General features: G+C 37.1%; 1 protein-coding gene across 2 annotated transcripts; it reads right to left on the reverse strand.

The window, feature by feature from the left end:
- Positions 1-40,633: 40,633 nt before the first annotated feature.
- ANKEF1 (ankyrin repeat and EF-hand domain containing 1) lies at positions 40,634-103,508 on the reverse strand. Of its 2 annotated transcripts, none has more exons than XM_020985896.2 (10): positions 102,962-103,508; positions 90,466-90,841; positions 88,614-88,813; positions 87,184-87,333; positions 86,348-86,474; positions 57,279-58,101; positions 54,057-54,283; positions 52,688-52,854; positions 50,187-50,324; positions 40,634-46,222 (listed from the first exon to the last, which is right to left on the reverse strand). In XM_020985896.2, exons 2-10 carry the CDS (start codon positions 90,809-90,811, stop codon positions 46,064-46,066), a joined length of 2,337 nt encoding a protein of 778 aa, XP_020841555.1. In that variant the 5' UTR covers positions 90,812-90,841; positions 102,962-103,508; the 3' UTR covers positions 40,634-46,063. The 2 variants fall into 2 exon arrangements, with proteins under 2 accessions (XP_020841555.1, XP_078005853.1); XM_078149727.1 differs by lacking the exon at positions 102,962-103,508 and adding an exon at positions 95,758-95,923.
- Positions 103,509-117,744: the final 14,236 nt, after the last annotated feature.

Raw genomic sequence — 117,744 nt, forward strand, 5'->3', positions numbered from 1 at the left:
AAATAGCAAATGGTCAGTTAGGAGAAAACTATCTTCTGCCCCCTTCTCCTCATGTTCTCTTATTCCCACTCCTTCCACTTGACCCAAACCATATCTCAAATAAACCTCTGCCATCCCCTTCCACTGTGCCCCTTGGAACTCTTATTCCCATGCATTCTGGAACTTTTTTTTCTTGTCCTCATTCTAACTATTAGACTTCATAGAGGCCTGAATCCTCAGCTATCCTCTCCAGCACTGGTTATAATTTCTCTTATACTCCCTTTCACACTGGCCCCAGAGGGAGAGTTTGAACAATACTTCCTTTCTATTGTCATTTCTGGATTTCCCCCTTTTTCTTTTACATTCAGGAACCTTTCCTCTTTTGAAGTCCACATACTTAAAATTTTCTAACCTCCCTAACGTTGTAGTAGTATACTGACCCCCAGGTCATTCTCCTTCCTTTTTCAGGGAGTTCAGCACCTCACTCACCATCTTCTTTTTCTCCCCAACTCTTGCCCTCATACTAGGTGAGTAGTAAATGAGAGAAAAGGTAATAAGAATAGACAAGATTTTCAAAGAGTGTTGCCAAGAAAAGGGGGATAGATAAAGGACAATAGCTTGAAGGGAAAGTAGGATCTAGGGAAGGCTTTTAAGTACGGGGAAGATGGGCATGTTTGAAGGCAGGAGGGAAGGACCAGATGATAGGGAGAGGTTAAAAATTCAAGGAGGGGGTGATTAAGAATGTAATCTGCTGGAGAATACAAAAGGGGATAGGACCAAATGCACACGAAAAGGGGGTGGCATTGGCAAGGAGAAGGGCCATCTCTTTGTCAGAAACTAGGAGAAAGGATGAGAGTGTGGGAACTGATGGCAGAAGTGTATAAAAGTTAGGAGAGTGGTAAAATATAGAATGGCATCAGTTTTTTCATTAAAGTAAAAAGAAAGTCCTCACCTTAGAGAGAAGAGGAAGGGGAGGGGAAATATGGGGGGTTTGAGGAAGGAAGGCAGAAAAGGTTTGCAATAGCTTTTATGGGAAGTGAGCTAGGGAATAAAAAGGCTGCCTTGTTGCAGTGAGGGTCCAGTTGAGGTTGGATAACATAAACTTGTAATTTTTCATCAGCACACTTCTGGGATTCCTTCCAACTTTGATCAGTAACTCATGAACAGGAAAAGAGGAGGCAGATGGCAGGAATAATCCAGGCCTGACATTTGGCAAGAGAAGGGTAGTGATAGGGAAAGGAGAAAAGAAATTCAAGGATAGAGGGACTATATAGATTTGATTTTTTAATTTATGGAATAAATCAAGCACTTCCATAACGTAGTACAATAAAAAAGATGATTGTACTTGAAACTGCAAATCTGTTATGCTCAACTTGCTATTCCTTTCAAAAACAAACAAAATTATCATATAAATTTCTTTCTTTTTTTTTTCTTCCCTCTCCCAGCACCCTAAAGATGGCTACCTTTAGATGCACAGCAGTGTGTGTATATGTGTGTACACATACCTATATACACACACATATATACATGTACATATATATACGCATATATATGTACAATTATTCTATACATACTTCTATTTATCAGTTCTTTCTCTGGATGCATATAACATCTTTATACATCTTTTATAGTTAATTTGGGTATTTATAATAGACAAAATAACTTATTCACTCAAAGTCATTCTTAAAACAATATTGCTCTTACTGTATGCAATGTTCTCTTGGTTCTGCTCATTTTGCTTTTCATTATTTTGTGTAAGTCTTTCCATGTTTTTCTAAAATCTTCGAGCTTATCATTGAAATGGCTAACTATTAGCTTGATGTTACAGAGCAGGAGGGGAATGAAGTCAGAACAGTAGTCACAGCTTGAGAAGGTACTAAAGGGTGGAAACATGGAGATACTGATGAAGGCAAAGAACAGGTGTAGCAGGGGTGAAGCCTAGAAAAAGGTAGAATGAAAAGTCAGATAGGGAAACTTCAGAGTTTCTAATGAAAGCAGTGGAACACTTGTGGGTAATTGTGAGATCTAATTCTCAGTTTCTTTGGCTGGTCCATCATCCCCATCTTGCCCCCTTACTGGGGGTATTCCCTAAGGTTCTGTCCTTGATCCTCTTCTCTTCTCCCTTTATAGTCTTGATAATTTAAAGAAGCCTTAGGGGTTTAATTGTCATCTCTATGCATATGATTTCCAGATGTATATACTCAACTCCTCCAATCTTCAGTCCTGTATCACCAACTGCCTATTAGACATCTCAAAATGAATATTTCAGAGACATCTTAAACTCAACTTGTCTAAAATTAAACTCATTTTGCCCCCTAAACCATTCCGTCTTCCAAACTTCCCCATTTGCATCAAAGGCACCACCACCCTTCCAAGGTCTCAGGTTCATAATAGCATTATCCTTGATTTTTCAATCTCTTCTAATGACACAGTCAATCAGTTGCAAAATCTTGCCATTTTTACCTGCACAACATATCTCACATCTGACTGCTTCTTTCTACTCGCACAGCTACTACCTTAGCTCAGATCTTCATCATCTCTTGCTTAGATTATTGCAACAACTTCTTAAAGAGTCTTCCTGCTACAAGTATCTCACCACTCCAGTATATCTGACCCCCTGCAGCCAAAGTAATTTTTCTTAAGCACAGATCTGACCACATGACTCCTATACTCAACCAATTTCACTGGCTTCCCATTGACTCTAGAATAAAACATAAGCTCCTCTGTTTAGCATCTAAATCCCTACACAACCTGGTTCCGACCTATCTTTCCATCATCACTGGACTTCATTTCCCCTCCTGAACTCTGTGATCCAACGAGACTGGACTTTTCTCTGTTGTTTGCTTACAAATCTCCATCTTCCTCTCCATGTCTTTGCACTGATGACCCCTTATGCCTGGAATGCACTTCCCTCCTTACTTTGGCCTCATACAGTGCCTTTTCCTTAAAAATACAGCTCAGTCACCATCTTCTATGTGACATCTTTCTTGATCATCCTGATTGCTATTCCCATCCCTCCCAAATAATCTTTCATTGAACTAATTTTTGTAATTTAGTGTATATGTGTATTTGTTAACTCTATGTTGTATATATTTTTACACATACTTCTTTTCTCCCCTATTCAAATGTAAGCTCATTGAGATTAGTGATTATTTCATTCCTTGTACATACATCTCCAGCACCTAGCATAGTGCCTGGCACATAGTAGGCACTTAATAACTACCTGTTGACTTACTGATTGAATGCCCCATTGGACTGCAGTGGTTTCCTATTGTCTCCAGCATCAAATGAAAAATGCAGTTTGGTATTCAAAGTCCTGGTAATCTAGTCCCCTCCTACCTTTCCAGTCTTCTTATACCTTATTCTCCATTTACATACCCTTTGATCCAGTGACACTGGCCTCCTGGCTATTCCACCACCAAGATATTCCATCTCTCAGCTCCGGACATTTTCTCTAGGCCCCCATGCCTCCTTCCTCCATTTCGACTACTAATCTCCCTGGCTTCCAAAGTCTCAACTACATTTCCATATTCTACAGGAATCCTTCTTAATTGCAGTGCCTTTCCTCTCTTTATTATTTCCTATTTATCCTACATGTAGCTTGTTTGTATATATTTGTTTGCATCTTGTCTCCCCCATTAGACTGTAAGCTCCTCAAAGACAGGGACTGTCTTCTGACTCCTTTTGTATCCCTAGAGCTTAGCACAGTGCTTGGAACATAGTAGGTGCTTGATAAATTTTTATTAATTGATTGACTGATGGCTAGGCCTTGAAGGAAGCCAGGAAGCACAGACAAGGAAGAGAATGTATAAAAAAGGTCACTGGTTAATACCTAACAATTGTCCAACCATGTATTGACTGAGCAATTGATATCTATACAGTCAAGGAAGTATCTCTCATAAAGCATCATATGTCCAGAACTAGATTAGTCTCTTGTATTATTTTCTCTTCAATAACAATAATTACTCACAAGTTATCTAGAACTCTAAGGGTTGCCAGTCAGCACGTCAACAAGCATTTTATTAAGTGCCTATGATGCGTCAGGCACTTTCCTCACAGCAACTTAATTAGATGAGCAGTCAAGTTTTATTATCACCATATCATATAAATGGTAATTGAGGCTCAGAGAGGGTAAATGATTCACGCAGAAAACAAATGTCATAGTCACAATTTGAATCTAGGATTTCTTGGCTCCACATCCAATCCTTGGTTGCTTTTGGGGAAAGAACTTTGTAAGGCTGAAAGTACTATATAAATGTGATTTATTGCTGTTGTTATTATACTGAATAAATTTGACCTGACAATTTTGCCTTGTGTGTGTATCCTCAGTGTCTAACATACTGTATGGAATACATTAAGTGCTTAATAAATGCCCATTAATTGGTTGAGTAACTATCCATATAAGAAAGTGGATGCAGGATGTCTATTGTCCAGAATATGATATTCAGTTGGATGGAAAATCCATGGAGAGGGTCCATCAGTACCAATAACTTGGGCAGACATGGAGGATGGGAAATGAATTGAGGAGAAGGAAGAGGAGGAGAGCAGGCTGAATTTCCTTTGGGAAATTGTACAGTGTTTTTAATGACTTCAAGCTTCCCCATGAATTAAAAGCCCATCTTAATGTCAATATTCTCCTGATAAGGCTGTATGAGTCATGGATTAATATAGTCACTAAAGAATTAAAATTGGGGCTCACCTAGAGGGCAATGGTGAAAAGCACATTGGACATAGGTAGATTGTACCATATCAATTAAGAATTGTACTAGAAAAGTATAAAGGGTCAGAAGGGCCATAGATTTTAGAGCTGGAAGGGACTTTGAAGGATATCTTGTCTATCTAGGCCAGGGGACCTTAACCTCTTTTGTGTCATGGAACACTTTGGCGAAATCTATTAACTCCTCAGAATCACATTTATTGCCTACATTCATAATTGAAGGAAATGCTAAGTTTCAGCTAAAGGTTAGTGAAAATAAAGATGTATTTTTCTCATCCAAGTTCACAGACCTCCTTAAATCTATTCATGGAATGAGTAAATGAATAAATGGGTTAATAAGACACTTAGTAAGTGCTTTCCACGTGCTAAGTACTGGGCATATAGATAGTTCCTGCCCTCACAGAGCTCACGTTCTAATGGGGGAAGACAACCCCTGTGGCCCAGTTCAGCTGAAAGTCAGAGATGGAAAAGTCCGATGATCTTTAGGGTGCAATAACAAAGCAGATGATAATGCCTCTTCTTGAATGGCATTTACACTGATAAAATAACATTAGTTCCTGATGTTGAACTATCTCACAGTGCCAAGAATTTTCTTTTCTGCATCATTAGTAGCTGTGGCTATTTCATCCTCAGGTCAGTCGCCATAGAAGTTGCTTCCCAGGACGATGGCTGAGGGTGGTAGGCTGCAAGCAATGCTATTGACAATGATTTTGCGTTTGGGGTCTTGGGTTGTCCGTATCAGGGTCTGAGGGGACACGGTGACCAACGTGGTGGGCAGTAATTTGCCTGGCATATGCTGCCTCCTGTCTCTCCCTCAGGGGACCTTGCTGCTTCAGCCTGGCTGGCTTGCCTGCTCTGTGTGGGCTATTTTTTTTTTGGCACATGGTGAGGAGAGCTGGCTCCTCAGGAGAGTGGCTGCCACTCCCAAGGCTCCTGTGCCTATAGCCCCTTCTTTGGGGATCTGTAGACCCAAGATTAAGCACCTTTGATCCAACCTATCTTGTCTTTATATCTTTATCTATCTTTATAGATGAGGAAACTCATCTATATGATGATGGCCCGTAACGGTTAAGTGACTTACCCAAAATAATTCAGGTCATAAGTGACAGAGAAAGGATTTGAAGTCTGGTCTTCTCACCATATGTGCAGTGCTTTCCCCACCAAGCCAATTGCCTCATATGGACAAGGAGTTGGTCTAGCCATGTAGCAAGAGTAGGAGGTGACGGACAGATGGCTCTTATTCCCCATTTATATGTATACTATGTTAAGACATCTAAAAGGAATCCATCCTTCCTAGAACATAGGATGGATTTATGTAGCAGCTAGGTGGTTCAGTGGAACAAGAGCTGGATTTGGAGCCAGGAAGACCTGAGTTCAAATGCAGACTCAGACACTTAGCAGCTGTGTGAACCTGTGTGAACTTAACCTCTGTTTGCTTCAGTTAAGAAACTCTTATTTCACTCATCAGTGAAATGAGGATAATAATAGCACTTACTTCCCAGTGTTATTGAGATAAAGATGTAATGATTATGATGTGTTGTTGTTGAATTTGTTTTTCAGTCATGTCCAACTCTTTGTGACCCTATTTGGAGTTTTCTTATCAAAATTACTACAGTGGTTTGCCATTTCCTTCTACAGTTCATTTTACAGATGAGGAAACTGAGGCAAACAGGGTTAAGTGACCTGCCTAGGGTTTCCAGCTAGTAAGTATCTGAAGCCAGATTTTAACTCAGGAAGATGAGTCTTTCTGACTTCTGGCTGGGCATGCTACGCACTATACCATCCAGCCACCCCCACCTGTAAGCTGTACTAAATTCCAACAGAATTACATCAATGGGTTTTTTGAGCTCTCACACTTTAGATCCTCTCATGGGTTTCAGAGGGAGTGCAAGTCGATTGCTTTGCAGGGCTACAGAGACAGGAGGCTTTGGAGTGTTGGGGTGAGAGTCAAAAATCATTCATGGCCCTACCTCAGTTAGCAAGGTTAGGGACTTAATGGGGGCTCTTTGGCTCCCCCAATAGAGCTAGAATCGTTTGTTATGTCTCCTCTTCAGGGAGATAATGTAGCAAGGATTCATCACTGTGCAGCATCTCTGGTGCCCCCCATTTCATTTGCTGGTGCCTCAGCTCCCTTAACTCGATGGTATGTCCACTTAGACAAAAAAGGATGTTTTCCTCCTTTTTTTTCCATTTTTATTCTACATGTAACAAGAGCTAATCAGGGAGTCCCCATGATCTGCCAAACCAGGGTGCTACAGGGTCGCCCATGTCTCTGCCTCCTCTGGCTCCCTTCTGTGGGTTTTGTGCCCCAGTACGGCAGATTGGGGTGCTCCCCTGATTGCTCCCTTTACATTTATTACCCTTTGCCCACAATGTACCTTTTCTACAGCCTCTCTCCTTCATGTATCCATTACATAAACCCAGTGCTAGGTGCTGTGGTCAGGAAACACAAAAGAACACAGCACCTGGCCCTAAGGATCATCATGGCCCCATTACTGTAGTTCCTCCCTTAGGAAGACATTTCTGGATTCCTTTAGTACCATCTCCTTCCTCCTCATATCATCTGCATATGCTTATCATTTTGCATGTTGCCTCCCTCTGGTCCAAAACAGGGGCTATTTTCTCTTTTCTCTGCGTACCCCCAGCTCCTAGCAGGGTGCCTTGCCTCAGATAGGCTCCTAACGGGTGCTTCTTGTATTAGATTCATCTTTCTATCTCCTTGCCTTCTCTACTTGTTAATTCTGTGGAATTTTACTGCCTCATCCCTCCTCCTCCTGCTGCTGCTTCTCTCTCTATCCATACAAGATTTGTCTTTGCCTGGCTTGTTCTCAGAAACAATATCCATCCTTGCCCACTCCTATAGCAGACTACCAAGGCTGCTTTACACAGCACACCCACATCTGTAGTCACTTGAGATTTCCTATTTACATTTAGACACACAGAACCCACAGTGTCACAGTTAGTTCTCATGCAAGGGAAGAAGCAGACATTTCTTTACAGGCATTATAACTGCTTATGGAAAATATATCAGTACTGTTGTTGTTCAGTTGTTTTTCAGCCATGTCCGATTCTTCATGACACCATTTGGGGTCCCATTTTACAGATGAGGAAACTGAGGCCAACAGGGTGAAGTGATTTGCCCAGGGTCACACAGCTAGTAAATATCTGAGGTTGGATTTGAATTCAGGAAGATAAGTCTCTATCCACTGAACCACCTAACACTCCTTTGTAAAAGCCTATCTGGTGATAAGTAGTAAAATGGAAGTGGGGTGCTAATCACTGGGTACCTAAAAACTGAGAGAAATATAGCCAGGTCAGAGCCTAAGCAGAGAAGAAAGAGATCTTCCCAATCCTTTCATAGTACTGAAGAACCTTGGGGGTAGGGGTGCAACATAGCAGGTCTGGCCCTGAGAGAGTGGGGTCATCAGTCATCCCTGTTATATTTAGAACACCCTTCTTCTTCAGACCCATCATTTAATATTCTTAGTTTTATTGCTTTCCCCCCAAGATTAGCTCAGAAACTATTTCTTAATTCCCTACCTCTGTTCCCCAATTATTAAGTAATAATTGGGAGAGGGAGAGGCATATAATCTCTTCACCTTGTTCCCCCCTTCTCCCATTGGTGAGCTCCTCCTGAAGCCTCCATTTTGTGAAGGAGCTCAGCCTGGCCTGCCTTCCTTCCCGGCCTGGCCTGTTCCTGACTTTCTGGACTTTAGACTCATTTCTCTACAATTTCTTCATCCTGAAGCTTCCCTTAGCACCTGGGGCTTCCTCACCCTACAACATCCTACTAGTCGTGAGCCCCAGTCACCCTGGCACATCCTTTCTCTCCTTGGTGACTGCCTCCTGGAGCTCACTTACCTTCATGCCTCTCCTGGCTCTGGCCCTGACTCCCTGAACTTCAAAATGAGTTTATTTACTTCCTTTTTGTATCTACTTATTTGCTTTTCTGCTTTGCCATCTCCTTCCCTCTCTCCCTCCATCCAAAACATAAGGACCTTGAGGACAGAGATTATTTCCTTTTTAGTCTTTTATCACTAGTGCCCAGCACAATGTCATGCCCGTAGTAGGCACTTAATAAATACTTGGTAAATCGCATTGAATTCAATCAAGACAGCATCCCTTCATCATAACCCTCCAGAACAGATTGCACAGAAGATGCTCTGTTCAGGCCCAGAGAGGTTAAGGGATTCTCTCAGAGATAAACAGCAGAACTGCAGTGCAGACAAAGGGATTACCTTGGAGCTCTGTGTGTCCTTTGATGAGTGGCAGTATCTGCTGAGTCACCCGTTCCTTGCTCTGCTGCTGCCTGATCCTCTTCCTCTCTTAGTGACTGCCAGCAGAGGAGCTGAGGTTTTCTGGGAGTCCTCTTCTCCTAGAGTTGTTAAGTGGGAAATCACTGCAGTCTCCCAGATGATGTCTATGGTGTATGTGTCCGGTACACATCAAACTTTTAAATACATTTTAATAAGTGTTTTATTATATAATTTACTTTCTTTGTAATCATATGTATTTTATGTTATGCATTTAAGAACATCATTCTGAGCTTAGCTATAGTCAGGCTAGAAAGAATGGAAGGAAAGGAGAAAAGGAACATTTATTAAGCACCTACTATGTGCCAGGCACCGTGCTAAGCACTTTCCAAATATTATCTCGTTTGGTCTTCCCAGCAATCCCGGGTTATTATTATTCTCATTTTACAGTTGAGGAAGCTGTGGCAGACATAAGTTAAGTGACTTGCCCTGGTCCACACAACTAGTAAGTATCTGAGGCCATATTTGAACTCAGGTCTTCCATACTTCAGGCCCAGCTCTATCCACTTTACCACCTAACTTCATGAAACAGACCAACGCTCAATGCAATTGTCTGTGCTGATAAACCACTTATATAAGTTTGCTCAACTCAGCAAACAGAAATTACATATTACAGTTATTTTTAAGCAAGACCTCATAACTGATAACTGTACTTTTATGTACTTAGGTAAAGTAATAAAAGCCATGAGTTGTCTTCAAGCCTGCTGAGCCTTGCCCTGGCCTCTTCAGCAGCTCAGCAGTCAATCACTGGTTCATTGGGCATAACTGTTTGAAAGCTGGAAAATTCTGTATCTCCAGGTACCAGCCAGGGTCATTTAAGGGCAAGCCTACTTCAGGGGACGAGGATCTGCCCTTTTTTGTGCACAACAGGAACCAGGAAAGAACTTGGGAGGGGAGAGAAGGGAGGGGAGGATTACTGGGTGTAAAAGAGGGGAAGAAACTCACCCAGGCACATTCATTCATTGATCAATGAGTCATCAGGATAAGCTTCATGTGAGCAGTGACTGTGCCTGAACTAAACTCTCTGGTTCCTCAGTCTTAACACAATACTTTGCATAAAGCAGGGTATTTAATAAAGGCTCATCATTTAACAAACAACATAAATGTAAAAGGGTAGGATTTGCATCTGGGTGGGAGGGAGAACTTAAACTCTCCTATTAAGTGTACTAAGAGACTGGATAAACTGACAGAGAGAAGGATTTGTCAATATCTCTTACCCCAATAAAGTATGAAACACATATGTGTACATACATACACACATATACATATATACATATGCACACACGCACAAATATGCACATACATATAAACACATTTATAGATACGTGCGCATGTGTATGTATCTCTTCTGGGTGTATGTATGTATATATGTGTATATATTTGTATCATGCATATATAAGGCACATATACATATACACATAGACATACATGCACACACGTGTATCTGTGCATACGCATATGTATGCATGTGCGTGCACACACATATATACATGTGTATGCATATGTATATGCAGGGCAGCTAGGTGGCACAGTGGATAGAGTGCTGGACCTGGAGTCAGGAACATGATCTTTCTGAGTTCAAATATGGCCTTAGACACTTACTAGCTACATTACCCTGAAGTCACTTAACCCTGTTTGCTCCAAGAATACCCCAAATGGGGTCATGAAGAGTCAAATACAGCTGAAAAATGACTGAGCAATATGTATAGGTGTATATATGTATATATGCACATACTTTATATGTACATATGTATTTGTGTGCGTGCGTGCGTGTGTGTGTGTGTGTGTGTGTGTGAGTGTGTGTGTGTAGGAACTCTCAAGCCTCGAAAGAAAGGTGAGTGTGCTTGGGGCTAGATGTGGGATGGAATTTAAATATAAGACAACCACCAGAGGGCGGCAGAGAATCAGAAAAGCTGCCTGCAAGGACACGTGGGTCTAAGGAAAAGCGTTTTCTTAGTGTGATTTCTGTGGACTTGGAATTCTTGATCATTTGCCTTACAGCATACCTTTTAGCAATGCCTTACCTTTGCATGTTGACAAATTGCCTGATACTCTTAGAGACCCTGCTCTCTCTCTCAGAAAAGAGGAAATGAGGGGAGAGAGGAGTGCAGAGCCAGGTACCAAAGTATCTTCCATTCATTCAACATACTGGCACAGGTAATAAATAAATAGCGTCCTAGAATTTTAGATCTGGAAGTGAGCATAGAGGCCATCTAATGCAACCTACTCATTTTGCAAATGAAAAAACTGAGGTCCAGAAAAAGGAAGAGCAATGACTCTCCCAAGGTCATAGAGTAAACAGCTGAGCCAGAATTTGAATCCAGATCCTCTGACTCCAAATTCAGTGGTCTTTACACTGCATCTCCTTGACTACCTACTACGGACAAAGCACTGTGCTAGCGGGTAGGTAAGGGTGTCAAAATGTGCAAGACATAGCCATGGTCCTCAAGAAGCAGCTAAGTAGCCTAGTACGGAGAGAGTGGCACCTGTAGTCAGGAAGACCTGAGATCAAATCTGGCCTCAGACCCTGCAAATCCTTTCACCTCTGTTTGCTTCAGTTTCCTCAACTGTAAAATGGGGAAGAATAATAGTACCTACCTCCTATGGTTGTTGTGAGGATCAAACATTTGTAAAGTGCTTCACACAACACCTGGCACATAAAATTTAATAAATGTTTCTTTCCCTCTTTGTAAAGACTGCTGATTTTTGTCTTAAAAACCCAAATATCCATATGTGAGCCTTGCCACGGAAGAGAAAATAAAGGTAGTTACATATTAGAATGATTATCTTTTTTCAAAATTTTTTGGTTTTTTTGGTGAGGCAATGGAGCGAAGTGACTTGCTCAGGATCACACAGGTAGCATCAAGTATCTGAAGTCACATTCGAACTCAGGTCTTCCTGAATACAAGGCCAGTGCTCTATCCACTGTACCATCTAACCGTACCGTACTAGAGCGATTATCAAAGAAACGTGGCTCATTCCCTAGACAACTAAGGGTCTTGTCAGTCGGAGCATGTCTAGAGGCAAGGAGACGGACTAAATGACTTCTCAAGGTCTCTCGTCATCCTTCCTCTTTAATGGGTCACAAGGAAATTGGGAGGGCATTGTATTTAGCAACAAAATTTTCAGTGTTTTCTCAGAGCCCAAAGAAAATGCCAAAGTTGATGGAGCTCGTATTAATAGGAAATTAACAGTACCTGCTGTCAGAAAGGTTTTTCTTTCTTTCCTGACCACCCTGACCACGTCTGCAGCGTCAACGTGACGCAGCAGAGCTCTCACTCCAGGCCCCTGAGCCGAACTTCCAAACATCTCCACCTTCTCCCACATGCTCCACCCCCTCCTCACTCCCCATCACAGAGCGGTGAGCTAGGAAGACAACCCGGGCAGAGCGATGAGGAGAGGGAGGGGCGGTGACTCAAGTGGGGGAAGAGCTGCCCGGAACATCTGGCTGGCTCAGCGGGCTGTGGGATGACTCAGCAACAGCAGCGCAAAAGCTCGTCCTCCCTGAGGCAAGCTGTCGTCCGAGGAAAGTAACTCATTTTGTTCGGTGCCCTATGAACAGGATGCCTCTTTGTGCTTGGGGGACAGATAGCCTGCAGTGATCTGGACAGGATCAATCATGTCAACAAAGATGATAGCTTTTCCCTTCTATGTCACACCTTCTCAAAGTCTCTTTCACATAGAACAAAGATCTATAGCTTCAAGGAACGTCAGACAGGCCTTCTGGTCCCGGCCTCTTATTTTACAGATAAGGAAACTGAGACCTAGAAAGACGATATTGTCGGTTTGTTGCTCAGTTATTTTTCAGTTGTGTCCGACTCTTTGTGATCCCATTTGGGATTTTCTTGACAAGGTTGGGAGTGGTTTGCCATTTCCTTCTCCAGCTCATTTTATAAATGAGGAAATGGAGACAAGGTAAAATGACTCGCCCAGGGTCACACAGCTCCTAAGTATTTGAACTTAGGAAGATGAGCCTTCCTGACTCTAGGCCCAGTTCCCTATGCACTATGGCGCTACCTTGTTGCAGAGAGGTGAGGTAACTCGCCCACAGTCACAGAAATAAGCGTGAGAAGTGAATGTTGAACCCAGATCCTCGAACTCCAGGGGCAGGACTCTTTCCTCTCGACCAACCGTATATTTGCCCAGATTTTCCCTTATTCCAGACACTTCATATGGATGACAGTATCATAGGTTTAGAGTTGGAAAGGACCTTAAAGACCACCTAATCCAACTTTACAGGAGAAGAAACTGAGGCACTGAGAGAGGATATGACTTGCCCAGAGTCATACAGTTAATAAGTTCCTCAAGTGGGATTTGAACCCAGGTCTTCCCCACTTCTAGTCCAGTGTTCTGCCCACTAGACTACATGACATTCCCTCAGGATTAATAGGATAGTGTATCCTTTGTGTCCCTTCTTATAGTAATTATGGATTATTTCAACTATCTCCTAGCTGGCCTTCCTGGGTCTACTCCCTCCCTCCTTCACTCAATGCTGCACATTGCTTCCAGGGAAATCTCCCTTAGAAAGTATTATGTATCACTCTTCTGCTTCAAAATCATCTCAGTTTCCTACTGCATCAAATCTGGTCCTACCTTACCTAACCAACTTCATTTTCCATAACTCCCCAGCATCCACCTTACATCACCTAAGTACATCACCCAAAGAACATGTCATGCTTATTCCTTACAATTATATTGTATATATTTGCTTATAGTGTTCTCACCTTCTACTGATCCCAATCCTACCTAACTCAGTTCAAGCCTTATCTCCTTAGAGAAGCCTTTTTCCCCTAGCCTGCTTATATCTTTCTTTTAAGAACTCCTATGGTGCATTCAGTAGGCACTATAATAATAATAATGATGATGATAATGATGATTGGCAATATTTTTATAGCTCTTTAAAGTTTATAAAGTACTTTTCAAATAGTATTTCATTTTATCCTCACAACAAATTTGAGGTGTAAGTTCAATTATTACCTTCATTTTACAAAGAAACTGAAGCAGGCTGAAGTTATGTGATTTGTCCAAGATCATACAGCTAATATGCATCTGAGTCTGGATTTAAATTCATCTTCCTGAATCCACATTCATCATTCTACCCACTATGCCACAAAGATACCTAATTATATTCAGTAATTAAGTGCCTACCAGGTCTAATTTACTGTGCTGGAGGACATACGAAGATAAATGTGATAGTATCCTTGCTCTCCTGGAGCTTAAACTCTGGAAGGGGTGATAAGATAGATGCATAAATAAATAATACAAATTAGAACTTAATAAGCACACAGCAGGAACATTGATGTGAGATAAGGTGAGAAAGTAAGTACATTCACCTGGAGAGACAATAAGGGAAGGCTAAAATGGAGGAATTCACATTTGATCTGGGCCTGGAATAACAATAACATTTCAACAGAAAAAAATGGAAGCAGGGTCACTTCAGGTATAGAATAATAAATTAAGGTGGGGAAGCACTTAGGTGATAGGAAGCAGTGCAGTTTGTCCAAAGCATACAGTAAATGAGAGAGAATAATATGAGACAAATTTGGAAAGAAAGATTAAAGTCAAACCGTGGAGGGCCTTGAACCCCAGTCTAAGAAGTTTAAACTCTAACACTGAAGAACCAATGATGTTTTTTGATCAGGGGCTGGAGGTAAAAATACCCAGGCATTAGGAAGATTAATCAGATTGGAGGGTGGAGAGACTGGAGTTTGGGATACCTGGTAAAATGTTATTGCTATAGTTCAAGTGAGAAGTAGTGAGGACCCAAATTATGCCAATAGCAGGAAGAATAGTAAGGAAGGAACAGCTGTCAATCAGTATTTGTTAAGTACCTGCTATGTACCAGGCATTGTGCTGTGTGCTGGACAGATGCTGTTACCACTGTTATGAAGATGGAACTGACTGGACGTGGTACCCAGTTGGGTATATGGGATGGAGGAGAATGAGAATTTAAAAATGACCCTGAGCTTTCTAAGATGGGTGACTTAGAGAATAGTGGTTCCTGCTGTCAGAGATAAGGAAATCAATTAGAAGAACAGATGTGGGGAGAGAGATGATGAGTTTGGTTTTAGACAAGTTAAGCTTGAGATACAAATGAGACTATATTTTGTTCTCTGCTATTCTACATGTGCTAGTCTGAGCTCTTTTCTAGACTCTTTAAAGGCAGGGACTATTTCTTATGTTTCTCTACTCTCACCCCACCCCCATAAATCCTTAAGGTACCTATGGTTCACCTATACTACCTAACACAGTATCGGGCATTTTAGGCATTTTGCAAACACTTTTTAATTGACTAATCATCTAAGAATGGGACATATACTCCTCAAAAAATGAAAAAAGGGAGTTGAAGCTACTTGATTTCCAAGCAAGGCACCCTCCTTAAGCCATCTTATATTTCCCTGGGAATTTCTGAGGATCTGTCATCAATGACTACATTAGCAATCTGGTTTTTCACAGCTAAAACCCTAGGAGGATCACAGTCCAAGATAAATTGGGGCCATCATTAATTATGTTAAATGGAATTATTGACCAGAATACTTATTCATGTCTGCATTTTATGGCTTTAAAGGAATAGCAAAGTTTATGGCCAAGAAAAGGAAAATGGCAGAGATGTTTTTGTCCATGGCCTATTCAGCAACATGTTTTTCTTCTTTTCATTGGACCATAGGCTTGGCCACCCATTGCCCAGACTTTCAGAACTACTACACCTCTCCTTTTCTCATTGTCTTCTCACCCCACCCTTCTGAATTATTTCTGAATTATGGTTAGCTTGGAGGGGTGGTTATGTTTTCTTCCTCTTTACTAAGGTGGCAGCTATAAATTACATTAAGAATTTAGCACATATTTTAAGGATTAGTATAAACACTGAAAAACAGCTGCCAGACTGCTAACTTCCTTATCATTGGAGCTTTTTGGAAGGACACCACAGACTATAACACTAACTGAAATGGCTTTTCGGAAATGACTTTAAATTGTGGCTTCCAACTTCATTCTTTCCCTCTCCATTAATTTTGAGTCCTTCTAGTTCCTCTGCAGTAGAGATACATTTAACTGGGATATTTTCGTCACCACCCCCAGAAAGGATTCATTACACACCCACAAGTACTTGGTGTTATGCCTGGCATGGGACAAAGCAAGTTCATCTTATCTTTAATTTTATTATACAGAAATTTGAATACTTCCCATGCACATTTCACTGTATTAGGCACTGTAGAGAATACAAAGAAGTATTAGATATAGTCCTGACCTCAAGGAACTTATATTCATTATATTTAATGACAGACTCTTCTTTAAAATAGTGGAATGGGTCTCAAATTGTTGAGTTCATATTAAGGAAAAATGTTTTGGATAGGGGACCTCTCAATTGTATACATGTATACAATTCCTACTCTATGTATTTGTCAGATCATGGGGGCAAAAGAGGCCAAGGAAACAAATTAAATCTCTGATAGGTTTGCACAGTCAAAAACTCTACCATATACATAGTGCTTACTGTTAATATTGGACAGTTATTATGTTTACTCTTTGATCTAAGAGAGACAAGACAGTACAGATAGTTTAACTCAAACCCATTACCACTTCCGGAAAATTAGTTCAGCTTGTGGCCCCCTTCATGATGACTCAGACATATCATTTTCAGATACAATGCACTAAACTCAAGCTTAAATCTTACATTTAAATTTAAATCTGCTTTCCCTTTTTCTTCTCATTTCCCTTTCATATCCAATCACTAAGTCTTGCACATTCTATTACCATAGCCTCTATTGAATCTATTCCTTCCTGCTGCCCCTGCTATACCAAAGACCCTCATTCTGACAACCTTGGACTATTATAGTATCCTATTAACAAGTCTTACTACCTTTCCCCTCTCCATTGTAACCTAAACGACATTCAAACACTTTAGCTTGGTATTCAAGGACTTCCAAAAGTTGACGTTAGACTATCCTTCTATCCTTCTCTTGTATGACATTCAGGTGAATGAATGAAAAATAATTTATTAAGTACCTACTATGGGCCAAGTACTATTTTAAGTACTAAGAAAACCTTGAACCTCAGAAGTTCACATTCTAATTGAGGGAGATACATATATACAATTTCAGCTTCAAAGGAGATGGAAAAGTCCCCCAAATTGTAAGCATTCAGAGGCAGGTTGGATAGCAAAGTCCAGAGGTCCTTAGCATGCATGGGCAGGTCAGACGATTAGTGCCCAGAGGTCTTGAGAAAACAGTTATAGGACTGAGCATTTTAGAGGCAGGGCTAATGATTAGACCTGGTGGTGCTCCTCTTACTGGAAGACTTGTACTTGGTGACTCCCAGTTGATGTCAGCAATGTTAGCAGCCAAGTCATTCTTCCTGCTCTAGCATCTAAGCAGGTTGGGAGTTGCAGTGAGAGGGACAAAGGAAAGGCAAGGGAAGGAGGGGACCCTGGCTTATGGTTTTTCCCACCTGGATGCTCTAGATGGGGTTTCCTCTTCACATAGTCAAAGCTCTAGCCAAACTAGACTATTTGTCTCCTCCCCCTCCCCCCTTATACATGACTCACAATTTGGGACTGGTTCATCTTGTTCCTGGAATGACTTCTCACCCCTCCCCATTTCTACTTTTCTTTAAAAACCAATTCAAATTCTACCTTCCCTCCCCATCAGCAATTACTCCCCTTGACCTTCAAGTGGAATTTTGCTCATACTTCTTTTAGGCATTTATCAAGTATTATTTTGTATTATAGGAAAGAGATTAAAGTTATTTGCTTGAGGTCATGTACTGCATGACAGAGATGATATTTAATAATTTAATCTGTGGGCTTCATGGGGAGAGGCCAGCAACTTATCTAAACTTTGAATTTCCCCCTAGCACTGAGCATAGTGTTTTACACACAGTAGGCACTAGAAAAATGAATGTTTACTTAACTGAAATAAGTGGATTTGGCTTTTTAATTAGGCAGGTTCACAGCTCACACCTATGTCATAACTAGGCTCCTCAGAAGTGTGATAAGTATGTGTGCTTCCAATGGACAGCTGCTTGTTGGAACCCAGATATAAAGTTTAGAAAGAATATCAAATGTGAATTAAAAACAAAGAAAAATAAGAAAGGGAGCAGATGTTGCTGTTAAATAGCACTGATAAAAGTATTTCAAGACATATAAGGCACTGATGCAAATACACAACACCAAGAGCAATTGTCAATCGAGCAAAGCATGTGAACAATCACAGAATAACTACAAATTACAAGCGAACATTTGATAATATACTTCAAATCATTAATAGTAAGAAAAATGTAAATTAGAACATTTTGAGCTTTTTCCTCACTTCCTGAAAATTGGTAAAGATGACAAAAAAATTAGAAAAATTAATGTTATAGATACAGAATTAAAAAACTAGGATGGAAACAATGATGGGTAAAATTGATACCTTAGAACAGACAGTACAAAACCTTACTCAGGAATGGAATGTCTTGAAAATTAGAATGGGCCAGGCAGAAAAGAATATAAAAATATCAAAACAAAACAAAAAAATGAAGATTAAAAAAAAATCTTAGAAGCATATATATTAAAAAAAATTGACCCGGAAAATAGGTCAAGGAGAAATAATCTAAGAATTGTTTGACTCTCTGAAAACTATGATCAGAAAAATATGTAGAAACTCTATTTCATGAAATTATAAGTGAAAATTCCCTAGAACTCTTAGAACCAGAGGAAAAGTGATAATAGAAAAAATCCCTTGGAAAGAAACCTCAAAACAAAACCTCCTAGGAACATTATAATCAAAATACAGAGCTTGCATTCAAAGGAAGAATACCCTAATTAGATAAAAGGAAGAGTTCAAATATCACAACTCTACAGAAAGGATTACATAAGACCTAACACCTACTACTATAAAAAGAGGAATATGATATTCCAGAAGGCAAAGAGATAAAAAGAGCCAAAAAAATTTTGTCTGCCAAATGAAAAGAGAGAGGGGGAGGGAGATTGACCTATAATGAAACAGAAGATTTCTAAACATTCCTTTAAAAAAGTCCAAAACTGAGTAAGCATTTTAAAATGGAAATGCAGGTGCCAAGAGAAACATAGACAGAGACACTTATTTGTATAATTAAAAGGGGATATAACCTCTGGATCAGATGACCAGGATGGAAGACTAGACATTTTTTCACATTCTCATGATTTCTCAAACCTTTTCAAAACAAAAATTATACCCAAGAGATAGAGCAACTTTAGCTGTCTCCATGGTCTAGAACATCAAGAATCCTAATGAGGCAATAATTCACACAGAAGTCTCATCTCTAATATGAACTTCCTCATTGAGCATCTTCCTCTACCCACCACACATGCAGGGCTGCATAAGCCAACCAACAGACTTTCAACAGAGCTCGCCTCTATCTTTCCCTTTCTCTGTGCTGAGGAAAAAAAAATAGAAGTTTGCTTAGGTTGGGACAGTGTCATGGCATCATCAGTGCTCTAACTGGGCTGAGCCAGAGAATTGAGAAACAGAGTGAATTGGAACAAGACACATGTGTATAGCTATGTGGTGCTCCACTGAGCCTGAGGGAAAGAGTGCAGCATTCAGTTAGGGCAAGTTCTGTCCTCCTGGAATTCATAGGTAGCAGAGACGGAGGCCTGAGAAATCTAAATTGCTCACTGTGTGAAAACACTAAGAAGGTTTTGAGTTCTAGACCCCAAGGAAACCACTATCAGAAAAGGAGACAGAAAGTGAGTAAAGGGAGAATATAAGAAAAAAAAGTTGAAATTATTAAAGATCTCAGGAGGAAGAAAACTTAATTAAAGACTTTGAGCATAAACAGATAATCCAACAGGGAAGATAATAATGAAAGGGAATATTGCCTCTAGATCAAGTAAAGGAATCCAGATATCTATTAAGAGTATTTTAAGATAAAGGAAAATGGATCAGCATGTGGTGAGGCAGAGGACTTGTAGGTTCCCAAGGGAGCATAGAACCACAGTAGGATGTTCTGGAATGGTTTCAAGTCAAATCACAAGCATTTACTAATCTCTTAAATGTGCAAGGCACTGTGCTAATTACTGGGAATACAAATAGAAGAAAAAAGTCTGACAGTTTCTGCTTTAAAGAGGTTTATATTTTAATAGAACACAACACATACAAGAGATGTGAAAAAGTAGGGGAGAGGGATGTACCCACATGGAGGCACAATAGTGAAGTCCCTTTTGATGGTGATTTCCCTAGGTACTAAATCTCAAAATCATCTCAGCCTTTTCCCATAGCAGACAATGAAGGATGGATGATCTGGTTTTTTTTCCCCCAAAATAGAGGTTCTAGGAAAAACTCACCAATTAGAGAAGCAAGGATATGGGGTATATAGGGAGAAGGTAGCTACAATATGGTGGCAAAGCCTGGAGAGGGAGGTGAAGCCACATCATGGCAGAACTGTGTAACTTTGGTAGGCAACTAGCATTCCTGGGTAGTTTTCCATGTATGTATATCTGTGTGGAATGTGTTACTGGGAAAGTTATATGTGGTAGGCTGTACTTCAAACTGTGTGAAGTCTTTGGCTTACAGAACAAAGAGTTGGACAATGACAGCTGAGTCACACAATTAAGAAAGAGAAATAAGAATTGTGAAAGCAGAAAATACAGTGTGCTGAGCAAAAAATAATTGTCAGAATGAAAAATAAAAACCCTTGAAATTGGTGGCAAGTTTCACCAAAGAAATAAAAGACAGTAATTTATTGAGAATGCAAATCCACAGAAGGGAAGATCAATTTGGAAGAAGAGAAGAAAAAAGCAATAACATTTAAAGAAAATATGATCTTCATGCAAGTAAATATATATTGATCTTGAAGAGAAGATGCGTGGGGGCAGCTAGGTGATGCAGTGGGTAGAGCACCGGCCCTGGATTCAGGAGGACCTGAGTTCAAATCCGGCCTCAGACACATAACACTTACTAGCTGTGTGACCCTGGGCAAGTCACTTAACCCCACTGCCTAGCCCAAAAAGAAAAGAAAAAAAAGAGAGAAGATGCGTGTAGATAACAAAAGGATTCTAGATCTTCCAGAAGAACACAAGTCAAAAAACCCAAACAGCATAATACAATGAAACAACTTCTAAGATACCAAATGTCAGACAAACTCTCTCTCTTCTATCATTTTCTTCATATTTGGCTATAGTAAAAACAGAAAAGATAAAAAGAGATAAGCAATGAAGTTACATTATGTTAAACAAGTACTATAGATAATGAATCAACTGTACCTAATAATATAGCCTCTAAATAGTTAGGAAAAACTCAATTGAATTAGGAGAAAAAAATAGTAAAATAATAAGAGTGGGTTCCTTAATCTACCCCTTCAGACTCAGACAAATCTAATCAAAATATAAAAAGAAAAATGTTAAAGACCTAAATAGGATTTTAGAATAATTGGAGATGACAAATTTCTGGTGATTGTTGAATGGAAAATAAAACTAGCCATATATTGGAGCAGATAGGCCTCATTCATATATAGAAAGGCAGAAATGCTAAGCATGCCATTTACTGATCATAATGCAATAAAATTATTTTTAACAAGGAATCCTTAAAGAAAGAATTAAAAATAATCTGGTACTAAATATCACTTCTAAAGAATCAGTGATTTAAATAATAAAATATTGAGACATTGGAGAATTTTATCAAACATGACAAAAATGGGATAACATAAAACTTATTAGATGCAGCTAAAGCAGTTTTAAGAAGAAATTTTATATTGCTAAGTATTTTCATCAACAAAGGCAAGAAATAACAAACCAGGAGTTAGTCATGCAATTAAAAAGAAAAACTTGAAAACAAATAGAAACCCAACTAAATAACAAAGTAGAAATTCTGACAATTAAAGGTGAGATTACTAAAATTAAAAGCAAAAATACCATTAAATTGATAAATAAAACTAGGAAATAATTTAAAAATACTAATAATGTAAAGTCATCTATTATGATTAAAAATAGAAAAGAAAACCAAATTGTTCATATCAATCAAAAATTAAAAAGGATTTCTAACAATCAAAGAAATAAAGAATATAGTTAGAAATGATTTTGCTCAGTTATGTGCTAACAAAACTGATAGCTTAGAGGAAATAAATACTTACAAAAATAGACTACTTATATGAACCAATGTCATAAAAAGAAAGTTAGCAAGCCATGAATGAACTCCCAAAACGGGAGAAACTTCAGGACCAGATGGATTCACAAGGGAATGCTATCAAACAATCAAAGAATAATTAATTTCAATACTGTTTAAATGGTTTACAATAATAATGAAAGTATGCATTTTAAATTCTCTTTATGTGATACAAATGGAGTTTTGATACCTAAATGAGGGAGAGACAAAGCAGAGGAAGAAACCACAAAACAATATCCCTAATGGACATTAATGAAAACATTTTAAATATAATATATTCACAAACAGGTTATAATAACAACACAAGAAAGATAACACACTATGGCTAGGTTGGGTTTATACTAAGAATAGAAGCTTGGTCCAGCAGAGGGAAATCTATAAGCACAATAAACTATGTTAACAATATAAATAATAAATACCATCCGACTATATCAATAAATGTATGTGTGTGTGTGTGTGTGTGTGTGTGTGTGTGTGTGTGTTTTAGGCAATTGGGGTTAAGTGAATTGCCCAGGGTCACACAGCTAGTAAGTGTCAGTGTTTGGCCTGAGGCCGGATTTGAACTCAAGTCTTCCTGACTTCAGGGCTGGTGCTTTATCCACTGAGCCACCTAGTTGCCCTCTCAATAGATGTTTTTGACAAAAGGCTTTTGATAAAATTCAACACTCATTTGTACTAAAAATTCTTGTAATCATAGCTATAATTAGACCTTCTCCTTAATATAATAAATAGCCTTTATATAAATCCAAAAGCAACCATTATATGTTATGGAGGAAAGTTAGAGACCCTTCTAATTAGATAAGGAGTAAAGAAAGGATGCCTATTTCCATCACTACTACTTAATATCATGTTAGCAATGCTAGCTATAGCAATAGCAGAAGAATAAAACTTGAGGGGACGTATATAGATAATGATGAAATTAAATTATTCCTGTATGTGACTGATAAAATGTCATACTTAGACAATCCTAGGAATCAACTAAAATTAATTGAAATAAAAACTTCAATAAGGTTGCAGTAAATAAGACAAATCCACAGAAATCATCAGCATTCCTATGAAATCCAGCTGGAAGATCTATAAAGAAAAATTCCATTCAAAATAACTACAGATACAATCAAATAACTGGAAAAATGTGTTCCAAGATTTACCCAGGAACTATGTAAATCTAAATATAAAACACTCTTTGCAGAAAAAAAAAACAGACCTAAGTCTTTAGAAAATATTATTTGCTTATGGATGAGTCAAAGCAAAGATGATAATAGTAAAAATGATAATACTACTCAAATCTATTTACTTATTCTATCCAATCAAATTTCAAAAATATTTTTTTAGAGCTAGAAAAAAAGAATAACAAAATTCAGATGGAGGCACAAAAGGGGAAGAATCTCAAGGGTAAAAATAAAAAAAAGTAGGAAAGAGTGGGATCTATCACATCATAAACAAATTATGGGAACAAGGAAAAAATTAACTTTTGGATCTATGGATGAGGCAAGAGTTCATGAGTAAACGAGTGATATAGAGGATTACACAAGATAAAGTAGATAATTTTGATTACATAAAATCAAAGTTTTTGTACAAATAAATCTAATGAAGTAAAAACTAGAAGAGAAACAAATATTTGGGAAGAACTCATTGCAATGTTTCTTTGATAAAGATCTTTTTTTTTGACAATTGGAGGTAAGTGACTTGCCCAAGGTCACACAGCTAGTGAGTGTTATATGTGTGTGTGTGTGTGTGTGTGTGTGTTAGGTGATAAAGGTCTTATTTCCAAGATATATAAAGAACTGATTCAAATTTATAAGACTGAGAATCATTCCCCCATAGGTAAATGGCCAGTGGATACAAGCAATCAGTTTTCAAAGAAAGAAACCCAGAGTATCAACAATCATATATAAATGCTTTAAATAAGTAATAATTAAAGAAATGCAAATTAAAGTAACTCTGAGATTCCATATCATACCTACCAGACTGTTAAAGATGGAAAAAGATGAAAATGACAAATGTCAGAGGGGCTATAGGAAAGCAGGTATACTTGGGTAATACTGGTGGAACTGTGAATTTGCCCATTTAATCTGGAAAGCCATTTGGTGCTCTGCCCAGGAAGTTACTAAACTGTGCATACCCTGCAATCCACCTAAGACTACTAGGCTTATGCCCCAAAGAAATTAAAGAAAGACAAATAGGGTTTATATGTACTTGAATATTTATAGCAGCCTTTTCTCATTCTAGCCCCAAATTAGAAAGAAAGGAGTTTTCTCCTATTGGGGAATGGCTAAACAAATTGTTGTATATGAATGTAATATGGAATAATATTGTGTTATGACAAATAATGAAATGGACAATTTTAGAGGAAACAAAAGATCTTTATGAACTGATACAGAGTTAAGTCAAAAAGGCTAGAATAGTTTATACAATGATAATCTTATAGAGGAAAAAACAACTTTAAACAACTTTAGAACTCAGATCAATGCAATGATTAGTCCAAAAACAGAGATTCAAATGAATGAAGATGAAATATTCCACTCTCCCTTGACCAAAAGGTGATAAACTTAAAATGCAGAAAATGCAATACATTTGTGGACATAGCTAATATGGGAAAATGTTTTCCTTTACTGCATAGATAGGCAATGAGGTATTTAAAAAAAAGCTTTTGGTGGGGGTAGTGGAAAGGACAGATAAATAAAAATACACAAGACCCCCACCCTCACCAAGATTATGTTCAGATAAATGAATTTCATTGGGTGGGAGGATGATAAAAGGGCAGGTGGATTAAGGGAGACAATGTTGAGAAGCAAAACAGATTTTTGAGAAGAGACAGAATAAAAAGAGAAAGAGAAGGATAAACAGAAGAAAATGAGATAGAGGAAAATACACAGTTGGTAATCAAAACTGTGAATGCAAATGGGATGAGCTTACTGGTAAATTGTAGCAGTTAGCAGAATGGATTAGAAACCAGAATACAACAATATATTGTTTACAAGAGGCACACTTGAAACAGAAAGACACACCATAGAGTTTAAAAAGGTGCTGGAGCATAATCTATTATGCTTCATCGGAAGTAAAAAAAGGCAGTGGGTAGCAATCATGATCTCAGACAAAGCAAAAACAAAAATAGCGTAATTAAAAGAGACAATGAGGGAAACTACATTTTACTGAAAGTACCATAGACAATGAAGCAATATAAATATTTATACAGCAAGTTTCTCTGATAAAAGGCCCTATTTATCAAATTCATACAGAACTGAGTCAAATTTGTAAAAATAAGAACCATTCCCTAATTGATAAATGGTGAAAGGATATGAACAGGCAGTTTTCAGAAGAAGAAATCAGTTATCTATAGTCATATAAAAATACTCTAAATCACTGTTGATTAGAAAAATGGTGATTAAAACAACTCTCAGATACTGCCTCACACTTATCAGAGATGAAAAATTCTTGAGAAGATGAAGGAAAATAGGTACACTGATGAACTGCTGGTGGAGTAGTGAACTGGTCCAACCATTCTGGAGAACAATTTGAAACTATGCCCAAAAGGTTATAAAGCTGTGAATACCCTTTGACCCAGAAATATCACTACTAGGTCTGTACTCTAAAGAGAACGAAAAAAAAGGAAAAAGACTTATATGCACAAAATTATTTATATCAGCTCTTTTTGTGGTTTGAAAGAATTGGAAATTGAGGAGATACTCATCATTTGAACAATTTGTGGTATATGATTGTGATAGAGTGCTATTGTGTTATAAGAAATGATAAGGGAAGGGGTGGTTTCAGAAAAAAAAATTGGCAAGACCTAAATGAACTCATAGAAAATGAAGTGCAAAGAACTGAGAGTTCATTGTGGTAACAGCAAAAATGTTGTAATGGGATGATCAACTGTAAAACACTTGGCTGTTCTGATCAATACAATGATCCAAAACAATTCTAAAGGACTCAGGATGAAAAATGCTATCCATGCCCTGAGAAAGAATTGATGAATTCTGAGAGCAAATTGAAGTATAACTTTCTTGCTTTATTTTATTTTTTTGTGATATGGCTAATATGAAAATATGTTTTTGTATGATTTCCAATGTGTAATTGACATCACTTTGTTTAATTTCTCGGTGGGTTAAGATGGGTGGGAGAGAGGGAGAGAATTTAGAACACAACATTTTAAAAGAAAATATTTTTTTAAATGGAGAAAATTTTGCTATTTTTACCTAAGATTTCCCCTAGATATTTCCCCACCGTTCCCTGCAATAGAAGTTTTTTTTTCTTCTCTGAAGGCAGTCAATCAAGTTTTTGATTAGACAGTGGCTTTTTCTTTTTAGAAGACACCACTGAGTCCTTCAAGACTCAGCTCAACTCCCACTTACTCTAGAGCTTTTCAGGTGCCTTCTCTTCTCTGAAAGAATTCCATCAACACTAATGCATTATTTGTGGAGTTGTGAACTGATCCAACCATTCTGGAGAGCAAAGGGCTATAAAACTGTACATGCATCTTTGATCCAGCAACACTATTACTAACTAGGTCTGTATCCCAAAGAGATTATAAAAATGGGAAAAGGACACACATGTACAAAAATACTTATAGCAGCTCTCTTTGTGATGGCAAAGAATTCGAAATTGAGAGGATGCCTATCAGCTGGGGAATGGCTGAACACGTGGTACACGAATATAATAGAATACTATTGTGTTGTAAGACCAGGTGGATTTTGGAAAAACCTGGAGAGACTTACATGAATTGATGCTGAGTAAAGTGAGCAGAACTAGGGGAATATTGTACACAGTAACAGCAACATTGTGTGATGATTAACTATAATTGACATAGCTTTTCTCGACAATACAATGATCCAAGACAACTTCAAAAGACTCATGATGGAAAATGCTATCCACATCCAGAGAAAGAAATATGGAGTCTGAATGCAGATCAAAGCATATTATTTTCACCTTTGTTTTGTGTTTTTTTGTTGTTTATTCTTTCCTTCTTGAGGTTTTCCCTTTTGTTCTGATTCTTCTTTCATAACATGACTAATGTGGAAACATATTTAACATGATTGTGTATGTATAATCTATATCAGATTTCTTGATGTCTTGGGAAGGGGGGTGGGAAAGGAGAGAGGGAGAAAAATTTGGAATTCAAAATCTTATAAAAGTGAATATTGAAAACTAAAAAAAGAGAAAGCATTCTATCTACTTTATACACACACACGTCTTGTATATACCTAATTATTTACATGTTGTCTCCTCCATTAGAATGTAAACTCCTTGAAGGCAGGGAATATCTTTTTGCCTTTCTCCTATCCTCAGGTAACAGAGTGCCTAACACATAGTAAATACTTAATAAATTAATATTGACTTTACTTGAATTAGAACCCAGGAATTCTATCCCAGGTCTGCTACTAACTAGTTTATATGACATTAGGCAAATCACATCAACTCAATGGATTAAGTTTTCTTATCTCCCTCTCATCTCCCTTATAAAGGGAGGATGTTGAATTAGATAAACCCTAAGTCCCCTTTTACCTTTAAAATTTTATAACATTTAAAAGATGAGTCCTTACTTAGGCCAGATAGAAATATGCCATTAGTCTGTGCTATGCATACAAAGAGCTAAGCCTTGAAGTTACTCTACATTTTCGCAATGAAAAATTTGCATGTTCATTTGTAGGATTTTATCATAATGTGCCAGGCAGATTTCAAATTAATATTATGACAAAGCTGTCTTGTAAGTTTCACTGTAATAAGTGAATAGAATCTGATCATTCATTCTGCTTACTAAGGGATGAGACAACCTAGTTTGGCTGAAAGGACAAATCAGTGCAGTTCTATAAGATGTTAATGTTGGTGGGGGATCAGTGCTTTTGTGGGAAGCAGGTCATTCTTTCCTGGATCGGAACTTGTCATCCCTCCTCTATATCTGGAGTTAGGATAATTTTGCATAAATCATCAATGAAGAGATTTTGGCTCAATGATTATAAGTGTTAGAGTTCAATAACCTACTGGGAAGACTTCCATATAAAGCTGATTAACTTCTCTTTAAGATAAGAGTTAAGTTCAATGACTTCCAAATCGATCACAGTCAAATATTTGATTGGGCAAGTTACAGCAAGCTTTTGATAGTGAACTTCAACAACTTTTCATCAAGTCTCTTGACATTTTCCTTGGTCAAGCTCTCTGTTAGCTCAATCAATAATACACAATAGAGTGAAAGAACAAACATTTAGCAATCATTTGGTTGCTTTACCTAGATCAGCCACTCAATCACAGAAATCAGTTGCCTTGAACTTGAAGTGTGCCATTTACTGATAATCAAGGAAACAAAAGCATCTGGGGTATAGTGAAAAGAGTGATAGGAGCTGGGTTAAGATCTGGATTCAAATCTCATCACTGAGATTCACTGCTTGTGTAACATTGGACAAGTCACTTAATCTCCCTGGGCCTCAGTTTCCTCAATTGTAATATGACAGAATTGAACTAGATGTCCTGTCAGGTCATTTCCATTTCTAGAGCTGTGATCCAGATCTATCTGGTGGGGGTGTAGTGAGAATCATGTAAAATGATGTCAATAAAGTGTTCCATAAATGGGAATGATTGTAATGGCATTGCCAGAACTAGGAGTGGGAGGGGGAAAATTATCTTTTTTTTTTTCTTTTACTAGTAATGACCTTAATCAGAGTGAGTTTATCTAGAAAGGACAACTGTCAATTGTCAACTGTCAACTGAGAAGCATGGCAGATATTGAATCCCAGGACCTCTTCACACTTCCTTTTTCCATTTCTTTCCTTCTGAGATCAGAGGGACCTGAATTTGAATCCAATCATGGCCATTTACTAGCTTTGCAACCCTGGTCAAATCACTTAACCTTTGTTTGCCTCAGTTTCTTCATTTGTAAAATGGAAATAATAACACCACCTATACTTCAAGGTGGTTGTGAGGATCAAAGTGCCTTGTTAATGCTGCTGTTATTGTCCTTCTGGTTATCTCGAACCTCTGACATACAACTGAGGCCTGTTTTCTAGAAATGCCTCATCATATGAGCCTTTACCTCTACACCATCCTAATTAAAAATTATCAATTTCTGCTTTTCAAAGTGACAACTAATCACTGGAGAGTGATTAGCAGTGTCAGGTATAGTAGACAGAACATGGGGCTTGGAGGGAGAAGACCCAGGGTCCAGTACCAGATCTGATATTGGCTAGCTGTGTGATCTCCGTGGGCCTTTTCCATTATCTGTCAAATGGAAATAATAATATAGGTGACATCTGTCTTATACTATTGGGTTGTTGTAGGAGTCAAAGAAATTCAGGTCAGTTGATAGCACAGCCAGAAATAACTTGGTAACCGTGACTCTTCTGGGAACTATGTTCTTATCTATACTTAAGAGCCAAACCCACCACAGAAAATACTGCTGGAAGAATGTGGCAATGACCTGGAATCAGTCCAGCATACCCTCAGCAGTCTTGACTCAGTGAGTACAGTGACTACAAAACAGAAGGTCTGCTTCTCCCCGCCCCCTTTTTTTTCCCTCTCTCTATGAAGGGTTCTAGGAATTCACTGTTTTTTAGTTCACGGTAGAATTTCTGAACTAGAAAGGACCTAAGAGGTCACTTAGTCCAAATTTCTGGTTTTACAGATGAGAAAATTGATGCCCTGGACCCAGCCTGTTGATCCAACACAATGAGGACTCTGAGCCACAGCACTAATCTCATGGTTCCGTGAAGGACATAAGTAGAACAACCAGCTAGGCTCCATGATGGGGGAGCACAGCTTTCAACATCTTCCCTATTCCTCTAGAGAAGATGCCATGGCAGGCACTGGATGGCTGAAGCCCAAACCAGCTTGGGATTCCTTTGGGTCAGAGAAGCCACTGTCTTGGGGTTCCCCTGCTCTGAGCTCTTATGCTCTAACATAAGGTTCCTTTCCAACTAGCTTACATGGCATCATTATACCAATCAGAGCTTGGCCATTAGTATGAGGAGGTCCCATGGGAGCACCTACATACCTTTGTAGGTAGTATAGCTAAGCTTTGTTTTCCAGAAGCTTAGCTATCTGTGCCAACGAGTCCATTGTGGTACCCAAAACAGCCTACCAATGAGGCAAAGTGATTTAACCAAGATCAACCAGGTGGTTAAGAGCACATCTGACAAAAGGGCCTAGATCTAATTATCAATCATGTTCCTTCTCCCAAACCGCACTGGCCCTTATAGACCTTTGAGTTCTAGGATTAAACTGTCTCGGACGGTAATTGGGCATTTGTGTTATTAGCCCATTAGTCATTTGAGGTAGCTAGGTGGTGTAATAGGTGAAAATACTGGAGCTGGAGTTGGATCTGAGCTCAAATTCTGTCTCAAACGCTTACTGTGTGACCATAGACAAGTCACTTAATCTCTCTCATGCTCAGTTTTTTCATCTGCAAAATGGTGGCAATAATAGCAGGGGGAGAAAAAGAAATAATGGAAAAAGAGAACAGTGAATAATATTTTTTAAACAAGTGCCCAAAGAATACCTCAGGCAGCTAAATTTCTAGTATTTGTCTTATACCTTCTTCATATATACTGTCATATGTTGTTTGCCATTCTTTTTTTTTAAATGAGATTAACTACAGAAAACACAAATTTGTTTGCAAATTGTGTTTACATGAAAGAATACTGTGCTATTACCTGAATGTTTTTTCCAGTCAATGCCACAGTTTTGTACTACGAATATTTATCTTATCATTTTGGATTTTCCCTTCCTCTTTTTAAAGGAATACATCTCCTCTAAAGGGAGCTGGTCCTGCATCATATTTTACTTTTTGTAGGATTGTAAAGTTATCTTTCTGGTCTTTTGATGTCTGTAATAACCAGAGACAGCAGAAATGGCTAAGGAGGGTAAGTGCTTCTAGGCTTCTCAAAATTTTAGCACCCTCAGGTAAAGCCTTAATCACTTCACCCTAGTTCCAGGGCCTTGGTAGTAACAGATCTGCTGAGACTAGATAAGGCTAGGCTTGGGAGTACAGGCAGATCCGTGTGTAAAGTGAAAGCCAGAGATCAAAACACAGGTTAACATTCTATAGAAATAGCTCCATATTAATGTAGTAATAGACACATAGAGACACAAGTCCCTAAAATAGATCTGAGTCCAGGAGATGAGGCTGAGGGGAAAATACAGTTGAGATGCTGGTACTGAAAACCAAAAGAAAGTCAAAGCATAATGTACCAGAAAGAACATTAGATTTGGAGTCAGATGGTCTGGGTTCAGATCTTGACTGTGTCTGATCTTGAGTAAGTCACTTAAACTCTCTGTGCCTCAGTTTCTTCATATGTTCAATTAGAGGACCTCTAAGGTCATTTCCAACTCTATTTTTTCTGTTCCTATGTGTTTATTAAAGCAGAATCCTTTGAGATTCAAAGATGTCAGCCCTGTAAGGAGCAATGTCTGTTAGATAGATCCAGCAGCTGATGTCAGGTAATTAGCTATGGTAGGATTACAGCCAAGGATGGGAAGAACGCAGTCACTGGAGACTGGAGTATATTATCAGGAAGTTAATCAATAAAAGAGACAGCCTATTCAATTCAACAAACATTTACTAAGTGCCACCTATTTATATGACATTATATCTCCCTCACTACTCTGTCATCCAGTAATACTGTCCTCTTTGCTGTTTCTCACATAAGACAGTCTACTTTCTAACACTGGGCATTTTCTTGGCTCCTCCCTAGCCAAGCCCCTGACACACCCAAAATTCTCTCCCTCTTCATCTCCATCTCCTGGAATCCCTGGATTTCTTCAAGTGCCTACTAAAACCTCACTTCTAAAAGAAATCTTTCCCAGTCCCGCTTAATACTAGTACCATTCTCTAGAGATTATTTCCAATTTCTCCTATATATCTTGTTTGTATCTCATGGATAAACCTATACACAAGATCTATTAGGTTTGTGCTGCAAGATTCATTCATTAAATAATGAATGCTCAAAAGAGATAATATCTGGAAAGTGCTTAGCACAGTACCTGCACATGGTAAGTTCGTGGTAAATGCTTGATTCCTTCTCTTCTCTCCCCACCCCCCATGCTTCAGTAAGTATTTATTAAGTGCCTACTTATGTGCCAAGCACTGAACTTATTTCTAGAAATACAAAGACAAAAATAAATAACTCCATAGTGCCCTGGAGCTTAAATTTTATTGTGAGAAGTGGACGGGGAGGAGTCAATATGTACACACATAAGTAAATATAAAATACAAAGTAAATACAAAGTAATAGGGTGGCCCCTAGCAACTGAGGGCGGTTAGTCATGAAATGTCCCTTGGACTGAAGAAACTAGGGGTTCTAAGAGGTAGAGGTGGAAGGGAATTCATTCTATGCATGCGAGATAGGAAGATGGGATGTCATATTCTGGAGTTCCATTTGGCTAGAACACAGAAGGCATGGGAAAGAATAAAATGCTAGCACCCCTTCCATGTAGGAACCATTGCGTTTCATTTATTGTGGGTATGTCCCCATCACTTAGCACAGTGCCTGACAGTAGATGCTTAGAATAAATGCTTGTTGATTGATAACAGAAAAACAGGTTTGAGCCAGATTGGTAAAGGTTTTAAATGCCAGAGGAGTTTGAATTTTGTCTTAGAAACAATAGAGAGACATTAGAGAAGAGGTTCTTAACTTTGTGTGTGTGTGTGTGTGTGTGTGTGTGTGTGTGTGTTTGTATATGTGTGTGAAGAACCCCTTCAGTGAAGCCTATGGAGCACTTAGCACTGGCATATAGTAGGAACTTAATAAATGTTATTGACTGATTTCTCAGAATAATATTTTAAATGCATAAAATGCAAAATACATAGGACTATGAAGGAAATGAATTATACTGAAATAGTTATCACTATATATATGTATATGTACATATATGTATATTTAAAAATAAATTCATGGATCCCAACCTAAAAACTCCTGTACTAGGGTTTCTTGATCAGGGGATTGACATGGCAATACCTATGTATTAGGAATATCAATTTGACAGGTGTGTGGAAGACAGATCAAAGAGGGAAGAGATAGTTTCACATATTTATAACTGGTTGGATGATTTAATTCCCAAAACAATGAATAATGGATAGATAGCAACAAGGAGGGAGGTCTCTTGTGGAATAGCCAAAGTCTCTATCCTTTGATCTTGTTCCTATTTTCATATTTTTGTCAATAACTTGGTTAGAGGTATAGATGGTTTGCTTAACAAATTTACAGATGACAAGAAGTTGGGTGGGATGGCTAACATGTAGCATTAGAGAATCAAAATTCAAAAAGATCTTGAAAGTCTAAAATGATGGAACAAATCTAATAAGATGAAATTTAATAGAGAAAAATATACATTTCTGTGCTAGAGTTTTTTAAAAGTATCATTGCACAAGTACAGATTGTAGATATGATTAGACAACAGTTAGTGTGAAAAATAGCCCTTTTTTGTTTACCATAAGTTTAATGTAAATCAATTTTGAGACATGAAAACCAGATCCCAAATTCAAAACTAATTCAGTCAGCCTTTATCAGTAGTGTTAGTCTTTGACTCTGTTTTGCAATCATGGCCTTCCTCTAAAATAGAGTGATGATCTCACTTAAAAATTAAGACAAAGAGACTGTATCTAAGAAACTAAATGTTCCGTGTTACTCAGGTTATTCATGAGTAGGTATTGCTAAGATTTACTAATCAAATCAATACTCAAGATGCAAAATACTTTCTCTCCCTACAATGCAACCAGTCATCATTATATCCAACCCTTCCTGTACCTTTCCTCCATTTCCCCTCCAAATCAATCTAGCCTTTGGACCTCTACGGTAAGGTATGGGCCATATCCATTACCACACATATGAATTAAACATTAAGGTTACTATAGTACATTTTGAAGTCATCCACCCTCCTACTTTCTAAATACCAATTTTCCTTTATGTCTTAGCAGTAATTCCATAGACTAATGGAGAACCAAGAGGCAAGGAATACATATGATGGTTTTTCCTGCATGTTAGTGCCCTGGAAAAGCTGCATTTGTCCCATGGTAGCTACAGCTTTGGAAATATTTTAGCAGTTTTAAGATGAAATCAATGTTGATTTACCTGGATATAAAAGTCTAACAATAACAGTCTTAGGGTGATATTTTAAAATATGTCGAAGTAAACCTATAAGATGAAACTCTTGCGTGAATCATAATTTAAACTGCCTGTCATCCCTAAATAAAGGTCCCTTCTATTCTTTCACTTTAGCAAAGGGGACATGCATGTCAAAATATTCCTACCTGTTGACTAAAGACACTGATTTCACAGAACAAACACAGAAAGCAATGTAGGAAGTTGACCACCTCCTGAGTACTAGTATGGAAAAAGAAGAGAAATTTCAATGTTAAAAGTCCATAACCATCCTTTTTTTTTTTTACACATCAGACTAATCATTACCATTAACAGCTAAGGATTATATATAGCAAATCCTCAATAAATGTGTTTAATAAGTGAATATACATTCCCATTGTGCATATAATCTTGAAGTAGACTAGAGTTTATAAATTGCAGCAATGCTTAATAACCCATTAAGGCTGTAAAGTCAAAAGGAAGCATATATTGAGCAGTGAAATGCTTAATATGTCATCATTCATGAGAATTTGTGCAAAGAAAGGTATCTTCTCTGATCTGTGTCTATTTAAACTACAGAAAAAAATGGGTAGCTGGCCTATTTAAAAAAATAATAAAGAGGAACAGAGAAAGTACTTATTAAACTCTTATTATGGACAAAATATTGTGCAAAACACTGGAGATACAAATGCAGGCAAAGAAGACAGACTCTTATCTCAAAGAACTTACATTGTAGTCGGGGAGATAATACATAAAGAGGAATAGGAAAGGGTGGGGCATGTAAGGAGATGATTGGAAAGTGGAGCCCCTGGCCTATTTCCTGGGTTTGTGGAGCTGGCAATTGTTTTTGAGCCATGAGCTATTATTTTGATAAGTCATAGCTTTCATTCTCTTCCTAAACCTTAGGGGATGTGGCAACATTCTTCAGATTGGTTGCTGGTTATTGGTGATTTGCAATGGGGAGAAAGAAGCCCAGAGGGGGAAAATCACAATGAAGAATATCTCTAGCTCATCTAGTTAGTCCTGGGGAAAAACTGATTCCAGAGAAAGGAGATATGTAATATTATGCATTTATACCTAACCCACAAGGAATGGTTCTGAAGAACCATTTAAGGTCTAGGCCTGTGACAGGGAGATTCACTGGGGGAGCTATGAGGGATGAGTTATGAGAGAATAAAGAGGGAAGAGTGGGAAGGATGGGGCATGTGGACAGAAAGGGCGGCAGCAAGTGGTAAGCTTTCTGTGAGTGTTACAGTGGGGAAAATATGTAGTGGTAGAATGCTTTGGCTAAAGTCAGCAGTCTGGCCATGGAAAGTGAGGAGATGTTCCCATATAGCTTTTAGAGTTGGATCTGGCTTTTTGGTGAGCCCCAAGGCATTCCAAAGTTGAAACTATAGATGGTGGTGATAAAAGGAGTCAACATCTCTGAAGAGGTGGAGGGAGTAAAGAGAGAAGAGCAGAGGGTCAAGGATTGAATTTTGGGTCAGAAACAAGACAAAACAGGCAGGAGGAAAAGGACAGGTTAGTGTCATAGAAGCCAAGCAAACTTTTTTCCAATGAAGATTGAAAAAATTGTGTCATTTCACATGGAAGAAATGATCTTACTAATTCAGGGTGAAATTTTATTTTAATAAGGTGATGTAAATAAACCCCAGGATTTAGGAGGCTGGTGAAATAAAACACAATGCAGACTTTCTTGTTTCAGAACTTTCAGTACACAAAAATTTTGTCTATTCCTACTTGAACAAGCTCCATGAAAAAGGAAAAGATTTTCAATAAATTCCTTACCAATGTTTTCTTTAAGCAGGTAGCACAATCTACCATTATTTTATATGTGTTTGTTATATTGTTTGTAATTATTTTTAAATTAAATAAATTTATGAATTAGCAGAAATTTTTAAAAATCATCTATTAATATTAATTATATTTACTTTGTAAATTATGATATAAAACTTATTGACAATGAACTGACTTTAGAAAGATGTCCATGTACATATACACAATGTAAATAAAATAGTATTAATGGTATTGAAATATGAACTATATAAAAAGCACCAATAATGGTATATATCTTTAACCTGTTTATCTGTAACTATTATTACACCAAATTAAATACTATGGATGAAAAAAAAATGGTTATTAATGTTGTACAGAGAAATCAGTGAGTGAGACCCAGACATAATTTGAAATGTGGATTTATTAGCGCGGGGCTGCAAGGGGCATATACCCAAATTGAGCAGCCCCGATCAGGGGCAGAGCTTGAGTTTATAAAGGCAGAGGCCACAGAGGAAACGGTCAGGGGTTGTGTAAGTGGGAAGTTACAGAAGCCAAACAAGTGATTGGTTAATCATGCCTTTGGGACCATATAAGGATCATGGAATAAGATTGGGGTGGGTATCTTTCTTGGCGGGTTTTCTAAGGCGGGAACTCCTAAGTCGGAAACTTCTACTTCCGTGAAGAAGGGCATACAAGGTGAAGGTCAGAAAACAAAATGGAGTTCAGCACATGGAGTTCAGTACTTCATCCCCCACTTCTTTTGTGTACCATGTCAAACCCTTGACGTGGAGGGGGCTGCATCATTGTAGGGTGCAAAGGAGGCAGATGCCAGGGGCTGATAGGGCTTTAACACTTGGCACCTTTCACATTAAATCTGAATTCAAATTCTTCTCAGCTTTCTTTTCCTCTCTAACTATCACCCCTTTAAGTAAAATATAGGCATTGACAAATCAAAGGGGCAGCCCCTTCATAATACAGATACAGAGACCCAAAAGAAAACAATAATAATGCAATTGTCCCTTTAAGATTCAAAAAGTCTTTTCTTATACAGCTGTCTGGCAGGGAACATCATCGATGAAGTCCTCTGGTCCTTGGTATTTGGTCCAGCCATCTCCAGCACAGCATCTCAGCATCTGCTTCTTATCTTCTTGTAGGAACCAGCTTTCTGTCCATTCTCCTACAAAAGGGATCTTAGCACAATTTTAAATTACTGTTTTTTAATCCTTATAACCCTGATCATTTTTACAAACTCAGAATTGAAATCATGGCCAATTGTCATGTTCAACAAATTCACATCAGAACCCAGTGTCTCATACTTCAAGAAATTCACATCAGAACCCAGTGTCCACAGGCTCCAGTACATACATAAATATATTAAAGAGGATCTTAAATTTTCAGTCATGCCATGTTTCTCTGATGACATTTACAAAATAAATCACAAGCCATTCTCCTTTTAACATTATTAATTGTGATAAAACTTTAAACAAGTATGATATTATCTAAATAACAAAATTACATTCTCAACCCCCCGACCTAATTGTAAAGAACCCTAGCTCATATGGGAACACACACAGGAACACTAGTCCCAGTCCTATAGTAACCTAAGATGTTCTGTAATCTCATATTGGCTAAGGAACATCTCCAAAATGAGCCCTAAATAGCTTGCACGCATTTCCACTCTTGTTCATAAAACCTTACTAAATTGGTGTAAAAGTTCTTAAATAACACAAATTTCAGAGTATTATTAAGGAAACTGAAATCCTAGTTATCACAGAATCCCTCATAAGTCTTTAGTTAAAGGCACATAGAGATGGTTCAGTTTTCCCAGTCACACAGGACTAGGTCCAAACAATACTCAAAGTTTTCTCATAATTCAAAAAATTGCATCATTACATTAAATCAGGTACAGATTAAACTACTCAGAGAGATCGCAATAGACTAGTTTTGAGAAGAGAGATTTACATATAATCAAGATAACAAAGAAAACCTTAGACATGAACCATACAAATCAATACAATCAGTATTACCAATCTTAACTAACATTAAGTTCCTTGCTCATGTACAATAGGTTTAATTTATAGGCAGTTTAAAAAGGAAGCTCTGCTTCTCTGGCTTAGCGTAAAAACCTACATCTGTGATCTTCTTACCTAAACATGCTTAAAGCTTGGATTTCCATGACAGATACATTTTGGAAGCCAATCATATACATCTGTATATAATTCTTAGAGGAATCAGTCTAATCCTGTTGCTTTTCTCAAAATTTGCTATCCTATTTAATTAGAAATCACATTACACCTTTGTAAGTTAAAATTGTAAGCTATTCATACTTGCATCATATTATGACAACTCAGAGATGTTCCAGAGGGACAAGGTCATATATCATATCCGAAGGAAAGAACTTCCTTAGCTCTATTCAATTCCAGGCTGCAGTCATATCTGATAGCCAATCACGCAGTCACTGGATGTTAAAATCAGGGCTTAGGATTAATCAGGTGGGAATTTTCCTTTTCAGAAAGGAAATAGCACAATTGGGAAATAGAGTCAGGAAGATCCTACCTAGGCTGTGTCCAAGGTCATCCTTAAAACTCTTCCCAGGCACAGACATCCACCTTCTCAGCCTGCAGCACATATCATTCTACTATTGGCTTCATGACAACTCAATTATCCTGGTAATCAAAACTCAAAACAATAGTAAATTTCTGTCCCATAAAATCACAAATCCTAGATAATAAGAATTTAATCTCACATTGGTAATAGTGAGAGACTGATCACAGGAAAATACTACTGCTCTCGTAATTCCTTTAAACAATGGGAACATCTTGAGGTGAGTACAATCATTTAAGATCAATTGAACCCCAATAAAGGCCAAAAACTCAAACTAAAATTTTTTCAAGTAAACTAAGAACATCCCTTTCCAGGACCAGATGGAACTGGCCAGCATTCTTTCTGTTTGTCATGACTAAGCCCAGGATGTCTGGGACCAGACACTGTCCCGAACAATAGGACTTCTCTTATCTTGGTATCTTATGAACATAGACTATGCTATGTCATATTGATGGTAAAAGAAACACAGATATCTTGGTCTATAATTTCAACTGACACTTTGACACCCCTCCCGCTCTATTGAATTTACAACTCATTCAATTAAGAAAATTCCCTTCCCATGCCACATGTCAAACAAACATGGAGGCTGCACCTTTTTTTTTTCTCTCTCAGGGCAGATGACCTTGCCCCCCCTCCCCAGATAGTTTCCAGGGATCCTGGCAAGTTTACAAAATAAGGGGAATTGCCATGTGCCCCTCCTTTTCACACACAAGTAATCAATTAACAATCTTAGGTTTTGACATTAAAACAATAACCCCAAATAACTTAGTTAACAATCTCATGAATTTTATGAATTATAACAAAACAATTTCAACTAAAAATTCCCTTTCAATAAAGACAAAATTTGGAAATTTTATGCTTCCTTAAATTACAATACTTACAAGGAAATGTTACAAAACAGGATCATATAAAATGCCCCAACAGCCAAACTCATTCCTTTTTTTCCCTCTTTTCTCTGAAGACACAATTCATTTAACATGCTAGATGTTAAATCCCCCACCCCCAACAAACCTGGTTGTTAGCCTTATAAAAAAGGAACCTAACAACATTTAGCTTATATATAAAAAATTGCTTTTCCCTTCTCTCTCTTCGTCTGGACACTCAAATTTGGCCAGAATTAGAATGCAGAGAGAGAGAGAGAGAGAGAGAAATTATTATATTATTTTTCAAAGGTTTCAAAACCTTTTTACTTTCAAATACCCTCTATTCACACTGTGCAAATAAATTACACCTTCCTTAAGCTTTCTACACATACTCCTTTCCCCTACAAGCTTAAACCTTCCTGACTTTCTAATGGACTTTGATTAAAGTCCCCTTTAAAACTGCATATATCTTATTACTTTCTAACTTGGACCTGACACTTCGAAAATATACGCTTCCTTAAAATGGTGAAACATACAACCCAAAGGGGTTTTGGATGTGCTAGCCGAACCCCTCATTATCGCAGAGCACAGACATAGACAAACAATAAAAGCCTGAACACAAACACATTCTCCCAATGGAAGTCTGAGGAACTGCCCTGGAGAAAACTGTCTTCAATCCAGTCTGACACCTGCCTTTCAGTATGAAACAGAGGTGGCTTCCGGCAGATGATTGTGAAACAGAAGCTCTTAAAAGCACAGTCTCTACACATATAAACAAGTAGACCAAAACAACTAAGACAGAAACCAGGAACCAGGAACCAGATATGACCGTGGTCCCAACATCTCGGGGTGCCTGGGAGATTGAGGTGCTAAGAGCTGCTGCCCCGTCCGGCACTCATTATCCACCAGGAAACAGAAATCTGCAGACACTTACCTCCTGAGGTTTACCAGGTCCAGGATCCACGGGGCCAAAATGAGGTACAGTCAGAGTCGGGGAGGGAAGGTATTTTTCAGTTCTGAATTTCAAGGCCCTGGAACATCTTCAGGGTCAGGCTCCCCTAAAAGTCAGAACAGAGCAATTCCCCCTTCCCGAGGCCGAAGTCCTCCCCAGGTGGGTCTCCGCAGCAACACAGTACACTGCAATCTCACCGGGGCCTCCAAATGTTCTACTGAGAAATCAGCGAGTGAGACCAAGACATAATTTGAAATGTGGATTTATTAGCGCGCGGCTGCAAGGGGTACATACCCAAATCAAGCAGCTCCAATCAGGGGCAGAGCTTGAGTTTATAAAGGCAGAGGCCACAGAGGAAACGGTCAGGGGTTGTGTAAGCGGGAAGTTACAGAAGCCAAACAAGTGATTGGTTGATCCTGCTTTTGGGACCATATAAGGATCATAGAATATGATTGGGGCTGGTATCTTTCTTGGCGGGTTTTCTAAGGCAGGAACTTCTAAGGTGGGAACTCCTAAGGCGGGAACTTCTACTTCAGTGAAGAAGGGCGTGCAAGGTGAAGGTCAGAAAACAAAATGGAGTTCAGCACATGGAGTTCAGTAGGACTTCATTAGTCAGAAAGGTCCTTGGACTTTTAGCCAACATGGCAACATGAAAAGTTGTAGACAAGTCCAGCTTTTTCACAAATAACCAAGCAATGGGAACTGCAAAGAAATAAATTCTTACTTGATGTCAAGAAAAAATTCCTAATAATTACAACTGTCTCCAAGTAGAATGATCTGCCTGAGGAGGTAGTGGGTTCCCTCCAATTGGAGGAATTTATTCAGCAAGATTGGATGGCCACATGTGAGATATGTTGTAGTGGGAATTCATTTTTAGGTATGGGTTACACCAGATGACCACTGAAGTCCTTTCCAAGTCTGAAATTCCATCATTCCGTAAGCCACTGGTCCAGTTGATGGCTGTGAGGCCCAAGCCAAAATCTTCGCCCTTTGCCCCAAGGGAAATCTGACTCACAGGCCCCAGACCCTCATCTCCCTTTGAAAGCCTTAGCTTTACCTTTTAATCTTATTCAGATGCGCCCTACAAGAATCTGACTCCCTTTTCTCTATAGGCCCCAGAAAGGCCTTCTCTGGTCTCAAACTGTTCCTTATTGACTCCCCTTATCTCCTTTTGAAAGTCCTAGCCCCACCTTGATTTTGTGCAGATGCCTTTCAAGCTTCTGCCTTCCTGTTCCCTCCATTAGCTATTCCCATTGTCTATTCAATCTCTCAGACCTCCCCAATTAGAATTGTTACCTAGACCCTTTTCCCAACCCCCTTCTCTGGCCACCCAAAGTTACTTAGTATTTAAGATCCACCTTGGCCCTCATTCAGATGCTGAGAATCTCAGGCCCACAGGCTGAGAACCTCTCATGCCCGCTTGTCTTTACAGGCGTCACCTGGTCAATGTGATTTATCACTAATAAACTTTTCTTCTGGCTGAAGAAGATTTGAGTTGAATTCATTCAGCAGGGCCCAGTACTGCGATCTTGGGGTCCCAGCACCCCAAAAGTCCTAGACCTCTTCACAGTGTCCCACTGTATTTACTTCATCTTCCTAACACTGAATTCCCCATAAAAGTGCCCTTTCTCCCTTTTCACGTTACCTTAAGGATCCTCATTTATTGCTCTGCTGAGTATGATAATTCATGAGTAAAATATATCAATCTGGCTAAGTCAGCCTGGCAACCAATTTAGTTTTTAACTTACTAACCTGGGCTTCATGTTGCATTTTCTATGTCACATTTGCTAATCTTAAACTCTGATGCTCTTTTTTCTGCCATCCAATGTCTTCATAGTAAGAGAATGTATGTGTCCACAACAATCATTGTTGTGACTTTGCTAAAGTTGTTAATTATTTCAACTAATTTTTTAGTTGATTCTGTAGGATTCTCTAAGTATACCATCATATCATCTACAAAGAGTGACACTGTTCTTTAAATGTTTGCTAGAATTCACTTGTAAATCCACATGGCCCTGGAGATTTTGCCCTTTCCTTTTTTTCCTTTGCCAGGGAATCAGGGTTAAGTGACTTGCCCAGAGTCACACAGCTAATAAGTGTCAAGTGTCTGAGGTTTGATTTGAACTCAGGTACTTTTGACTCCATGGCCAGTGCTCTATTCACTGTGCCACCTAGCTGCCCCAAGATGTTTTTCTTAGGGAGTTCATTGATGGCTTGTTCAATTTCTTTTTTCTAAATTGGTGTTATTTTGTGTCCTCTTCTCTTTAATCTGGGTAATTTATATTTTTGTAAATATCCATCCATTTCACACTTAGATTGTCAGATTTATTGGGATACAGTTGGGTAAACTAGCTCCTAATTATTGCCTTAATTTTCTCTTCATTGGTGTTGGATTCACCCTTTTAATTTTTGATACTGAAAATTTGCTTTTCTTCTTTCTTTTTAAAATCAAATTATCCAAGGGTTTATCTATTTTATTTCCCCCCCAAAAGCAGCTTCTTAGTTTTATTTATTACTTCAATACTTTTCTTACTTTCAATTTTATTAATCTTTGATTTTTAGAATTTCCAATTTGGTATTTAACTGGGGATTTTTAATTTGTTCTTTGTCTAGCTTTTTCAATTGCATGCCCAATTCATTGATCTGCTTTTTATCTAATTTATTTGTGTAAGCACTTAGAGATATAAAATTTCCCCTATGTACTGCTTTGGCTATATTCCATAAATTTTGGTATGTTTTCTCATTATTGTTGGGTTTTTTTGATGAAATTATTGACTGTTTCTACAATTTGTTGTTTGACCCACTCATTCTTTAGGATTATTTAATTTCCAATTAATTTTTAATCTATCTTTCCATGGCCTCTTATTACATGGAATTTATATTGTATCATGATCTGAAAAGGATACATTTAATATTTATGCCTTTCTACATTTGATTGTGAGGTTTTTAATGTCCTAATACATGGTCAAATTTTGTGTAGGTGCCATGTAACTGCTGAGAAAAAGATGTATTTCTTTCTATCTCCACTCAGTTTTTTTAGAGGTCTATTGTATCTAACTTTTCTAAAATTCTATTCACCTCCTTAACTTCTTTCTTATTTATTTTGTGGTTAAATTTATGTATTTTATGAGAAAGGAAGGTTGAGGTGCCCCACTAGTACATACCAAGTATATGTGTGTGTGTATACACACACACACGGTGCATATGTTTAGTACTGATGTTACTTCATTGTCTATGGTACCTTTTAGCAAGATATAGTTTCCTTCCTTGTCTCTTTAAGTAGATATAGTTTTGCTTTTGAAAAACCTGAGGTCAGGGGGCAGCTAGATGGTGCAGTGGACAGACCTCCTGCCTTGGAGTCAGGAGGACTTGAGTCCAAATTCAGCCTCCAACACTTGACACTTACTAGCTGTGTGATTCTGGGCAAGTCACTTAACTCCAATTGCCTCAGAAAAAACAAAATAATAAAACAAAACAAACAAAAAACTGAGATCAGGTCTGCTACCCCTGCTTTTTTTTTTTTACTTCAGCTGAAGCATAGTATATTCTTCTCCAGCCTTTTACCTTTTCTCTGTGTCTCTCTGCTTCAAATGTGTTTCTTATAAAAATATATTGTAGGATTCTGATTTTTAATCTACTCTGCTATTCACTTTCCTTTTATGGGAGAGTTCATCCCATTCATATTCACAAATATGATTACTAACTTTGTATTTCCTTTCATCCTATCTTCCCCCTTTTCATACTTTTCTCCCTCCTTTCACCTTGTCTCTCCTCACCAACGTTTTGCTTCTGACCACTGCCTCCTCCAATTTGCCCTCCCTTCTATCAGCTCCCTTTTTCTTTTCCCTTTTTCCTCCTATTTCTGCCCTCCCTTTTATCATCCCCTCCCTTTCTTTTCCTTTTCTCCTTTTACTTCCCTATAAGGTAAGATAGATTTCTTTACCCTACTGAATGTTTATGTTATTCCCTCTTTGAGCCAAAGCAGATGAACAGGGTTCAAACAATGTTTACCCCGTCCCTTCTTTCCCTCTACTGTAATAAATCTTTCATGCCTTTTCATGTGATATAATTTCTCCTATTCTGCCTCTCCCTTTCCTTTTCTCCCAGTACAATCCTTTTCTTTTTTAACTCCTCAATCCTTTTTTTTTAATCATCACATCAAAGTAAATTTATACCCACACACTCTAAGTATACTCCTTTCTAACTGCCCTAAAAGTTTCAGTTCTCAAGAGTTACAAGTGTCATCTTCCCACATCTTCTCATGTAGGGATGTAAACAGTTTAACCTTGTTGAATACCATGTTTTTTTTCTTTCCTGTTTACCTTTTTATGCTTCTCTTGAGTCTTGTATTTAAATATTAAGTTTTCTGAGCTCTGGTCTTTTCATCAGGGAAGTTTGAAATTCTCCTCTTTCGTTGAATACTCATCTTTTCCCCTGAAAGATTATGCTTAATTTTCCTGGGTAGTTGATCTAATCCAAGCTCTTTAGCCTTCTGAAATATTATATTCCAAGCCCTCTGATCCTTTAATGTAGAAGCTACTAATTCCTGTGTAATCTAACTGTGGCTCCTTGATATGTGAATTGTTTCTTTCTGCCTGCTTGCAGTATTTTCCCCTTGACCTGATAGTTCTCGAATTGGAGCAAACCCCTTTCTTGAGGGGAGAGGGGAGAGTGGAAGAAAATGAGCACTTAAATGTGACAGAAACCCAAAAGAAAAAAAAAGTCAGATTTCTCTTGGGCAGCTAGATGGCACAGCACACCTTGGAGTCAGAAGGATCTTAGTTCAAATACTCATTCAGACACTCACTAACAAGTCTTTTAACCTTTGTTGGTCTTATTTTCCTCATCTGGAAAATGGAGATAATAAGGTGATTGTGATGATGATCAAATGATATAACATGCATAAAAAAGAGCTTTGAAAAATCTTAGAGTATTATATAAGTATTAACTTATTACTTTTATTAGTCTGAGGTTGGCAAGTGGGTAAGATTGGGGAGGGAAAACCCTTTGGGGCTAAGTGATATTAGCTGTTCTCATTCTCCCAAGAGTTTCTATGCATAAATTTGAAAACTTCTGATCAATGATGCTTTGTGTTTACTCCCTGATTTCCTTTAAGCCCTACCCCCCAAAGTCACTCCTTTTAAAGGAAGCCTTCTCTAAATCCTGTTAATTCTAGTACCTTCCTTTTGTTAATTATTTCCTATTTATCTTGTGAATGGTTTACTTTATATGTACATTTGCTTATATATTGTGTCCTTCATTAGATTATAAGCTCTTTGAGGGTAGCGACTGTCTTTTACCTCTTTTTATATCCCCAGCACTTAGCACAGTGCTTGGAACATAGTAGGTGTATAACAAATATTTATTGATTGATTATCATAATCATTATCATTATTATCATAATGATATACCATATGGATAAGTATATTTTACATACAAAACCACCAATTAAAATTATATGAAACATCTAACTAACATTAAAAATGATTCATCGGAAAAATAATATGGTTCTTCTATAGTACAGAATATTTATAGCTGTTAAAGGGTGTTGGCTCTCATCTGTAATCTGAAGCTTAAAATTAAAGTGACATGATATGGCTTTGCAGAAACATCTGACTTCTCTAAATTCCCATCGTTGTGACTTAAGGCATTTACCAAAGACAGACTAGAAATACATTAGGAAGCCATAGAGGCTTCAATGGCTTTAGCTTTTTCAGTGAAGTTCTTTTGAAAGGGCATCATGAAGTCTTCAAAGTCCACCTCATAAGTGAACCGCTCACGCCGCATTTCTCTTCTCTTGACTAATTCTGCAGTTGTAGCTTCAGGGCTCCAGAGCTATAAAGAAAAGTAAGGAGTCATTACAGCATGCCTAACAGGAAATCACACCAATATCAGAATGATTTTTGGATAAAATGAAATTAGGAAGATTAAAGCATCCGCATTTACTTTCAAATGAGTTTTATCTTTTCTTTTTTTTAATTCTCTATCAGTGCTTTTGTGAAATAATGGACATGTCTAGTACCATCCAACAAACATTTATTATGTGCTTCTTTTGGGCAAGACGCTATAGGCATCATTAATTTATGTATCTAAACTTAAACAAATAACAAAAACAATAATAATAATTTTAAAGCAGAGAGACCTAACAGAAGAAATCAAAACTATGTGGGAATATAATGAGCTGTCCTCCTGAAGTTGTACTGATGATGATTTCAGTGAGTCTACAGATAAGGGCACATCCTAATGCTCTCATTTTCATTTCTGAAAAGCAGACATTTTGACACCTGTGCAATAGACCACAAAATATGAAAGGAAGATATCAGGATATTTATTATCAGCATAATATCAGGATAGCAACTTGTTCTTGAACTATTTCTACCTCACCTTTCCAAAAAAGGTAAGAACAAGATAACAATAATAATAACAGTGCATTTAATAATACAGTGCTTTACAACTGTAACAAAGCACTTTAGAAACATGGTGCTTTCCAATCCTCCCATCAGCATTGTGAAGCAGGATGAATGTTATTATCTGCATTATGCAAATAAGGAAACAGCTGATTTGGGGCTGAGTAGAAGCCAAAGGTAACAGAGTGTTCTTCCCACTGCCACACCAAATACCTCTTCCAAATACCATCCTACTAGCTCCCCTAGGCAAAGTGGCCCCTCATTCTGATGTCTAAGATTTACAGTGGAACAAAAGGAAAATGAAAGAAAAAAAGAGGAGATAAAGGACTCATTCTCTGTCTCCTTTGTGGCACCAGGACTAAATTGCAGAGATTATTCACAGCTGCAGGCAAAGCAAGCCTTATGCACAGATGAAGGGTGTTTTGGCCTCAATGCTATAATGTGATAGACACTGGGTAGACCTCTCTTATCCTAAATAAGTGGAGATGGTCTAGTTTCGAATATTTCAGGTATGAAGCAACAAAATACTCTACTACGATTTTTGGAATGGGAATAAGAGATATTTAAAGAGGAAGACTGAATCACAGGACTTAGCATTGCTTGTTGTCCATTACAGATGAAAGAAAGGAATTCAAAGATATCATTAGAAAAAAAAGATTCAAAGAACTGCTAATAAAAATTTAGAAAGAAAGAGGGCTTAGAGTAGACCATGAGTTCAACTTTGGGGTGACAACTGAGTTTCAATTGAGGTGACAGTACAACATCAGAATAAGCTGTTGGGCAACAGAGAATTATAATTCAGTAAGAAAATCAGGCCTAGAACACGCAAATTTGAAGACTATGAGTATACAGGTGATAATTGAAGTTCTGAGAACAGGTGAACTCTCCAAAGGAAACAAATACAGAGTGAAAAAAAATAGAAAAAGCTAAAGATGGCCTTGGAAGAAGTCCAAAAGGCAATGGAAGTGGAAAAAGGAACCAGCAAACATGGCAATGGAGTGGTTAGAGTGGAAAAAAAGGAGAAAGAAGAATTTCAAGAAGGAAAGGGTGATCAAAATGCCAACTATAAAAATGGGATTAAGAAAAATGAAAATTAAGAAAAGACCTCTGGATTTATTAAGAAGGAGTCCATGCGTTAATGTTTATAAGGGTTTTTCAGAAGAGTGCTTGGTGTAGAAGCCAAATTTGAAAAGAGTATTATAGGAAAGGAATGAGTGATGAAGAAAATTAAACAGGAACAGACCACTTGATTCAAGAAGCATACTCACAAAAGATTATAGGCATAAGGGACTTTAGAATTTACACTGAAAGCAATATGTACATATTGTACATATTGTTGCATGAAGATTCTATAAGGTGGTACAATTAAAATGTTTCTTTGGTTTTCCCCCAAATGGAGGAAACTATGTACATATAAAGGCAGAATATGAGATGTTACTGGAAAAAGATGAGATTGAAAGTACTAGAGAAGGAAGGTTAAATTAAATAACTATAGGATGACAAAATCTCCCATTTCTGTGCCTTTGCATAGGCTGTCTTCCAAGCTTGGAATTCACCTTCTTCCTTACCTTTGCCCCTCAGAATACCAAGTTCAAGGTCTCTCTGAAAAACTTTGGAATTGGTTACATGACAAGGGAGACACTGGCAAAGGAGCTCCCAGCATGGTATGCCTGTATCAAAGAAGGCGCTGTTCTCTATGAGTAAAGCAGAATCCAAGTAGCTCAAAAGAAACCTGAAATTCACAAATATAGAGAATCTTCCCCAAATGTTCATTTGGACTATTTGTACCTGATCTGTGGTAGGGCATTCTGAGCTTCAACTGGTCTCATTAGCCACAGTCAGGTACACTGTAACCTGACTCTAACATAGTGATGTCCTTCTGGTCCTCTTCAAGAACAAAGAGCAATAAATAACCAACTAAGTTTTCTTCAAAGTTCAAACCAAACATCTCCTCCAATTTTGCAGCCTTTTCTCTAAAGCTACTAGAGATTCTCCTCAAAGAATCACCTTGTATTTATTTTCTATATACTCTTGTATGTACGTATTCATCTTGTTAATTCCTATAGAATGTAAACTCCTTAAGGGAAAGGATTATTTAATTTATGTCTTTGTATCCACAGTACCTAAGCAGCAACAGGCAGAAAGAGACTTTAATAAATGCTTGTTGACTGAATTCTTGAACAAATTATCAGACAGCAAAAGATTAGCTTCAGAAGGAACAAAAGACATCTCTCTGAGAGTTGTGAGAAGACCAAGATGTGTTGAAATGAAGATAAGAATAGTTAAGGATGCCTACCGCAGGATGACTTTGGTCTCAATATGGAAACTGCACTGTCCACCAGAAAGTGCTACATTTAGGATAAGCAGAGCTGCATTTAAATCCTGGCACTTAGTACTTGGAAAAGTCACTAAACATCTCTATGTCTTGAGGTTCCCTCTCCAAGTTCCTTTCTCTTTTAGCTCCTGTACTTCTTCTGGACTTTTCAGTAAAGGAGGAGTGAGGTGGATGGGGTGAGAGACTTAAGGGAAAGTCCCAAACCTTGAAGCTCTGGAGAGTGTACCAGAGAATCAACAAAAGATGGATGAACAGACTATACTCATTAATTGCATGCAACAAAAATAGTTTCAGATATCTAGGATAGCATCTAAAGAAACCTTAAACACTTTTACAGAGAAATATTTGGCATAAAATATTGCTAATACTGAAAGTGCTCATCATGAAATAAAATAAAGGCAGATACTTCAAAGAATATTATTATAAATACCAGTTCCTGTCTCTCATTCTATCCTTTTTTCCATTTTAACAATACATTACAATTCCTCTGTAACTTAAAAATCTGATTTTTAAAATATTTTAATATTAATTTATTTTGCCATTATTAATATATATTAAGAACATGTATAGATATGAAAGCTTTGGCATCAAGAAATTAACTGATGGCACATAGCAAATTACTGGAAGTGTTAGCACTGGAAACATAAAAAGCTCATCTTTTTCAACATCAAAACATTTGAAAGAAAAGTGGAAAATTCAGTTAGCCATAAGGATTTTTTTTGGGTGCCATTTAATCATAGCCTGAAGGTTACAATTTAAATATTGGTTAAGCTGAAGAGATTCAGGATCTCCCCTTTCCTCTGGATTTTGTTCTTCGTGAGAGTGAGTATACTAACTCAGAATTTACAAAGAAATAATGATCTGAGGGAGAAGATTAGTAGATCTATGTTAAAATGGCCAGTGATACCTTTAAGTATCTTAGCAGGGTAGAAATTAAACCAATGAGGGTTATGTCAACTATATAATATTTTAATGAATACACATGTTATTTCAAAAGCATTGAAAAACTATAGTGTGAAATTATAAAATAATATTTAACTTCTGCCAAAATACTTACTCTTCGTGGTATGAATGTGATGTTAACTTTCTTTGTAAATCCACTGGTAATCAGGGAATTGAGGTGAACAACATTATCCTTAATGGGCACTTTTACTTCCTTTACAGGTGGAATATTATAAACTGGTGGAAGTGACTCCTGAAATTTAATCCAAAAAAGTTATTAGTTATTGGAAAGTATTTTTTTTATGTTTTGTAGCTTCATTTCTTTGGCAATATGCTAGGCTCTGTTCTAAACTAAGAAATACATTTCTATACCATTTCATTCCAAGCAGAAATGGCTCCAATTCAGAGATTTTGTGCAAATTTGGGAAAAGCTGGTTTTGTCTTTAACTTGTTGCATCAAGAGCCATATTACATAAAGGCTTCACTCTAGTCTTTTGTGACCAGGTGCTTTCTCACTGGTTGGGCAGTTGGCTATCTAACTGAAAATAACATTAGCATATGATATGTACTGTTACCTACTGTGTTGGAGTTATTATTATCACTGTGGCAATCAGTTTAACTGTTCATGTCTCACACCAAGATTCCCCTCATTCCCTTTCATGATGGGGCAGCTCAGACTTCCAAGGAAACATTGCTATTTACTACCACCTCCTAGAAGTCCTCATTCTTGAAAACAGATTCTATACTTCTTCTGCCAATCACAGTAATACTCAGAAATGCCCATTTTCACTTCTCACTAGTTTTATAGGTGGGAATTTATAGCATGAAATTTTTTGGTGACTCAGAACTAGATGGGTAGTAAGCTTGACCCATTCCCAGTGGATTAGAAACAATGCAGGGGAGGGAGGAAATATAAACCATTATGCTGTCTAGACTACCACGGCAAGCATGACACTAAACTGTCACCAAAGCATAGCATCTCAGGTGGAAGGAAGGGACCTTAGCAGCCATCAAATCCAGGCCCACCCTCTCTTCTTGGGAACACCAGAACAAGTGATTATCCGGCTTTTGCTTGAAGACCTTCCATAAAAGGGCACATGTAACATGTCCTGACGGTACTCATTCCAAATTTGAATTCCAATTTCTAATTGTAAGGATTTTTTAAAAAATTACATTAGACGGAAATCTGCCTCTCTGTGACTTCCTTTTATTGCTCCCCTGGAGTCACTCCTTTTATACTTGACAGTCACAGGTATTATGCTCTCCAGAAATCTCTTCTCTTTACTTCCTCACAAGGGAGGGTTTCTGTACTCCCTCATCATCTTAGTAGCCCCTCTCTTCCTTATATACTCTAGCTTTGCCAGTTGCATTCCCCAAAATGGCATTAAGAACTTAGTATGACTTTTCAGATGTGGCTCATAATAATGTTCCAGATGTCATTTGGCTAAAGCAAGGAACAGCATGATTATATCCGACCATGTTTAAAACTCTAAGTTTCTCTTAATGAAGATTATTTAGATTATTTTGGATATCATATCATATTATTGACTCATATTAAATACTCTAAAACCCCAGGTCTTCTTCACATGAAGTATGACCCATTTTGTATTTGTGGAGGTGATTTTTTAAACCAAGCCTGGGACTTTACATTTATTTTCTATTAAATTTAATCTCATTAGATTCATCCCATTGTTCAAGCCCGCCATGGATAACTGTGTTAAACAGCACATGAACAGATCAATAAATTTATGTTGCACTCCAGTAGAGGCATCAATCCAGTTCATTCATTAATAATCTAACTCTTAGTGTGGTAATTTAATGTTGATAGTTGCTGTGTACTAGAGTGGCATAACTCTTGACCCAACAGTTCAGGTTCAGTGGATTATTATCAACATATCTTAGAGAAGTATTGAGCTATTATTATAGGACTAAAAGAAGAAATATAATCCTTTTTGTGATTCCTGATAGGAATGCCTTTTCCTTTTTCCTTGAACCACACTGATATTTAGTTTGAAAATTTTAGAATTCAAGGTGAATTTAAAAAATACATTAGTTAATTCTACCATATTAAAAATATGCTAGAGTCTTTCACCAGTTAGTTAACTTTTACTTTGTTTGATGGCAGAATGGATAGATATTAATAGTATCTCATATTTAATGTTTTTAAATAAGTTTTCTCAATCTTAGGAAAATGGTGAATGCCGGAACTATTTTCTCCATTTTATGTATAAAGATCTAACTACAGGTACAGTTTCTATTTGCTCTGAGGATTTCCGGTAATGCTTCATTCTTTTTTTGTGTGTGAGGCAACTGGGGTTAAGTGACTTTCCCAGGGTCACATAGCTAGCAACTGTCAAGTTTCTGATGCCAGATTTGAACTCAGATTCTCCTAACTCTAGGCCCAGAGCTTTTGTTCTATATACTGTGCCACCTAGCTGCCCCATAATTCTTCATTCTTAAGCTGGACATATTTTTATTTGTTCTACTTTCAATACAATTACAAATTTTCATTACATATAGTATTTCTCAAGCATTGTACAAAGAATATTTTTAATGCTATACAAATGCTTCTAGGGTGATAAGTCACTTAACTTGTACATATTTTTTTTTTCTTACCTCTTCTTTATGACCTTCACTAGCTGGAGTTGCAGGTTTAGGAGGTGGCTTTGGTTTACCTTTTCCTTTTGGTTCTACTGCTTTTGGCAAACGGTCCATCTTATCTTGGATATACTCAATTATTCTGTAGTCAGCATAGGCTTTGGCAATATCCAAAGCATTATGTCCTGTTTAAAAAATGACAGCAGTCAAGGCAAGTGTGTGTATGTGTATGTGTATATGTGTGTGTGTGTGTGTGTGTGTGTTGATCTGAATGATCACATCTCTTCACTCAGGATCTCTTTCTACTATATTACATCACTACATGAGCTTACTAAAATTATGATACATTTAAAATGCCACTTATTGGCATCATTAAAACAACTAGCTCTACTCCTCCCTCCTCCTTTTTTTTTTGCTTTCTCTGACATTTCTTCGATAAGGTATCTCCGAAATGAAGGCTGTAAATATTGACGTATTACCCACTCTGTACATTTTAACTATGGTTGCTGCCTTCTCCCAAAGAATCATGGGATGTTGAAGTTGTGTGCCACTTTAGAGGTAACTTAGTCAAAGCCCCTTCATTTCACAGATGAAGAAACCAAGTAAGAGGAAGAGAGGTTAAGTCCCTTGCCCAAGGTCTATGAAGAGTTGGAATCTAAACCTATATCTTCTGACTCCAAATCCAATGCCCTTTCCAGTACATTATGTTGACTTCTCTAACATGAATGGCACTATATCTGTGCTACTTAGTTACAGAGCTTGGGGTAGAAGTGTGTGAGTGCGTGTGTAGGTGACTGAATGTATGCAGTGAATATGTGCTGTTCACCCAATTGCTGACCCAATATTGCATTGGCTCTTCTCATTTGTGATAAATTTTATAGAGCTTAACAGGTTATAAAGACTATCAGTAACTAGGGAACAACTCATTTCCTAAACAAGAACAAGGGTTTTTTTTTTTTTAATTTTCTCTATGCTTGAGAGTTATTAATACTTTCACAAAACAAAAAAGTCTGAAATAATAGCATTTTAGATGTATCATGTGGCCTTTGTTTCCAGGAAATTCTAATAGAATTGGCCCTAAATTTTGATTTATATTCAGTTGTGTTGTGGAATACCTCAGGTGGCCTTCCCTTGGGTTCTTAGAGCCAACAATGGCCCTTACTCAAGCCAATCCTTTATTACCCTTTAAGAGGAAACTGGAGAGCACTGAAACTTTAGTCTCTACTTCTTATAGGTTATAAGATGAAGCTAGAAATTTTATGGGATCATGTTTGTAACCATGGCCAAGAAGCTTCAGAAGTACAGCCACATAGCAATAAAATACTAGATGTCTTGAATGCTATCGACTATGCCCGGCTCTAATTTCAAATTCATTTCTCTAACATACCTTTTCTGTTTGTAGCCTGAAATTTAGCACCTAATTCAATTAAATATTGTACAGTATCCAGCCTACAGCTTTCAATGGCTCTCATTAAAGGTGTTGAGTTGTTGATTGAAGGTGCATCTATCGTAGCTCCATTCTTAACAAGGAGTTCAACGATATCCTGTTGACCTGCATGACATGCATGATGAAGTGGAGTCCACAGAAAATTATCTGTTTCATTAACATTGGCCCTGTTAAAAAAAAGTTGCATTAATTAATGGTACTGGGTTAATTTCAAGTTACTTTTCTTTAAATTTAAGATAAACATTCAAAATAATATTTTATGTTGGGCAGCAAGGTGGTACCCTGGATAGAGCACTGCGCCTGGAGTCAGGAAGACCTGAGTTCAAATCCAGCCTCAGACAATTACTAGTTGTATGACCCTGGCCAAGTCATTTAACTTATTTGCATCAGTTCCTCATCTGTACAATGAGCTGGGGAGGAAATGGCAAACCACTTCAGTATCTTTGCCAATTAAACCCCAAATGGTGTTAAGGAGGGTCAGACATGACTAAAAAAACTGAATAACAACAACATTAGGTAATTCAATTTTTATGAAACTTCTTCAAACTAGGGAAGTTGTGATTAAAGTGAAATAACTTGTGACAAATTTTGATGGACTTATAATTTACATTATGATTTTTTAACTATTCTGTACTATAAGCTACTTTTAATTTTTATTTTCTTTGCCTTTGTCTTTATTCTCAAGATTGCTACATGACAAAATAGTAACAGCTCATGTTTCTATAATAGTTTATAATTTATGAAGTACTTTCCTCACAACAATCCCCAGTGGCAAGCAAAACAAATATTATTATCCTCATCATACGATAAAGAAACTGAGGGTCTGAGAGATTAAAAGATTTGTTCTTAGTCTTAAAGCCAGTAAGTCTTGAAATCATGACTAAAACTGGTTATTTTGACTTTGAAGTCTGTGTTCTTTTTTACCTCACTATATAGCCTCTAATTGCTTCAAGTATGTATGTATGCATTCAAACATGCATGTGTATACACACATACATATATGCATATAATACATTACGTATACAAATGCATATATACATATCCATGTGAATGCTCACATATACATGCATTTTTACATTTATGTATACGTACATGTATATAGATAAAGATGTAATTCAGAGCTTCTGGGAAACCCATAGTAGGAACAATCCAATTTTGGATATTTTTTTCTTTACACACTGCTACTTTAAAAAAAATAATTCTTTGTTATGTCTACTCCCAAGCATAATATTTTAGTTTCAAATCTGCATTCTCTCATAAAGGTCACTGTCAAATAGATTACATTTGGTCTGCAATGAAGTTATTCTCCATGAAAAAATTAACTCATTAATAAACATATCTAAATATTTCTGTGGTTATTAATCATAGTATTTTAGTTACAAAAGTCAAATATATAAAGGGTTCAAAGCAATAATAACAAGAGTTAACATTCTGTTGAGGCTTTAAGGCTTTACAGTTTTCAAAGTGTTTTACACATATCAGCTGGCATTATCCTCACAACAACCCTGTGAGGTAGGTGTAACGTATTTCAATTTTATAGATGAGGAAACGAAGACTAAAAGATGGCAAGTGTTGAGGGCCACACAGCTCATTAGAGTCTGAGGAAGGATTTGAATTCAGACCTTCCCGCCTCCACTTTCAGTTCTTTACCCTTTTCATCAATGACACAGGACTATTATCTTTTCCAGAGCTCTTTCATGTCTGTTGTGTCAGCTGAATCTCACCATACAACTGTGAAACAGGCAGGGTATGAATAAATTTTATTTTCCAAAAGTACTTATTTCAATACTTCAGGTAGCTGTGTTTCTGTGGGTATGGGTCTTCAAGCCTCCACTGACACAGATCACAGTTTCCCTGGAATATAGCAGATAGATTTTTTTAGAGTTGCCATGCACCCCAAAGTCATTATCCTAGAGCCAGCCTCATGATGAGCCTTTGGACAACAAACTAACAATCTATCACTATGAAATGCCTCTCCAGCTCAGTGGGACAACCAGGAGGGGTGGGGGGGTGGCCCACCTGTACTCTATAAGTAAGTATCAGGGACTTCACATACTTTTAGTTCCCAAAATCATATAGCAGAAAACACAGCAACGAGTCAACATATATTGTGTATATATATCCCTAAGTGCAGAATGGTTAAATGAAACTATTGTCATCACTCTGGCCTATCTACTAATTCTACATATCAGAGAATGTCTGAGAGAGGGTTGTCGTTTGAACTTCACATCAGACAATCATAAGCTTTAGAGCTGGAAAGGACCACCTGAAAGATCATCTCATCCGACTTCAGAATTTAATGTCACAAATGTCATGATGCTAGTAACTAGAAGAGTCAGGATTTGAACCCAGGTTCTCTGAATCCAAATCCAGTGTTCTTTTCCCTATATGTTACTATACTTCTTCCCCTCTCCTTTTATCTCCCCAGGAAGATAAAGCAGGATCTCAAGGACCCTACTTATCACTCTACTAGCATCTTTGAAATTAAAAAGCCATGTTGGGAATCAGCAAGGATAATGTAGTTTCATTCAAGTAAACAGAAGGGAGGGACTATTTTGAAAGGAAAAGATGTGCTTTAGAGAGAGAGAAAAACATAGTCTACATCTTGTCTGTATTGACTAGAGTGTCTCAAAAAAAAAGACATCTCCAGAAGGGACTTCCCCATACCACTTAGTGGCCCCAGTAGTTAACTAACTGGGTTGGGGATGGTCTGGAAACCTGATGGTCTAGCTCCTTGGCCTCCTTACTGCTACATGGATCCTTAGGCTGGGGGTGGGGTGGGGTGGGGTAGGGAATAGGTCTTTCCAACAAGCAGTATATTCCTTCACCAGAATGCTGGGGGTCTACTGTTCCACAGTGGAGGAAACCAGAGACTACCTATTGATAACAAAAGAAGTCCAGAACTAAATTCTCCTTTGGTTTTGCAGGCTCTCTAGATCTTCAGAGAGGAAAAATATTTGAAGGAATCTCTTATATTCATGAATTTAGTCAACTACCCAGAGGAGGTCCAGCAGGGAGTTAGAACTGAAAAAAAACAAGATGCTTTCAGGGAAACTAGTCAAATTCTACAGTGCAATTATTGATACTCTAATATTTAGCACAATTTCTTTTGATCTTGAAGAATGTTGACCAGAAAAAGCTTCACCAAATAAAGTAACATACCCCCTTTCAAGAAGAAATCTCACAGCATCTATGTTTCCACATTCGCATGCAGCCATTAATGGAGTTTTATAAAACCTGTCCTTCATATCTACTGGTATTCCTGCTTCAAATGCCTTTTTCAGGGATGCCAGATCTCCAGATTTAGTGATATAATTAATATTGCAGTATATTTTTCCAGGGTCATCAATATACCAGGAAGAATCATCCTGAATGGGATGTCTGGGTGGAAGATCTTGATTAAATCTATTGCAGTCTGTAATGTTTTGGTAAGTTTCAATCATATAATAAGGTGGCCCACCCTCCTTTCGACGTTGAAACACGTTGTCAGGAATATAGCAGACTGGAAGAGGAAGGACAAACTTGCCTTTCTTGGCCTTCTTGCCCCTTCCCTTCTTCTTTTTCTTGGGTCCATAGGATCCCAGAACAAAAGACTTTTGCAAATATCTGGTCCCTTTAAAGAATTCATTAATGTTAACACCTGCTCCTCGGCTTTTTTCATGGTGCTGTGCAATAGTGACTAGATCTTCACTGCTTGCAAAGTTCTGCATTTCTTCAAGCACCATTATAAAGTCCTCTTTAGTTAGAGTTCCATCACCACGGTCCATAGGAGCAAAGACATCTCGCAATTCTTTTTCATGTTCATAAGACCAGTCATGTAATCTGATAGCCCAGGGTGAATTTGGATTTTTAACTCCAGGCTTGGCTAATTTTTTGGCAATTCTCTCAGCTTTGCGTATTTCTTTGGATGCTGCCTTGAAGCCACTTTCTTTAGCAACATTTCTTGGTGTCTTGTGGTCTAAGTTCTTCCATTTTAGGTCACATCCTAAAAAAACCCACACATTTCTTTACTAATTGGGCAAAACACCGGAATGGTTTTTTTGTTGTTGTTCTACAAGCACTACAAAACAAATTTGTAACACTATTCAAGCAATTATTACATATTTATACTTACAGTTTCTAACATAATCATAATGGCTATTTCTATAGTGCTGAAGACATTTATATAGAAATAGAATAATACAGGTTTCAATTCTTAAAGAATTGAAACAGCATTTCAACAACATAGGTAATCCCTCCTCTGACTCAGATTACAATCCGTCTATGCTTTAGTAAACAGTCTTTTTGAATTGTGATAATAACTATTCATCACCCTTCTGCCAACCTGGTGATGGGCATCTCTTCAAACTCAACTAGGATATTCTCATAGAGATACATCTATGTCCTTCACTTCCTGCAGGCTTTCCAATTTTGCAGGACAGAGATAGCCTTCGGGAATACAAGCACCTCCATGCTAAGATGAGGCATGTACCAAGTCCTGAGCTAGGCACTATGAATATAAAGATAAAAGTGAAAAGTCTCTGCCTTCAGGGAACTTGCAGTCTAGCCAGCAAGACAACATGAAAATCTATTGGTGTATACAAAATAGATATAAATGGGTACAAGGTAGCTCTAGGGAAAGGGGAGGGCACTGGCTACTGGGGAAGATGAGGAAACAACTCATATAGAACATGGCACTTGAAGGAAATTGGGGATTCTGAAAAATGGAGGAAAGAAAGGAGAGATTTCTAAAGATTTGAAGACTGAAGATGCCATGTCATGTATGAGAAATATCAAGGAGAGTTTGGTTGGACTATATTGTGTAGAGAGGAATGATGTATAATAAAGTTGGAATGCCAAGAGAGATTTATAGATAATAGAAAGCTATTATAGTTTATCGAGTAGGAGAATAACTTGGTCAGGCTCACTTTTCAGAAAAATCAGTTAGGCAGCTATGTGGAAGATGGATTTGAAAGGGGAGAGATCAATTATTGCAATCATCCAGGCATATGGCAAGAAAGTCCTAAACTAAAGTAACATCTGTACAAGTGGAGAGAAGTGGAGATTTGCAAGAAGTGTCATGGTGAGATAAAGAAAGGATTCAGAAACTTACTGGCTACGTGGAGTGAGTGAGAAGGAGATGAAGATGACCACTGAGGATGTGAACCTGGGTGATAGGATGGATAGTGATGCCCTTGACATAAATGGGTAAGTTCTGAAGAGGAGTGGGTTCACTGGGGAAAGTTAGTGAGTCCTGTTTTGGACAAGTTAAATTTGAGACATCAATGGGACATCCATTTTGAAATTTCCAGTAGGCAACTGGTGATGTGGAGCACTTGAGAAAGTAGAATTTTTGAACTTTGTAGCCTTTGACCACAGAAACCAGCTGGGATAGGGGATGGAAGGAGGACATTCCACAAAAAGAATGGGAGAAGAGGAATTTTCCCCACATTTCATTTCTCAAGAATGCTTTTCTACAAGATGGTAAACTGAAAAGTCATGGATTAAGAAATGGTTTGTGACAGTAAACAAAAACGTTCAAGAAAAAATGTCTACATATTGGAATCCAGGCTTCACTCCTCTGGGGAAAAAAACAAAACAAAACAATTTCCACTAAAAACTTGCTGATATGTATGATGGCATGTAAGTGACCATGAGTTCTTGAAGAATTTGCTCTAGTAGGCCCTATAAAAGCTAGAAAGGTTTGAAGTATGGACCTGATGATGGATAATACAGCTGACATCTGAGGACCTGTCTAGCTAAGGTGGAGTAGCTTACTTCATCAGCTTGATTACCAGGTGGTGAAATTAAGCCTTAGTACTTCAGAAAACCTATTTGTTAAGTCAAAATGGCATGTTATACATATTGGTGAAGGGATGCTGAAATGCTACCATAGCATAAAAAGTACTTTACTTGTGGTATATGAATATAATCGAATATTGCTGTGCTGTGAGAAATGACAAATACACTGAATACAGAATATCAGAAAGACTTACATGAATTGATACAGATTGAAATAAGCAGCTAGAAAACAGTCTACAAGATTAACAATGTAAAAGAAAGAACAGTCACCACAAAACAATCAAAAGTAACTGCTGCAAATTACAAAGAATAAACATGGCCCCCCAAAAAGTGATAAGAGAAAACATCTCTGTTCTTTTAAGGTGAAAAGTCCACAAGAGCAGAAGATAACATGTATTTTTGGATATTCTCAATGTATTTACTAATTTTGCTGATTTTCTTCCTCTTTTTTCTTTTAAATATTTCTTTAATTATATGAGATGGCTTTTGGGGTGTGTGTGGGGGGAAGCAACACAGACAGAAATTTCAGTGATGTCAAAACAAAATATATCAATAATAGCTGGTAAGCCAAGATGGCAGAGTAATATGATGAAATAGGGTTGAGCTCTCCCCACAATTCCTTCACAAAGATCCAGAAAATGTACTAGATGAACTCTTCACAAGGAAATAAGAAAAATTCCCAGTGATACTGGGCACAGGGAAACACAGAGAGAGAGAGAGAGAGAGAGAGAACCACAGAGACTGGGATCTAGTCAGGAATGGCCGAAAGAGGTTCTCCTATTGAGGGATATTTTTCCTATTATATTAATTACCAATTATTAAATTAGGATTAAGGATTTTTATCTTTATCTCCTCATTCAGTGTCCAGCCTCTGTAGGTCATTCAGCCAGTCTCTGAAGGACAAGGCTGATAGATGACATTGCCCAAATCTTCCTGAAACCTACCCCTTGATCTTGGATGAGATCCCACCCAACCAGGAGACCTTACTTCTGTTTATAGTATAAACAGAATGTAATCTAGGTGAATTCCACCCCCAAAACATTAAACCCATGTCTTTGCACCCCTCTCCATTGGAGTTTAGGGTAACCCAGGTCATGAAGAAGAAAACCAGCCAAGAGTGGTCTGGGAAGAAATGGATCCTTTGTGCAGATTGCTGGAGGCAGCTCAGTCTCATGATCAAGCCATGTACTCAGCAGGAGGAGCTGAAGACTTACCCACCTTCTCATTAATATGCCCACCCTGCCTCATTAGTTTTTCACTAACCTGGATTGATTTTCACCTATTGGAATACCCCCTTTTCGAAAGGTATTTAAGCATTCAGTGATCTCCACGGTTTTGTCTTTGGTTACCAAGAGAAAACATTGATTATCACTTTATTGATTACCAGCCACCCTACTTAATAAACTGATTATTAATTATCCAGAAACTCTATCTCTCGGCTTTTCATTTGTCTCACTACATAAGGACTGAAAGAGGGCTGAGGCTGTACACTAGGTCAAGAAGGGAGGAAAAAAGCATTTTATTAAGCACCTACTATGTGCCAGACAGCTAGGTGGTACAGTGGATAGAGTGCTGGCCCTGGAGTCAGGAGGACCTGAATTCAAATCTAGCCCCAGACACTTAGTACTTGTGTGACCCTGGGCAAGTCACTTAATCCTGTGTGCCTCAGTTTCTTTTCTGTACAATGAGCTGGAGAAATAAATGGCCAACCATCCCAGTGTCTTTGTCAAGAAAGCCCCAAATGAGATCACTAAGAGTTGGATATGACTGACTAAACAACAACAAAATGTGCCAGGTACTGTTCTGAATACATTGCAAATATTATGTTATTTGATCCTCACAACCGTGTGAGGTAGGTGCTATTATTCCTATTTTACAGTGAGGAAACTGAGGCAAACAGAGGTTAAGTAACTCACCCAGGGTCACACTTGTTGCTAAATGTCTGAGATTGGATTTGAACTCAGGTCTTTTTGACTCTAGGTCCAGCATTCTATTTACTGTATCATCTAGTTTCCAAGAAAAGGTTTCAGACCAACACAGAGGGGTTTGGCCTTGTGAAGGTCGCAGGAAGACCTGTCACCTGATAGTTCTGACCTTTACTACTTAGGTCCAAGACACAGATCAAGGGTAAACTGGGAGAGTGACTGCCCCTGGGGTAGTGGTCTGAAATAAGGTGTGGTCACAGATTCTACGATCAGAAGTAAGCAGCAGCTGTGTAACTGACTCCAGGAGTGGAGTGTGGCCACAGTTTTAGCCACAAACTCACTCTAAAGCCTAGAGTGAAATATCCAGGACAAGAATCCTAGATCAAAGGGAAGCCTTCAGTTTTGTCACTCAGAACCAGAAGCACTTTCTGGCTCACTAATAGTGACTAAGTCTATTAGCAGTCTACTGAAACTCATAATAGAACAAGTCCACAGTTCTGTGGTTTGGTAACAAAACCAGGTCAGGAAATTTCAGAGCTCAGAATAGGCCAGCATCAGACCACTCTGGGACTTTAAAAGCTTGGAGGTCCCCAGCCTGAGATCCCAGAATCCAGAGATTCTGGAATAAAACATTCAGTACCTCAAACGAACAATAACAAGACTGAAGAAGACACAAATTCAGCAACACATTCCCTCCAAAAGTGGGCAGAGCCCAGGTCTAACACAAAGTCCAACATCAGAAGTAGCCTAGAAGAATAAGCACACTTGTTAAACACACACACACACACACACACACACACACACACACACACACACACATACACACGCACGCACGTGCGCACACGAAGAGAATTACTCTCTTTTCTTTTAAATGTTTCTTTAATTATATGAGATGGCTTTTGGGGTGTATGTGTGGGGGGGAAGCAATACAGGCAGAAATTTCAGTGATGTCAAAACAAAATATATCAATAATAGCTGGTAAGCCAAGATGGCAGAGTAATATGATGAAATAGGGTTGAGCTCTCCCCACAATTCCTTCACAAAGATCCAGAAAATGCACTAGGTGAACTCTTCATAAGGAAATAAAAAAATTCCCAGTGATATTGGGCATAGGGAAACAGAGAGAGAGAGAGAGAGAGAGAGAGAGAGAGAGAGAGAGAGAGAGAGAGAGAGAGAGAGAGAGAGAGAGAGAGAAAACCACAGAGACTGGGATCTAGTCAGGAATGGCGAAGAGAATGAATCTAAAACATCTTCAAAGCTTCAAAGAGAAAGGAGCTTGGGTACAAATTCTACTATAATTACTGAAAAAGATGAACCAAGAGTTTAAAAAAAGCATTTAAAATGATTTTATATTTAAGTGAAATGAGAACTCTAGAGGAAAAAATTGGGAAAGAAATAACAGCTATGGAAGAAAGAAATGGAAAGGGAATTAATACCTTAGTAGGGGAGTTATAAAAATCTTGCTTGACTAAAACTCCTTGAAAATTAGAATGGATCAAAGAAAAGCCAATGTCTCCAAAACAAGATCAAAACATTGAAAAAGAAAAAGAACATGTGAAGTATCTCAGAGCAAAAACTCCTGACATAGAAAACAGATCAAGAAGAGAAAATTTAAGAATCATTTCACAATATCTGAAAGTCATGAAAAAAAAGAGCCTTGACACTGTATTTCAATAAAACACAAAACTACTCAGATCTCTTATAATTAAAAGGCAAAATGGTAATAAAAAGAACACACCAGTCTCAACTGGTGTTGGGAGTTCAATGGTGACATATTGCTACTTACACCCTTCCCCCCAAAGAATTACCTCTACAATATCCCCAAGAAGTGGTCTTCCAGCCTCTACTTAAAGATCTCCAATATGTGGGAACATACCATTTCTCCCAAAGCTGCCCCATTTCTGGGCAGCTCCACTTATTAAGAATTTTTCCCTGATATCAGGACTAACTATGCCTAAAAGGCAGCTCCACATACACTGTTGCTGGTTCTGTTCTCTAGAGCCAAAAAGAACAAGTTAATCAAGATTCCACATGACAGCCCTTCAAACCCTTGAATACATCTACCATCTATTCTCCTAGTCTTTTCTTCTCCAGGATCAAGATTCCTCTGTTCTTTTTAGTGTTATATTCATTTACATAGTTGTAAAGGTGAATACATTATTCTTTTGGTTCTGCTTTTTTAACTCTGCATCAATTCATACAAATCTTGCCTTGTTGCTCTCAATACCTTATATCTATTTACATTCAAGAGGCAGCTAGGTGGTGCAGTGGAGAGCCAGGTCTGGAGTCAGGATGACTTAAATTCCAATTCAGCCTCAGACATTTACCATCTGTGTGACCCTGGGTAAGTCACTTAACCCTATTTGCCTCAGTTTCCTCATCTGTAAAATGAGCAGGAGAAGGAATAGCAAAGCATTCACTCTAGTATCTTTGCCAAGAAAATCCCAAATGGGGTCACGAAGAGTCATATACAACTGAAATGACTGAAAGCATTACCTCCCTATTCCTAATAATGAAACATTTCAATGTAGTCCAAGATCACATTAGCTTTTTTGATTTCAATATCATACTTATAACTTGTACTGAGTTTGCAGTTCACTAAGACCTCTAAATCTTTTTCAAAGTGCTGTCTTGTACATGTGAAGTTTTTATTTTTTTAACCTGAGCATAAGAATCTACATCTATCCTTACTGAATTTCATCTTCTAAGATTAAGCTCAATATTCTATTCTCTCAAGATCTTTTTAGATCCTTACTCTTTCAGATAGTATATGTTAGCTACTCTTAGCTTAGCATCATCTGCAAACTTGATGGGCATGCCTTTAATCTTGGATAGAGTTTAGTTCCATAATTATAGATTTCTTCCATTGTAGATTTATATACCATATTTCAATATTAAATATAGGGTAAAAAAGCCATGTGTGATCAAAAAAGTAGAGACTCCACACATTGAGAATGAAAATGTGAGCTTTTATTTTAATTTTAATTTTGCATTTAAACATGAAACAAAGCTCATTCCATACACACACAAAATACCTGATGCAACAAAAAATACAATAAAATAAATCCACACAATGGCCATGTTCAAAAAGCTATGTTTCTTTCTGTGATTTGGTTCTATCACATCTATGTGAGGAGGTTGGAAAACATACATTAACGAGTCCTCTGATGTGAGGAGGTTAGAAAACATACATTAACGGGTCCTCTGGAAACATGGTTAGTCATTCTAATGACTGAGGTTCTTAAACCTTTCAAAGTTGTATTCTTTCAGGAGTGTTTTTTTCAATATTGTTGCCCTTGTAAAAATTATTCTATGGTTCTTCTCACTTCACTCTGCTTCAGTTCATACTACTCAGGATTCTCTGAAGTAGTGTCTTTCATCTTTCTAGGTTTCTCTTGTATTCCAGAATTCTAACAGAGCTCTGATCTTTTCATCAAGAATGTTTGAAAATCATTTATTCCAATAAAGGTCCATTTCCCCCCTACTGTAGGATGATACATAAAACTTTTCAGGGAACTCTCTTGTTGCTTACAAGTTTAATCTTTTAACTTTTGGAATAATGTATTTGAAAATCTCCTCTCATTTTCAGTAGGAGCTTCCAGGTCTTATATGATCCTGTGTTTCTTTAGTATTTGACATGTTTCTTTTAGGAGTCATAGTATTTTTCTTTGACATGGGAGCTCCTGGGAATTTTCCTTTTACGGTTTTTGGAGGAGGTAATCAATGTTCTTTCTATCTTCACTTTGCCTTCTGGTTCTAATAGATCTGGGCAGTTTTCATTTACTTTTTTTGAAAAAATAGCAACCAGGCTTTTTGTTTGTTTTTCTTAAATCATGGTTTTTCAAGAGATCAATGATTTTTAAATTATCTCTCCTTGAACTGTTTTCCATGTAAGTTGTTTGTTATAACAGATATTTTATGCTTTCTTTCAGTAATAAAATCTTGATTTTTTTTTACAAATTTTTTTTGCCATTTCATGGACCCATTGATTTTTGTTTGATCAATTCTAGGTTAAAGGGAGTCATTACATAGTTAAGATTTATCTCTTCCTCTTCTAAGTTCTTTATTTTCCTTCCAATTCTTTTGTTTAGAGTTTTTATTTCATTTTTTTCTTGCTTCATTTCTTCTATGTATTCATATAGTATTTGTGGGAAAATCTATTTTTCCCATCTTAAGTCACTGCTTGTATTTGTTACAGAATTGCCAGATGGCACAGTGGATAGAGTACTTGTTAGGACTGGAGTCTGGAAGACCTTATTTCAAATCTGGTCTTACAAACTTACTAGGCTTTATGCCTCTGAGAAAAATCACTTAAACTTCTGTTTGTTCAGTTACCTCAACTGTAAAATGGGAGCAATAATCTCATCATTTGATGAGATAATATTGGTAAAACACTTGGCACAGTGCCAAGAACATAGTGGGTACTTAATAAAATCTTGTTCCCTTCTTTTGGGTGTATTTCTAGATCTATAATAGTTTTTTTTTAAATACTGGTCAGTGTCTTTATTTATCTCTCCACCTTTATTTCCTGAATTGAGGTCCCTGCTGTGATTTTTATGTGACATGTTTGGCCTTGCATGGTGCTGCCTAGGATTACTCAGGTTCTTGCACTAAACTTCTTCTCCTTGGATTTGCTTTTCCTTGGATCTATGAGGTTTAGGATGCTGTAACTTCATGACTCTCTGCCACATCAGAACAGAGAGTGCTTGGAACGGAGGAAACTTGGAGCCCTTTGATGCCGGGGCTATCCCAATTTGAGCAATGCACAGCACTGACACCACACCAGGTGCTGTTTCTCCCCAAGCCTGACAAGGACCATGCTGTGAGTTTCTACATATCCTTGGGCTTTATGGCTACCCAGAATCTTTCTTGTAGGTACTCCTTTGGATATAGAATCTTGCAGATTACTATTGTCTTTGGCCCTTCTTTGTTCACACTTGGGAGGCTGCTGAAAATGGACCTTTAATGAAATAGAAGACTTTCCATGAATTCCTGATAAAAAGACCAGAATTGCTTAGAAACACTGAAATGCAAACACAAGAGTCGAGAGAAATATAAAAAAAGATATATATGAATGAACAATCATAAGAGACTAAAGGAAACACTATTCACATTCTAATATGAGGAGATGATGTATATATCCTCTCTGAATTCTATCATTATCAGTGGTCATAGAGGGAGTCTAATAAGATAGAGAACCTGAACATAGTTCAGCTATGTCTCAATGATCATAAAAGAAAAATGGAAAGGCAGAGGAAGAGAAATACACTGGGAGTGGGGGGGAAGACAACAGAAATTATCTCACATAATTGGGGTACAAAAATAAAAGCATGTATAAACAGAATAAAAGGGTAGGGAAAACGAGAGACACTTGAATTTCACTCTCTACAGAAATACATTTCACTCAAAAGGGAAACGAGAGAAAGGAGAGAAGGAAGAGGTGGAGGAGAAGCGTAAGAGGGACAGTAGATTAAGGGAGGGGTCAGTTCTGAGCAATATAAACTCTAAGGAGGGTGGCTCTTCATGAGGGGTTTAAAAGGAAAGAAATTATAAGAGTCCATGATTGTTCTCTGAGTGAGGCAAACAGAAGGGCAGAGAATCAGAGGCAAACTGAAACAAACCTAGAGCTCCAACCTCTTCTTCTTAATAAGGAGGGAGAGAGAGAGGGAGAGGGAAACAAAGAAAAGGAAGAGTATAAGAGATTAGGATGGATAGAAATGAATGATAATATCTCACACATTAATGATAATATCTGTGAATGTGGATTAGATGAACTCACTCATAAAGTGGAAAAGGCTAGCAGGATGGATTAGAAAGCAAAATTCAACACTGTTTACAAAGACATGTTTACAAATGTGTAAATACATGTTTTAGTTTACATGAAACAAAGATGCTAATGGAGTCATGATAAGGAGCTGGCACAAAATCAATTACGCTTCAACTGAAGTAAAAATAGCAGGAGTAACAATAATGATGTTAGACAAAACAACAGCAAAAACAAAATTAAAAGAGATAAACAAGAAAATTACATTTCACTAATAGGTATCATGGACAACGAATTAATATCAATAGTAAATATATATATATATACACGCACTAAATGCCATAGAGTCTAAATACTTAAAGTAAAAGTTAAATAACTTACAGGGAGATACAGACTGCAAAATTGTAATAATGGAACACTTCAATTTACCCCTTTCAGAACTAGATAAATCTAACCAAAAAAAAGCAAACAAAAAGAAGGTAAAGACCTGAATAGAATTTTAGGAAACTGAGATATGATAGTGTTTTGGAGATTACTGAATGTGAATAAAAAGTATATATATATATATATATATATGTGTGTGTGTGTGTGTGTGTGTGTGTGTGTGTATAGATATATCTATAATAATATACATATATACATACATATATACATATATGTGTATCAGCTCTACATAGTACTTTCATAAAAACTTACCATGTATTAGGGCATAAAACCATAAAAAACATGCTGTAAGCCAGCAATAGTAAACATATCTTATATAGCCTACAATGTGATTAAAGTTATATTTAATAAAGGACCAATGAAAAAATCAATAAAAATTAACTCAAAACTAAATAACTCATACCTAAAATGAGTATGTCAAAAATAAATCATAGAAACAATAATTTCATTTTAAAATGACAACACTTAGAGAACATACTAACATTTTGAAGTTGTAGGCAAAGAAGCACTCATGGGAATATTTATATCTCTAAGCACTTTCATTGATACAAGAAAGAAAAAGCAAATGAACAAATTGCTTATGCAACTGAATTTTTAAAAACCTAGAAAACCAACAAACTAAAACCCCTTGAATTAAGCTCCAAAATAGAAATCCTAAAAATCAAAGATGAGATCTACAAATAAAAGCAATAAAATGAAATTAATAATATATAAAACAAGGAATTGTATAAAAAGAATAAAATAGGCAAATCATTAGCTAATTGAATTTTTTTAAAGATAGAAAATTAATTTGCTGGTATCAAAATTTTTTAAGAATTAACAATGAATAAAATAAATTACTGGAAACTGTTTTGCTCTGTTACACACCAAAAATTGATAATCCAAGTGAAATGGCTTAAGATTTATAAAAATTCAAAGATCAAAATAATAAGAAATAGAGGATTTATATAATCTATTCTCAGAATAAAGAAACTGAACAATCAATGAGCCCTCTCTCTTTCATTCTCTCTCTCTCTCTCTCTCTCTCTCTCTCTCTCTTTCTCTCTCTCTGTCTCTCTCTCTCTCACACACACACACACACACACACACACACACACACACACACACACAGAGAAAAAGGACCAGATTAATTTATAAGCAATTTCTACAAAACATTTCAATTTCAATAATGATTAATTCTAATACCACAAAAACTAAGAAAAAAATGGATCCTACAAATTCCTTCTATAATATGAATATATAATTTTTATCACTAAATCAGGTGGCATCAAAACAGGGAAAGAAAATTAAAGACTAATATCAATAATGAAAATGAATTCAAAAACTGAAATAAAATATTAGCAACAAGACTACAGTAATACTTCACAAAGCTTATACCCTATGACTTCTTTGGATTTATTCCAAAAATCCAGGACTGGTTTAATATCAAGAAAACTATAAACATAATTCACCATATTAATAAGAACAACACAATAATATAACCTTATCAATAAATTTACAAAAAAAACCCTTTTATCACTTATTTCTATGAAAAAGACATTAGAAAGCACAGAAATAATTGCATCTTTTCTTAATATAAGTAGTATCTATGTAAAACCAAGTTCCATCATTCTCTGTAATGAAGATAAACTAATGGCCTTCCAAATATGATTAGGCATAAAGAAAGTGTATCTATTATCACCATTACTATTTTACACAGTACTAGAAATGCTAGCTATAGTCATAAGACAAGAAAATGAAATTGAGGGAATAGGTAAAAAGCAAATAATTATTATTTTTTTATAGATGATAAGATGATTTAGTTAGAGAGCCCTAAAGAATTAAAATAATAGTTGAAATAATAAACAGTTTCTACACATTTGTAGGATATTTAAAAGCCCAAACAAATTATCAGCATTAATACATATTACCAACAAAATTAAGCAGTTAAGAGATAGAAACAGAAACTCCAATTAAATACAGAAAGTCTAAAATATATGGGAGTCTAATTGCCAAGGCACACACAGGAACCATATAAATACAACCACAAAAGTCTTTATAGAAAGACATTTCTAAATAATTGGAGAAATACTAATTTCTCATGACTAGGCCAAGACAGTATAATAAAATGACAATATGATCTAAATTATTCATTAACATGCAAATCAGACTACCAAAGAATTATCAAATAAAACTCAAAAAATAATAACAAAGTTCATATGGGTTCCAAAAAAGGTCAAGAATCTCATGAAAAAAAAGAAATGAGGGAAAAGGGAATCTAGCCATATGAAATCAAACCATACTACAAAGCAATAATAATCAAAACAACTTGGCACTCATTAAAAAATAGATCAGTAGAAGAGATTGGGGATACAATATATAGAAGCAAATAAACCAAATAGTTAATGAACTTTGGGTTTAGTGAACCCAAAGATCCTAGATCTTGGAAGAAGCACTGATAATTTGACAAAAGCTTCTAGGAAACTTGAAGCAGTGTGGCAGAAATTAAGTACAGACCAACATCTTCCACCATAAGAAGATAATCTCCAAGTGGTTACATAGCATAGACATAAAGAATGACATATTAAGCCAATCTGAGGAGCAAGGAAGAAATTATCTGTCAGATATAGGAATAGGGGAATAGTTCATGATGAAGTAAAAGATAGCAAAGATTACATAAGTTAATTATATTTAAAAAAAATTTTTTTAACAAATAAATTAAAAAAACCAAGATTTAAAGGGAAATGATTAACTGGAGAAAAATCTTTTCTGCAAGTTTGTCTGATAAAGGCCTCACTATTACGATATGCATACATATATAATATATGGATACTATATATATACATATATGTGCATATGTTTCAAATTTTTAAGAGCCATTTTTCAATTGATAAATCATTTAAAGATATAAACAAACAGCTCTCAAGGGAAAAAACCCAGGCTACCTATAGCTATATGAAAAAAAAATGCTCCAAATTACTAAGTAGAGAAATGCAAATTAACACAATTCTGAGGTTCAATCTCACACACATCAGATTGGCAAAGATTAAAATAACAAATAATGGAAGGTCTGTGGGAAAACAGGCATATTTATGCACCACTGGTAAAATTGTAAACTTGTTCTACCACTGTAGAAAACAATTTTGAATGAAATGCAAAAAGTTATTAAACGATGCATGCCTTTTGACCCAACTATTCTACCATGAGTCCTATACCCAAAAGAGATCAAAGAAAGGAAAATGTCCTATACGTATAATATTTTAGCAGCTCCTTTTGTGGTGGGAAACAAAAAAGAACTAGAAACTAAAAGGATGCCCAACGATTGAGGATTGGATGAAAAAAATCATGATATATGAATATGCTAGAATACTACTGTGCTGTAAGAAATGAGCAAATAGATAATTTCAAAGAGACATGAAGAGCCTTGTATGAACTGATGCAAAATGAAGTAAGCAGTAGTAGAAAAAATTTATAACAATTTTAAGTTTTTAAAACTGATGAAGAATGAAATGTGCAAAATCAAGAGAACTAATCCATACAATAAGAACAGCATTATAAAGTCAAACATCTTTGAAAGCTGTAAGAACTCTGATCAATGCAATAACTATCCACGATTCCAGAGAATTGATGATTTCAAAGGACTGATGATTAAATTCGCGATCCACATCCTGACATAGAGAGGTAATGGATTCAGGTTGCAGAATGAGAAATATGTTTTCTAAATAAGGCCAACAAAGTAATTTATTATGTTTTACTATGGGAATTTGTTAAAAGGAATTTATTTTTCTTTTTTCAAATGGGATATGGGGTGGGAAGGAGAGAAAATAAGATTTCTGCTCATTAAAAATAATATTTAAAAAATGAAAAATAGAAAAGTAAACTTAATTCTACTTTTAAAAGAGAAGCAGGTAAATGGGAAAAATCTTTGCTTGAAGTTTCTCTAAAAAAAAGATCTTATATCTAAGGGAACTGATTTAAATTTATTAAAAAAAAAAGCTGTTCTCCAAATGTTCATGTCAAAGGACATAAACAAGCCTTTTTCAACGGAAGAAATTTTAGCTATCAATAGCCACATAAAATGCTTTAAATCATTAATAATTAGAGGAATGCTCATTAAAACAACTCTGAGGTGCCATCTTATACCCAACAGATTAGCAAGTTGACAAAAAAGAAAAATGACAAATTTTAGAGGGACTGAGAAAATAAGTACATTAATGCACTGTTTGTGGAGCTGCAACCAGGTCCAGCTGTTGTAGAATGCAATTTGAAACTTTGCCCAAACAGTCATTAGACTGTGCATGCCCTCCAATCCAGTGATACTGCTTCTTGGTCTATGCTCCAAAGAGATCAAAGAAAGGAAAACAACCTGTAATTATAAGTAGTTAGAGCACTTATTTTCATGGTGGCGAAGAACTGGAAACTGAGGGAGACCCACCAACTGAGGAATGAATGGCTGAACAACTTATGGTATACGAATCTGATGGGATCCTATTGTGCTATAAGAAATGATGAAAAAGATGGTTTCAGAGAAACCTGGAAAGACTTGTATGAACTGATGCAAAGTGAAGTGAGCAGAGCCAAGAGAACAATTTATACAGTAATAACAATATCATAATGATAAACAACTTTGAAAGATTTAATTTCTTACTACCTATGTGTCCTTTGGCAAATCACTTCATCCTCTAGGCCTTAATTTCCTCATCTGTAAAGTGAGAAGATTAAACTAGATGTCCTCTGAAGTCCGTTCCATGTCTTCTTTTCCCAAAGGGCACTGGCATTTTCACAAAAGGAGGCAAAGTCATTCTCTTTTTTTTTTTTATGGGATCCATCTTGTTGATTTTATATAGAAATTTCTGAATGGGAATGTTCCTGTCCTGTTGATCAGGAGACTAGGAATGGGATGAGTATTAGCAGTGAGATCCATTTATTCCTGTAGCAATTAGAAATATGGAGTTTATTGCCTTGCTTGCTCAAGAGACTTAAAATAGGGAGATGAATAGGTTGAAATATTTTTAAGTCTGAAGTCACTCAGCTCTGTGACCTTTAAAGCCACAATGGCTATAAAAGAAAGTATGATTCAATATGGAAAGGTAAGAATTTAAATTCACCTGAATTCAGGATATAAAACTATATTTTTGTCTCATTATCAAATTGTTGAAAGCCATGTAAATTTTAATTGAATTTCTGTTAATCTGATGCTATTTAATTAAATCAGTTATCTCATCCTATTGGCAGAAAAGTGAGGTCTGTAAGATAAGAAAAAGAACTGCACATAGAGATCATATTCTATTTGTAGGTGAACTAGCCTAGCATTATTGCAAGAAGACAATAAAGTACAAACTTTTTTCCTCAAGAAAATGGTGAGACTACTAGCATATTTATGGGATGCTTCAAATTATTTTTGAGAGCAGAGAACTCACCCCAAACTCAACAATCTGCAAATACTATCAAAAGAAATATGCTACTAGGATGACCCAACATATCCTTAGACTTAAGAAGTATCTGTACCTCAAACATTTTAAAGTGGTTAAAGTATTTTATGTATGAAAAGGAAGGCGCACAATGGAAAATTACTGGTGATTGTTTTTAGCTTTCTCAGTTCAGAATTCCTTCTTCTGCAGATGATTTAGTTATAGTGATATCATCATAAATAGCTGCCCACTTAACATCTTTAGGTAAATAAGCATTGTAAATAACTGCATACAAAAAAAGCCATCAATGTTTTTCACCTTTACAAAAGGAGATACATCAAGATCAAGAAAAAATATTCAATCATCTCCAGGATTTGCATAGAATTCTTCTGGGAAGCATCTGCCAATAACTAAGAATGGATAGTAACAGGAAACTTTAAAGTCACCCTAAAAGTGGCCTAACATGTCTCTTTTAGGGTACTTTTTAAAATTCAGAATCCAAATGGAGAATGCAATCAATGGTAGGAACAATCAGTGAAATATTACTGTGTCATACAATACTTATAAGTGGATGGACAAATTCACAGGGAAATAAATCATGATTATAAAATCTCTGAAATAGGTGAAAATAAGACACCTAACAAAGAGGAAATCAGTTGCAAAAGACATTAAGTCCTATGGACCTTAGAGACTGCAAAATATTTACTTTGTTGGTTGACAAAGTAGCATGAAATCTAGATAGGAGATCATACTTCAATACTTCTGTGCATCTCTGATGTCATCAATGTTCGGACTCCTTGCAATGATATAGATTACAATCCATCCACGGCTTCTTATCCTTGTCCATTACTCTTAATCATGATCCTCAATAAATGTTTCCACAGGAAAAGAACCACTGCATTTTTATCTATATCAACTGATATAATATGGGTACCCTACATCTCTCCATTGCTCCTTAGGTGATCTATTTTGTGAATTCTTCAGACTGTGGTATTCCATTCTTTGTAGCCATTTAGCATAACCAAAGGGATTACATATGGGCTTTTGTTTCAGGAGAAGTTTAGTATCATTAAAAGCACTGTGCAATATTACAAATGCAATTCAGCCCTCACTTTTCCTCTACTTCAACTATAGGCTGAGCTTATTACTTTATGCAATGTTGTTTGTTTTCAAGATACGTACTAATCGAACAACTATGGGTTACCTGTCCAAAAGCATATCAAAATTTGGACAACAGTCATCCTTTACCTACTTTTTTAATCTACAATTTTTTTTTTGTTCTGTAAAGTTTAGATTCCGTCAAAAGGCTGCACAGGCTGCACTTGAGGAATGTTAGAAGCCCAAATGTTTTGGGTCTGCTCTCATTGATGAAGAACATAGTTACAGAAAGCTTGGCAGATCTTTGCCATTTGTTTGTTATGCCCTTCTAGGTTTTATCCTTAAATGCTCTTGAGATGATTTGGTTTATCCTCCAAGATCGTTTGTCAACCCTTTCATAAATTTGCTTTTTTTTTTCTTTCACATAACACTGTTTCATGTAATGATGTTGATAAAAGTCTTCTACAATTCTACTCCATAAAATTTTGCAACTGAGTTTACATTCCAAACAAGTGTTACTCTTGGTTATCATCTTCCTTTGCAAGATCATCAAATTTTTCAAACACAGAATCTCAAAGGCCATCTAGTTCAATCCATCCCTCCTTGCTGATGTGTTTTCTAGAATCCTTCGGCCTTCTCACTGTGACAATTAATTTACATTGGTTAAACTTCCCTGATAAGTAGTGATAATTAGGTTCTAGTCCATTTCCCATTTTCACCATTGATAGAGTTGTTAAGGTAGGTCATGTAAAAGTTACCTCAACTGAATCCATTATCTTCTAATTTGGTATTGAATTTTGCTCTAAGAAGCCAATGGCTTAATGGAACAGAAAGCCAATTTGAAAATGACTTCCCTATTAGTAACCAGCCATTTCTAATTTGTTAAAAGATAGTCAAGATTTCATTTATTATGATGCAATTCAGTGTTTGCTATGTTCAGCACTTCCCAACTTCTCATCTTGAAGAAAGTATTCATGATCATAGGTGTTAAGACTTCTGTGTAGTTTGCAAGCTTTTGGCCATTTAAAAAAAATAAATCCTGGTATGCATTTTCTAAGATATTTTTTCATAGCCTTCACCTATAGCCTCCCTTTGAAGTGCAGTTGCTGTATACTAAAGTTTATGTTGGTTGAATTTATAGAGTCTTACTGAGTTCTTTGTAGAATTTCTTTACTGCCTTGCCATACTGGCACACGAGCTTTTTGCAAATGCTGATCACAGATGTTGAACTACATGATGAGATGAAGAGATGCTCTTCATGATGCTTCTTGTTTCCTTTGGATGCAAGGTAAAAACTAATCTTTTTAATTTCCTTTCTAAGGAGATCATGGGACCCAGGTTCCTGCAACTTCTTTTTGTCTTATTTCATTTATAGCCAAAATGCCAATAGCACTATCATTCAATTCTTCCAATAGTTTGCCAGCTCATTGTTCACTGAACAAGGATCTCCTAAAGCAACAGCACTTATTAATATAGCCCACCTTTTGGTATGTCCACAAAAAATTTGGACACTATGACAGTATGACATTAGACAGTATGAAAGGAGATAAGAGACACAGCCAATGTTTGAGGGGAGGACCTTTCTCCATTTCTCTAAGTTATGAGAGGATTTCAGATTTTACCTGAGGGCAAAATACTAGAGAACCTTTTAACTCTGAACTTTACTTTACAGGGGCTTCCTGGAAAGAAAAAGGAAGATTAAACAAGCAAGCAAGAACAGAGAATGAGAGTCTTTGACCTTGGTCAACAGTAGAGAAGACCAGAGGTTATAGATTATAGTAGTCCCAAACACAGTCTACATTCCCAACTCTGATATTGTCAGCTTTCGAGTTTGAGACTCCCTCAATGGCAAGAGGTACCTTGAGGTGCCAGGGCAAGAATTGCAGAAAAGGCCTGTGACATCTGAGATGTAGAAATGTTGGCTATTCATGAGACTGCCTTGAAGACTTTTTTCTGTTTTCTTGGGGCACTGAGTTCCATTCCTCTATGTTCCTCATTTTCTCCTTTACTTTACCAGTTCTCTAATAGAGAACCAGACTGAAGGTAGGCCAGTTACACTTCTCTAAAACTATTTTTCTAAACATTATTATTTTACGTGTTTCTAAATATGTATGTGACAATGAACCACAACCCAAGTGACCATTCAAACATTGTGCCAAGTCTCACTAACACTGAGGCTTGAAATAGAAAGAAAACACACCCTGAAAGGGAGAAAAGTTCAAGTATTGAAGTTTTATACAATTAATCTGGAATGAGAAAAAGAGAATAATATTTGAGGCCAGATTCCTTCTGAGACAGGAATAGATAGAAAGACCTAGACTAGAAACAGGCAAAGCCTGAGGAAACTTTTTCACTTTTAAAGTCTGCATAGTTAAGAAGATTCTGAGAAGATGGCAAAGTAAGTCAGAAAATTTCAAGCTCTCAAGATGTTCCTCCACAAAAGAGATAAAATAGCCTCTCTGGGCGAACATAGAGTTGTGAAAACAAATAAGAGTAGGGACAGAAGAGGCTTCCACCTGGGACAATTACAGAAGATCTGAAGAAAAATCCTGAACAAGATCTCCTCCTTGTGAAGAGTAAACACCTCCAGGCTAGGGTCCACTTCAAAAACAGGCAGCCAGCTGCTTAAACAACAAGCCTCAAGCCCTGGGTTAGATGGTTTGGGAGGCTGCCTTGGCCTCAGCCATAGGAATTTTTGCCACAGGAACTTTTAATCCAGGAACAGTGAGGGTAGTTGGGCATCAGACTTGGAGAAGATCGAGATAACCTCTTCTGACAAGGAACACCAGATCCAGCTGTGCTGCGGAGAGGGAGCTGGGTAAGAGGGAACCAGCACATGCCAGGAGAGTGTAGAAGCAGTGGGGTGAGGATGCCTCCACTTAGGGCACTTACAGGAGGCTGGAGGTCTTGGTTTGAGTTCAAGTTCAGAAGGGTGAACTGAAGAGGATTAGAGGCACCATCCCCCATATCCTAGGACTAGAAGTGATTATAAAAACTAAATGATTACCAAAGAAATGCACAAGCAAAGGTGAAAGAATCCAACCATAAAGTTATTATAGGAATGGAGAAGATTTGGGTTTGTCTTCAGAGGGGGCTACTGAAGCAAAGAAACCCTCTTCTGTCCCAAAGAGTATTATCAAATAGACACCTGCCCAAAAAGAACTCATTGAAGAACTTAAAAAAAGACTTTGAAAATCAAATGAAAGAGACTGAGGAAAAACTAAAAAGAAAAAATAAGGATTATACAAGAAAAAAAGAAGATTATGAAAAGTAAGTCAACCAATTAGAAAAGTAAATCCAGAATCTTAAGGAAGAAAATGACATCTTGAAAATCAGAATTTGACAAGGGGAAGCCAGTGAAGTTATAAGGGATGAAGAAATAATATATATATATATAAATAAAGAATGAAAAAATAGAAGAGAATGTGAAACATTTCATAAGAAAAAAATGGATCTAGAGAACAAATGAAAAAGATAAAATAAGAATAATTGGACTACCTGAAAGTTCTGATCAAAAAAAGAATTTTGATACAACACAAGAAATAATTGAAGAAAACTGTCCTGAAGCATTAGAACAAAAGGGGAAAGTAGAAACAGAAAAAATTCACTGATCACCACCTGAAAGAGATCCTATGAGAAAAACTCACAGGAATATTATAGTCAAATTTTGAAACCCCCAGATCAAAGACAAAATATTACAAGCAATAAGAAAAAAACAATTTACATATTGTGGTACAACAATTAAAATCACACATAAGACATGGCAGTGGCGACACTAAAACATTGAAGGTCTTGTAACACTCTTTATCAAAGAGCAAAAGAACTGGGCTTTTGGCCAAAAATATTATACCCAGCAAAGCTAAGCATAATTCTGAATTTAAAAAAAATGGACATCTGATCAATTGTTAAGACTTTCAGGTCTTTGTCAAAACAAAAAACAAAAAATAAAAAAACAAAAAAAAAACCTTGAACTCAATAGATTTAACATATAAGAGCCAAGAGAAATATAAAGTATGTACTAATGACCAATTACAAGGGATTAAATAAGTATAGAATGCTTACTTTTTTATGTATGAAAAATGTAAAACCCATGGTTTTTTTTAAAGATTGTTACTAGTAATTAAGTAACTTATAAGGAAGATTGGGGTAGACCTGAGTATGATATGACTCCAAAAAGTAAAACCATTCAAGGACAGCTAAAATAGTAATTATCTTTTACAAATGAGGTGCAAGAGGAAGAACCAATAGAGAGGAATTAGATGGGGAAGGGGAGCTGTTAGTTCTAGAAATCTACTCTCATTGGGAATGGATTAAAGAGGGGAAAATATATATACATTTAGAAGAGTATAAAAGTCTTCTGAATTTAGAAAGAAATAAAACTAAGGGGATAGAGAGGGTGGAGAGTATAAAGAAGGGATCTTTAGAGGGGAGGGTATGGGAATAGGATAAAAGGGGGATATAGAAGGAGGTTCTAGATTTAGGGGAATGGGAGGACAAGGGAGGTATTGCTGGAGTGGGGGTAGGTTAAGCAATAGGGTAAGGCAGCAGGTAGAAGTAAAAGTAGAAAAAGTTAAGAAAGATAGGAAAAATAAAGAGATATGCACAAACATAAAATCAAAGATTAGATGGAGAATCTCTTAGGGAAAGTATATGTATATATGTATGTGTATGTATATATCAATACCTATATATAAATATATCCAATGCTTAACTGTAGCCTTGGGGTGGTGGATGGGGGGAGAAAAGAACAAAGTAAAAAATGTACAGTAGTGAACAAAAGAAAACCTACAAGGAAACAAAGAAAAGATGGACAGCTTTCAATATAATGAATAGCATTTAATATATAGGCTTTCTTGAAATGAAAAGTTATCGCTATATAATTTGAATGCTCTCCTATGTTCTGCTGTGCATAAGACTTTTTTTGTTTTTTTCTTATTTTATATTTAAGTTTACAAAGTTTCTTTTTCTTTTCTTATTATGTATCTAAGTTTTATCATGCCTCAAATAAAAAAAAGAAAAAACAAAGAAAAAAAGAAAATTTACATAGTCTTTCTTGCTGTACTGAGTTCTGAAAAGGAAAATTCTACTTCTGAGGAAGGAAGGAGGGAGCTGAAAGAAATCCACCCCTCTAGGGAAGACAGTAAGAGTGTGTTTTACAAGTATGCTTAGTAGTTCCTGTAATATAATGGATTACTGACAACTCAGTCTGCCTAGCTAGCTAGGGCTACCAGCTTCTTATGTTAAAGTTTATAGACCTAAAAATGGTCTAATTCTTAATACCCTCATAATGAATGTTCACATATTACTGCAGTAGGCTGTTAATTCATCCACTAAAGTCTTCCTTCAAGAGCTCACTGTGATATAGAGGTGGCCCTGAATTCTTAACAGCTATTACTAGGAAGTATTAGCTCTGGTTGCTGTCATCAAGCTGGAAATACTTCAGGTATGGTCTTGGTAATAATAAATTGTGTCTCTGTGTCTGTCATCTGAGTATCAACTAAGCTATGCATTGAGCCTAGAGAGGCTTGTCACAAAAGGCTAGATACTAGATAATGAATTATTTGGCTGTAGGAAACAAGGTAAATACTTTTTTTCAATTACCTCTTCTAAGGTATGGTCTTCCTTGATGGAGGGATTATCCAAAGCAATAAAAGTCATATTTTTAGGGAGGATGCAAATTTCATGGCCTAAACTTTTTCCCTTAAGATCACTTGACAGACATTCTTCAAAGATCTCATAATGAATGAAAAAGCAAATTCTAAAGTGAGCAAAAGATACTCATATCGAAAGATAATATGGCATTGTCTACACAAAACTAGAATCAGGACATTTGAGTTCAAATTATGCCTCAGATGCTTACTAGGTATATTGTGAGGGAAGTATTTTGCCATTATGATTATTATATTGTAACTGCTGTCTTCAAAAAGAGAAGAGTAGAAAATAAAAATAATGACCCTAAAATATTCTTTAGTAAAACAGTGGAGTGAGATACCAAAACACTTTGAGAAATCATTACAAAGGAAGACGGATCCTTAAGAAATAGCAATAGTCATGGATCTATAAGTACAAAGAATCATAAAGAACATTACACTTTATTTGTACATTTAATGGTTTCAAATATAGAATTTTCAGAAGATTCTATGACCAATTTTTATACATCCTAGTATTATTCATTATACTTAAAAATCTATATAGAGCTTTACTCATAAGCAGATAAAAAGGTGAGACTTAAGAAATGAGAAAAAGAAAACCATTTTGAAAGTTGGTTCATACCAGTCAGTTAACCAACATTTATTGAGAGCTTACTTTGTATCAGGTACTATACTGCTGTGATAAAATAATGGCTTCCAAGATCCAAAGAAAGAAATATAAGTGATAACAGGACAATTTCTGCAATTCATGGGATTATTTTTTTTAAAAAAGCCAGCAGTGCATTTAAGGCTTTATATTGGAATTGTACCTTGAAAAATCTAGAACGATCAACATTCTTGTTCAAGGTCCTCCATCTCTAGACTCCAGGTACTTTATTGGCTATCCGCCCATGCCTGGAATTCTCTCCCTACTCATCTGTCTTCTGGCTAAAACTCTCCTTCTACAGGAAGCTTCTCTCAATCCTTCTTAATTCTAGAGCCTTCCCTGTGTGGATTATCCCCTATTTGTCCTGTATATAGCTTATTTATGCATAGTTATTTGCAGATTGTCTTCCTCATTAGATTGTGAGATACTTGAGGATGCAGGGATGGTCTGTCTTTTACCTTTCTTTGTATCCCCGGCACTTAGCACAGTTCTTAACACAGAATAGATACTTAATAAATGTTTTTTGACTAACTTAACATCCCTGAGACTGCTGGTTCTCAGAAATACTATCTGGGATTCTGTAAAATATTTCTCTCTTTTGCCTCCTGCAGCAAGATGGCAAGGCCTGTGAAACAAGAGAATGTTAGACTCTTCTTACTTCCCTCATATTTTTTCATACACATATAAAAGGACAGTTTGATCAGGGTTTATAAATACTTGTATCAAATCGTAATATAAGTTAACATGTCAAGTGATAAAGAAACTTGATTTAGAGCAAACTTTTTAGCTTTCAGAAAGAAAAATTTCATTAAGAAAACTAAAATACCAGAAAAAGTAGAAATATCTGAGAAAAACAATGTAGAAAATGAGAAGGGAAATGTTAATTTGGTAAAAGTTAAATTCAGGAAGGGTTTTTTTCCTCTACTCTTTTCTGAGCACATTTTCTAAAAACTGGCTAGCACTTTCTATATCAACTTAACTATGGTGGACATTTAGTCTAGAAAATGAAATAGGACCAAAAAAACCCCATCCTCTTTATTATAAGGCATCAACGTTCAAGTTCTGGACTATTTGTCAAACACTGGCCAAAAAAATTCTTAATTACTTACATGAAGTCTTTCTTGACTCTCCCAGATGCTTATTCCCTCCCTTTTATTTTACAACCTTATGTAAATTTTCTTCATATTTATTCTGTACAAATAAAAATGTATACACATATATGTATATACATATAAAACATGTATACATATACACATGACTATATATTTTACATACATATGTGTGCTTATATACATATAGACATATATAGAGACCTGTCCCTTCCATTATAGTATAAGCTCGAGGGTAGAGATTGTTTCATTTTTTTGTACTTGTTTCCCCATTGCTTGGTAGAGGGGTGGGGCACCCGTGGCCTCAAGGCCACATGTGGCCTTCTAGGCCCTTGTATGTGGGCTTTTGACTGAGTCTAAGTTTTACAGAACAAATCCTTTTATTAAGAGGATTTGTTGTGAAATCTGGATTCAGTCAAACGGATGCACTTGAGGATCTAGAGAGCCATATGTGGCCTTGAAGCTGCAGGTTCCCCACCCCTGGACTAGTACATAGTGGTTGCCTAATAAGTGTTTATTGACTGAGAGAGGCTGCCTAGCACATAATAGGTACTTAATAAATATCTGTTGATTGGTTAAGTTCAACATCATAATAAAAAAATGAAAAACAATGGAAAGCATTAAACATCTTGTACTAATACACCATGTAATTATTATTTATGTATCACCTCCACTGTAATGTCTCATTTTGTCATGCATGTGATTTTGACTACTTAAAGACTATATCAGCAAAGTATCATACTACGACAGGTCTTACCAAGATGGAAAAAAATTGAATGTGGACCAGCTGATGGATCAACTATACCTGCTGTCTGAACATAAGTGAAGTGAAGTTTGTGGATGTTTACTATGAGGTTGGGTCTAGGATAATGCATTTATCAGTCTCAGTAATTCTCAAAGACCATCTATTTATTCAGAGAGGATTACAATCAGCACTGGTGGAGCCAGTGTTCACACTAAAAAAAGATCTTATATTCTTAAAATAAATCACATTTAATTTTAATATACAAATTTTTTTATAAGTAAGCCAAGCTATACTTGATTTTCAATGTTCTTTAAAAGTAACTCTGGCATAAAGAACACAGAAAAACAAACAAATAAGCTCATCAGAAATGGACTGCCATTTTGGATTTATCTCTTCATTGCTTCCCCCCCGCCAAAAAAACCCCACATACATTTTAGTAACTGTTCTATCATATATTATGTTGGGTTTTAAAAACAAACTTCCAAAATAACTATTAGAATTTATGTACTCAGAAATCTAATTAGAATTTGTTTACTAAGAAACCTAATTTATTCATAGTTGACTCAACAACTTTTTAACCCTTTATAAGTTCTGCTGAATTAGTGAAATGGGGCTCATATCTTTCTCTTGTGAAACTATGATAATCTAACAAACTGAGAACATACTAAATTACGATCTCAAAAGTAGAAAAAAGGACTTTGCGTATCATCCGATACAGGCTAGACCCAAAGAATCCCTTTTAGTACATATTGGCAATTGTAATCCAGCTTTTGCTTGAATCCCTCAAGAAGGCCATTCTACTGTTTGGATTGCTCTAATTATTATGATCTTAGTTTCACGAAGCCTAAATTTGATTACCTAAAACTAACATCATTACGACCAGTCCTACTACATGGGGCCACGCAGGAAAATGTATAATCCTACACTTCCCTTTCATAGCCAGTTAGATACTTGAACATAGCCATCAAGCTAAGTCTCCTTTTCTCCACGCCGAGTATGTCCAGTTCATTCAAATGATCCAACTATGGTATGATCCTTCAGAATCTTGGTCATCCTCCTCTGGACACTATTCAGCCTAACAACATCCCTTCTAAAATGTGGAACCCAGAACTGGACACAACAGGCCAATGACTATAGTGGAAACTATCCTCTTCCTAGCCTTGGATACTGTGCCTCTTCTTATGCAACCTAGAATTTATGATTGCTTTATGATGCTGTTAACTCACACTGAATTTACAATTCATTAAAACCCCAAGATATTTTTCAAATTAGCCACTATCTAGCTATATGTGCTCCAACTTATATCTGTCAAGATGACTTCTGGTACTCAAGTGTAAGATTTTACATTGGTATCTATTAATATTTCACCTTATTGGATTTTGCCGAATGTTGTAGGTAGTGTAGATTTTGTTTTGTTTTGTTTTGTTTGTTTTTGACTCCAATGGTATCATATAACATTTTGGCACATTTCCTAGCATTGGGTCACCTAAAAATATGATGAACATGCCTTCTATGCCTTTATCTCAATCACTGATAAAAACAATGAAAGGCCCAGGTTTAAGGTATTACAACTCTATTATCATTTTACAAGTTGACATTGAACCATTAATGACTATTCTTTGGGTACAGCTATTTAATTTGTTCCAAAACCACCTAACAATACTTAAATCTAGACCACATCTTTTCCTATTAGCAATAAGAATAGCATGTGAGACTTCATTATATGTTTTGGTGAAATCTGGGTAAATTATATAATTCTACAGTATTCTGCTGATGTTCCTGTCCAGTAAATATATCAAAAAAGGAAATGTGGTCAACCATTCTTTAGGAAGCCATTCTGTCTCTTTGTGATATCATTGAATCCTTTCCAAGATATTCATTAAACTTTTCTTTAATAATAAATGCTAAGAATTTTGCAAGAAATTAAACTCCAATTCATTAGCCTAGAATCTTAAAGTTCCACTCATTTTTTTTTAATCAGGACCTTTGCCTTTCTCTTGTCCTACAGCATGCTTTGTACATGCCACATACTCTTTCAAGGATTTCTTAAGGTAGTTCAGTAAACACACTTACCAGTTTCTTCACTATTTTTGGTTGTTATTTGACTGTGTGTAATAACCTGAACTCACTGAGGGTAATTGGATGCTTTTTTACTCTCTACTTACTTATCCTGTGTTTCAACTCCATAGTATTTATTTTTGTTCTATCTTGGAAGTAAAAAAGTTCAGTACATGATATTTATTGTCATGTTCATATCCACCTTGAGCAGTCCTAGTATACCTTCTTTCCATAAATGTCTAGATTTTTAATACCACTCTTATTTTCCTTATAACATTCCTTATCAGCTCAGATCATTCAAAACTTTAATGTTGCAACAATGATAGAAAATGCCATGATTTTGTATTCATCATCTTCTATCCACCTTTATTTATGTTTTCTGTATGTATCTTTCAAAATCTAAGTTGACAGATGAGTTCTTTGTCATCCAAGTCTGCCTCTCTAGACAACTTCCTTTTTTAATCCTCACTGGAATTATTTCCCTCTTTGTCTTTAAAATTTCATTATTGAGAACTTTGATCCTTCCTGGGCTCATCTAAAATTTTAATAGATGCGCTCCTTGAAACCAGCTTTTTAAAAATCTAGGATGTATGTCAGACTCTGCCTGCCTTTCCTCTCCCCCTATCTATCATCATTCTAGGATGTACTTACTCCCCAAAAGAGGTTTCATTTCTATTTCCACAACCAGTTCCCCTTATTTTTGATAACAGGTCCAGAATAGCTGGTCTTCTTGTTGCTTTTTCTACCTTCAAAAAATGAATTTGGGAACTAAGGTCATGGATTTGTCTGTGAGAAAACTCTTCCCATTTTCAGGCTGGATCTGTAGTTTGCTAGTTAGCTGTTTTGTTGTTTAGTTGTTTTTCAGTTGTGTCTGATTCTTTATGACCCCTTTTGGGGTTTTCTTGGTAAAGATATTGAAATGATTTTGCATTTCCTTCTCCAGCTCACTTTATAGATGAAGAAACTGAGGCAAGCACGGTTAAGTAACTTGCTCAGGGTCACACAGCTAGTAAGTGTCTGATTTGAACTCAGGAAGATGAGTCTTCCTGATTCTGGGTCTGGCATTCTATCCACTGAGCCACCTGGCTGCCCCCTGCAAAATAAAAGTAGGTCACTTACTCTTGAGGGGCCTCAGTTTCCGGATCTGTAAAATGAAGAGCTAAGATTCTATAACCCTCATGGCTCTTATGTTCCATGATATTATGATCCACCTCATTTCTTACCTGGTCGCACTACTTTAGGACTTCTTTGATTGATTTCTCCATGCCCTCACTTTAGCTACCTTCTCCTCCCCACACCCCCACCCCAACTTTTTACCTTTTTGTGTTTTTGCCTAACCCCTTTGCTCCATGAGGGCAGGGACTGTCTTTCTTTTTCCTTATTTTACTTCTATCACCAGAGCTTAGCACGGTACCTAGCACACAGTAGTAGCTTAATAAATGTTTATTGACCATTGATTATGACATTTAAAGTTTCTTCCAACTCTAAAAAATTTATGATTCCATGATTAAGATTTGATAACTGAACACAATGTGTAGAAAATATTATAAATTGACAAGATGTAGGCCCATATCCTTTGCTTAGCTACAATATAGAGAAATTTAAATTAGAAAAATTTACCTCGTTGAGCTATAAATCTACAGCATTCTGCGAAACCACCCATGGCAGCGTAATGGAGTGGTGTATTTCCATTCATTGCAATAATCCCCACCACATCTCCATTATAAGCAGAAATAAGCTTCAGTATCTAAAAGAAAATGAAAGTTTTTAAAGAAATATAGAAAATATAATAAAAGAACTAGACAGGGATGGATTTTAAACATAGTTTTATTGAGATAATAAGCCTTAAAGACAAAGAATTAAAATGTTAAATATCAAAACTGGGTAAAGGAATTCTAATCGACTGAAGTTGTTTTTAGAAATAGGACAGTCCTTATACCCTTTCAATTTTGTTATATTTGTTTATTCTATGTAATTTTACCCATGAATTGTTATTTGCCAATACAGTTACATGATTAAAATCTAGAGGAGTAATGGATTCACAAAAGACATTTTAGAGAGGTTACAGTACGATATTTATGTTTTCTTGGTAACAAAGAAATAACCAGTGTTGACATTGCTGAAACATGTACCATGCCTCCAAGTTGGCAGAATATCAAAATCTGTTACAGTTTAGCAGATTGAAATAAATTATCAGTAAAGTATAATAGATGAAACAATCACTACAAAACATATAATTGAACAAGATCATAAGGCAAGGAAAATGCTTTTAAAAATTTTCCTGAAATTGATTTTTGCAGCTTATAATCTTTTTGGGAAGTCATAGTGGCATTCAAGAGACACGTAGCTCAATTTTTAAAAATCTCTGTTTACTAAAAATAGTATGTAAGGCCTACGGAAAAGGGAAATGTAAAATCTACGGTAGGAATCTTGGAAGTATTTAGCAAGATTATTACATCAAAATAGCCTCCTTTGGCAGCAAAATGTGAAGCATGGAGTCTCTCGTTGTCATAAGCATTAACATCTCCTCCTCTTTCAAGTATACCTCGAACCACATCTATCACTCCTTCTCTTGCAGCTTCCATTAATGCAGTTCTACCTGTTGACTGACATTGAAAAATGCAGGTATCAATTACCTCAGTCATACAAAGCAAGTGTTTACCAGCAGAGAGCAAAATCTCAATTTTAGCTTTGTGCTCTGCAAACTCCAAATCATGGTGTCCTTCTGAATATAAGATTCAAAAACTATTAAGTCCTTAGGTTCTAAAATTTTTATAAGTACAATTTAAGTGACAGGATAAATCATTAAGCCTAAAAATCTGAGACTTAAAATGAATGATGTCAAAAAAGGAGTGATTATTAAAAAAAAAATACAACTAATGTTAAGGAAAGTATGTGTTGCAAAGTTAAAAAGAGCTGATCAATGAGTTGTGATAGAAAAAATGATGAAAGGAGATAATTAAACGAAAGCTAAAGAGCTTGTAGGTATTTAATAAGTAAATTTTAAAAATATTCCAGTGACATAAAATAACAATTATGATGTAAGGAAAGAAAATAACAGTTAAATGAAAACCTAAATAAATGTTTTTTTAATACATAATTGAAAAAAATAGCAAAACATTTTATTTCTATTAAAATAAAATTTATATGAGTAGTGGTTTTCTGTTATCATTTTTAAACTATTTTTCTTTAATCATATTTTACTTTTTTGCAAAATTTTAATCACTTTTTTTCCAAAACAATTTTTTAAATGTCAACCTGTAATTTCATTAGTGTAGGGAGGACCTATTAAGGAAACTTCCTCTACCCATCAGATCAACAACTCTTCTCCAAATTATAGTCTTAGAGAGGTGTATCTAGGGTACTATAATGTTAAATGACTTGTCCAAGGTTACACAGTTAGTATATACCAATAACGGGATTTTAATCCAGGTCTTCTAGACAACAAGGACAACTCTTTATCCACTGTACCACCCTGTGTCTCTCTCAAATAAATTTCCAGAACACCAATAGAGAATAAATTGCTGAATGGCAATAGGAAAATATGAGGAAAGCATGTCTTCTTCAGGTACTCTTAAGCCACAGGTGTCAAACATGTAGCCCATAGCATGACTGAGTACATACTGAACCTGATCAAAATATAATTGGGAAATATTTAGCAAAATTAATATAAATACAATAAAATAGATATTATACTTTAAAATTAGGTCACTATGCAGCCCACAGGGATCCTCATGTACGGATTAGTAACTGCTTTTTCTGAGTTTGACACCACTGTTCTAAGCAATTACAAATTACCTCCTACTGTTTAATAGATTTTAAATGTAAACATTATGCTAATATAATATGTAACTAAAAGAATATTTATAATCATAGTAAGCTATACCAAATTAATTGCATTTGGATTGGCTCCTTTTTCCAAAAATCTCATACACACGTCTTTAATTTGATGTGCTTCTTCACAAGCGTTAAGAAATACTGGCTTTCCATCAAATGTACAATTGTTGACATCTGCCCCATTGTCCAGGGCAATCAGAACACAGCGATAGTGTCTTTTGGTGGGCAATAAGCAGTAAAACAGAATTCCTGCAGAAAAATCAGAATCACATAACTGAAAAAAAAGTAATAGGGTCTGCAATACATCAATTTCTGAAATGCAAAAAATTTCAAGTCAGCAAATACAGCATATATTTATAATTACATATTTAACTACATCTCTATATGTATGTAAATGTGTATACAGATATAGATATAGATATGTAGATATGCATCCTGATAAGCCCACAGAGATATGTCAAAGGCCAAATCAAATCCCTCAAGCATAAGTTTTCTAAACACTAGTTTCAGTAAAGGCTTAACACCACAGCTTTATTCTACAACTTAAGTTTAGATTCTGCCATTTACTTTGATCACAAAAAAGGACTCTGCCTCATATTATAAAATTCAGATTACCATACAAAATTTCTCCATGTATTTAAGATGACTTCACACAAAGGAGCAACTGACCTTAATGGTTTTGTAGTTTTGTTAACTTTTTTAGGACATGGGTAATCTTGCCAACTCACTAAAACCAATAGCTAAATTCCTGGGGCTGATCTGGTCTATTTATGGAGTGAACCCTAGATTGGGTGTTGAGAACCTTCTATCCAGAACTACTCAGGGACCTGACAGGAGGAATAACAAGATGTCAGTATTGGGATGATTAATGACACAGAAGAAGCAGCCCAGGTCTGAAAATTCAAGTCCTTTTCTGACAGATATGACTATAACAAAGCAGATTCACAAGGTCTATTAAGAGCAATCAAAATACTAGGAATGGAGTGCCAGAACCAATGGGATCTTTCTCTGAACCCTGGACCTGAAGGTTTGAGCCTGGTCTAGGGTATGGGGCTACTATGGAGAGGATAAGCATCCTCAGGGAGGGTCCTGGCTTACAGCAGTTCTATTAGAACTACCTAAAACATGGAAAGGAATAAGAATCTGGACAATAATATCCCTAAGTAGGACTTCTTCCAGATGTGATGGTCCCTGCTGCTGGAGAGACTGAGGCTGGTTGATTACTCAAGTCCAAGAATTCTGAGTCACTGCATGGCTAAAGACGAAGTCTGGCACCAATAGAGTGACACCACCACTACCATAACTCTCCACTATCCCCCAGAGCAAGGGACACAAGGTCACCTACAGAGGGATAACCAATGTAGAAAATGAAAAATGTGGAACAATGCAGCAGCTTAAAGCTCTTTTGGCAACCAGTATTAATATCCAGCCTGTGAATGGCCAATGTACTTCTTCCAAGCCTGGGTGAAATAGGGAGATCCAGTCTCACAATAAAATAAAATAAAATTAAAATAAAATAAAATAAAATAAAATAAAATAAAATAAAATAAAGAATGAGTAGGATATCTTTGTCATTACAAATATAAGACAGAATATCATCCTATGTAATGCTGACAATTTCCTACATTTAAAATCAATTAATGTATTAATTTTTCTAATGCTGGTTTCTTTTACCTTAAGAAAAACACTGAAAGCTAAATTTCCACACAATAACTATAAATTGAATTACATTAAGATTTTGGTCATTGGAAAAAGCTTTGAGTAAATTGCTTAGTGATGGAAATGTTGCGTTTTATGTAAAATCAAGGACATAACTTAGAAAATGAGAAAATAATGCTTCTACCTCTTGGGATCTATTGTAAATACACTTTTGTGCTTGATAATCATGTTGAGATTTTTACCTTTTCCTTCATTATCAACTATGGTCATGTCCGCCTGTGCTTTGGCCAATTTTTCCATAGTTAATTCATGGCCCAGCTCTGCAGCTCTCATAGTTGGAGTACAGCCCATTCGGTCTTGCACATCAGGATGAGCTCCCAGCTCAAGGAGAAAACTGACCATATCAACATCATTTGAGACAGAGGCCAAGTGAAGGGCACTATCACCATTAGTAGGCTCAGTGAAATTAATAAGTTCAGGGTATCCCAACTTGGTCAGTTTCTCTATCTGCTTCTTATCTTTTTCCCGGACACACTGAAGAACTTTGTATATCTGCAAATTTTCAAGTCGCTTATCAGATAAAGCCATTCTTGATCAACTTCTTCCTGAAAACTGTTTCTAGACAAAAACATGGAAATATAAGATCATTACTTTTAATCATTCTGTGTTTTACTAAAATTATATTTTTTGGTTATTCTTTCCTAAGAACTGAATTTTTCTCATTTTGACACTGGATCATTTCATTATGCAAGCTGGGATTAATATACTTAGGAATTAAATATAGGTATTCCAGTGGGAAAATATTATGGAAAGCACATATAAAATACAATAACTAAGTCATTTACCTTCATTTTAATACTTATCAAAAGGATAGATAATCTCAGAATCAGAAGAGAAGTTCAAAGGTTTTCTCAACCAATCTCAATCACCATTTGAAGCAGGAATCCTTTTGACAATACCTTCATAATTCAACCACACATTTGAGACAAAATGCATTTATTAAGCATCTACTCTGTGCTTGGTGTGAGAAAAAGACAAAAAAAATTCCCTGTCTTCAAGAAGCTTATGCTTTACTGTTAAATTCTTGTAGAATCTAAAGATTTATCTTCACATATCGAAGACAGCCACTACTCTTGAAATCACTTACCTTGCAGTTCCTTGAATGCTTCCTAATTTAACATAAGATTCTGACTTTATAGAAATAAGCCCTATTCTTCCAAATATAATTTTTTTTCATCCCATTGTGGTAATTATTTAATTATGAAATAAATCAGATTTACAGAGCTATCTACGCAACTTATCTAAGGTGATTACTATGCTCTTGAATCTTCTTTAGGAATTAAGAACAGAGCAAAATGTGGGTTATTTTCTCATTTTAAAACATAACACTAGGGTGCCACCTGCTTCTTTCACATGGGCAAAAATGTTATCCCAGGTTCTAAGAACCCTGCAGGTCTGAAGCCACACAAACCATAGCTCACAAGTCTCCAGCAATGTATTTACTTTTATCAGTCAACCAGAAGAACCAGTTAGCTAAAACCAAAAGTATTAATGAAATAACATAGCAAGAAAAGTATCAATCGGGGCAGCTAGGTGGCGCAGTGGATAGAGCACAGGCCCTGAAGTCAGGAGGACCTGAGTTCAAATCTGGTCTCAGACCAAATACTTGACACTTACTAGCTGTGTGACCCTGGGCAAGTCACTTAACCCCAATTGCCAAAAAGAAAAAAAAAAGTAGCAATAGAAAATTTCCCCCATAGATCTAAGGAATACTCACCCACAAATAAACACATTCACAAGAGCATGAAGACATCTGTAAGGTTCACATATGGGAGTATACACAAAAAGAACACACAGGGAAGGTCATATTTAGGGAATACAAGATACCCAAGCACACACGTGAAACAGTACCTCACCCTCCAAAAATTCAGGGTTGCCATTGTTTTCTGTTGCTATTCTCAGACCTACGTCATGCTGGGCTGTATCTGGGCATCATGTTGTGTCTCTGCTGCTCTCTCTCTCTCTCCTTTCTTCTGGTGCTTCTCTATCAAGTACATCTCGTGATCACTGCTCAGCATTATTCCTATCTTCCAGGCTTTATCTCCTCAGGGCCACCTGCCTGTTTCAGTACTTTGGAATGTAGAAACTAGAAAGCTTCTCTATAATGAGGGCAGGCTGACAGTTCTTTAGCCAGAATCACCATGGCAGAGTACCCTAAGAGCTACAGATCAGGACCAGAGACCCTATCACTTCCACTTAGGGTAAGATAATCAATTCATCATCAGAATTGAGCCTGGGACAGAACTGCCCTCGATAATGTCTTCACAACAGACTATCCAGAGGGTAAATCTATTACCAGAAATATTACAGACCCCGGCTTCTTTTCATGTAGCCTCTAGCCTTTGACTTTCGCCACCAGACTAGAACCAGAGGATAAACCAGACAGGTATCTTGTCATATGAACCCCATCTACCTTTTACACAGGGAATGGTTCAATTTTAAGTTGAGAACTAGGGCTCAACTACCATTGCTACCTGAGAAGCCCACAAAAGTCTCCTGTCCTAATGATCAATCAATCAAAAAGACTTTATATGAAGCCCTTACTACACACCAGGCATTGGAAACTAGAAACTAGAAAACTTTTCCTTCCACTCAGAATCCCTGTGATTCAGAGCCACAGGGTGTCCAGGTGAAACCTCCCTTTCTAAATTACCTCTCTCCTCCCTCATACACATTTATCCGTCTGCCTTATCCCTCCTATTTTCCTATCCCACTCCCCACTTCCATTCTATTGGGCCCAGTGCAGCCTGGGTTCTATTGTGGACCAACTGCCCTTAACATTAGACTTCTCATGCTCCTTCCATTTTCCTGAAAACCATAAATCTGGTTCCCATTAAAATGCACTGAGGCAGCGATCACCCTCTCCAAAGTCAACCTTCTCTCATGTGGACTAAGAGGAGCAAAGGTGTTTCTTGTTCTTCTCTACTGACACTTCTAGACTCTCACATTGTCACTCAGCAACTTCTCTTCCTTATGGTTCACCACCTCCAGATATATTACCCTATCTGTATCCTGGTGGCTATTGGCTACTGGATTCCAGGTCATTCTCCTTCCTTCTTCTAGGAATTCAGCGCCTGGCTTACAGTCTTCAGCTCTATCCTAAACCCTTTTCTTATGCTTGAGGACTTCAGCCTCAGCCTTCTCAACCTCCATAATCTACGCCTTCAATCTATCTTAGTCTCATAGGGATAGTCATAAGTCAAGGTCAAACCTTGATCTCATCAATACCTGCAAGTCATCCATCTCTATAATAAATGACTCTAAAATTCTTCTCAACAAAAATCCTTATCCATACATCTCCCCTAAATAAAATTTCTGTCCTTATCAAGGCTTCCTGCTTTCCCAAGACATCAGACCTACTCTGGTCTTATTTTCCTAATAGCCCATAAGTTGATCAGTTCAAAATATACTGTCCTCTACCCATGAATCCCTTGTCTCTTTGCCCTGACACTTTTCATTCCTTTTCAAACTCTAGTCTTTATTTACTCTTATCAATCTCCTCCACTCACACTTACATCCTACAGAACAGTGCTAAAGGAAGCCATACAGCTATACTGACTGGATCTCCTCCAAATCTGTTATCTAATCTCACCTAGGCCCTCATTTTTCTTCTTATTTTTATCAGCAATTTAAGAATGAACCTGAAATTGGTATTCTGCCTGCTAAACATTTATTTTTCAATTCAATTCAATAAACATACCTGCCTTCTTTGTGGAAAGCACTGTGTTAGGTACAGGCAGAATCCCAAACTGGAAACAATACTGTCTTTAACCTCATGGAATAAAGTAGTGGAACATGATACATATACAAACAAATATACTAATTTTAAGTGGGTCATTAATTTTGGATTTTTTGAAGGAGGAGAGGGGGGGTCTCTATCTGTTATTTCATTGGTATAGGGAAATCCTAGTGAGGCTGCTACGCAATTTCTATATAGTCTGGAAGAGTTACCTGGTTGGCACGGAGAGGTTAAGCAACTTACTTGCCCAGCACCACAAAGCTAATATATGTGTCATCGTTCCTTGTTTGGCCTTCATTCTTGAAGAAGACCATGACATCAGGAAGGTGATGCCATGACTTGCAAGTGAATAAGATTTAAGTGAGGGAGGGCTGTGCAAAGTCACCAGCCTCACTTTCTTTTCCAGAGCCATGTGGTTTCAGTGGCAAAATATTGATCAGGATGACAGGAGATGGCCCAGATGCAGTGGGAGATCTTGGCCTTTTTAAGCTAAGGTCTTTCCCAAGGCTCAGTTTGACCATTCAGTGATTAAGACTAGGTAAGAAATGAGGCAAAGTATGGCCTCTTTTACCTAGTCAAAAAATTCAATTGGGGAGGGGAAGACCTTCAGGGTTTCTGGCTAAAACAGAAATAATTGCTATTTACACTTACTCTGAGCCATCAGTGACCAAAAATGACCAAGTGAGGCTTGGGCTGGAACCTATTGTTGGCCAATCAATGAAAGCCAAAGTGATTTAGGTTTAAGGTATGGTCCTTAAGAAAGAAATCTAGCCTGTGTGTCATAGGCAGTATTTGAACCCACGTCTCCTGATTCCAGGATCAAGTCTTCATCTACCACTCCATGCTGTCAATAAATGTAAATTAAAGCTAGGATGACAAAGTAAACTTTCAAATAAGGAAATCTACCCCAAATTGAGCTGATAAAAAATATTAAGATATATAATTAACACACATGGATAAGACCAAAAGGCATTCTCCTATAAATAAGTGGTCAAAGGAAATAGACAAAATTTTAATTAAATTTGAATTTTCAAAACTTTTTTTGGCCTTTATATCCTCAGCACTTAGCACAGTGCCTGGCACATAATTAACTTAAAAGAATTAAAACTATAAACAACTATAGGAAAGACTGCTCCAATCACTAATAACCAGAGGGAAAAAAAAACAACTCTGAGTTTTCTACCAATACCCCCAAAATTGGAAGATGATGAGAGAAGACAGAATTGTTTAATGTTAGTGGGGTTATTGACATGCTGCTGATGGGCCTGCAGATTGATTCAACTATTCTTGTAAAATTTTGGCACTACATAAAGAAAATTACTAAACTGTTCATACTCTGACCCACAGATCCCACTGTGGCAAATATATTACAAGAAAGTCAAAAGAAGAAAGCCTGACATATACCATAATATTCATAGCATCACTTTTTTTTGAGGAAGCAAAAAGCAGGTAAAAAGATTGGTGCTTTCTACAAAGTAGAGAAAGTCTGAACAAATTGTGGCATATGAATATAAGGGAATTTTATGACATCCTAAGAATCTAAAAACGTGAGGGATTTAGGGAAATACAGAAAAACAAGTATGAAGAGATAGAGAGTGAAATAAGCAGAATCCAGATTCCCAAGTAACAGACAATGATGCTCACTTAGAACAATGAAAGCGAACAGGACATTGGAACAAAGCTAAAGATGATGTTATACAATGTCCAATTCTCACCCAGGAAAGAGGAACTGTACCTCTTTCTTTTCTTTGGAGATGTGGGGGGGTTATGGGTGCAGAATATTACATGTGCTGTCAGACAAGGTTTTGCTGTCGTGTTAGTTGCTCTTATTTCAGTGGTTTTTGCTTGTTCATTTTTCCATGTTCTAAGGAAAGGCTTATGGTGTGGAAGTATCTTTGGAAACAACTGTGAAGTAAAAAGAAAAGGTATGAATAAGACTTTTAAAAAAGTTTAAAACTGAAGATCATGAGAGACAGCATGGTGTAGCAGAAATGGCCAAGGAAAATCTGGGTTCCAATCTCCCCTATGGAAAGCTGAGTAAATCAATCATTCCACTTTTCTGAATTTCCTTATCTGTAAAGTGGAGACAAAAATGCCAGTGGTCCTCCCCTCACAAAGTTATGAAGATCAAATGATCCCATATATGTTAAGTGCTTTGCTAACTTTAAAGCACTCACTATATTAACTTAATTTTCCCTATAGCTTCTTGACCACTCCCTTTCAGTCCTATTTGCAGGATCATCTATCTCCTGCCAACATTCGATATCTCCCCAGACATTCTTGGTACAGAGTTTCTCCTTCAGTGATGTCATCTGTTCCCAAAGGTTATATTATAATATCTTTGCACGTGACTCCAAATCCATATATAGGGTATCTTAGTGCCATTTTAAGTTCATTAAAGCTTATACCAAGTAGCTAGGTGATGGAGTGCCTAGCATGCCAGCCCTGGAATCAGGATAATTCATCTTCCTGACTTCAAATCTGGCCTCAGAAATGTATTAGCTGTGTGACCCTGGGCAAGTCACTTAACCCTGTTTCCTCTCAGTTTTCTCATCTGAAAAATGAGCTGGAGAAGGAAATGGCAAACCATTCCATTATCTTTGCCAAGAAAACCCCAATGGGGTCATGAAGAGTCAGACATGACTAAAATGACTAACAACAACAAAGCTTACATCAGGATACATAAAGGGTACATCAGGTTAGATGGCAATGCCATGCTTATTAAAGCTTAAAATGCCACTAAAACTTTTGGGACACTCCTCTGTGTATCTATCCCAGATCTCTCTTCTGAATACAAGATCCATATTCCTAATTGTTTTCTGGATATCTCTGCCCAGGTATCCCACTGAAGCTTTAAATTTAACATATTCAAAACCAAATGCCTAAATGCAACATATTTTTCCATAAACCAGCCTCCCCATATATATGGATATATGTATATACGTGTGTGTGTATATGTACATATATACATATATATGAATTATGTGGATTGCCAGAGATGGAGAGGAAGAAGTAACAAGTTTTAGCAACTAATAATTGTGGACATTGGCTTGGGGAGAGGGAAAGGAAGATGGAAGAAGCTATGAGCCTGAGTTGTTGTTGTGTTGCCTTCAACAACAACAATGATCCTATATATGCATGCGTATATATTTGTATGGGCATACATGAATATATCTGTGTATATATTCACATGTAAATATATGAATATATGCACATATGCTCACTGTTATTGTTGAGGGCAACAGAATTCAAGTTCATAGCTTCTTTCCCTCTCCCTCATCCCCATCTCTAATTAGTTGCCAAAATCTATTGACTCTTCCTTCATATTTTTGACATCCATTATTTCTCTACTCTCCAGCATTTTTTTGAAAAGAAAAAAATTTCTTCAGCTACAAATTGTTTTCTCACTAAAAATACTTAAAAATTAATATGCCTTAAATTATTTGTAAGGATAACTTGTTGAAGACAACAATGAATGAAAAAGTATTGTTAATCACTATGCTCTAAGTACTATGCTAAGAGCACTGGGGATACAAGGGACAGTCCCTGCTTCCAAGGAGTTCACACTTTAATTGGGGAAGACTTTCACATAAGAGAATTCAGCTGCAGGGCAGATGTAAAGACCTTTATGTCCTAAGGATATAATGGAGGTTTAGATAAAAAACCCAGTCATCCTTGGAGTACATCTGCAGGTTAGATGGAAATGCCCTGGGGCAGGGGTGGGGAATCTTAAGCCTGGAGGCCACATGTGGCCCTGTAGGTCCTCAAGCGCAGCCCTTTGACTGAATCCAAGCTTCATAAAACAAATTCCCTCAATAAAAAGATTTGTTCTGTAAAACTTGGACTCAGGCAAAAGGCCACACCAAAGGCTTGGGGGTCTTTTCAGCACAGCATCTGATAAGGTCCTGTGGACCTTAGGATACAGGAGTAGAAATTTTGGTGAGTACTAGTGATTCTCTATCTCACCTTAGAAGGATTGCAGTTTGTGACTTGTCACTTAGCTTATCCAAGTGGTGTGACTGGCCATGTTGCTCTTTTACCCTGGCCATCCCGGGATAGGATTTGGGCAGTAGAGTTGTTAGAGAGTGACATTAGGTAAAACCTCATATTTCTTTTAGTTTACATTTCTCTTAATATTCATGTAGCATGAGTGGGCTTGGCCAGTGAGGGCAGTCCTTAGAGCATGTACAGATATCCCCCTGCCTATTCTGAATTCAATTGACTATGTGGAAATTTGAGGAAATGTCTTTCCAGCTATGCTTGAATGAGAGACTGGTACTATATGATGACAAACACTATTCTAAATGGCCATGGATTCAGAAAAATTAATGACTTGAGATTGTTGAGCTGGAACTCAGTCAGAATAGATGAATGCCTTTCATTGCTCTATACTTCCTTTGCAGCTCCAAGTGAAGTAGGACTACTTTGAGCTGCCTACCTAAGAGTGGGAAGAAGAGTAGTTGCCCTGTTTCCCAACAAGTCATGTTGGCTGTGAGCATATGGATGTTTCTATTGCTATGTTCTTTTCTGATCTTAGGAGAATGAGTATTTTGAGGTAGAAGTGTCCAATCAACTTTGTAAGGTTGAGAAATCCAGGGTCTTATCAGCAGTCTGAACTGAATGGTGGTGGTAGTAGTAGTAGTAGTAGTAGTAGTAGTAGTAGTAGTAGTAGTAGTAGTAGTAGTAGTAGCTGCCATAGCCATGGAGGCAGTAGTGGCCAATGGTGTGGAAATGCCTGCAATGGATGGAAGTGTGCTCCATCATAGTGGAGAGAAATGCTATCTATGGATTCAAGAAAGGCATGGATGCTGGGAGTCTAGCTGAATTACCCACCCAGTAGAGATATACACAAAGAGAACTTCATGAGGACTCTATGATTGAAGAAAAGGACTTCCAACTGAAGCTTAAAATTGAAGGTGCTGACTTATTGTTAATGGTGAGCACACTGGTTGGGGCTCAGCAATAACACTATTAAAAGCAGTCACGTGCAAAGTTATTTGTTCGTAGAATCCTGAAAGAATAGTGATCACTCTTTGGGGACCCCAAACTACAAGGGCAAGTGCAGGTTAAGAAAGTAGCCCCAGATATGGTACCATATCAGTAATAGGAACACATCCCTATCACTATTGTTTATAGTTTCAATTCTTTTGAAAAATTTTTATTTATCCATCAACTTCTTGTTCTTTGGGAAATGTCTCTTGCGCTGTCATATATTTGTTAATTCTCTCTATAAATCTTAGATTTTTCTCAGAAATGTTTGATTAAAAGTTGTTCCTCCCCACCAATTGACAGCTTCCTTTATTATACCCATTTTAATTTATGTTTGTAGGTGGCCTGTCATAGTAGATAGTGTGCTGCCACCCTAATTCATGCCCTTATTACTTCTCTTGACTCTTTTTTTTTTGTGAGGCAATTGGGGTTAAGTCACTTGCCCAGAGTCACACAGCTAGTAAGTGTTATGTGTCTGAGGCTGGATTTGAACTCAGGTCCTCCTGACTCCAAGGCCAGAGCTCTATACACTGTGCCACCTAGCTGCCCCTCCTTATTACTTCTCACCCAGATTATTACAACAGTTTTTTAACTGGTCTCCATGATTCTGGTCTAACCTTTTCAAATCCATCTTTCATACAATTGCCAAAGTATTCTTAAGGCACAAGTCTAACCAGGTCACTACCCGGCTGAAAAAATCTTCAGCGGCCAACTATTCCTCTTAGATAAAATATAAACTCATTAGCCTTTAAGGTTCCATACAATTTGGCTCCAAACTACCTCTCCACCTTTACTTCTTCAAGTGCTCTCTGTTCCAGCCACATTGATCTCCTGACTATTCGTCAAACTCAACATGACATCTCTCATCTCCATGCATGCCTAGAATATACACCCTCCCCATTCTCCATCTTTCAGAAAATTAACTATCCTTCAAGTTGCAGCTCAAGTATAATTTATTTTTTAAATTAATTAATGTTTATTTTTAGTTTTCAAAATTCACTCTTATAAGATTTTGAGTTCTAAATTTCCCCCCTCCTTCCCCTCCTCCCTCCCCAAGATGGCATGCAATCTGATATAAGCCTTACATGTACAATCATATTAAACATATTTCTACATTAGTCATGTTGTGAAAGAAGAATCAGAACAAAAGGGAAAAAACCATGAGAAAGAAAAAAGAATAACAAAAAAGAGAAAATAGTAAGCTTCTTTCTGCATTCAGATTCCATAGTTCTTTCTCTGCATGTGGAGAGCATTTTCCATCATGAGTCTTTTGGAACTGTCTTCGATCCTCGCATTGCTGAGATCTGTCTAACAAAGTCGGTCATCGCACAATGTTGCTGTTATGGTGTATAACGTTCTCCTGGTTCTGCCCACTTCAATCAACATGAGTTCATGCAAGTCTTTCCAGGTTTTTCTGAAATCGCCCTGCTCACCATTTCTTATGGAACAACAGTATTCCATTACATTCATATACCACAACTTGTTCAGCCATTTCCCAATTGATGGGCATCCTTTTAATTTCTAATTATGTCACTACAAAAAGAGCTGCTATAAATATTTTTATACATATGGGTCTTTTTCCCTTTTTTATGATTTTTTGGGACACAGACCTAGTAGTGGTATTGCAGGATCAAAGGGCACGCAGAGTTTTATAGCCCTTTGGGCATAGTTCCAAATTGCTCTCCAGAATGGTTGGATCAGTTCACCCACCAGCAATGCATTAGTGTTCCAATTTTCCCACATCTTCCCCAACATTTATCATTTTCCTGTTTTATCATGTTAGCCAATCTGATAGGTGTGATGTGGTACGTTAGGGTTGTTTTAATTTGCATTTCTCTAATCAATACTGATTTAGAGAATTTTTTTTTCATATTACTATAGATACCTTTAATTTCTTCATCAGGTATAATTTCTTCTGAGAAACTTTCCTAACTATCCCCGGTTCTTAGTGCTCCTAAAAGTTCCTCAGATTTTCTTAAGGTCTGCTCCCTCAATCCCTCAACTGTCTGTCTACATTATTCTTATCTAGCATGTATTACATGCCCCTGGGTAGAATGGAAGTACTTTCACAGCAAAAACTTTTGTTTTTATCTTTGTATGGTACAAGGATTCTTAACCTGGAGTCTGTGAAATTGATTTTTAAGAATATATGTTGATAACTGTATTTAATAGAATTGGTTCCTTTGGATTACTATGTATTTTAGTTTATGCATTTAAAAACATTCAAGGGATCCATAATATGTACTTTGCCCTATAGCATCTTCTTCCTACCATCCCCTCTTACTTTCTTCTAATATACTGCCAACTGGAGAACCAAACTTATCAGAATTGTCAAAAGAAAAAAAAAATCTCTGAATGAGGTTCTGAAGGATCTCCTATGAAGTAATGTTTTAATGGAAAGCACTGAGCAACTGAGCTACAGTCTGGATTGATGAGGTTGCTGGACAGGTGGGTATATGAGATTTTTACTATATACATATATCATTGTGAAGTATTTCAAACTGCTTATGAATTTTGTTGAAATTCTTACTTTGGGAATGACTAAGGTGGTCCTTCCTACTCCTTCCCATCACCTCTTTTAATAGCGAATTGAAGCATTTGGGCACGTCAGGGAGGAAAGGCAGCAGTGAGGTACAGTGGAAAGAGTGATAAGAATTGGATTCAGGCAAAGCTCAGTTCTGAATCTCAGTTCTGCCAATTACAGCTATTTGTTGCTGTTGTCTGACTCTTTGTGACCGCATTTGGGGTGTTCTTGGCAGAGATACTAGAATGGTTTGCAATTTTCTTCTCCAGTTCATTTTACAGATGAGGAAACTGAGGCCAACAGGATTAAGTGATTTGCCCAGGTTCACACAACTAAGTGTCTGAGGCTGGATTTGAACTCATGAAGAGGAGTCTTCCTGATTGAAAGCCCACTGCATCATAGCTATATGTCTATGGTAAAGTTTCTTTACCTCTGAGTCTCAGTTTTCTCATCTGTAAAACAGGGATAATATTTCCTTACCTATCTCCCAGAGTTGTGAACAAAGCACTCTGGAAAATCTGGAAGTGCTATATAAAGACTTCTAGGATTTTATCCTTATAGGCATGTCCTCCACTTATAAAAGACTTCATGGAAGCAATCACAGTAGAGGTTTTCATGACCAAAAAATTCATGATCCTGTAGCCAACTTGGTGATCAGCCTCTCCAAAATTAAAGGGACTGATGCTTAGATGACAATTATATAGTCAGTTTATCACCAGACTCATATTCAAACTCTTTCCAGTTTGGTAGCACCCTTCCCCCTCCCCCCAAAACACACACACACACACACACACACACACACACACACACACACATAACTCCCTTCTCCCCCAGGGCTTGTGCAAAGTTTGCATAACCTTCAAAAACACAAGATTACCATCACATCAGATGGACTTAGTGGAAGATAGGTAGTGAAATTTGCCAGAGAAATCAGAGCTATTACAATTCCATAAATGTTAGAATTCACTGAAATGTTATCTTCAGCTTTTCAAATACCACTAAAATTGAGTAGGGTTCCATCTCCCATCTGGCCAGTAATAGGGGTGGGGAGGCAAAGCTCTTTGGACATGGGTCGCCCTAGGATTTACCCTAAAGCAGTGTGTCCATAACTCCACATCGCCCAAACTTTACAAAAAAAGTATTTTCTGTTAGCCTGTGTTCCCCCCTTCCCACCCCCTTAGAGAGGAAGCTGAGGTATGTCCCATGAAGTCTCATTTCACAATCAACTGACATAGGGGCTTCAGTGTAGCAAGGTGCCTTAAACTTCCCTCCCCCAACCTGAAGTCTTAGTTTTAAAATCCTAGTTTTAAATCTGGATTATAAACAAACAAAAAAGACTGTGTGTAAGGGAGTGGGAGAAAGATGGATAAAGATCTCAAGCGGAGGGTTTTGCAAAGGAGCAACGGAAAAGCGGTGTGGCACTTACCTTTCCAGCTGTTTAGCTCTAGAGAGCAGAAAGCGTAGTGCTCTGGGGACAGCTGCCAGTAGGGCTGTCTTACCCTCTCAGGTGACTGGCGCTCCCGGTTCCCTCCCTCCCTTCTCTCTAATTCTCCCAGCACCAGCTTCAGTCTTTGAAGCAGGGCTGGGCACCTCGTTGCCACCGATGGCCTGCAGGACTGGAGGCTGGGAGCTGTGGGTAAGAAGAGAGTTCTCTATTCTTAGGGGACAGGTTTCTGGGAGCCAGGGGAAAGGGGGGTCTGTTGGGGCAAGGGGTTGGGGATGGGGACAGGGGTCAAGGGACAATTGTTCGCCTTAGCCACGCCTCCGGCTACCATAGCAACCAAACCTAGGGTGTGCGGCCAACGGGGCCATGCACGCCCAATCTCAAACGGATGCAACCAATCAGTCACTCTCCGTACACGCCCCTCCTCCTCGGTGGAACGCGAACTCGGGGTGCGGGGTTGAGTTGCGCATGCGTGTGGGGACCACCTTCTCCCCGCCCACTCCAGGGAAAGAGAAACGCGGGCGAGCGTCTGCACCATCTGGCGTGGATTAACTCGTGCGTACTGGGCGGAGCGTATGGGAGTTCTCTGAGATTCCAGGGCCACTGGTGCTTAATGATGCTTCCTCAGTCTCCCATTCCCTTCCTTACCCTCCCGCTCCAAAGCTGCACAGCTTTGCGTTTGTAGTCAGAGGTCCGGGGGTTCGAGGTCTCCCTCTGACATTTATCTTTGCGTGAGACTTTGAGCAAATCAGTGAACCTCTCTGGGCCTCAGTTTCTTCATCAGTTAACTGGAAAAGGTGGAACAAAAACACCTCTAAGTTCTCTTCTAGATCTAGATTTATGATCCTATAGGCCCTTCACTCTGCTCTCTACGGTTAGGTCCGTCTCCCCAACCCCCAAACATCGCGATTGCGTAGTGAAGACCGGCAATCCGGTTTACAGCTGCATGTATCTGCTCTGGGCCCTAAATCTCTTGCAGGTCAACCCACTCCCTAGTGGCCTGGGGGAGAGAGGCTCGTGCTATTTACTGATGAGCACCTTTCTGCCATTATCCATTGCCAAAAACACAACTAGGGAAAGAACTTATCGCTAAGGGAAAGGATTGGTATTCTGCTTCTCTTCTAGAACTACTGGATCTGCGTGGTGTTTGACATCAATCAGATACCTTCGATTTGGAGGGTTTATAACCACAGGTATTTATTAAGTTGCTACTGTGTGCCAGACTTGGTTCTAGACGTGGGGTTTGCAAACTTCACAACCTTATATAAATGTCAGCTATTTGTGGAAACACTTTATCCTTCTTGAAAGAGAATTGTTATGCCCACTTAATCAATATTTATATGTGATTTTTTTCATCACTCTTACTCCTGAGGAACATCCCCTTTGGGGTGAAAAAAAAATCCAATTTCCTATTGTATTTTTCAGTGGCTAAAACAAATGGCAGAAGATTCATTTTACTATTAAATGTGAAAAGAATTTCCACAGAGGACAAAAGCATTCTTAAAGTTTGAAATCAAAAAGTAGTTTCTGCTAGGGAGCCATTTTTGTAGATATCTGCTCAAAGAACCAAAGTTAGTGAGTTAGTGCTTTAATAGAATTCTGATAGCTCAGAGTTGAAATCCAGCTTCATGCACTTACTAGCTATATGACCTTAGCCAAGTCATTTAAGCTCTGTATGCTTCAGTTTTCTCCTCTGTAAAATGGGGATAAAAATAGCTTATATATAGTCCCACCTTTAATCACAGATGAAGTTGTGGCAATCCTTCCAATAGTCTCTTGCTTGATGTGCTTGCTAGTAAAAGTGCCATAGAGGGGTGGGTTTTTGTGGAAGAAGACTTGCAATTTGGGGAGTACTGAATCTGGGCCACCCCTGCTTCGAAGACCTGTAGCCAAATTCTGTAGTCTGTTCAACAGCCCATCTGTTCCTGACCCTGAATAAAACTTCCCTGGAAGCTTTATGAACTCAATCCTTGTCCAATAAGAAGTTCCCCTGTAACCCACCCGCCCACAACCCCCTTCCCTCACTAACTCAGTAGTTATAGAAACATTAGATAGGCATACACTTAAGTCCAGATCTGTGACCTAGGAGACCCTGAGGACCCAAGTGAGAAGGCATTGTGACATACTTGACCTAATTACCACTTGCTCACCCATTTTCACACTTGTTTTGAAGGTCCATTGGCTAGGAATGCATTGTATATAACACAATATTGTATAGTAGGGTAAGATGTTACTATAACATGTTAACTGAAACAGATGTATACCACTTTCTGCTATGGCTCTCTTGCTGGATCACAAGCTAAAAATCCCTCCTGAGCAAACACCAAAACTTAAGAAATGTTTTGTGAACACTGGGGACCAAGAAGTTATTTCTCATTTGATCATAGGATTCTGCCCTGAACCTGCTCTTAGGAGCTCTGACTCTAGGGGGTTGGATCTACCTATGGACCAGGCCAGTGCCTGCAGTTTTGCAGAAATCTCTGAAAAAGACAACATGAGAAGTTTGTTTGGACTTCCATTTTTCCTACTAGACAACTAGTATGGCTTTTCAATTACCGAACCTGGAACCATCACCAGCCAGGATGGCTATTCCCTTGACTTAATAGATTATCAGCTATACTAACTTGTAAGGGGACTGCATCTCTTGGGAGCGCAAACTCTGAACTGGATATAGGATGATGACAAATGACAGGCAGCCTTCCCAATCCTGGTATGGGCTATATGAATTTTGGGATGTAGGCTTTAGCTTTTTACAAATAGTTTTTATGAAGTTCCTGAACTCAATTTTCAAGGCCTTTTGGACTGGGGATGGAGTGGGGTGATAGTTGAGCTTGATAATATCTTAATCTATATTCCTTTCAAGCAGAATTGACCCAGACCATCTTCTATAAACCTGTATCAATCCTGACTACCTGACTATGTGCATAACCAGAGAATTGCTCATTTGACCAGGAAGAGATGGAATTTCTGAGAAAATAATAGGCCAATTGGGCATGATTTTTTTTTTGTAAGTTCACCTTCACTATGATCTTTATTCCAGCACACCAATTATTGGACTGATGCACAGTATTAAAAAAGCCAGAATTTGGTTGAATTAGCGATTAGCTACCAAAATAGACACTTCCATATAGATCTTGTAATTAGCACATAATCAAATTAACCCTGCTATATCTGATCCATCATCAGTAGGCACAAAATTGCTAGACACAATTTAGGTATCTTTTCTCCAAGCTGGCATGACTCTTATACCCAGATGGGTGGAAAGTCTTGCCTTCTCTACAGCCTTTGATGTTGTCAATCCACCCTCTTCTCCTCAATACTCTCTTCTTTCTAGATTTTCATGATATTGCTCTTTCCTGGCTCTCCTCCTACCTGACAGACTGCTCCTTCTCACTTTTCTTTTCTGGATCTTCATGCAGGTCATCTCTATGTAGGTGACTCTCATATTTATTTGCCCAACCCTAACTGGTCTCCTGACCTCTAGGCTCATACATCCAACTGCCTATTATATATTGCCAATTAGATATCTCATAGACATTAAAAAATAATATTTTATTTTTCCCAATTACATGTAAAAACAGTTTTTAACATTTTTTTAAGTTTTGGTTTCCAAATTCTATCCCTCCCTCCCTCCCCTCCTTCCTCCCTGAGAAGATAAGCAATCTGATATAGGTTATACATGTGTAATCATATAAAAACATTTCCATATTAGTCATTTTGTGGAAGTTAACTCAAAAAGAAAGAAGAAAGAAAGAAAGAGAAAAAGAAAGGAAGGAAGGAAAGAAGGAAGGAAGGAAGAAGAAATAGTATGTTTCAACCTTTATTTACATGTCATCAATTCTTTTGCTGGAGGTAGATAACATTTTTCATCTTAAGTCGTTTGGGATTATCTAGGATTTTTGTATTACTGAGAATAGCTAAGTCATTCACAATTGTTCATCATACAGTATTGCTGTTACTATGTATGATATTCTTCAGGTTCTGCTCACTTCACTCTATATTAGTTCATGTAAGTCTTCCCAGGTTTTTCTGAAATCATCCTACTTGTCATTTCTTATAGCGCAATAATATTCTATTACAATCATATACCACAACCTGTCCAGCCGTTCCCCAATTGATTGCCCTCCTCTCAGTTTCTAATTCTTAGCCACCACAAAAAGAGCTGCTATAAAGATTTTTGTACAAATAGATTCTCTCCCTCTCTCCACTTTTTTTTTTATCTGTTTGGGATACAGACCTAGTAGTGGTATTGTTGGAACAAAGGGTATGCACAGTTTGATAGCCCTTTGGGCATAGTTCCTAATTGCTCTCCAGAATGGTTGGATCAATTCACAACTCCACCAACATTGCATTAGTATCCCAGTTTTCCCACATCCCCTCCAATACTGATCATTTTCTTTTTCTGTCATATTAGCCAATCTTATGGGTGTGAAGTGGTACCTCAGAGTTGTTTTAATTTGCACTTCTCTAATCAATAGTGATTTAGAGCATTTTTTCATGGTCTCATAGGTATCTTAAACTCAACATATCCAAAATTGAACTCATTATCTTCCCCTTCACCTTGAATTCTCCCCTCTTCTTTACTTCCCAATTACTATGGAGGGTGCCTCCATCCTCTCAGCCACCCAAGCTCAAGCTCATGTTATCCTCAACTCTACCTCCTTCTAATAGCCAATCTGTTGCCAAGTCCTGCTGTTTCTAGCTTCATAACATCTCTGGAATATACCCCCTTCTCTTCTCTGACACTGCCACTAGTCTGGTTCAGGTCTTTATTGCCTCACTCATGGCATATTGTAATACCTTGCTGGTTGGTCTCCCTGGCACAAGTTTCTTCCTATTCCAGTCCACCCTTCACTTAAATGTAAAATTGGTCTTCCTAAAGGGGAATTCTGACCCCCTCAACCCCACCCCTTATTATTTCTAGGATCAAATATTAAGTCCTCTGTTTGTCTTTTAAAACCCTCTATAACCTGATCCCTTCCTACCTTTCCAGTCTTCTTACTCTATACACCTCTACCCACCTACCTGCCACCCCTCAACACACAGATACTCTGTGATCTAGTGACACACTGGCAACCATGATGTTTCCTAAATAAGACACTCCATCTCTCAACTACAGGTATTTTTCCCTGGCTGTACTCCATGACTGGAACTCTTTTTATCCCTGGCTTTTCCAACTTCCTTCGAGTCTTGGCTAAAATCTAACCTTTTACAAGTAGCCCTTTTGGATCTCCTTTAAAGGTCGGGATTTCCCTCTGTTGCTTATCTCCAATTCATCCTGTCTATATCTTTGTTGTACAGAGTTGTTTGCATGTTTTCTCCTCATTAAACTGTCAGCTTATTGAGAGTAAGGACTGGTTTTTGCCTTTACTTGTATCCTCAGTGCATAGCACAATCCTGGCACATAGCAAGTGTTCAATGAATGTTGGCTGACTGACATCTCTCTCTATATATATATCTATATATGCATGTATATTTATACATGTGTGTGTTACGTACACACAGAGAAGAGAGACAGATTGAAGGTCATGTAAAAGAATATCTTCCTGAATATCACTCTATATCAGAGTTGTTTTAATGTGCATTTCTCTAATGATTAAAGATTTAGAGAATTTTTTCACATGGCTTATTGGTAACTTGATTTATTTTGCTGAAAACTACCCATTTGACCGTTTATCATTTGGGGAATGTTTCTCCTTATAAATTTGACTGTTGTCTATTGCCTTAGAAATGAAACCTGGGGGCAGCTAGGTGGCGCAGTGGATACAGCACCAGCCCTGGATTTGGGAGGACCTGAGTTCAAATCCAGCCTCAGACACATAACACTTACTAGGTATGTGACCCGGGGCAAGTCACTTAACCCCATTGCCTAGCCAAAAAAAAAAGAAAAGAAAAGAAAAGAAATGAAACCTATATTAGAGAAACTCGTTTCGCTTTTTCCTCAGTTTCTTGCTTGGAGTCTAATGTTAGCTGCATTGATTTTGTTTTTGCAAAAACTTTTTAATTTCACATAACCAGAATTGTGGACAGCTAGTGACACAATGGAAAGAATGCCAGGCCTGGAGTCAGGAAGACCTGAATTCAAATCTTGCTTCAGATGCTTATTAGCTGTGTGACCCTAGGCAAGTCGCTTAACCCTGTTTGTCTCAGTCTTCTCATCTGCAAAATGAACTGGAGAAGGAAATGGCAAACTACTCTAGTATCTTTACCAAGAAACCCCCAAATGGCATCACAAAGGGTTGGGCACAACTGAAATTGTTGAACAACAAATTAAAATCATCCATTTTGCCTTCTGTAAACCACAATATCTCCTGTTTGGTCATGATCTTTTCCCTTTTTTATAGATCTGACAGGTAATTTTTTTTTATCAAATTCCTAATTTGTTTACGAAGTCAATCTTTATGTCTAAATCATGTACCCATTTGAGCTTATCTTCACATACTGTGAGTCTATGTGTAATTTCTGCCAGACCACTTTCTAGTTTTCCCAGAAATTTTTGCATAATAATGAGTTTTTGTATAGGCAGCTGGGATCTTTGGATTTATCAAACACTAGGTTACTACACTTTATGTTCTTGACCTTTTGTTCCTCTAGATGAACCTCGTTATTTTTTCTAGCTCCATAAAATAACCTTCTAGTAGTTTGATTGTTATATCATTTAATAAGTAAATTAGTTTAGGTAGTTTTGTCATTTTTAATATGTTGGCTCAGCCTACCCTTGAGTATCATTATTTCTCCAGTTATTTAGATCTGTCTTTATTTGTGCAAAGAATATTTTGAAAGTGTGTTTATTATGGTTCCCATGTGTGTTTTGGCAAGTAGATTATCAAGTATTTTATATTGTCTATAGTTATTTTAAATGGAATTTCTTTTCTCCTCAATTCCTATTGGGTTGTGTTGCTTACATATAGACACACTGATGATTTGTGTGGGCTTATTTTACATATTATCGGTTTGCTGAAATGGTTTTTCAATTAGTTGGTTTTTTTAAGGAGAGTTCTCCAAGTAAGCCATTAGAACATCTGCAGAAACGTGATAGATTTGTTTCCTCTTTGCCTATGCTTATTCTTTCAATTTTTTTTCTTGTCTTATTGCTACAGCTAGCATTATAGCATAATATTGAATAGTAATGGTGATAATAAACATCTTTTTTTTAATCCTTGATCTAACTGGTAAGGCTTCTAGTTTATTCTTTTTATAGATAACATGTTTTTCTCAGCTCTTCCGGGCAGCTTCATATAAAACTGACCATGTATTAGGACATAAAACCTCACAAACAAATGCAGAAAAACAGAAACATCAAATGCATATTTTACCAACCCTCATGCAATGAAAATAACATTGAAAAAGGGTCCTTTAAGCAAAGATTAAAATAATTGGAAACTAAATAAAGTAATCCTAAAGAATGATAGAAACAATAATTTCATTAAAGAGAATGACATCAATGAGACAACTTACCAAAATTTGTGGGATGCAACCAAAAGCAGAACTTAGGGGAAATTTTGTTTCTCTAAATACTTTCATCAGGAAAAGAGAAAAAAAGGAGATAGATGAATTAAGTATACAACTAAAAAAAACTCTAGGAAACCAATAAATTAAAAATTCCCAATTATACACAAAAAATAGAAATCCTGAAAATCAAAAAAGAATCAAAATTGAAATAAAAAATACTGAGTTAATAAATAAAAGTAGGATCTGTTTTTTGTTTATTTAGAAATAGAGTAGGGTTGTGAACTGTGTCATCTCTTATCTGATTATTTCTGGTCTTATGACTCTAGCTCAGCACTGGTGATAAATAAAACATTTAATTGAGCTATCTCCAGAAATCATAATGGGAAAACCTATGCAATAAAATAATTCTTAAGCCCCCTCACAATCCAACCAACAATGATTCCCCTCTCCCTATGGTGAAGAAAAAAGGAACATCTTTTAAGAGAGAAGAAAATCATGCTCTGAAGACACTGAAGGGAGCATAGTTCTCCCAATAGCTCTTTGCTTCCAGTACTGCCATTTGCTAGGGCTCTGCCTTTGTTCCTTTAAATTATAGGTAGTTCTTGTTCTTAACCATTCATTTCTTCAGTTCTACCTCATTGAAATTCCCCAGTCATCTCTCCCTTCTAAAGCCCCGCCACTCCATGCCTACGAAGCTGAACATTATATGTTTGTTTTTGCTTTTGCTTTTGCTGGTGAGGCTTTGTTCCTATTCCATGTAAGGATTCTTTTAGGTTCAACTTTCTAGGATGAATTCCTAGGGGCAAATGTTTAATAGGCTTTCAGCATTAGGCATTTCAGACATTGTGCCTGGGAACTCTTCATCACATATTTGAGTCTGTATTTTTTACCTGCTTCTCAGCTCTACTAGGCTAGGATTCTAAATGGCCCCTTCAGGAATGTCAGTCTCCTCTATAAAGGAGATTTCCAGCCCTGACTCCTATTTCAATTAGGGCAAATGATTTTCTCCCACATATTCTTTTAAAATATTTTATTGATAATTTTTTGTTTTTATATCAACTAGATTCTCCCTTGTATGCCTCCCAATTCCAACTCCCAGTTGTTTTTTTTTTTAGCAAAGACCTCTTAATAAAACGAGAAAGAAAAGAAGAAAATAATCACAACCCATCAACACAATGAAAAAATGTTATATGTGATGTTTAACAGCATGAGTTCTGCAAAGGGGCAGGGAAAGATATCTTCTCATATCTCTTCTTTGGGATCAAACTTATTTTTTTAAATAATTTTCCAACATTCAGTTTTGATTGATTTGTAGTTGTTCTCCATTCATTTACACAGTTGAGATCTTTGTGTACATTGTTGTCCTGGCTCTGCTTGTTTCGCATGGTATCAGTTCATGTAAGTCTTTCCATGATTTTCTATACTAATGTTCATCATTTCTTACAGCACAATAATCTATTCTTCTACATCTTTTCTGCCTCAGGGGCCAAGCAGTGAGCCTCCCTACATCATATGAGTCACCCACTGCATTTTTGTGAGGCTGTAGATAAACATCCACATTCCTCATTTTCCATCCTTTTAATTTCCATGCATGCTAAAGGCTGGATAACCTTCAAGGAACTGCCAAAATATTAATGGAAGTAGGGGCACAACCAGTGATTCTTCCACTGGAATCTGCTGTCTAAGCAAAACCCTTGATCTCACTACATAGATAGATCCAGGTTTACTAAATTGCCTTTCAGAATCACAGCAGAGCAACCTGACTTGTAGGAAGTGACTGACCATCTCAAAACATTCTGGGATCAGGGTGGAGGTGTCTGGCACCATCTAGAGGTTGTATATAGTTATACTAGGAAGACAGTGCTGTTGGTCCTAAGCCATTTGTGAGGGATATACACTGGATAGCTGATGAACTTATATTCAGTTGATCTATGGATCAAAGATTGATATATGTAAGTCATAGTAATAAATTCATATATTGGTGGCATGTAATATTTTCTTAATGATAAATTATAAATAGATTGTTTCTGTCATGTGGGAATATAGGTTGGCTAGTTTAATCAGGTATCCATTATCAAAAATGCACTATGTTAATAGTGTGACTGAACCATGGTTAATGTTATAGTGTTGCTAACTATTATAGATAAATTTTCTAAGATCATAAGTCATTTAAATAACAGTACATTTAGATGCTTCCTCAAAAGCTCAGTTGGGGAAATTTCACCAGGTACATAGTACAATAGTAGCTAGTCAATCAGTCAATAAATATTAAGTTCCTACTATGTGCCAGGCACTGTGCTAAGTGCTGGGGATACAAAAAAGATAGCTCTTGCTCTAAGGAGCTCCTAGCCTAATGGGGGAAACTACAGGATTTATTCAGGATAAATTGGAAATAATCAAGAGAGGAAGGGTACTACCATTAAAGATCAAGAAAGGCTTCCTGTAAAAGGTGAAATTTTGGCTGGTACTTGAAGGATGCCAGGGAAGGCAGGAGGTGGAGATGGGGCGGGAGAGAATTCCAGTCATGGAAGACAGCAGGGAGAAATGCCCATAGTTGAGAGATGGAGTGTCTTATTTGAAGAACAGTAAGGCTAGCATCATCGGATAGCTGAGTACCTGGGCAGGAATGTAAGATATAAGAAGACTGGAAAAATATAGGGGGAGGGGGCAAACAGGCTTTGAAGGGCTTTGCACAGCAGAGTATAATATTTATTACTGTGAAACTTTGCTATAACAATTACATTTCATAGTTAGTTGTAATGGGACTTGAGCTTTGTGAATAGAACCTATAATGATTATAACAAGAACTGACATTCATGTTCCGTTTTAAAGCTTGTAAAAACACTGTACATGTATTCATTCAACCAACAAGCATTTATTAACCACCTGGAGGTACCAGACATTTAGCTAGGTACTTGGCATGTGAAGACAGTAGTAAAACCCTCGTTTCCCTTAAGGAGCTTAAATTCCATTGGAGGAAGGAGATACAATAACAAAATATATTTAAAGTAAACACAAACTAACTTCCCCAGGGAGGACACTTGTGACTGGGGAAATCAAAGCAGGCCTTATGTAGGAGGAAGCACTTGGTCTGAACCTTGAAGGAAGTTAGGGAATCTGGGAGCCAGAGGTGAATAAGGAGTATATTCCAGGCATGGGAGGCAAAGTCATAGAGACAGATTAAGTAATTAAGAGATTATTGGTAACCTTGGAAGAACAGCTTTAGTGATGAAATTAGAAGTCAGATTAGGAAGCACTGAGAAGTGAGTAAAACAAGAGGCAGTGGATAATAGCCTAATCTTTATTTCTTCCAAACAGCATTAACATTTCCCCAGCAGTTCTTGCCAAATAGAGAAATCTTTCCTGAGTAATTTGTATTTTTAACAACGGAATACTTTATTTGCTTAGTTAACCTCTTCACCTGATGTTTTATGTTTTATATTTTTATATTTTAACTAGTAATAGTTTCGAGAATTAATGCTTTATAATACAGAATGAGAACAGTGAGAGTTGTGTTCCCTGAATTTATTCTTTCTTTATCATTTACCAGAAGATTCTAGATTGTTACTCAAAATGATTTTTATTATTCTGTTAAAATTCTCACTTTGCATTTTGAGCAGTATAAAATTAATATGTAAATCTGTTTAGAAAGTATAATTACATAATTTTTATTATATTTCTGTTGACTAATCACAACAAATGAACATTTCTCAAATTACATAGGTTTTCCACTATTATCGTAAGGATTATTTCTAGTTTATGTAAGTCTTGAGTGTTTTGGTAAGTTAATATACAGATATTTTATGCATATTGTAGTTATTTAGAATACAAGTTTTCTTTTGATAATTTATTCTTGGTTTTTGTAAGTATTGAATAGAAATGTTGGAGAATTTTTGCATTTATTTTGTACCTTTCTGCTTACTAAACCCATGTGTTTCAATTACTTTGATTATTTTTGGGGGAAGGGGGGTTGCTAGGTAAACTATCATGTCATCTGTAAAGGATAATATTTTTTGTGTCTTCCAATGTCTAGATCTTTCTAGATCTAAATTCTATTTCTAGAACTAAATCAAATTTCTAGAACTAAATCAAATAATAGTGTGAAAGAAGCACCCATGGTTTAGACCTTTGCTTATTTGAAGACCTTCTGGTGTCTTCTTGTTGAATATAATACTAGCTTTTGTATTTTATTGTATTTGCTTTGATGGCTTTTGTCTTTATACAGTAAATTCTGTAGGAAAATAATCCATGCCCCTCACTTCCAAACTGAACATTGCTATGGTAATGAACAATAATTAAACTCAAATATCTCACACAATGAAGGATTCTGATACTACATACATTTTGTTCTAGAAATTTCCCTTCTTTCTACCATTATATAGTCTCTGAGGCCACCATTCATTTGTTTTTAGTTGCTCAGAGTTCCACTTCCTCCCCCCCCCCTTCCAATACCCTAAAAAAGGAATGGATCTGAATGTAGACTTTATTTCTTTTCAGAAAAGTAGTATATAAATCTGAATGAATGAATATATGCTTAAGGCTCAGGAAACCCACATAACATTAATTTTCAAAACTCATTTGACCATGGAACACTTTTGGGCTTCAAATATACTGAAAGAATTCTTCAATCTAGACCTATTGGTCTGGACCTATCCAACATGCCCATGATAAAGGAAAATTGGGAATACACTGGAGTAAAATAGAGGAAATTATGCCTTATTTCCTACTGAACAGTATTGTCATATCTAATAAGTATTTTTGATACAAACCAAAAGAATGCTAAGCTGCCTTGGCTCAATGAGGTCTGTGGAGTTCTATAACTGATAATAGTAAATTGGCTCTGAATACAATGTAGGTGGGAGTACTTGCTTGAACATTCTTCTCTCTGCACTATTATTGGTTTTGCTTCTATTTGCTTCTTTCTGCAGCTTTTGACATAGTTGATCACCCCTTCTTTTTGGACCCTCTTTCATCCCTTGGCTTCCATGATTCTCTCATTTTTTTTCCTCCTAGCTTTCTGGCTAAGACATACTACCCCTTCTGCTTCTTTCCTAGATCCCAAATCTAGTGCCCCTTAGTCTAGGTATTCAACAGAGTCTTGTCCTGGGAGCTTCACTTCTGTCTTTACATTTTCTCCCTCGGAGATCTCATCATCTCCCATGACTTAAGGCAAGACCTGTAGCACTGTAGTCATTATGCCATTCTCTTGCCTCAGTCAGAGTCCTTTAGGATCCATCAATAAATCTTGCTCATATACCCTTAGCCTCTAAGCCTCCATTAAGACAGTGAGCTCCTTGAGAGCAGAGACTATCTTCTGTCTTATTTTGTATCTCTAGTGCTTAGCACAGTGCCTGTAATATAGTAGGTACTCAATAAATACTAGTTGATTGACTGACTACTCTGAGACAAAATAAAATTATATATGTATTTTATATACTGGTGCTCCCATGTTCTGCCCTGTCCTGCCCTTCTACAAGCTTAAGGGACAAAGATCCTTCTGAACTCTTCCTGCTGCTGGTTTATGAACATAAGCTTGGAAAATTTCTTGCAGAATGCTTCCTCTTTTCCCATAGAAAAAAGGGGTTCTGAGGTACATGATCTAAAAGAATATCACAGACCATCATCCCAAATAGTATATGAAGGCCAAGAAAGATGAGAACCCAATTCAGTGACAGTGTACTTGAATCCTACTTTTTGCTCTTTGATCCTGCGGTGAAGTCTGCATCAATTTCTGACATTAGTCTGTTGCTGCGGAAACAGTAATGGTGACGCACACCTAGTATTATGACTTCGCGATAGCATCCAGTAGGAGCACAAGACATACTGACGTTATTATCTCTCTTGCCAAGTTATGGAAGACATGCAGTACTTGGAAGTCCTGGGTCATCACTGCATTGACCAGAATTCAGAAGTCTTTCAGTGTTGTTTTCCTTTACATTTTTTTTTTTTGTCGTTTTGTAACTCCTCCATCCTTCAGTCTTTTGTCTTGTGGAAATACAGTGCCCTGTTGCTCTAGGTTGAACATGAATTGTTTATTCTTCTATTAGACTATAAGCTCTTTATGGGACACTACTCATTACTGGTCTTTATGCTGCCTACCTGTCTGTGGGCTCCTTCTCTTTTGTTCAATCTTTATCCAGGTCATGCCCATCAGTGGTGGGTGTGCTCCAGGTTGTCCTAGGCCTTATTTTGTTCTTACTCTATACATTCTTTTGTTTCTTTCTTACTCCATACTGTTCTTTTTTGTTTCTTTTGTTCTTACTCTATACTCTGTATCTATTCGGTTGATTCTCAAATCTACTTATACAGCCGCAATCAGTCCCCTAAACTTTAGACTCACATCTCTAACTGCCTATTGAACATATTGAATTGAATGTCCAGTAGACATTTTAAACTCAATATGTCCTAAACAGAACTTCTCATCTTTCCCTTCAAATCCTCCCTTCTTCTGAACTTAACCATTACCATTAAGGATACCACCATCCTCCCAGAGTCATGTAAGCTTGTAACTTAGGTGCCATCCTCAACTTCTTACTTTCTCTCATTTTACGTACCCAATCTGTTGCCAAGTCCTATCAATTCTACCTTTCTAACAAGTCTTTTATATGACCCCTTCTCTCCGGTGACACTGGTCACCACCTTGATGCAGACCCTCATGCCTGGACTATTGCTATCTCTTTTGGTTGGTTGGCCTGCCTTAAGTATCTCCCTACTCTAGTCCATCCACCGAGACTCCACTACTCAAGTAAACTTTTTTTTCAGCCAAAGACAAAGTTTATTAGAACATCTGTCATATTTGGCAGACTCTTAAGGAGTCTGAACATTAGTGAGCTATTGGCTAAATTGTAAGAATCTAAGCCCATGGCTAGATTATAAGAATCTGAGTCTCCATTTCCTTTTAATAATCTTTTCATTTACATTGCTATGTCATTGTGTATTTTGTTCTTTTCATTTTTTCTATTTTATTGAATCAGTTCAAAACATCTTTCCATGTTTCTCTGAATTCTGCATACTTATGATTTCTTGATTATATAATAGCATTCTATTACATTCATAAAGATTATTTTTGTTTTTTAAAAATTATTCCAGATTTGATGAGCACCCACTTTGTACTCACTACTTTAGTAGCACAGAATGGTCTTTGAATATTTTTGTATATATTGGAACTTTTTTCTGTCTTTGATCTTTTCCGAATATATGCCCAGTAGTTGGATTGTCAGTTCAAAGGGGATGGACAGTTTAGTCACTTTTCATGTGTAGTTCCAAGTTGTAATCCAGAAGAACAGTTGGTCATCAACATACCTGTAACAACT

This window comes from Phascolarctos cinereus, unplaced genomic scaffold, assembly GCF_003287225.1.
Source record: "Phascolarctos cinereus isolate Bilbo 61053 unplaced genomic scaffold, phaCin_HiC Scaffold_2;HRSCAF=192, whole genome shotgun sequence".
Lineage (NCBI taxonomy): Eukaryota > Metazoa > Chordata > Mammalia > Diprotodontia > Phascolarctidae > Phascolarctos > Phascolarctos cinereus.

What these genes read in the sequence shown, in the direction of transcription:
- ANKEF1 (XM_020985896.2), bottom strand. Translation starts at nt 90,811, where the DNA reads ATGGCTTTATCTGATAAGCGACTTGAAAATTTGCAGATATACAAAGTT. An exon ending in CCAAAGGAGGCTATTTTGAT is followed by an intron (nt 86,475 to 87,183) that starts GTAATAATCTTG and finishes ATTTTCTTTTAG; the next exon opens with ATACTGAAGCTTATTTCTGC. An exon ending in TCAGGCTACAAACAGAAAAG is followed by an intron (nt 52,855 to 54,056) that starts GTATGTTAGAGA and finishes TTTTTTAAACAG; the next exon opens with GACATAATGCTTTGGATATT.